This window comes from Pinus tabuliformis, chromosome 2_1 (assembly GCF_031772625.1).
Source record: "Pinus tabuliformis cultivar Carrire ecotype Pingquan chromosome 2_1, CPIR1, whole genome shotgun sequence".
Taxonomy (NCBI): domain Eukaryota; kingdom Viridiplantae; phylum Streptophyta; class Pinopsida; order Pinales; family Pinaceae; genus Pinus; species Pinus tabuliformis.
Genome location: NC_142299.1, coordinates 517862510 through 518006688, shown reverse-complemented (window position 1 = coordinate 518006688; position 144179 = coordinate 517862510).

Sequence of the window (144179 nt, the reverse complement as noted above, 5' to 3'; positions counted from 1 at the left end):
TAAGTCATCTGTTTTGTAGTAGGCTTGTTCAGGAATACCATTACTTTCCCTTTGCAAAACAGATCTTATGTGGTGCTCTAAACCTTCAACTTCTATTGTGAATGTCTGCTTTAGTCCCTCTGCTTTCTTTAGCAAGGTATCCAGTTTACCCTCTTTTTCTGCTTTCAACTTCTCCTCCCTAACTTTCAGATTAACCTCTACATCTACCGCCATGTTCTGCATCTGTTGCATAGTAGAGGGGCCCCTTTCTCTCAGATGGAATTCTATTTCTGGATCAAATGCTGCTGGATAATGTAATAGGGCCAAATCAGGGGGAGGTCTTATATTCAATGGTATAGAATGGTAAACTTAATTGAATCGATCAGAAAATTGCTGAACAGATTCAGATGGGATCCTTTTTAACTGTTGATATTCTTCTATGAGCATGAAAAAATTGACTGTGGTCATCCATCTATCAAGGAAGAGTTTGAATAGCTGCTGGAGATTTGAGATGCTTGCCTCAGGCAATGCTTTAAACCAAGTCCTAACTTCACTTTGCAAAGAAAGGGCAAACAGCCTAACACTAACATCCTCATCTTCTACCTCGAAAATGTTTAAATAATCTTCAAAAGCCTGGGCAGTAACTCCATTCTCTCCATCCAATTTTGGGAGATACATGGGATGATTTTTGGGCAAAGGATTAAGCACGGGAGGCAAAATGAGTGGCTTATATCTATCAGGAACCTTACGAGGCACGAGATTGTGTACAGGGGCTAAATGATTGGGTTTGGTATGAACAGGGATAAGATGATTGGATTTGACAGAAGTGTCCCCCTTGACCATGAGGTGAGCATCAACAGCATTGAGAAGTTGTTGTTCTAATGTGAAAGGAGGGCTTTCTTCAACATTTTCTAAAGGAAAAGCATAAAAGTTAAATTTAAACAATATGTACAGCAAAATTTTATGGAAGAGAAAGAAAATGACCTCTTGGATCAACCCTTTTTACAAAGTAGGCTTTCCCACTTGGATTATATATGGACATCAACAAGAAAAATAGTTTCTACCAAATGCAACACCGATAGAAAAAAACAAGGAAACGATGCAACCTTTCAAAGCATAAATGGAGATGCAGGCAATAGTGACTTGAATGTGGGTTTTGTTTTATTTTATTGGTAGATCAGCCTCAGTGTGAAAATCTCTGAAATCTCAGCGTCCTAACCAGAAATCTCAGCTGTCATGGAGTAAAAGCATTGTACACAATGATATCTCCAGTGGGCTGTTGTTTGGTATGGCTTGATACGTGGTTGAGTGGCTAAGTTATTACTTTAGTGATTTGACATTGGACATCATATAACAGAGACCATTCAACCAGCAAAAAGAAACTTTTGGAAGTGATACAATCAACGTTCTCTTTTATATATCTCTAGAATTTACAAACCTTGAATTTTTGTTTTTCGAGGAACGCTTAGGATCACCCGTACAATCTTGTGGCTGGTGAAGCATCTTGTCGTTTATTAGCTGAAGCATATTTTTTGGTCATGAATCTGAAGAATTTCCTCCATAAAAGCTCAAGTGTCAACAAATTTAATGGTGAACCAGATCCATAACTAAAACTCACTTGCCACGTGGATTGAATATGTTAAAAGCTTCAATGGGGCAAATTTTGCCACAGGTGTTGCGCTGCTCTGACACGCTTGAAAAATGAGGCAGCAAAAAAAAAACTCCCACAACCAGGGTCGCCACGCTTCTACTATTAACATTTGAAGCTGTAATTTTCTCTTTTTATTTTTCCACTGACATAATCAGAAAATCAATCAGAAGATAAAGAGACTTTTTGGGCGAACTCCATGTGAATAGACTGGGCAATGACTTTACCACTCGAATCAAAACACCAACACAGTCAGCGACCATCTCATCACTTGGGTATTTGTGAGCAGTGGCTGATTTCGTTCCTTATGCATGATCCTTGTGGAAAACATGACTCTATTGCTTGATTGTGGACTCCTTTTGTTTGGAGCTTGTGTCCTCACCACTACTAAAAATATTTCCATTGAAATTAAATTAAGGTTTTAATAAAGTTAAAAATGAGAATACTTTTTATATATAAAGACGTGAAATTAGTATAATATATATAATGTTATAAAACCAGTATAGATTCATCCCAACTATCTAAACGATAAGAGCAAGCAAAGTGACTACCCATAATAGAGGAGAGAGAGTGCATGATTTTTTTAAAGTATTTTATTATTGTATTTTAGTTGACATGGTTGATCCAAAATATAGGTTCAATATTTTACAACCAATTAAGTTTTTGTTTTTTGTTTTTTGTTTTTCTTTTTAATTTAGATACTTTCCTAAACACAATACAATGGGATCAAAATTAAGAGAGAGGGAGGAGTGAGAGAGAAAGGGAGGAAAAAACAAATAAATAGAGAGATAATGTGGAGGGAGAGAGGGAGTGACAAGGGAGAGATGGAGAGAGAGTGAGGGGGAGAGGAGAGGAGAGTGGGGAAGACAAAAAAGAGGAGAGGAGAGAGATAGAGAGAGAAGGGGAAGAGAGAGCTAGGCTTGCTGCTTTCGTAGACACAGATGGTGATTCGGTGCCTGCATCATAAACGGGAATCGAAACCACTCTCTGCTTTCTACTTGTAGTTGCTTCTGCGTTGTTCTTCTTTGCTGGATGAGCGTTTGTAGTTGGTTCTGCGTTCTTCTTCTTTGCTGGATGAACGTTTGTAGTTGGTTCTGCGTTGTTCTTCTTTGCTGGATGAGCGTTTGTAGTTGGTTCTGCGTTCTTCTTCTTTGCTGGATGAACGTTTGTAGTTGGTTCTGCGTTGTTCTTCTTTGCTGGATGAGCGTTGGTTCTACTTGTAGAGTCCCGCCGATTATTTGCGTATGGTTTGGGATCATTGGGTGATCCGTGGTCGCGAACTTCGAACGGCCAGCCCCACGAGCTCATGTTCGGAGGAAATGAGCGTTGGTTCTCATGCGTTCTTTGACTTTCTGGAAATGGAGATGGAAATGGATGCGTATCACCTCCAAACATATCAAAAGGGTTGCCCCACGAGCTCATGTTCTCATGCATTGGTGGTGGAGTTTGGCAGTTCGGAGGAAATGAGCGTTGGTTCTGCTGCGTTCTTCGACTCTGTGGAAATGGATGCGTATCACCTCCAAACATATCAAAGGGGTTGAATTCCATCCTCTACTCACCGCACCGCACCGCAATAATGCCACCCAACAAACACCAAAGGCGGAAACAAAAGACCAAATTGGACTTTTGAACGTTGCGATGTGGATGGATGTTCGGAAATTGGGCTCTTGAACTGCGCCGCGGAAAAAAATTGTCGTGATAGTACCCTAGCTCGCACAATGCGATGCAGAATTGAAAAAATAACTCCGCTTAATCCAACCGTGGGGCACTCTAGGTCTAGTTATTCATACCACAATGAACGTCGCCTTCTCAGGCCGACACGATACGATGGCAATTATACGGATGCATTCCAAGAAACCCTTCCAAATTCATGTTATGGTTATGGTCACCCAAATTTTCCCAGTAACATCATCCTATTGATTGCTTTTCTCCGTGACCATATGTTTTTATGTCCACTAAATTTTTCATTCCTAAATTTCTCCTCGACAAAGTGGATTACTTGGTTTAACTCTTTAACATATTTTCGAGCCAATAATGTCTATCTTAATTGTATTATGAATTCTACTTAATTTTATTATTTTTTTCAATGTCCAAAAACCATTACTTATTTTACAACCAAAATATTTTATAATAATACAAAATTTTTAATTATGGATATTCATCCCCACTTTACGATAGATATTATTAACTTGTAAAAGATAGGCCTTGTTACAATACCATGGCTTATCAATACCACATGCCCAAAACAAAAAACTTATTTCACAATCAAAATATTTTATATCAGCATGAAAATACTCCTAACCATAGATATTCACTTCCACTTTACCATGGATATTATTAACTTGCAAATATGCTTTGTTACAATACCATGGCTTATCAACACCACATGCCCAAAAAACACTTATTTCACAATTAAAATATTTTATAACAGTATGAATATATCATTAACTATGGATATTCGCTCCCACTTTACCGGAGATATTATTAACTCAATCAAAAAAAATTATAACAATATGAAAATATTCTTAACCATAGATATTGACCCCCACTTTTGCCATTGATACTTGTGAATAGGCTTTGTTACAATACCATGGGCCAATACCATGGGTTATCAATACCACATGCCCAAAACTGATAACTTATTTGACAATCAAAATATTTTATAACAGTATGAAAAGATTCTTTACCATGGATATTATTAACTTGTAAATAGGTTTTGTTATATTACCATTGGCCAATACCCGGACTTATCAATACCACATGCCCAAAAACCATAACTTATTTCACAATAAAAATATTTTATTTTGTTTTAATTTTATAACATTTTTTAATTGAATCCAAAAGAAAAAAGTTATAATTACTTTGGAGATATATCTAAACCTTGTGTCCTCACCACTACTAAAAATATTCCCATTGAAATTAAATTAAGGTTTTAATAAAGTTAAAAATGAGAATACTTTTTATATATAAAGACGTGAAATTCGTATAATATAAATAATGTTATAAAACCAGTATAGATCCATCCCAACTATCTAAACGATAAGAGCAAGCAAAGTGACTACCCATAATAGAGGAGAGAGAGTGCATGATTTTTTTAAAGTATTTTATTATTGTATTTTAGTTGACATGGTTGATCCAAAATATAGGTTCAATATTTTACAACCAATTAAGTTTTTGTTTTTTGTTTTTTGTTTTTCTTTTTAATTTAGATACTTTCCTAAACACAATACAATGGGATCAAAATTAAGAGAGAGGGAGGAGTGAGAGAGAAAGGGAGGAAAAAACAAATAAATAGAGAGATAATGTGGAGGGAGAGAGGGAGTGACAAGGGAGAGATGGAGAGAGAGTGAGGGGGAGAGGAGAGTGGGGAAGACAAAGAAGAGGAGAGGAGAGAGATAGAGAGAGAAGGGGAAGAGAGAGCTAGGCTTGGGTTCCTTCCTCCAGTGGAGCCTTTATTATGAGGATGATGTGGAGTCGCCAGGTGGATATATTAACTTTGAGTGCCTGATCTCTGTCCACCATCAACGATCAGAACTAGATTTGAAGACTGGCTGTGAAGGTTTGGTTCCTCATAGCGGAGCTTTCCAACTTTCTTCGTGAAACTTTGTGAAATTATCTAAGTCCCCAGTGGAGCCGCCATTATGTTATCACTCAGGTTGTCCTTAAAGCTCCAAAAAAGGATACGGCCGAGGTAACCACACACCAACTTTGGATTGCAGGTTCTAGCCTGCCTGCAGTCAGAGAGGGCTCTCTCTTTTAGATTTAGCTTTGTTTAATGGATGATTTTAGGCTAGGTATGATGCACCGGGGTTTTATATTGTTTTTGGTGGGAAGGAAGACATTTCAAGTAGAGAGGCAAGACATAGTCTGGTAAGTTTTCAAACCATTGGGCGTGGAGTCGAGGAGTGGGAATGCTGGTGCGTTTCTTGGTCACATGAGAAATAAGGAGCAAGGTAGCTGCTCATGAAACAACACTAAAAGCTTATAAGGATGGGATGAGGGATAAGGAATGAGAGGCAACAAAGAATCTCTCATTAAGCTTAAAAGGGGGAAAGTGAATGAACTCTATCTAGGAGCAATTAAGAATTCCTAGACAACTGTCAAAGATGAATGGATTAGGGGAAATATGAGCCGAAGGGAATTCATATTCATGACTGATCCAGAGGAAAACATAAAGAAACAGCAGAAAATGAGCATAGAGGGCAGTTAACCAATTCTAGACTATTCTTTCTTTCTGTTATTTAGACGGTATATCAATGAAAAAAAATAGAGATAGGAAAACTTATTGAGTCATGTTGCAGCACAAGAATTCCAGATTCACTTCTTGAAACCATTAGACACAGAGCAGACAGTCTTTCCTCCAAGCTTTTCAGCAGTCTTTGATTACAGAAAACATGTCAGGTATACAGTGCGAGTCTCTACTGAAAAACTATCAACCAACCAACCCTTAAAACAATACAGAGGGTGGTATATATAGGGAAGATATATCTGAAATTATCTATTACAGCCGACCTAACAGGTCCGACAGAAAATTGATTACTTTAACCTAATCTTATCCAAAATTAAATGCCAGAAAATATCTTTGAGCTGTGCTGGGGGCAGCTGTATCAAAATGAGTTAATATCTGTCCAGGTGGCTCTGTGCTTTTCATCTGTCATAACTGTGCATTGGTCTTTGCACCATTGCTGTTCGGCGGTATTGAATGCTTTTGACTGTGATTTGAGAGCTATGATGGGCCTACTCCTCTTGATTTGACTTTCTGGGGGGCTCATCAATGTTCAAGTGCTTCGAGTCCCTAAAAAATCTTCGGCGGATACTCTTTGGCTCTCCTTCGTCCTCTGATACTCTTTGGCAATAAATTGATGTTGTTCTGCCGTGTTGTGGGTCTTATTCATAATTTAATGCCCGCTGCTCGGCCTCTTTTTCTTTCAAAACCGTTTTCTGGTCCCTCCGGCAAGCTTCATGAAGAAAAATGGGTCATTCGGCGCCTTTCGGGCTTGCTGGGGGCCTCAGAATCGGATTCCGGGGCTCCGAAGTGTGATTTTCGCCTCTGCGCGCAAAAAAGTTGATGATGATGTCAGCATGACGTGACACTGTATGGTGGGTGACGTCAGCAGGACGACGTGGCGAGATGACGTCATCATGTGCGGACGATGACGTGGCAGTGACACGTGGCAGTGACGTGGCAGGAGGCCATGGAGGTAGGTGACTCGACATGGTGACTGGGCAAAGGGGGTGACGCAAGCGGTGACTGGACAGAGGGTGACGTGGGATGTGACGTCACGGGCGGTAAGCAGTTTTGTGGCGCACCGCTTATGGGCAAAGGCAGTCTCGGGGGAGGGGGCTCCGCCACACCCCAGAGCTTGACGCGTGGCGGGAGTATGGTGGCAAAACCGCCGAACTCCCGGACGCTAAAGCCCGGGCGTGTTGCATATAGAAAAGCCCGCCCACCGTAGATCTGTGGCGGGCCAGATCTAACGGTTGGCGGTAGATGGGTAGCGACGGCGGGTTAGTGGGCGGGGATATTCGCGGGAATATTCCCTTTTGAATATATCGCGGAGGTGGGTTAAAACATAGGGAATGGTGGGATTTGCATGTTGTATGAATATTATGAGCATGGGTTGGCATATTTACACTCGGGTTTTAGGGATAGGGGCAAAATATGGGTTTTTGCCAGGCGGGGTTAGTGTTTTATGCATAGAACGTAGGAAAAAGGTGCAAAAAGTGGGTTTTTGAAGGTTTTTTAGGGGTTTTTGGGGGGAGGTTATTAATCTGGCTAGGTGTAAGATTAATCCCTACTATGACTCGGATGGGTTAAAGACAACCCCAGATGGACTGTGATTCCCCAGACTTATAGGAAATATGGCTATATTGCCAGGGAGGGGTATTTACATAGGGGAGTTTTATATACATGATTTTAATAAGGAAAGGGAAAAATTGATAGGGAGTTACATAATAAAGTTAATAGTTAATATGGAGATGAAAAGAGGGTGCTAAGGTATGAGACCTTAGGCTTTGTTGGGAAAAGAATGCTCACAGATGATGAGTGAGCAGTCCTTGAGTAAAGCAAATCCTTACCAAGGCGAATGTCATGGAGATGATGAACCTGAGAGGCTCAAGCAGATCTTGACCTCTTGGGGGATGTTAGTAAGTGACTTGGGGGAAATGAGAAGAAGGGGAGGTTAGTGAATTCCAGCTGGAGTACCTCCTTTGAATGCAAAACTACCTGATAACTGTGATAAAAAATGGAATACGGCAGTGGCATTTGGACCAGGATACTTTCATGGCATCTTCATTGGCCTGTTATGGAAATATGGAACACTGCAGCCTGCAAAGTATGACATATTTGGCATGTGAAAATGTCAATCATGAAAAATGAATACCTGCTGCAGCAGGAGGCTAACAGTACCCACCTACTATTCCTATGAAGGCCTCTAATTAGGCCACATCCCTATTGTCATGTGTCCCTCTAGCTGCTCAGTTGATCCCTGTCGCTTTCTCCTTAACTGCCTGAGTAGCTCGTTCTCCGAGTTGAGAATGGGTCAACAGTGAATTCCTGTCACGGAGTAGGAATGGAGCATGTCTTGGTAGTCCCTTTGTTGTGTGACAGAGTGGAGCACCATGTCTCTGTTAAGTCTTCTTAAGTCCTCCCATATTGATTTGCTAATGAACCGACTTCATCCATTGCTTCAGTTGCCGACCCATCTGCCTTCAGAGCCCTGTACCATACTATCGAGGCTTATATGGCAACGAGACTTTAACTCTTAAAAGCACTGCAGAATGACGAGTTCTAGTGTTCCTTGGCCCCCCTTTGGTTTGGCCCTTGTCCACATTTCTTCTCATATGACCAGGGGCTATTACCATGTGCTTAGTTCTCGGGCGCTAGGGCTGTTGGACTCTTGTATGGGGGGATTCTTCCTTTTTTATATAAAATCCTGCATACCGGTGGCTTATAATACTCATCTATGATATATCCCCTTGAACATTGAGATCGCCAATCTATGGGATTGGGCCCACCCAGGGTACCGCAATCACAACATACTAGAGGGCCCTCTTATGATATTTCCTAGAGCCAGCCGATTGTCAGGACACAATAGTCTATAGAATTCATCGCATAAAGTATTGCATTCGAGGGAGGGGTTTTAAATGAGCATGTGACCTTTGAAAGGGACAGACCCAAAATCCCTTTAACTCCATTGTATAAAATATCGCATCCAGGGAGTTACTGCATATCGCAATTGCAAGTCGAGAAGGAATTCTGCAGAGGAGGAAACTTTATGATCGTTGATTGCGGGATTGATGTCGTCGTCAATTCCTTGTGGCACCTCTTTAGTGGTGACACGTGTTACCCATAAATGCCCCCATAAGACCCCTGAAAATGCTAAATATATGTGCCACGTGTCCTTCATACTTCCATGTCCTACTGACGTTAGCTACCATGTGGATTCATCTGGACCAATGGTGCTCTGCCACATGGCCCCCTGGAGGAGAGAGAAACGTCCTATCTGACCTTGGTTATTCAACTCATTTCTTTTGTTAATTGTTTTTCGACCCTCCCAGGGTTTTAACACATAAGGCCAAATTTTCAGCGATTTTGAGCTATTAACGTATTCCCCCCCGTAATTCCTTAAGAATGTTCCATTGGGCTTGCTGATCATGAATTTGCCAATTTCACGGGACTGTAATATCATGGGACTATGATGATGTGATAATGTGGGATTGCGATATTGCGGGGCTACGGGATTACAATGTCGTGGGACTGCAAGATTACGATATGTGGGACCTTCCCACCATCGATTTGCCAATATTCTAGGGTCTGATGTGCGGAATCGCGGGACTGCGATATCACAGGATTGCGGGATGTGGGATTGCGGCATGCCCGATCAGTATTATTGCTGGAAATAATACTGAGGGGGGGGGGCGGGTGAATCAGTATTATCAAGTCAAATATTTCCTTTTCCAATTCCAAATGATATACACTACTTCTCTTAATAGAAACCGCGTATATACACAACTATAGATAAAGAAACCCGCGTATACAAAGCAGACTTATAATTTGATTTATCTTTTAGATGTCAGTTATTAATCTGTGATTCAGAAGCAATAACCAGTAACCAGAAACAGTAAAGCAGAGCAGAAAGACAATCGCACACAAGAAACACAAGATATAAGGTGGTGTTGAAGCCCCAAAAATCGGGTCGACAACAAGGGGGATACCCACCCGGTCCGGACCTTGGTTGGCAGCTCCTTATCCGTTTGGTATAGCGGGTCCGACTGGGGATAATGGGACCCGTTTCCCAATCTAAGGGGTGTGTGTGTGTGTAGAGTTGGATGATGCCGATCTAAGAGTATTTAGAGCTAATATAATTCTAACCTCTAAACTAACTCTATGCTACTGTAATCTAATAAGAAACAACACATCTAATCTACGCTAACCCGGGGTGTATTTCTGCTATTATGTGATCTAAAGAGATTTCGAACAATAACTGGTAATAAAGATCATTCAGCTATCATAAGAATAGAAATCAATTAAGATAAACCACTCTACATAAAAAGTTAAGCAAAACAGTTGTGAACAGCATATCGCATAATAAGTTATTCATATGTCAAGCACAAATAAATGACTCCACCGTACAGAAGTGCCAAATGGTAACCCACACATTCATGCATTAACATATAAACAACTGAAAACTGTAGATCACTTTAAGAATATAAGCAGAAATTGGTCAAGAGATAAAAGTACCATTTATGACTAATCCTACCCATAAAATTCAAGCAAAAACGATTTATCTCTACTTGTTCTAACATCTACTAAGAGTACAAAAGTGCAACATCAGTAGCAGACATTAAAATGCAAACATTAATAAATCTTGATCCATCCATTCATCAAAACCTCCTCTGAGGGTGCAGAAGTGCATGTTCCGAGGACAAGTTTTTGACAAATTTCTGGACCCTTCTCCAAATGCAATGAGAAGGGTTAAAATACTACTTCCTAATTCTAATAATAGCATTATTACAAAATTTAGGATGCGGTTTTCAAACGACTGTCCTTTTTCTAATCTAGTTAAAATAAAAAAACAACATTCTAAATAAGGTTACTTCTGAACTTGGTCCTTAAAGTTGCAAGTGTTCAGCATGGGCTTGAGGAGAGTCGGCTGACTGATTTCTGCGCTGATCTGGGCTGCGAAAAAAGCATCTACGAGAGCTCGCACTACTTTTTCGGCCGCGTTTGTGATGCATTTCACCATCATCCATTGGCTGTGCGGCTTGACCAAGTACATCCAGTAACATTCCCAATTCAACCTGGCTAATGCTTGGATTGCTCTCCCCTTTGCCTGCGCTTTCTGCTTCCATTCTGCTTCCAGTTGTAACTTATTTGGTAGGTACCCTGGGGTGGTCTCTGCAATTAAATTGGCCCTGTGTAAATTCTCATTTACACAGTCAATAAGAATGCTTGCCTGTGTAGCCGCTGTCTCTACTGCTCGCTCCGCCTGCCTGATTTGATCGTCCCATTTATTAAAGAGCAATTCTTTATGATTTTCATTTATCCTGGGTGCACTTGCTCTTTTCCCTTGATCATCATCCTGCCAAGTTAAGTATTCTGTCACCCTTTTGTCACTCTGATCATAGTCACTCCGCAAGTCTACCACTTGATTGGTGATTTTATCGCTCAGCTCGCAATAGTGACTCCACTGTGATATTTTACGTCCCAACTCCTCCTGTTGCTGCAGTAGTTGCTCATTTAAGCCAATAGATTCTGAAATAAATTCTGCCAGCTTAGGCTCATCTTTATGCATTTCCTGTAATGTCTGCAATTGTTTGCCTTTCTCGTCTAGACTTCTTTGATAGCCTATCTGCATCTGTTGAAAGTCTTCCTGCAGCTTCTCGAGCTGTTTGGAAGCTTCAATATTAGCATTGGCTTGTTGCAACTGTTTTTGTAGCAGCTGTATCTGATATTCTTGTTCTTTCAATAGTTGCTGAACTTCTGATTCCTTGTCAATAGTTGCAGAAGCATATGCTCCTGCGATTTGAGACAGCTTAGTGAGATTTTCAGTCGGGTTATTATTGGGGCCTTTCCATAAGACGTCCAAATGTTCAGCATCTCGCGATAGTGTATTTTCTAATTTTCTTTTCTTCCTCTGTCTCCTTACAACTGCTTTATGTTGGGGACTATAAAATACATCCAGTGGGGGAATTTCTTCTACATTAAGTAGAAGTTCAGAAGGTGGAGCGATAGGAACGTGTTCCATTTCTGTGACACTGCTAACTATGGTCGAAACCACTTCTTGCACTACCTGTGTATTGTTCACAGGTGTTTTTGGGGCTTTCCCTCCAAGATTGATCAATTCATTGAAGGTTTCCCATTCTTTGTCCAGTTCTATTGTTACGAGTGGTGCTTCAATGATAGGAGGGGCGACATCTCTTGGAGGGGAGGCGATAACTTGCTGTTGAGACATTGCACTTGACTGAGCTGTATCTTTAGTTGTTTCTTCATTTTTTCCTTGGTCGTATCCAAACTCTTTAGGATGATTAGGTACTCCTTGCGCAACGTTGGACTTAGATCTGGAAGTGCTAGAGTTTTCGCTGAGGCTAATGCTTGGAGTTGGTTCTCTAGCAGGCAGTCACAACTTCTCTAGAGGAATACTGGCCAGCCTTCTTTCTCTGTATAACATGAATCTTTGGAGGTCATCTGGAGACAACCTCGACCGAGCTTCTCGCAAAATTTCTTGGAGTGAGCTTCTACTCTGGAACAAATCATCAAACAAATCTTTCTTCCCAGAGAACACTTTTATTTTGACGTTCGTTGTGAACTCTTGGGCAACATCATTTGGGTCGAATGGCCTTGCTGGGAATTTAAATAATTGAAGACACGTCACATTCTCCACTTCGGTGAAAGTGTGTCCCACATCGAACAAAGAGAAGGCCCCACAAGCTACAGGAAATTGAGGCCATATGGCCTTCTTCTTGTCCTTTAGGTCTTTGGTCAGGCCGCCTTCTGAACAGGTTTGGTAGGAAATTTCCCGAGCCAACAGTTTATCAGGGATATATAGAGGTAGGACATGTGGAGGTACAGTGCTTCCAAAAACTCTAATGTAAGTAAACCATTCTTCCCTGAACCATCTCGCGATGGGGATGATGTCAATTTGTGCCTCGGGAGAGCACCTCGGGGGGTCTTTATCATACATTATTCTATACAGGGGCAAAATAAGCCCGTGGCAAATCTGGTAGAAGTGAGGGATGAACTGAGAATCCCATAACACCTTATGATAAACATGGATAGGCGATGGGTCCTGGGTAGTCCATTTCCAACCCATAATGGGGAACTTAGACACAAGACAAATAGAATCCATAATATATGCAGACAGATAAAAAGGAGGATAGACCCTTTGAGACGAGGATCTTTTAGACCGGTAATTGATAACAACCGTGTATAGATTATCAGAAAGGATTTTGGCCCAATCTATAATATCGGCGCTTGTGGCAGCATCAATTAATGGTAGCCATTCAGATGAGAACTTATTGATATCTGGCATACCAAATAACCTACAAAGCATGGCCGCAGAAAAACAATATGGAGAGGTGAGGGAACCAGTGTTGTACATACCGTTTTTGTCCTTTTTGAGCGGCTCCTCTTTTCTAGACCAATATCTTGTGGTCTCTGATAGGTCTGGGTTCTCCGCCACGAATTTCTTGATGAATTGTGCGTTATAAGTCGCCTGCGGTTCAGGAAGATGATACATAAGCTTCAAACCTTGCGCAGCAAACGATCCGATGAGCCCATGTCCTTGAACTTTGAATTGTTTGTTGTTCATGTCTGCATCATCAAGTATCCACTTGATCATATCCGTATATGGTAGAATTTTGGGTCTTGCCGCTATCCTGTGAAGAAATGAACATGCTAGCTCCTCTAAGGACGCCTCAGAAGAGCGTTGTGCACCCGCGACAGCAGCAACCTTCATTATTCTAGGATTTTCCTCTTCTAGCAGCCTGTACATGCTTTCCCATGTTGATATCCCTGCATCTCTGTTACAGGCTGTGTCTGTATACAAAGGCGCCATCTCCTTCGTCTTTTCCTTCGCTTCGGAGCTTTGAGCTTTATTTTTCTTTCCCATTTCTTCCTGCATTTGTGTTTGAATCGTCTTAGCTCTTCGTTCCTGCAGATTACGAGTGAAATGGAAATGACTGATCCAGAAAGGTGATGGGAGAGTTTTAAATGCAGCAGATGTATCAAATATGCCACCTTACGTGAAGTAAATCTCTACCAAGGCACGCGTCTTTAATCCATTTAATAACTGACAACTAATTCATTTACTATCATTAAAAGTGCATGATTTCGAGTCAGATTATGGTAAGTGGCTTTTCTTTGAATGGCGTTCCCGAAGGATTCGTAATGAAGTGATTTATGATTTGCTTACGTAACCTCGCATATCGCGCGATCGCAAATCGCACCATCGCAAATCATACCATCGCAAATCGCAAGGATGTAGCATCGCAGTGATCGCAACATCGCAGATCGCAGAAGTTTGATGTTTGCCAAATCTTGCCGGCTCATTTCTGCGATATGCGATCTTGCGATTGGCGTTATCGTAGATCAATGAATCTTTAAGTTTTTCTTTATGGGTATTACTTTGTTGCGATGCGATGTTATTGTTAACACGAGGATCTTGCGCATACCGATTTTAAAGAGAAATGGAGGTATTTCCTATCTTTTTGCAACGCGACTTTAAAGATTTTCTCCTTATCATAGACTTAGGTTTAAAATATTCAAAAGACTTTACCTAAGCTTATGATGGTAACCTTATTTTGAAGAAAAGAAATTCTTGTTTTTCCTAAAAATTAACTAAGGGTCCCCATTCATTTAGTATTTTGGTCAACACTTAAATGAACAAAAGGGGGGGTTGTTGCTGGCCACAACAATTGGCGATTCACTTGGGAGAACCAGTTATCTCTGATCTTCTATTGACGTTTTCAAACTCCTGAATCAAAAATTTTCTCAGAAATTTAAACTTTATTATAAAAAGATAAAGCATATCATACTTCAAACCGTCAATGATGTTTTGTTTCAACCTCTTTCTATTTTAATTACTTGCATCCTCAGTTTGTCCTTGCATTTGCATCAGCCATTACTTGGTCTTGTAAAACATAAAATAAAGTCTTCCCTATGTAGCAACCTTTTAAATATGCTCCTTTGTCGCAGGTAGAGCCTCTGCTGCCAGCAGGCGTCCATAGCCTCGACAGGGTTACCTATTACCCAGTAATGATCCTTTATCCTGCTTAAGGCTATTTACAACTTTTCAGAGAAAAATCCATTTTTGACACTTTTTCCTTTTTATTCTCTAAAGAACAATGTCTTGGTTTGGTGGCCAAATTATGACACAGTCATTCACTTGATTTACACTTTTGCTGAACAAGCTGGCTCGTGATGAGACCCCTTGTCTTTTGATTGCAACAATCTTGAGTCGTTGCCCTGTTTTGGTGGACAGTATTGGCAAAGTCAGCAAGTTATAATATCTGTGATCATGATAAGCCGGCTCATAATGAGACCTATTATTCTTTGAGATATAGTGTCTTTTTTGGATTTTTTCTCTGAATGCTGCGATTTCCTTTAGCAGGGAGGAAGTCAAATTTTCTTTCCTTAAGAAAGTTCTGGACGACAATGATAGAGTTGTTTGGTTATGGCTGTTTCTACAGAGAATATTTATTTCATTATTGATACCTTTCATTGTACTGACCTAAAACAATTTCTTCACCAAGATAGCTTTCTTCAAATTTCTTGGAGTTGAAACTAGCATCATATCTGGTTTAAAGTTCTATTGATAATAAAGATCAAGTTTCCAAAAGATTTTCTATTCATAGAAGCAGAAGTTCAAAATCTTTGATAGAGAAAAGGTGTCTTTAGTAAATGCCAAATGCTGTTAACCATAGCAAATTTTATTATGGAGAAAAATATTTAACGTAATGAGAGGTAGACATTCTCTAGGGTTATGTACAGAATAGGGATAATCTCTTCTCTTATTTTGCCTATCAATTATTAAAAGTAAACCTAATAACCTAGCTAAATTACTCCTACTCCTATTCTAACTATATACAGAAAATTAGCTAGGTGAAATGATATTTCCAGTGGAACCATCTCTTCATTTTTATTCCTAGCCGTATGTAACTTCCAAACATTATCATTAAGAACAAAACTTTTCCTGAACTGTTAATGTTGGATGTGGAATAAGAATATGTAACCTCAGTTGGAATTCTGTCTGATCTTTCTTTCTCATGAAAACTTCTTTCCAACTGGATACCTATTGGATCATAAAAATTAGGATGAACTTCTGTTACGGATTGATGATCTCGTAATAGAAAAGATAACAAGCCAAGTTGTGAATATGATTTTTTAGTTTCAATTGCTTGTAACCTACTATTCGTTAAAGCTGAGCTTTTAGCGATTTCGTTTAAAAGGAAAGTTTCCATATATAAATCGCTAAATAAATCAATGCAAAATAGATGGAAATTCCTAGAAAGAATCTTATCAATTGGCGCGAATTGCCAACAAGTTTCGAAAGGTACTTTCCTTGGTTGATGGTGTTTTGGACGCCAAAGAAGTTTCTTAAGGAAATCTGATATTGATTGGTCTTGGAATTGAGAAAGTTCTATACTTGCTTGACATAGCTTAGCTTTCCAAAATGGTGGCACATCTTTCGAATGTTTTTTGATAAGATGCTCAACATGCCACAGTTATCTATCAAAAGTCTGAAAATTTAAAACAAAATCCGATTTTGTACAAAATGAGTGCAAGTGAGAAAGAAATGAATGATTATTTGTACAAATAGTGTTACAGCACAACTCAGATTTACTCGTAACATCTTGCTTATCACAAGAATTGGCCAGAATTATAGGATCCGAGCAATTTTGAATTCCGTCTTGTGAATCAGAAGACAAGTTATGATTGTGAATAGGCATGTAGGTTTCCTCATAATATGAATCATAGATCGGGGTATTGTCTTGGATAGTAAAATCATGCAAATGATTTCTTACTCTGAAATGAGGATTGACTGATATGATTTCTGAATTAGGATAACTCTCATTATCTGAGCTTAGTTGAGTTACTTGGGATAACTCAACAACATCATCGTTGTCAAAGTAACTATCATAAATGATTTTACAGGTTTCCCTAGATTTCTCTTTTTCATCATATATTTTCAGACAAGGAAGGTCAAGTGGTTCTTGTTTGAAAATGGTCAAAGGATGTTCTATAGCTGTCTCTTTATCTTGAAAACCTAATGATGAGTCGTTTGAATAACCCTCTGTGTTTTTTGAGATATCTTTAATATTGAGAGGGGAGAAATTATCATCACTAAAAACATCAGGATAAGGAGAAAAATGCGAATATGGAACAATGCATTTGAAAACATCATGGAAAAAACTTTGTTCATCAGATTCATCATAGACATCGGGCTTTAGATCATACCTCTGTGTACTGATACTTTTTGAAAGAGAAATAGTTTGCTGTTCTAACCTTGGCATCTGCATTTGTTGATTTGCATTGATATTATCTGACCTTGTATCAAAGTCATCTCATGGTTCCAAGGTAGGCTTTCCTCCAGGATTCTCGCCTTTGTCTTCTTGCATTAGAGCATGCGTGACTCCTAGGCTTTGGGGACTTTCTTCATCATGGCTGATTTTTATATTCAACATAGAATCCTCATTCATATTAGAAGAAAATGAAACAAAGGTTGAACTGATTTCTGCTTGATCAGACATAGGAGGCAGGGAATACTCAGTATAATCTGAAGATTCTTCATCCGTGAGTTCACTTTCAAAATCATACTTTAGGCAATTAAGATGAAATCACATATTAAAATCCCTAACAGATTCATCTTGTTTCCGTAGATAATAAATTTCATCATATACCTGGTCATAGTCATAACAATCAAATTCAAAAATGAAAGTCTTGACGAATTGGTCCCAGCTGTGAATTGATGCAGCTGGGAGGGTTCTGCACCATTTTCTAGCTTCCGCCGTGAATGTAAGAGTAAAAATCTTGCACAAAACGCCTTCATCAATTCTCTGAAAATCAGAACTTGAAACTTTTTTAATAAACTGAAGAGCATGATTAAAAGCAGAAGAATTATTCTTACCATTGAATTTTACCTGAGACAAGAGTCTTACCACTTCTGGTGGAGTGTTGGAAGAGGTAGGAACATGGATGCAACTCCAAATAGGAATTTTATGAGCAGCCATCCTGATTCAAATTTTGCAATTGAAAATCATTCCAACAGACACTATGTTCAGGCCCTCCTTCTAGCGCCAAATATGTTGAAGCCCTGAAAATCGGGTCGACAACAAGGAGGATACCCACCCGGTTCGGACCTTGGTTGGCAGCTCCTTATCCGTTTGGTATAGCGGGTCCGACTGGGGATAATGGGACCAGTTTCCCAATCTAAGGGGTGTGTGTGTGTGTAGAGTTGGATGATGCCGATCTAAGAGTATTTAGAGCTAATCTAATTCTAACTTCTAAACTAACTCTATGCTACTGTAATCTAATAAGAAACAACACATCTAATCTACGCTAACCTGGGGTGTATTTCTGCTATTATGCGATCTAAAGATATTTCGAACAATAACGGGTAATAAAGATCATTCAGCTATCATAAGAATAGAAATCAATTAAGATAAACCACTCTGCATAAAAACTTAAGAAAAATAGTTGTGAACAGCATATCGCATAATAAGTTATTCATATGTCAAGCACAAATAAATGACTCCACCGTACAGAAGTGCCAAATGGTAACCCACACATTCATGCATTAACATATAAACAACTGAAAACTATAGATCACTTTAAGAATATAAGCAGAAATTGGTCTTGATGGAATTGTGCGTTATAAGTCGCCTGCAGTTCAGGAAGATGATACATAAGCTTCAAATCTTGCGCAGCAAACGATACGATGAGCCCGTGTCCTTGAACTTTGAATTGTCTGTTGTTCATGTCTACATCATCAAGTATCCACTTGATCATATCCGTATATGGTAGAATTTTGGGTCTTGCCGCTATCCTGTGAAGAAATGAACATGCTAGCTCCTCTAAGGACGCCTCAGAAGAGCGTTGTGCACCCGCGGCAGCAGCAACCTTCATTATTCTAGGATTTTCCTCTTCTAGCAGTCTGTACATGCTTTCCCATGTTGATATCCCTGCATCTCTGTTACAGGTTGTGTCTGTATACAAAGGCGCCATCTCCTTCGTCTTTTCCTTCGCTTCGGAGTTTTTAGATTTATTTTTCTTTCCCATTTCTTCCTACGTTTGTGTTTGAATCATCTTAGCTCTTCGTTCCTGCAGATTACGAGTGAAATGGAAATGAATGATCCAGAAAGGTGATGGGAGAGTTTTAAATGCAACAGATGTATCAAATATGCCACCTTACGTGAAGTAAATATCTACCAAGGCACGCGTCTTTAATCCATTTAATAACTGACAACTAATTCATTTACTATCATTAAAAGCGCATGATTTCGAGTCAGATTATGGTAAGTGGATTTTCTTTGAATGGCGTGCCCGAAGGATTCGTAATGAAGTGATTTATGATTTGCTTACGTAACCTCGCATATCGCGCGATCGCAAATCGCACCATCGCAAATCATACCATCGTAAATCGCAAGGATGTAGCATCGCAGCGATCACAACATCGCAGATCGCAGAAGTTTGATGTTTTCCAAATCTTGCCGGCTCATTTCTGCAATATGCGATCTTGCGATTGGCGTTATCGCAGATCGGTGAATCTTTAAGTTTTTCTTTATGGGTATTACTTTGTTGCGATGCGATGTTATTGTTAACACGAGGATCTTGCGCATACCGATTTTAATGAGAAATGGAGGTATTTCCTATCTTTTTGCAACGCGACTTTAAAGATTTTCTCCTTATCATAGACTTAGGTTTAAAATATTCAAAAGACTTTACCTAAGCTTATGATGGTAACCTTATTTTGAAGAAAAGAAATTCTTGCTTTTCCTAAAAATTAACTAAGGGTCCCCATTCATTTTATATTTTGGTCAACACTTAAATGAACAAGGGGGGGGGGTTGTTGCTGGCCACAACAGGTGGAAACCCAATGTGGGTGAAAACCACCTGCTGCAATTCGTCTCTATCTTTTCTTTAATTAGAAACTTCTTTTACAAATGTACTGGTGCAGTCCTCTTACCAGTACGCAGGCTGCAACCTGCAGAGAGCTACAACTCTCTCTCGTTTTCCAGCTTCTCTTGGAAGGGAGCTACAACCCCCTTAGCTCTTGCACTAGCCAAGATACTAGTACGTAGGTGCTGGCCTACAGAAGGCTACAACATTCTCTTTCTTTCAAGGACCACGTTTCATAAATTTTCAGACTGGATCCACAAATAACATCAATCAACCATCAAGAATTTATGCATCAACCAATCACCTTTTCACCAAAACTAAATCAACATAAACACCTCTCTGACGACTGTACCCAGATCACAGTAACAGTACCACACACCAAAACTGAACCTAGATCACAGTAACAGTACCACACACCAAAACTGAACCCAGAACACTGCAGCAATAAACAGAAGCAGCAAAAACACAACTCAAAATGTATACGCTACTTTAATGGTCTGAAACGTGCGTGCATACGCTTCCGCGTATGGAACAACCTGCGTATACGTTGTTTTCCTTCACTGAACCTGCGTATATACGCGCCTTAGATGAACTGAACCTACGTACAGATCTACAAACATAATTCACTCTTTCAAGTATTCAGGCACTGATTAACCCATATTATCATATTTATAGATCACGCATGTGCCAGATATAACAGATGCAAAGATATTATTATTCAAGCCAAGAGATTATGACCCATCAATAGAACTTATCCTTCTTTTCGCTAAGGTTCCTCCTTCATTCAGATCCAGATCTTCTCCACAATGCTAATCACCAATATTTCAAATCTCGTACATTATCAGATATTCAATAATAATTCAGATGATACCTTGTCACATGATCTCCTTCCTCTTTTATAGTTTTAGGCCTTCCACAATACCACGGTCCAAAACCATAATAAACCAATACCAAGGGCCCAAAACCTGGGGTCAACACTTCTGACGAGATACCTTGGTCCAAAACCATAGGTTCAAATTCCAAGGACTAACAACCATGGACCAAAAATAAGTTTCCCACCATGTACGCGCCTTTCTGTGCATAAAAGTGTGTGTATACGCATACGCAACTTCTGAACGTATAACCCGCGTGTATACGCGTCTTCGGCAAGGTGAACCTGCGTATACAAGATTTCCTTCATTCTGAGCGCTTGAACTAAGGTCTGACACCAAAGTGAGTTTCCATCAAGGACAACACCTGTACCATAGGGCCACACCTGTGCCAAAATGCCAACAATCTCCCCCTTTGGACTTGATGGCAACCCCACAATCCTCAAAGTCATTCTCCCCCTTTTTCATCAAGGGCAAAGGGCTGTGCTTCCCCTGAGTACATGCTGATATCTCTGTTCTGCTGTGTTGAACATGCTCCCCCTAACAAGATCTGTAAAAATATGTTCTTCAAGAAGAACCATATACATCATAAAAGACCTTCCTATCACCAAAAGACTCAATACATACAACCATCACCCAACCAAGTGGGGATCATCCACCCAACCAAGTGGGGATACATCAGAATTTTACATATGACAACCAATCACATCAATCATCCCAGGCATAGTGGGGAAACTAAAATAGGCCGTTACATGACCTTGATAAAATAATATACATGACATAGAGAAGAAATATCAAGACTTATGCAAACGGCCAATAACTACTATCAGCAGCTTCTGACAATCATTGTATATATTGGCAACCATGTTCTCCTTATGATCTCATTTCTGCAGCTGATCCACCTGAACGAAAAAAAAACAGCTTGAGTACTAGAACCAAGAGCTTCTAAGGTAATGCCAACAATGCATTATTAGAAGATTATCTGCTCCCCTTGAACCCGTGCCTGAAGGTCTCTAACAGACCCATATCAGACTCTCTTCAACCAGAGCCTGTCCTTGCTGATTTTCTCTAGATACGCGACTGCACCTGCATAAATCGGCATATGTACGCGGATTCCCCTCATCCAACTCGCGTACACCAACTTTTCTTTGATACAGACAAGCTTCAACAGCAGGATGAAGCATCAACTACTCCCAACTTCTGTCTGAGATATTCAAAAGTTTCCCTGGGCAGTGGTTTGGTGAGGATATCGAAAATTTGTTCCTTAGAAGGAACATATTCCAACTTGACTTTTTGCTCAAGCACTTGTTCCCGAAGAAAGTGATATTTGATAGGTATGTGCTTGGTCTTTGAATGCATGACATGATTCTTTGAAATGCTTATTGCACTTGTATTATGACATAAGATAGAGACAGGTGGAGTACATGTGATTTGAAAACCCTGCAAGGTTTTCATCATCCAAAGAAGTTGAGTGCAACAAGATGCAACAACCACATATTCCGCTTCGGCTGTAGATAAAGCAATCGAACTCTGTTTCTTGCTGAACCAAGATACTAATCTGGAACCCATAAAGAATGCACCACCATTTGTGCTCTTCCTATCATCCACGCTTCTGGCCCAATATGCATCTGTGTAAGCATGAAGTGTGAGATCTGTATCTCTGTAGGAATTTACAGGGTAAGTTCCTCAGAAAGAACACCAAAAGGACACCGCTCACAACCAGATCTCAAATCAATACACCAGTATTTTTGACGTGGTTAAAACCCTCAAAGTGCAAGGAGGGAAACAGTCCACGGCCTGTCCCAACGTGGGTACTACAGGCAATTTATTAATCAAAGAATGAAAATTTACATAAGCTTCTCTCATGCACGGATTACCTGAACAATGACCCTCCATGCGCTTTAAATAGAACTCATGGACCAATCGGGTGTCAAGCCACGGATCAAGTGTTAGTAATACCGAGGTGAGAGTGAACCGTCGGATCACTACATATCGTGACCGTCGGATTGTAAGTTACAAAATGTACAACGGTAAAGAAACACACTTTACCTAACTCTAACCTAACTCTATACTAGACCAAGTTGAACTTAACTATATCCTATGTGTTGGAATATCCTAACATCCCCCCTTAAGAACAACTTGGGATAGGATTGAAGGATTTACAAATATGACACAATAGGAGAAGGAAGGAGGCACCAGAGCCTATCCCCCCTTAGTGACAACTTCCTGAACTCCAAGCATATATCGAAGTTTAGTGAACTTCGCCTCTGTGAGAGCCTTTGTGAAGATGTCTGCAACCTGATCATCTGTTGGACAATATTGCACTTCAAGAACATGGTCATGAATGAGCTTTTGATGAAGTGCATGTGTAGTTCAATGTGTTTGCTGCGCTGATGCTGGACTGGATCTTTGCATAGCTGAATGGCACTTTGATTATCACACCAAAGTGTGGTTGGATGCTGCTACTCAAAGCCAAACTCTGATAGGATCTAACGAAGTCACAAGGCTTCCTTACTAGCTTCCACGGCACCACGATACTCTGCTTCTGCTGACGAAAGAGAAATGGCAGCCTGTTTCTTACAAGCCCATGTAATAGGTCCTGAACCAAGAGTGAAGACATAACCGGCAGTAGACTTCCGATCATCAGGGTCACCAGCCCAATCAGAATCAGTGAAACCAACTAACAGAAGAGCTGCTTTGGCACTGTAATGAATGCCAAACTGTACTGTACCTCGAACATAACGAAGTATTCTTTTAGTTGCTTTCCAATGACTTTCACGGGGGTTTTGCATAAAACGAGCAACAAGGCCAACAGCAAAGGAAAGATCGGGACGAGTATGGGTTAAATACAAGAGTTTTCCGACAAGTTGACGGTATAAGGTAGCATCAACTTCAGGAGAAGTACAAGAGACTGAAAGTTTGACTCCAGACTGAAAGGGAGAAGGGGCTGGCTTACAGTCTTCCATGTGAAAATGACGAAGAATATCACAAGCATACTTGGACTGGGAAAGGAAAATACCCTCTTGGGATTGCAAGACTTGAAGACCGAGAAAATAGTGTAAGTGTCCTAAGTCTGTCATTTCAAATTTCTTTTTAAGGTTGGACTTCACATGGTTTATAAGGTTGAGATCACTACCAGTAAGAATAAGATCATCAACATAAAGAACAAGGATGATAAGAGAGTTTCCCACTTTCTTGGTGTAGACAGTATTGTCAGAATGACACCTAGAAAAGCCAGATTCTAAAAGAAAGCTATCCATTTTGGCATACCAAGCCCGAGGAGCTTGCTTGAGGCCATAAAGGGATTTATTAAGTCGACAAACAAGGCTGGAGTTTGTTTGTATGAAGCCAATGGGTTGTTCCATATAGATTTCTTCCTGCAAGTCCCCATGCAAGAAGGCAGATTTAACATCCATCTGATGGACTTCCCATTTTAAAGAGGCAGCAAGGGAAAGAACAAGGCGGATAGAGTTCATTTTGGCAACAGGGGAGAAGGTTTCAGTGTAGTCAATGCCTTCAACCTGTGAAAAGCCCTTAGCAACGAGACGAGCTTTATGTTTATCAACTTTCCCATCTGGTCCATACTTGGTTCTGTAAACCCATTTACATCTAACAAGTTTGCGTCCCTTTGGTAGAGGAACAAGATCCCATGTATCATTTGTCATCAATGAATGATATTCTTCATTCATAGATGCTTCCCAATGTGGATGGCCTGAAGCTTCTGCAAAAGTGTCAGGATCATGATTTACTGGAGCTTGAGCCAGTAAAGAAGAGGCTCTTTCAAACTGAGAACGTGTACGTCGCTGATATGTAGGATCACCGGCAAGATCACCTGCTGCATCCCGAGTAGCACAGACCCATCATGGAAGTTGAGGATCCTGAGAAGGTGGGGGAGGATTATCATCCTCGCTTTCATCTTCTGAAGAAGAAATGTTTTCAAAAGTAGAAGAGATAGGAAGAGGTGGCACATTCGCCTGACTAGACTCGCAGGCCGATTTATTTTCATCAAACTTTACATCTCTTCTAATGATAACATTTTTGGACTTAAATGGAATAAGTCTATAACCTTTTACATCTTCAGAATATCCAACAAAAGTACATTTCTCACTCTTAGGTTCTAAAGCTTTATGCTTTTCATCTGGAATATGGGCCCATGCTTCACTTCCAAACACACGAAAGTGACTTACATCTGGTTTAATGGAACTCCAAGCTTCTTCTGGAGTGATATTCTCTAGAACCTTAGTAGGAGTGCGATTGATTATATAATTTGCACAATTAATTGCTTCGGCCCAAAAACTAAGACTGAGTCCTTTAGATTGCAGCATACAATTAGCCATTTCCTTTAAGGTGCGATTTTTCCTTTCAGCTACACCATTTTGTTGTGGAGTGTATGGAACAGTATGTTGCATTTGAATTCCATTTTCAGTGCAAAAGTTGATGAATGTGTTTTTAACATATTCTCCACCATTATCAGTTCTTAGCTTAAGAATTTGATGTCCAGATTGTTTTTCAACAAAGGCTTTGAAGGCCAAAAAGGTGTTAAATACTTCGCTCTTGAGTTTTAAGAAGTATACCCAAGTGCGTCTGGAGAAATCATCAATGAAATTTAAGAAGTACTTGCAGCCAGAGAATGAAGCAACAGGAAGAGGACCACATAAATCACTGTGCACAAGCTGTAAAGGGGCTGAGGCGTGCCAAGAGGCACGTTTGTCAAAACTGTCCCGATGATGTTTTCCGAGTACACATCCGGAACAAACACCATCTCTGCAAGATACCATAGGAAGACCTGTCACCATATTTTCTTTACATAGATGCTGAAGGGAGCGATAGTTTAAGTGACCAAATCGCTCATGCCAAAGTTTGCTCACTTCATCATTATGAGCAATAAATACTGAGGGAAGATTTGATGACCCAAAGTTGTGAAACTTATACAACCTTTTGGAATCATCAGCAAGACCAGTAGCTAGAATCTGTTTAGGATCTTTTAGATCCTTGATTACAACATCATGAGGTGAAAATTCAACAATTTTACCTTCACCTGAATGAGTTATCTGATAGACAGATAGAAGGTTGCAGGATAAGGTTGGAACACATAATACATCATTAAACTAACCATTGTCTAGATAAACAGTTCCAGTCCCTACAACATTAAGAGATCTATCATCACCAACATATATATTTTTGGTGTTACAATCATTTAAAGAAGAAAACATGGCTTGGTTTTTGGCCATGTGACAAGAGGCTCCAGAATCAATGAACCACTCATGAGAATGAGAAGAAGAAGAAGATACATTTAATGCATAACCAGACTGAGATGATTGACAATGACATGTAGAAAGTGCCATTCCGGAAGTTGAAGTTGAAGTAGGCTCCACATGGATGTTATGTTTCTTCATTGTGACTTCCAAGGCTTCCATCTTCTTAAAGCATTTAGATTCTAAGTGGCCATCTCGATTACAAAAGTTACAATGTCTATCAGTCTTCTTCCATTTGTTTTTATTGGTCTTATCATTTTGCTGAAATGATCTTTCATTTTGAGGCTGAGAAGGTTTAGGACCATTCTTTTGAGGATATGACTTCTTAGGATTCTTTGAATTTGGTTGCTGCTGGGCGGCTAACGCTTTCAAGGAAGAGTTTCCAAGATTAAGAAGACCAAGGTGTAAGAGTTTTTCTTGTTCTCTTATTAAGGAATCACAAAAGGAGTCAAAGGAAGTGGCCTTGTAGTCTTGTCCTTGACAAATGAAAGCTTCCCTTGTAGAATGGAAAGTGGAAACAAATACGGAGTAGGCTGGTCCCAACTTAGTAAGGATGGAATAAATAAGGTTACCATCTTCTTTCTTAACTTTAACACCTTCCAAGAGATATCTAAGGGTCTTGAATTTGGACAAGAAATCTTCAATGCAAGAAAAATTATTAGGATCCAAAGTAAGTAGCTCATTTTCAAGTTGATGGGCTCTAATTTCATTTTTAATCCCAAAAACTTTAGCGAGTTTTTCTAATGCTTCATGAGGAGTCTCAAGTTCTGCAATGTGGAATCTAAGATCAGGAGAAATAGACATCCCTATCAAACCACGTGCTTGATCTTGTCTATTTTCCCATGTTGCAGCCTTGTCTTCATCTTTTGGTTTCTTCTCTTGGTCTGTGGCTATTCTGAAGAGACCTTTACTTCTAAGTAAATCTTCCATGTAGGCTACCCATTGGAAGTAGTTAGTGTTGTCAAGAATGACTTGGCATGGACTTTCCATTTTTAAAAAAAACTAAAGCTGAAGATGCTGAAAGTAAGTGTTCCAATGGATAGATCTCGAAAAAATAGGCGGTTTTTAAAGAAACGGCTCTGAAAAAGGCTTCCGGATGAAGAAGTTATGGCTTTTTGAAAAAAAATTGTTGAAGTTGCCGGCAAAGTGCGCGAATGTGCGGGAATGAAAAAAACCGCCCCCACAAAATGGAGACTTGAACCCAAAACCTCTACTCTCTTAAAATAGCTTTGAACCAATTGATCTATACAAAAAATTTGAGAGAGAGAGAGAGAGAGAGAGAGAGAGAGAGGGGGGGGCCTTGGTTTGCGTGCTTGCCTTGAGAAAGCTCTTTTTCCCTACAAAACACAAAACACAAAACCCAACACGAATATGCAAAGAAAAACCTTGCGGCTCGAAGTTAGCTTTAGCCAAAAAACTAGAAATTAAAAAAAAAAAAAATCTCAAAGTTAGCTTTAGCCGAAAAACTAAATATTTTTCTCAATGTTTCTGATTTTCCGAGATCACACTAAGGTGCAGGGAAAAGAGCATACGCATGAGAAAAATCCTTCCTTTATGTTTCTGATTTGCCCAGATCGCACAGAGTCGCAGGGCAAAGAGCATACGCAAAAATGAAAGGTATAGATCCGGTTAAAAAAAAAGGCTAAATAAACTGAGACCGAAATAAGCAGAGAGAAAATAATAGTGAATTGCAAAAAAAAACACTGTATACCTCCCGATCTGAAAAATGACGCAGCTAGGGCTACCAGAAACCTTTTCGCGTGAATCGAAAGGGGTTCCTCACTAGAACAGATGCTCCGAATGCAACAGAGCAGTCCTCTCGGCCCGAAAGCAGTCAGAAACAGCAGATCTAGGAAACGACATCCGCATGCAGTTCTACCGGCTTCAGATTTGGATCACCAACGGACGCGGCCCTCAAATAGCTCTGATACCATGTAGGAATTTACAGGGTAAGTTCCTCAGAAAGAACACCAAAAGGACACTGCTCACAACCAGATCTCAAATCAATACACTAGTATTTTTGATGTGATTAAAACCCTCAAAGTGCAAGGAGGGAAACAGTCCACGGCCTGTCCCAACGTGGGTACTACAGGAAATTTATTAATCAAAGAATTAAAATTTACATAAGCTTCTCTCATGCACGGATTACCCGAACAATGACCCTCCATGCGCTTTAAATAGAACTCATGGACCAATCGGGTGTCAAGCCACGGATCAAGTGTCGGTAATACCGAGGTGAGAGTGAACCGTCGGATCACTACATATCGTGACCGTCGGATTGTAAGTTACAAAATGTACAACGGTAAAGAAACACACTTTACCTAACTCTAACCTAACTCTATACTAGACCAAGTTTAACTTAACTATATCCTATGTGTCAGAATATCCTAACAATCTCTAGGGTACCATAAGCCATAGTTTTGAGTTCCTTGAAGGTACTTGAAGATTCTCTTGACTGCCTGAAGATGAGTTTCCTTTGGATTTGCCTGAAATCTTCCAACTATTCCCACTGCATGCATGATGTCTGGTCGGGTACCTGTCAAATAAAGAAGACTTCCAATCATATATCTATAGGTTGGTTGATGCACTACTGCTGATTCATCATTTGCACTGAGGGTGCATCCTGTAACCATGGGGGTACATACTGGTTTTGAATCTTCCATGCCATACTTCTTCAGAATCTGCTTGAGGTACTTGGTTTGAGACAAGAAGATACCGCCTTCATTTTGTTGGATTTGCAATCCAAGAAAGTATGTCAATTCTCCAAGCAAGGACATTTCGAATTCTTTCTGCATCACCGAGGCAAAGCTTTGACTCATAGCTTCTTCATTTCTTCCAAAGATAATATCATCTACATACACAACAAGTATTAGCAATTTGTTATTTTCAATTTTTATATAGAGATTGCTATCTACCGATCCTTTTGAAAAACCTTTTTGATGAAGATATTTATCCAAACGATAGTAACAAGCCCTTGGAGCTTGTTTAAGCCCATAGAGAGCCTTTTTAAGTCTGCATACAAGATTTGGATCATTCCCAAGAATAAAGCCATCTGGTTGCTCTATGTACACTTCTTCTTCTAAGTCTCCATTCAGAAAGGCTGATTTTACGTCCATTTGAAATACTTTGAACTTCTGGAAGCTAGAGAGAGCAAGGAACATTCTGCTGGCCTCAAGTCTAGCAACGGGAGCAAAAGTTTCTTCAAAGTCTATTCCTTCATGTTGAGCATACCCTTTGCAAACAAGTCTGGCCTTGTTTCTAATCACTTCCCCATTTTCATTCAACTTATTTTTGAAGATCCATTTTGTTCCTATGACATTTTTGTCTTTTGGTCTAGGAACCAACTCCCAAGTGTTATTATTTTCGATCTGCTCAAGCTCTTCATCCATTGCCTTAACCCAACACTCATCTTTTCATGCTTCTTCTACATTTTGCAGTTCAGTGGAAGAGAGCAATGCCAAATAGCTTGAAGCTTCTGTTATTGTTCTTCTTGTTTGTATACCTTCTTCTTTCTGCCCCAAAATTTGAGATTCTGGATGATTCTTCTGAACGTACCTGGATGGAGTCTTTTCTTCTATCCTTATCTGTTCCTCTGGTGCCTCTTGGGGTTCTTTTTCATCATCTGTCTGATTTAGAGAGTAGTCTTCATCCTCATTGATATTTTCATGATTCACTTCCCTAGGGATGTATCATTTTTCATCAACCACTACATCAATGTTGTCAACAATTCTTCCAAGCCTTTTATTGTAACACTTATATGCTTTGTTGTAGGGAGAATAACCAAGGAGAATGCCTTCATCTGCTCTAGGTTCAAGTTTGCCAAGCTGCTCATCATTATTCTTAATGTAGCATTTTCTCCCAAAATTTTTGAAATGCTTTACCGAAGGAGTTTCACCATACCAGAGCTCATGAGGAGTTTGAGTGCTGTTCACTCGAACATTTGTTTTGTTGAGAATAACAACCGTTGTGTATGCAACTTCACCCCAGAAGGTTAAGGGAGTTCCAGACTCATCAAGCATAGCACGAGCCATTTGTTGGACTGTTCTGTTCATCCTTTCCGCCACTCGATTTTGCTAAGGAGTCCTAGCTGTAGAGAATTCCCTTATTATTCCATGTTCTTCACAGAAATCAAAAAAATCATTTGAGGTAAATTCCCCACCTCTATCAGACCTGAGGCACTTAATTTTGTAATCTGATTCATTTTCAGCCAAGGCCTTGAAGGATTTGAATTTTTTGAATGCTTCGTCTTTGTGCTTCATAAGTCCTAACCAAACAAACCTGGAGAAGTCGTCAATGAATAGTATAAGGTATTCTTCTCCTCGAGGTGACCTTGTCCTAAATGGACCACATACATCTATATGGACTAGCTCAAGAGGCCTGCTAGCTGACCCTTCCTTCTTAGGAAAGTTAGTTCTGGTTTGCTTACCAAACTGACATGATTTGCATATGGTGTTGTCTGGAATTTTGATATCTGGAAGACCACGAACTGCCTGGTATTTGCATGCTTTCCTTATTTGTGAAAATATTAGATGCCCAAACCTCCGGTGCCATAACCAGTGTTCATCATCCTTGCTTAAATAGCATTGTTGTTGTCCTTCTTCAAATATGTATAGATTATTTGGAGTTCTTCTGCCTTTGATCACTGTTTCTCCTATATCAAGATCACGAACACTACATCCATTTGATCGAAATATTACCTCGGTTCCTTGATCGCACATCTGACTAACACTTAGTAGATTATGCTTCAAGCCATCAACATACAAAACATTTCCAGCTTTGACCTGTTCTTTCAACTGAGCAGTGCCTTTTCCTTTTATGGCTGCAGGGGTATCATTTCCAAAAGACACCTTCTTCCCCTTTTCTACTGCAGTATATGATTCAAGTTTTTCTTTATCCCCTGTCATATGCTTTGAACATCCGCTGTCGATATACCATATATTTTCCTGTCCTTCTGCATAGAAGGCTATCCCACATCTTTCTGGTTGTGGTTCCTTCATTCTCCATGTTCTGGCACTTGAGGTATGTTCCTTCTGAGTTGTCTTCCAAAACCTGCTCCTGCATTCAGAATCTTCATGACCAAAATTATTACAAATAGAACATTCAACTTCATTTTCAAGGGCCAAAAAGTTATTATAAGTCCTTTTCGTGATTCCATTCATATTCCTTTGTTTTTGAGCTTCTCTAGTCATGATTGTCTTATAGGCAACACATTGAGCTGCTTTGTGACAAAAATTATGGCAAGAGAAACATTGGCCATTGAAGAAACTCCTGCGATTATCAAATCTATCATCCAATCGATTGTAGTTTCTACTGACATCCATTCTTGAGGCAAATTGGGAAGATTTTACCTGTGGTTGATTGTAGCTTTTGTTTGTCCTTAAGGTAGCTTGTCCCTGATTTTCTTGATGGTCTTTATTCATTCTTGAGGTAAACTGTCCCTGATTTACCTGATGATTTCTATTAGGCCTTTGCTCGCTCTTCTTTGCTACATCAAGATAACTTTTGGAGGTAGAAGCTTGAGATGTTTCTCCATTATATCCCAGACCTGTCTTGATTAGTGGAGAACGCTGCACATTGATAATCTCATCCAGCGTTTCAGATCCTTTAACAAATTTAAGATTAATAGCTTTTGTTTTCTCAATCTCCTTTCTAAGACAAAAAATTTCACATTCCAATTTTTCAAGATGTTTTTCCCTTTCAGCCAGTTGTTATTGTAGAGACTCAATAATTGCACTTTTCTCTTCTAATTAGATTTTGAGATTAGTCATCTCTTCAGAAAAACCTTCTACATCTATAGCATCCATGTAGTCATCATCTTCAAAGCCATTAAAAGTTTATATTTATTACCTCGTTCATCTTCGTCACTATTTGAAAGTCCATCACTATCTTCATGAGTGTAATAGATTTTCTTATTTGCATTCTGTTTCTTGTTCCATCTAACAGGTTCCTTCCCTTTGTCAATCTTATCCTTGTGAGGACATTTGGCAGCATAGTGACCGACTCTTCCACAAGCAAATCATTTGAAAGGTAACTTACCTCGGAACCGTCCAGTACCCCGTTGAAGATTTCTGACAAAATTTGATTCTTCTTCTTCTTCTGACATGTGTCCTGATTCATAGTACTCACCTTTGCCTGAAGCCTTGAAGGCAGCTTCTCTCCTGTCTAATGGTCCTCCTTTCCTCATTTCATAAGTAGTTAGAATACAGTGCAGCTGTGACATTTTAAGCCTTTGTAGATTCTCCTTTTCTTCTATTGCAGAAACTTTAGATTCAAACCTAGGGGACAAAGATCTTAGAACTTTTTCAACCACAACGGCCTCTTTTATTTCTTCACCCAAATTTTTCATACAATTAACAATCTCATCTACACGAAGAAAATAGTTAGCCACACTTTCATCATTATACATCTTGAGATTTTCATACTGAATCTTGAGGTTTTGAAGTTTTGCTCGTTTTACCCAATCATCTCCTTCATAGCTTAGGACAATGTTGTCCCATATTTCTTTTGTTGATTTTAACTGCATAACTTTCAGGAATTCTGATTGAGATAGACATCCCAATAGAGTATTGACCGCCTTTGCATTTGTTTCATATTTCTTCTTCTCAGCTGGATCTGTAGGAGTTGCTGCTGGAAAAGTATATCCTGTATCTATGATATCCCAGACTTCTGTACCCAACGATTGAAGATAGGCGGTAACTATTACCTTCCAATATATGAAGTTTGTCCCATCAAAATCCAGTGGCCTGATTGATGCTTCCCTCTCGTAGTTGCTCATGATGAAGGATCTTCCTTCAAGCGATCAAGCTTCTTCAGAAGGACCTGCTCTGATACCAATTGATGGAAATAATACTGAGAGGAGGGGGGGGGGAGTGAATCAGTATTATCAAGTCAAATATTTCCTTTTCCAATTCTAGATGATATACGCTACTTCTCTTAATAGAAATCACGTATATACGCAACTATAGATAAAGAAACCCGCGTATACAAAGCAGACTTATAATTTGATTTATCTTTCAGATGTCAGTTATTAATCTGTGATTCAGAAGCAAATAACCAGTAACCAGAAACAGTAAAGCAGAGCAGAAAGACAATCGCACACAAGAACACAAGATATAAGGTGGAAACCCAATGTGGGTGAAAACCACCTGCTACAATTTGTCTCTATCTTTTCTTTAATTAGAAACTTCTTTTTACAAATGTATCGGTGCAGTCCTTTTACCAGTACGCAGGCTGCAACCTGCAGAGAGATACAACTCTCTCTCGTTTTCCAGTTTCTCCTGGAAGGGAGCTACAACCCCCTTAGCTCTTGCACTAGCCAAGATACTAGTACATAGGTGCTGGCCTACAGAAGGCTACAACATTCTCTTTCTTTCAAGGACCATGTTTCATAAATTTTCAGACTGGATCCACAAATAACATCAATCAACCATCAAGAATTTCTGCATCAACCAATCACCTTTTCACCAAAACTAAATCAAAATAAACACCTCTCTGACGACTGTACCCAGATCACAGTAACAGTACCACAAACCAAAACTAAACCCAGAACACTGCAGCAATAAACAGAAGCAGTAAAAACACAACTCAAAATGTATACGCTACTTTAATGGCCTGAAACCTGTGTGCATACGCTTCTACGTATGGAACAACCTGTGTATACGTTGTTTTCCTTCACTGAACCTGCGTATATACGCGCCTTAGCTAAACTGAACCTGCGTACAGATCTACAAACATAATTCACTCTTTCAAGTATTCAGGCACTGATTAACCCAGATTATCAGATTTATAGATCACGCATGTTCCAGATATAACAGATGCAAAGATATTATTATTCAAGCCAAGAGATTATGACCCATCAATAGAACTTATCCTTCTTTTCGTTAAGGTTCCTCCTTCATTCAGATCTAGATCTTCTCCACAATGCTAATCACCAATATTTCAGATCTCGTACATTATCAGATATTCAATAATAATTCAGATGATACCTTGTCACATGATCTCCTTCCTCTTTTATAGTTTTAGGCTTTCCATAATACCACGGTCCAAAACCATAATAAACCAATACCAAGGGCCCAAAACCTAGGGTCAACACTTCTGACGAGATACCTTGGTCCAAAACCATAGGTTCAAATTCCAAGGACTAACAACCATGGACCAAAAATAAGTTTCCCACCATGTACGCACTTTTCTGTGCATAAAAGTGCGTGTATACGTATACGCGACTTCTGAACGTATAACCCGTGTGTATACGCGTCTTCGGCAAGGTGAACCTGAGTATACAAGATTTCCTTCATTCTGAGCGCCTGAACTGAGGTCTGACACCAAAGTGAGTTGCCATCAAGGACAACACCTGTACCATAGGGTCACACCTATGCCAAAACGCTAACAATGTCACCCATAAATGCCCCCATAAGACCCCTGAAAATGCTAAATCTATGTGCCACATGTCCTTCGTACTTCCATGTCTTACTAACGTTAGCTACCATGTGGATTCATCTGGACCAATGGTGCTCTGCCACATGGCCCCCTAGAGGAGAGAGAAACGTCCTATCTGACCTTGGTTTTTCAACTCATTTCTTTTGTTAATTGTTTTTCGACCCTCCCAGGGTTTTAACACATAAGGCCAAATTTTCAGCAATTTTGAGCTATCAACGTATTCCCCCCCGCAATTCCTTAAGAATGTTCCATTGGGCTTGCTGATCACCAATTTGCCAATTTCACGGGACTGTAATATCATGGGACTATGATGATGTGATAATGTGGGATTGCGATATTGTGGGGCTACAGGATTACGATGTCATGGGACTGCAAGATTACGATATGTGGGACCTTCCCACCGTCGATTTGCCAATATTGTAGGGTCTGATGTGCGGGATCGCGAGACTGCGATATCACAGGATTGCGGGATGCGGGACTGCGGGATGCCCGATATCGCGAGATGTGGGACTACAAGATGCCCAATATGCGGGACCTTCCCACCACCGATAACCAATTTACTATGCCCGAGGCCCTCCGATCGCCAATATGCAATTAACCTCCCTTGGTCTTTTCTCTTTTTTTTTTGGCTTTCAAAGGGCAGCTTCAATCTGCTCTAATTTCTGATCAAGGAGTCCACTTTTGGACTTCCACCTATCGTTGGAAAGCTTGTTCTGAGCACTATCCAACAGAGAGGGTATGATTAAGCTTTGAGAGCATCTATAGCTTGGGAAATGGCTTCAAACATCACTTCTTTCTTTGCATTTTTTTCACAGCTGAAAACACATTTAGCGGTGAGTGACAACATGTCCTTTCTATTTTCCCATATGTTTGTGGGTGATACACAATGCTAATTTTCAATTGTTTTCCCATTAAACAATGCCTTCGAAAAATTGGAAGTGAATTTCACATCCATATCTGATATGAAAATTTTCTGTATCCCATGTAGTCTAAAAATTTCCTTCATGAAAACTTCTAACACCTGTACAACTCTATAGGTGGATTGAACATGTATAAAATAAGAAGCCTTCTAAAATTTGTCTATAACAACCATAATTGATTATGTTGTTTTCTAGTTTTAGGAAAACCAATAATAAAATATAATGAGATTACCTCCCACTTCCATTCTAGTATAGGCAGGTGGTTCAATAGTCTTATTGGATGTTGATGATCTACCTTTGACATTCTTGGAAATTTTCCAAGTACTTAGCTACTTCCTTCTTCATACTGGGCTAGAAACACTATTTTCTAAGAGTTGTAATGATTTTCTAATAACTAGGGCGGGTTGTGAAGGGCCTTTTATGGTGCTCATCTAGTATCATCTATTTAAGTCTGACCATGTCAAGAATATATATTTTTCTTCTAAACATTAGTAAACCATTTTCTTTGATTCAATATTCTAATTGTTCTCCATGATCATTCTATTTTTCAATCTTTCACAAATCTGACTATAATATTTATTTTCTAAATTTATTGTATTATTTTTTTCTACAAAATTTGTTTCAACATTACTTATTGTTACCTCATAAATCTGCTTCATACTTCAACTTAGCGTGTTCACAACTTCCTTTAATTTTATATGATTAATGTCAAACTTATATTCACTCAAGAAATCCATCCACTTGACTTGCCTAGAATTCAAGTTAGGTTGGATGAAAAAATATTTTAAACTCTAATGATCAGTAAAATAAATTCTTACCAATTAAGATTTTCCTCCACATCTTAAGTGCAACTAATTCTAGGTCATAAACTACATAATTTCTTTCATGGTTGCTTAATTTACAAGATTCATAAGCTATGAAATACTTTTCTTACATGAGTACTCCTCCCAAACCTTCCAAACAAGCATCAATACAAACTATAAAGTATCCATCAAGATATGTTATTTTCAACACATGTCTAATAGTGAATAGATGCTTCAACTACTCAAAACTCTCTTGAAATTTTTGATTCCACTAAAAATTAACCCCGTTATTTTGCAGAGAGGTTATGGGGTAAGCCAATTTGGAAAAATCCTTTACAAATTTGCAATAGTATGTTATGATACCCATAAACGATATAAAATTTGCCACATCCTTACGAATTGGCAAGTTAAGAATGGATTTAACCTTTTCAGTATCTACTGCTATTCCATCCTTATATATTACATGTCCTAAAATATTGTATTGTATCTTGATAAAATTTACACTTGTTGAATGTAGCGTGTAGTTGATATTCTCGTAGAGTCTGCAACATTATTTCTAAGTGTTTTTTATTCTCCTCTGGTATCTTCAAATAGATCAATATATCATCAATAAATATTAGCACATATTTATGTAGAAACTTGCTAAAAACACTATTCATCAAACACATAAAACCAGTTGGTGCATTTGTAAGTCCAAAGGGAAGTCCTATAAATTCGTAGTGCCCATATTGAGTTCAGAAATTTGTTTTACAAATATCTTCTTCTTTAATCCTTATTTAGTGGCATCCTAACCTTAGATCTATTTTAGAAAAAATAGTGTCTCCCCTCACTTGTTGAAATAATACCAATGCACCACGCGACGAACCACTCAATCTAACATAGCCTTTATTTAATAACACCTAAAGCTTTATTTTTAACTCCATTATGTAACCAACCCTCCCATATTTACCCAATTTCAAAAGCTCTCTAGGGTAAACATGAGATGAGTGTCACTATGACATGACCCGACCTCCAAGTTCCAGTTATGGAAGTGGTTCCTACAAACAAAACACATAATGACTTCCTATAGGGACTACATATCACTTAGGAGATGAACAACCACCCCAGGTGATCAATTCTTGTGCTGAAACTCTATTTCTCTAACCTATCTCCCCAACCACATGCATAACAAGGCAAGGGTGTAGTTATAGGCCTCCAACTATAGGTACAAGCCTTCTTCCATGTGCTTATGGCCTAAATCATTTAGTTTTGAGCATGTGGTCTAGGGATTTGTGGAACCTCTTCAAGCTAGTCTCCATACCACTGCACATAAATGCCTAAAAATTTCTAGAATGAAATCAAAGGTAATGAAAAATATGTTGGCATTATGGCACAGTTTTGGAGCTATGGCACAGGTGTTGTCCTTGATGGCAACTCTCTTTGGTAACAGATCTCTTTTCAGGCTTTCAAAATGAAGGAAAGGACATAAACGCAGTTTCATTTAGACGAAGACGCGTATACACGCGGGTTAGACGTTACAAAGGCACGTATGCATATACATGCACTTTCATGCAAGGAAAAGCGCGTATATATTGGAGATCTTACTTTTGGTCAGTGGTAGTTAGTCCTTGGTATTTGAACCTATGGTTTTGGACCATGGTATCTCGTCAGAAGTGTTGACTCCAGGCATTGGGTCCTTGGTATTGTTTATTATGGTTTTGGACCGTGGTATTGTGGAAGGCCTAAAACTATAAAAGAGGAAGGAGATCATGTGGCAAAGGATCATCTGAATTATTATTGAATATCTAATAAAGTGCTAGATCTGGAATACTGGTAATTGGGTTATGATGCAGATCTAGATCTGAATGAAGGAGGAACCTTAGCGCAAAGAGAAGGATAAGTTCGATTAATGGATCACAATCTTTAAGCTTGAATGATAGTACCTTTGTATGATTTTGATCTGTTATATGTGGCGCTTGCTTGATCTATAAAACTGATAATCTGGGTTAATTAGTGTTTGAATATCTGAAAGAGTGAATTATCCTTTATAGATCTGTACGCAGGTTCAGTGAAGCGAAGGTGCGTATACACGTTGGTTCATTGAATGCAAACAGCATATACACAGGTTGTTCCATACGCAGAAGCGTATGCACGCAAGTTTCAGGTTATTGGAGTAGCGTATATCTTTTGATTTGTGATCTAGCTACTTCTGTTTATTGCTGCAGTGTTCTGGGTTTAGAATTTGGTGTGTGGTTACTGTCACTGTGTTTTGGGTACAGCTGTCAGAGAAGTATCTACTTGATTCAGTTCTAATTGGTGAAAAGGAGATTGTTTGATGCAGAAATTGTTTATGATTGATTGATGTTCATGGATCCAGTCTGAAAATTTATGAAACGTGGTCCCTAGAAGAAAGAGAAGGTTGTAGCCTTCTGTAGGTTAGCACCTATGTACTAGTATCTTGGCTAGTGCAAGAGCTAAGGGGGTTGTAGCTCCCTTCCAGGAGAAGATGGAGAACGAGAGAGGGTTGTAGCTCTCTATAGGTTGCAGCCTACGTACTGGTAAAGGACTGCACCAGTACATTGTAAAAAGAAGTTTCTAATTAAAAGAAGATAGAGACGAATTGCAGCAGGTGGTTTTCACCCACATTGGGTTTCCACCTTATATCTTGTGTTGTTGTGTGTGATTGTCTTCTGCTCTGTTTTATTGTTCCTAGTTACTGGTTATTTGATTCTGATACACATATTAATAATCAACATCTAACAGATAAAGTAAATTATAAGTTTGCATTGTATACGCGGTTTTCCTTCTACATAGTTGCGTATATACATAGGTTTAATTAACTGAAGTAGCGTATATTATCTGAATTTGAAAAAGGGAATATTTGACTTGATAATACTGATTCACCCCCCCTCTCAGTATTATTTCCAACAATTGGTATCAGAGCAGGTCCTTCAGAAGAAGCTTGATCGCTTGAAGGAAGTTCTTTCATCATGAGCAACTATGAGAGGGAAGCATCAATCAGGCCACCGGTTTTTGATGGGACAAACTTCGTATATTGGAAGGTAAGAGTTACTGCCTATCTTCAATCTCTTGGTACAGAAGTCTGGGATATCATAGATACAAGGTATACTTTTCCATCAGTAACTCCTACAGATCCGGCTAAGAAGAAGAAATATGAAACAAATGCAAAGGCGGTCAATACTCTATTAGGATGTCTATCTCAATCAGAAGTTGTCAAGGTTATGCATTATAAATCCACAAAAGAAATATGGGACAAGATTGTTCTAAGCTATGAAGGAGATGATCAGGTAAAATGAGCAAAACTTCAAACCCTTAGAATTCAGTATGAAAATCTCAGAATGTTCAATGATGAAAGTGTGGCTAACTATTTTCTTCGTGTATATGAGATTGTTAATTGTATGAAAAACTTGGGTGAAGAAATAAAAGAGGCTGTTGTGGTTGAAAAGTTCTAAGATCTTTGTCCCCTAGGTTTGAATCTAAAGTTTCTGTAATAGAAGAAAAAGAGAATCTACAATACCTTAAAATGTCACAGCTGCACGGAATTCTAACTGCTTATGAAATGAGGAAAGGAGGACCATCAGACAGGAGAGAAGTTGCCTTCAAGTCTTCAGGCAAAGGAGAGCACTATGAGTCAGGACATGTGTCAGAAGAAGAAGAAGAATCAAATTTTGTCAGAAATCTTCAACGGGGTGTTGGACGATTCCGAGGTAAGTACCTTTCAAATGCTTTGCTTGTGGAAGAGTTGGTCACTATGCTGCCAAATGTCCTCATAAGGATAAGATTGACAAGGGAAAGGAACCTGTTAGATGGAACAAGAAACAGAATGCAAATAAGAAAAGCTATTACACTCATGAAGATAGTGATGGACTTTCAAATAGTGACGAAGATGAATGAGGTAATAATTATAAACTTTTAATGGCTTTTGAAGATGATGATTACATGGATGCTATAGATGAAGAAGGTCTTTATGAAGAGATTTCTAATCTCAAAGTTTGCTTAGAATAGAAAAATGTGATTATTGATTCTCTGCAATGTCAACTGGCTGAAAAGGAAAAACATCTTGAAAAATTGGAATGTGAAATTGTTGGTCTTAGAAAAGAGATTGAGAAAACAAAATCTCTTAATCTTAAATTTGTTAAAGGGTCTGAAACTCTGGATGAGATTATCAATGTACAGTGTTCTCCACTAATCAAGACAGGTCTGGGATATAATGGAGAAGCATCTCAAGCATCCACCTCCAAAAGTTATCTTGATGCAGCAAGGAGGAGCGAGCAGAGGCCTAATAGAAATCATCAGGTAAATCAGGGACAGTTTACCTCAAGAACGAACAAAGACTATCAAGAAAATCGGGGGCAATCTACCTTAATTACAAACAGAAGCTACAACCAGCCACAGGTAAAATCTTCCCAATTTGCCTCAAGAAAGGATTTCAGTAGAAACTACAATCGGTTGGGTGATAGATTTGACAATAGCAGGAGTTTCTTCAGTGGCCAATGTTTCTCTTGCCATAACTTTGGTCACAAAGCAGCTCAATGTGTTGCCTATAAGACAATCATGACTAGAGAAGCTCAAAAACAAAGAAGTATGACTGGAATCACAAAAAGGACCTATAACAACTTTTCAGCCCTTGAAAATGAAATTGAATGTTCTATTTGTAATAACTTCGGTCATGAAGATTCTGAATGCAGGAGCAGGTTTTGGAAGACAACTCAGAAGGAACAAACCTCAAGTGCCAGAACATGGAGAATGAAGGAACTGCAACGAGAAAGATGTGGGATAGCTTTATATGCAGAAGGACAAGAAAATCAATGGTACATCGACAGTGGATGTTCGAAGCATATGACAGGTGATAAAGAAAAACTTGAATCATATAGTGTTTTAGAAAAGGGAAAGAAAGTTTCTTTTGGAAATGATACCCCTGCAGTCATAAAAGGAAAAGGCACTGCTCAGTTGAAAGAAAAGGTCAAAGCTGGAAATGTTTTGTATGTTGATGGCTTGAAGCATAATCTTCTGAGTGTCAGTCAGATGTGCAATCAAGGAACCGAGGTAATATTTCGATCAAATGGATGTAGTGTTCGTGATCTTGATACAGGAAAAACAATGATCAAAGGCAAAAGAGCTCCAAATAACTTATACATATTTGAAGAAGGACAACAACAATGCTATTTGAGCAAGGATGATGAACACTGGTTATGGCACCGGAGGTTGGGGCATCTAAGCTTTTCACAAATAAGGAAAGCATGCAAATACCAGGCAGTTCGTGGTCTTCCATATATCAAAATTCCAGAAAACACCATATGCAAATCATGTCAGTTTGGTAAGAAAACCAGAACCAACTTCCCTGAGAAGGAAGGATCAACCAGCAAGCCTCTTGAACTAGTCCATACAGATGTATGTGGTCCATTTAGGACAAGGTCACCTCGAGGAGAAGAATACTTTATATTATTCATTGACGAATTCTCCAGGATGGTTTGGTTAGGACTTATGAAACACAAGGACGAAGCATTCGAAAAATTCAAATCTTTCAAAGCCTTGGCTGAAAACGAATTAGATCACAAAATTAAGTGCCTCAGATCTGACAGAGGTGGGGAGTTTAACTCAAATGAATTTTTTAATTTCTGTGAAGAACATGGAATAAGAAGGGAATTCTCTACAGCTAGGACTCCTCAGCAAAATGGAGTGGTGGAAAGGATGAACATAACGGTTCAACAAATGGCTCGTGCTATGCTTGGTGAGTCTGGAACTCCTGCAATCTTCTGGGGTGAAGCTGCATTTGCTGCGGTTGTTATTCTCAACAAAAAAAATGTCCGAGTGAACAACACTCAAACTCCTCATGAGCTCTGGTATGGTGAAACTCCTTCGGTAATGCATTTCAAAATTTTTGGAAGCAAATGCTATATTAAGAATAATGATGAACAACTTGGAAAACTTGAACCTAGAGTAGATGAAGGCATTCTCCTTGGTTATTCTCCCCACAGCAAAGCATATAAGTGTTATAATAAAAGACTTGGAAGAATTGTTAACAACATTTATGTGGTGATTGATGAAAAAGGAAACATTCCTAGGCAAGTAAATTATGAAAATATCGAATTGGATGAAGACTACCCTCCAAATCAGACTGATGATGAAGAAGAAGAACCTCAAGAGGCACCAGAGGAACAGATAAGGATAGAAGAGAAGACTCCATCTAGGTATGTTCAGAAGAATCATCCAGAATCTCAAATTTTGGGGTAGAAAGAGGCAGGTATACAAACAAGAAGAACAATTGCAGAAGCCTCAAGCTATTTAGCATTGCTCTCCTCCACTGAACCACAAAATGTAAAAGAGGCATGCAAAGATGAATGTTGGGTCAAGGCAATGGATGAAGAACTTGAGCAGATCAAAAAGAACAACACTTGGGAGTTGGTCCCTAGACCAAAAGATAAGAATGTTATAGGAACAAAATGGATCTTCAAGAACAAGTTAAATGAAAATGGGGAAGTTATTAGAAACAAGGCCAGACTTGTTTGTAAAGGGTATGCTCAACAAGAAGGAATAGACTTTGAAGAAACTTTTGCTCCCATTGCTAGACTTGAGGCCATCTGAATGTTCCTTGCTCTCTCAAGCTTTCAGAAGTTCAAAGTATTTCAAATGGACGTGAAATCAGCCTTTCTGAATGGAGACTTAGAAGAAGAAGTGTACATCGAGCAACCAGATGGTTTCATTCTTGGGAATGATCCAAATCTTGTATGCAGACTAAAAAAGGCTCTCTATGGTCTTAAACAAGCTCCAAGGGCTTGGTACTATCGTTTGGACAAATATCTTCATCAACAAGGCTTTTCAAAAGGATCAACAGATAACAATCTTTATATAAAAATTGAAAATGACAAATTGCTAATATTTTTTGTGTATGTAGATGATATTATCTTTGGCAGCAATGAAGAAGCTATGAGTCAAAGCTTTGCCTTGGTGATGCAGAAGGAATTCGAAATGTCCTTGCTTGGAGAACTGACATATTTTCTTAGATTGCAAATCCAACAAAATGAAGGCGGTATCTTTTTGTCTCAAACCAAGTATCTCAAGCAGATCTTGAAGAAATATGGCATGGAAGATGCAAAACCAGTATGTACCCCCATGGTTACAGGATGCAGCCTCAGTGCAAATGATGAATCAGCAGCAGTGCATCAACCAACCTATAGATCTATGATTGGAAGTCTACTTTATTTGACAGGTACATGACCAGACATCATGCATGCAGTGGGAATAGTTGGAAGATTTCAAGCAAATCCTAAGGAAACTCATCTTCAGGCAGTTAAGAGAATCTTCAAGTACCTTCAAGGAACTAAAAACTATGGCCTATGGTATCCTAGAGATACATATCTCACACTTCATGCTTATACAGATGCAGATTGGGCCAGAAGTGTGGATGACAGGAAGATCACAAGTGGTGGTGCATTCTTTATGGGTTCCATATTAGTATCTTGGTTCAACAAGAAACAGAGTTTGATTGCTTTATCTACAGCTGAAGTGGAATATGTGGCTGCTGCATCTTACTACACTCAACTCCTTTGGATGATGCAGACCTTGCAGGATTTTCGAATCACTTGTACAACACCTATCTCCATCTTATGTGATAATACAAGTGCAATCAGCTTTTCAAAGAACCCAGTCATGCATTCAAAGACCAAGCACATACCGATGAAGTATCACTTTCTTCGGGAACAAGTGTTAGAATAAAAGGTCAAATTGGAGTATGTTCCTTCTAAGGAACAAGTTGCTGATATTCTCACCAAACCACTGCCCAGGGAGACATTTGAATACCTCAAACAGAAGCTAGGAGTAGTTGATGCATCATCTTGCTGTTAAAACTTGTCTGTTTCAGAGAAAAATGGGTGTACGCGAGTTGCCTGAGGAGGATCCGCGTACATACGCCAGTTTTTGCAGAGACAGTCGCGTATATGGAGGTTTGATGGATATCAGTAGGGGTAGGCTCTGGTTGAAGATATTCTGATATGGGTCTGACAGAGACCATCTGGCACAGGTTCAGGGGGAGCAGATAATCTTCTAATAATGCATTGTTGGCATTATCTTAGAAGCTTTTGGTTCTAGTTCACAGCTGTTGTTGGTTTCAGGTGGAACAGAGGCAGAGGGGGAACAGAAGGAAATCATGGTTGCTGATCTGAATGGTGATTGACAGATGCTATTGCTATCAGTTATTGGTGACTTTCAAAAGTCTTGTTCTAGATATTTTGTCTCTATGTCATGTATCTCTTTTGTGGTATCTCTTTTATGGTGTCAAGGTCATGTAACGACCTATTTTGGTTTCCCCATTATGCCTGGGATGAACATGTAATGAACTTGGTTGTCATATGTAAATTTCTGATGTATCCCCACTTTGTTGGGTGGATGATCCCCACTTGGTTGGGTGATGGATGTATGTATTGAGTCTGTTGGTGATAGGAAGGTCTTTTATGATGTATAAGTCATGGTTCTTCTTGAAGAACATCTTTTTGTAGATCTTGCCTACAGTCAGGGGGAGCATGGTCAACACAGCAGGGCAGAGATTTCAGCATGTACTCAGGGGGAGCACAACCCTTTGCCCTTGATGACAAAGGGGGAGAATGACTTTGAGGATTGTGGGGTTGCCATCAAGTCCAAAGGGGGAGATTGTTGGCATTATGGCACAGTTTTGGAGCTATGGCACAGGTGTTGTCCTTGATGGCAACTCTCTTTGGTAACATATCTATGTTCAGGCTTTCAGAATGAAGGAAAAGACATATATGCAGTTTCATTTAGACGAAGACGCGTATACACGCGGGTTAGATGTTACAAAGGCGCGTATGCGTATACACGCACTTTCATGCAAGGAAAAGCACGTATATATTGGAGAACTTACTTTTGGTCAGTGGTAGTTAGTCCTTGGTATTTGAACCTATGGTTTTGGACCATGGTATCTCGTCAGAAGTGTTGACTCCAGGTATTGGGTCCTTGGTATTGTTTATTATGGTTTTGGACCGTGGTATTATGGAAGGCCTACAACTATAAAAGAGGAAGGAGATCATGTGGCAAAGGATCATCTGAATTATTATTGAATATCTGATAAAGTGCTAGATCTGGAATACTGGTAATTGGGTTATGATGCAGATCTGGATCTGAATGAAGGAGGAACCTTAGCGCAAAGAGAAGGACAAGTTCTATTAATGGATCACAATCTTTAAGCTTGAATGATAGTATCTTTGTATGATTTTGATCTGTTATATGTGGCGCTTGCTTGATCTATAAAACTCATAATCTGGGTTAATTAGTGTTTGAATATCTGAAAGAGCGAATTATCCTTTATAGATTTGTACGCAGGTTCAGTGAAGCGAAGGCGCGTATACACGCTGGTTCAGTGAATGCAAATAGCGTATACGCAGGTTGTTCCATACGCAAAAGCGTATGCACGCAGGTTTCAGGTTATTGGAGTAGCGTATATCTTTTGATTCGTGTTCTAGCTGCTTCTATTTATTGTTGTAGTGTTCTGGGTTCAGAATTTGGTGTGTGGTTACTATCACTGTGTTTTGGGTACAACTATCAGAGAAGTATCTACTTGATTCAGTTCTAATTGGTGAAAAGGAGATTGTTTGATGCATAAATTGTTTATGATTGATTGATGTTCATGGATCCAGTCTGAAAATTTATGAAATGTGGTCCCTGGAAGAAAGAGAAGGTTGTATCCTTCTGTAGGCCAACACCTACGTACTAGTATCTTGGCTAGTGCAAGAGCTAAGGGGGTTGTAGCTCCCTTCCAGGAGAAGCTGGAGAACGAGAGAGGGTTGTAGCTCTCTGTAGGTTGCATCCTGCATACTGGTAAAGGACTGCACCAGTACATTGTAAAAATAAGTTTCTAATTAAAAGAAGATAGAGACAAATTGCAGCAGGTGGTTTTCACCCACATTGGGTTTCCACCTTATATCTTGTGTTCTTGTGTGTGATTGTCTTCTGCTCTGTTTTATTGTTCCTAGTTACTGGTTATTTGATTCTGATACACAGATTAATAATCAACATCTGACAGATAAAGTAAATTATAAGTTTGCATTGTATACGCGGTTTTCCTTCTACATAGTTGCATATATACGTGGGTTTAATTAAATGATGTAGCGTATATTATCTAAATTTGAAAAAGGGAATATTTGACTTGATAATAATGATTCACCCCCCCTCTCAGTATTATTTCCAACAAAATATACTCAATCAAAACTCAAGCAATAACTTGACCCAAAGATTCCTAATCCTTAACAGACATTTCATCAAACATATGGAAAACATGTAAGCTATAGGTCATGAATGCATATATTATCATAAACTGATAGTCTTCATCTGACAATCACCAAGACGACTCTAAACCTTCTCTATCTAACTGCAATAGAAATTGTTAGTCCATATATTCATCAACCATTTGATAACTTAACAAATCATGACTAGATCCATAAATAGCATACATCATATAACCAACAAATAACTGTCATAGAAACCATGAACAAACAACCATAATGTCAACATGATAACCAGTACAAGTGCTCATACATCACAATAGGAAAACAGCTCATATTAACATATGAAAATTCCAACCAAGTCAGGGACTTCCACGTACCACCCGACCATATATTAGGCTGAACCAAATCTCTATTTTAGCCAATCACCCCCACGTTGTATTCCAAGAATCAATATGGGATCTCATGGAATAAACTAAGACAAAACCAACCAGGGCTTACAAATTCCAAATCACCTAAACCCTCATCCACAGTGATTCTACCTCTACAGTCTGTAAATCACTAATATCAACTAGATTGGTCTCTACCCAAGTTGTCCAGGGCTCTGAGAACAAGTAACTCAACCCACAACCTTCCAGGGCTCTAGAGAATTTGTTCCAACTATGGCTCCAGGGACTAGTAACTCAACCCACCAAAGGCTCTAGAGTGTTTGTCCCAACCAACGACTCCAGGAACTAGTAACTCAACCCAAACTGTTTTAGGGCTTCCATAACATTTTTTCAAACCCACAACTATAGGGGACATGAGCACCAATCAGAGAGAAAAAAACAAGTGGAAAAACCATCAACACCATGGTTATCCAGGAAATGTCAAGGCAAGGCTAAAACCACTATCAATGCAGGAAATTCTACATGCCAATGACAACTCATAACCAAATAATCACATGCACATACCATGCATCCATCAATCACCAAGGAAATTTCCACTGGAAAGACATCTTGAAGCTGCTACAAAACATGATACCTCTTCTTGACTTCATCATCCTCGACATCCTTCCCTTTGTCATTGGAACATTAGAGAAATTTTTTAGGTCTAAAATGATGATGTTAGCCATGGGGGATGATTCACCATTTTTGGAGTAAAAAAATAAAAACTACTTTTTCAACTCATATTTTCAACTTATCTCCCTATGGTTTTACTCAAATTTTGAGTGGGAGCACTCATTGGATGTGATATTTAATTCCTCATCCAAGGAGTACCCATGTTTCATACTTTTGATGGACCTCGCTACATGAAAAATGAGAAATACATGAAAAAATGTGACTGTAACCACATTCTTTCATGTATTTCTCATTTTTTTGTGTATTGGGGTCCATCAAAAGTATGAAACATGGGTACTCCTTGGATGAGGAATTAAATTTTTCATCCAACGAGTGCTCCCGCTTGAAATTTGAGTAAAATTGTAGGGAGATAAGTTGAAAATACGAGTTGAAAAAGTAGTTTTTTTATTTTTTCCCTCCAAAATTTGATGATGTAATCTAATCTTATTTTATTATTTCCACTATTATTTTATAATATTCCTTAGGAGTCCCATTTTATACCTCAAAATTTCTCTAATGATATGAATTACAAACAACATACACCCTTTCCTACAATTGCGTTTTGCTTGCATAGTTATAACCATTATCACTGATGTAGGCTTTTTTTTTAATTATAAGATTATCTCTCCATCATCATCCAAGTAATCAATAGCATTTTCAGACAAATCTACCTTAGTCCAATGAATTTATAACCAATCCATTCCCAAAAGCATGTTGTATGAACCTAAAGGAAGCACATTTAGATTTGTTGATGTAGACATACCCTTCGGCTCAAATGCACAAGATCTCACCAAATGATGAACTCTTTTCTTGGTCTTTGTAACCAACTACACCAACAAAGATCATGCATGCACTTTTTTATTCAAGAAACACTTATCCACTAGGTTAGGGCTGATATAACTATAGTTAGATCTAGGGTCAATCAAAATAGAAACAACTTGATCACAAAGCTTACCTTCCATCTCAATAATAGATGTCTCATTATTAGCCTACCTACTATCCACCACTGCATAAATCTGAGGAATACTCTGCCCAAAATCTCCAACTTTTTTTGCCTCCTGAGCACTATAAATCTGAGGTATCCCACCCTAATTCTATGGACAATCTCTCCTGTGATGCTCTCCACCACAATTCCAACACTACAAAGGCTTCTTGCCACCACCCTTGCTTTTCTCCTCAGTCTGAGACCCATGTCCTCTGTCAACTACATTGAACTTCTATATTGTGATGCATTCTCCTTGTTACCTACATCCATAGTACTTCCTCACTTCTTATCCCACTTTTCTTTAATCTTACCATTGCCCTTCCAATCACGCTTAGGATCAGACTTATGCTTTGACTACTCAAAACAATGCTTCAACTTCCCAATAACTTCCTCTAATGACCGAGGCTCATCATACTCAATCTAACCCTTGAATGCTACATGAAATCAACTAATGAGCCTTTGAACCTTTGTCTTCTCATCCTGAAGGTATGGTGCATACCTTAATAGCTCCAAAAACTTGGTCGTATACTCTTCATTTGTGATAGAATGCATCTTCAACTCATAGAATTCCTTAGCCTTTCCATCGTAATATCTCTCTGACAAGTACTTATTTCTGAAGAGTCTATTAAACTCATGCCAACTCAACTCCTTTGTCTTGATTCCTCTGACACGCTTCATATCTCCCCCCAGATATTCACTTTTCCCTTGAGATTGAAAATAACTATCATGGATTTCATATTCTCTATAGAATCATGCAACTCGAATAAATTCTTCATCCCAAGTATCCATTGTTCTACGTCTTTCAGTTTCTTCAACTCTCCATCAAAGGTAGGAGGATTGGCTTTCTTGAACTCATCTGGAAAGTACTACTTCTCACTCAACCTATAAGGATGATAGTGGCGATCACCATGATGTCTCTCTGATCCAAAACTAGAATAGAACTCGTCACTGTTATCTCTCCTATTAGTTGTATCCATCCATATACCACCTATGACTGTATCACCCCTATCCAACCTATATCCTATCATTATTTACTTTGCAACTTCTAATCTCTAGCTTTAGACTTCTCAATGTGTCTGTTAAATCAGGAGAGTACTCATATCCTTGTTGCTTAGTTGATCTGTAGAGAGATCCTCGTGAACTATAGTCCACCATTCTGCTCGTCATTTCTAATATTATACTTCCTACAAACATGTCATGTTAGATAAACCAAATATAAACACAATCAAACATACCTTAGTGAAGTTTAGGGGAGGCTATCTCATTTGCACAAATTAGTCTAGGTTATATATATATGCATAATGACATCAACATATCAATCATCTCATCATCAATATCACCAACTTCATCACAAACCAACATCATAATGACAACACAATATTGCAATAATGACCATCAAATGCATGCACAACAAACACATCGACAACTAGCATGCATGCATAACAATCATACCTAGCCCATTGATTCCAAGTGTTTGAAACTGGAAGCTCTGATACCAATTTGTAACCACCCCTCCAACATTTACCCAATTTCACAAGCTCACCAGGGTAAACATGAGATAAGTGTCACTATGACATGACTCGACCTCCAAGTTCCAGTTATGGATGTGGGGCATACAAATAGAACACATAATAACATCCTATAGGGACTACAGATCACTCAGGAGATGAAAAACCACTCCAGGTGATCAATCCCTAAGTTGGAACCCTATTTATCTGACCTAGCTCACCAACTGCACACATAACAAGGGAAGGGTGTGGTTATAGGCCTTAAACCACACACAAAAGCCTTATTAAATGTGGTTATCGCCTAAATCCTTTAAATATGAGCATGTGTCTCAGGATCTATGCCACCTTTTCAGGCCAGCCTCAAGACCACTGCCTAGAAATTCTTGGAACTTTCTAGAATGTAATCAAAGGTAATGAAAAAACTACTCAAACAAAACTCAAGCAAAAACTTGACCCAAAGATTCCTAATCCATAATAGAAATTTCATCCGACATATGGAAAACATGTAAGCTACATGTCGTGAATGCCTATTTGATGATAGTCTTCATCTTAGAATCACTGAGAAGACTCTAAACGTTCTTTAGATAGTTGCAACAACACATGTTAGTCCATATATTTGATCGACCATTTGATAACTTAACAAATCATGAAAAGAGCCATAGATAGCATACATCATATAGACAACATATGACCAACAAATAATCAACATAGAAACAGTGAACAATTGATCTGAATTAGATCCTTGAAAATTATCAGAGTTTCTATGACTATTTCAAATTATGTCAGACTCCAAAATCTTGTAAACAATGAGCTATCAGGAAGGACCTCTGGACAGTGGTAGTTGTGGCCAGCACGGAAAAATGAGGACCCTCGGTCAAAGCGCGCTGATCGTTGGCCCATGGAGACCATGCAATGGCGCAAACTAGCAGATAGGGAATCCAAATCAGAAAACAGAGGTCGTTTCTGATGCTAATCATGCATCGTAGGATAAAAACCTCAGAGAAGGAAAAACCATGGCACCCGGTCATGTGAAAAACAGGTAAAACTGTGGGAAAAGCACTAAAACTGAAGGTAGGTCCTGCGCTTCAAAACCGGTAAAATATCGGAGGCATTTCAGGCGATAAGCGGGTTTTGCAGAGGACTGAGTGATGCCATACATTGAATGATGCATGTCTGGTGGATGAGAGAGAAAACTGCTCTCATCGCGAGCTAACGGTCGAGCAAGTCACCCGTGCGATAAAAGCGATGACCATAGGATCTGGAGGCCTTAGATCTAACGGCGGAGATTACACCCGATGGGAGATCGGATTTGATGGAAGAATAGGCTGAGGCATATGAAATTTGGGGTCTGACATGACCGATGAGCTGGCGGATGAATCATTTCACGGCATAACCGAAATAACGACCGTTCGAGGAAGAGCTAGTGCTCAATTCGTAAGGAGACAAGTGGCCACCTCCCTGTGAAACATTACACAGTGGTCATGACATAGAAGCAGGGAATTCCAAGCGGACAGAGGTAGGCGATTCGAAGAGCTGGAAGAGGAAGCGAATAGTCAAGGGACAGATTGGATTTAAACCATGAATAGATGAAGAATAGAGGGGGGACAGTGAGACAGAATAGAGAGTGAAGCAAAAAGTAGAGAACATAAAGTCGAGCTGACCTGCAGAGCTAAGGCAGCATCGAGCAGACAGAACCAAGAAGGCTTGAGAGGTTCAAGCAATCCCTATGAGGATATCTGTTGGGAACTGAGTACCAAATTGGACTCATCCCATTAAGACCAATTGAGGTCGAGACTTGGTAAGGGGGAGTATGTGTACTCTAGTGGCTTGGGGAATCCAAGTACGACCCTGCTATGCATCATCTATTACAAGAGACTCAAATTGAGCTCCTCATTGTAAAAATATTGCTTAAAGGCACAATAGAAAAGGCCACCACAGAAAGCTGGACTAGAGATGTAGCCTAGGAGGATTGGGTGAACTCCTTATTAAATTGTTGTGTTTTTGCATTTTGCTTGCTATGTTTCTCTTACTATTTTCCAATGCCTGTGTATTTCACAATCTTATCGATCCGTTGCTTAAAATAACATGGGCACACACCAGCACATGAGTCTGTAATACCTTCATTAATTTCCTGAGGTCACCTAGGGGTGATTTCAGATCAACAATTAGCCATAATGTCAACATGATAACTAGTTCAAGTGCTCATGGATCACAATAGGAAAATATCTCATATTAACATATGAAAATTCCAAGCAAGTCAGGGACATCCACGTACCACCTGACCATAGATTGGGTTGAACCAAATCCCTTTTTCACCCAATCACCCTCGCATCGTATTCCAAGCACAAATGTGGGATCCCATGGAATAAACCAAGACAAAACTAGCCAGGGCTTCCAGAGGCCAAACCACCTCAACCCTTATCCACAATGATTCTACCTCTACGATCCAAAAATCACTAACATTAACCATATCGGTCTCTATCCAAGATGTCTAGGGCTCTAGGAACTAGTAACTCAACCCACAACCTTCCAGGGCTCCAGGGTGTTTGTTCCAAATGTGGCTTGAGTGACTAGTAACTAAAACCACCAAGGGCTCCAGAGTGTTTGTCCCAACCAACAACTCTAAGAAATAGTAACTCAACCCAAATTGTTCCAGGGCTTCCAGAGTGTTTGATTGAATCCACAACCATAAGGTACATGAGTACCAATCAAAAGAACAACAAGTGGAAAAATCTACAACACCATGGCTATCTAGGAAATGGAAAGGCAAGGCTAAAACCACTATCAATCCAAGTGAATCTCCATGCCAATGTCAATACATAACCATAGAATCACATGAATATACCATGTATCCAAAAATCAGCAAGGAAATCACATATGCAACCCATTACCTGCAAAGAAATCCAACTATAGTTTTTGACCCAACTATTTAATTATGCTTCCCTACTTTCCTTTGCCTTCTTTCTCCAATCTAAGTGATTGCCTAAGTGCTCCAAGAATGCTCCAAGATTTCTCTAAGTGTGCAAGAGTATGAGAGGGTAAGAGAATGAGAGTGTGCTCAACTCAAAACTATAAAAAAGCTAACAACTATTTCTCTGAAGCCTTTTTATCATTGAGGCCTCTATTTTCTTCATTTTCCTTTGTTTTTCCTCTATTTTTCCTTGCATGAAAATATGTGTCCCTTCACCTTCCTTTTCTCCTATTTTCCTTTATTTTCATAAATAAATACCAATTATTACCTCTTTTCCTTTGTCAATGCCTTTGCCAATTTCCATAGCCATTATTAATCACAAGTGATGTCCATCACTATGTTTTTCCCAACATTTAGCTTGGAATATGTCCATGACCTTGGTCTTATTTTATTTACATGGAAAATAAACCAGGGGTTGTTACACAATAATTATGGAACACTCATTTGGTAAGGTGCCTTAGATACTGGTGAAGATCCTAGTATTAGTTATATAGAAAATCTATGTTTCTCTTAGGTGGAGAATCAAGCATATTATCTAGGAATACATCTTGGTAATCCTAAATTACTTCCATATCATCCAATAGTCTAGATTTTTCTTCCTTTGAATGGTCCTCTACTTGGATGGAAAACAATTGGCACCCTTTTCTTGTAAACCTTTTTAGCTCTAAGGTAAATATTTTTCTAACATAAATGGGTCTAGATATAGCTTTTACAACATGAATCTCTTCATTATCCAAGGTACAAGTAATGATTGTATCCAAACAATTAACGATTTCTTTATAACCATCTAGCCAATCAGTCCCCACCAATATATCATGTGAAACTCATGACAGAATGTTCAGATTCATAGTGGTTTTACTTCCATTTAAATCAACATGACATGTCTTCACCCAATTAGTGACTTTCCTCTTTGTGCCAATAGCCAATTAGACCAATCATGATTTTTTGTACTTTTTTTAGCTTAATTTACATTTTTTAACAATTTGAGGGATAATGTAACTCAAAATAGAACCAAGATCTATAAAAACAGAATTAGGTTGGTTTAAAATTTTACCTTCTATATCCACCATGGAGTATTGATGTTCCTCCTACCATTCTTCCAATGTTGCATTAAGCTAAGGAATGTTCCTGGCCACATCTATGACTGTGTGTCACACGGAATCAGTCAAGGGTGCGGACACAGTTGACCTTCCTAGAAGTCTAAGACATTCTAATGACAAACAAAACAAACTGGAGCTATCCTTCTCTAAACATACATTATGATATGAGAAATCAAGTGTTTCATTCTTACCTCTGTCCAAACGCTATTGTCGAAGTCCAAGCTTTGTTGATCCGGATGAGCTCCTCCCTTTCTCCAAAACCTGCAATCACCAACAGTCAAACAATTAAATAGCACCTGATTATAACATAAAACAAAGCATATTCAACACATAGACCAAGGAGTACATGAAATAACCCATTAACAACAAGCTATTGAGAAGAATGGACCAATTTGCATTAAAGGTAATCAAAAGGAACCATTACAACCTGAGCCTTGGTGTTGTGCAAGCTCCTTCCAGGGTCCACAAGAGTCTTCCTCTACTTTGACAAAGCTCACCCACCTCCAAATAGAACAAGTAAAGATGACAATCTCTCCTCACAAGCTTCTAAATGGGAGTCCTAATTCCTGCAGCATTTACCCTTAGAAATCTATAGCTTTCAACCTTCTTCCTTCTGGCTCAATGCCTCTTTTTATAGTGCTCAAGAGGAAGTTAATCAGGTCCACCATCAATGGGATAGTCCCCTCTTTGGATGGGATCACTCCCTTATTGATGGGATAAGTTCCTCTTTGATAGGAGTGCATGAACCATCTGGAGGCGCTCAATACTCATCCAAGAACCTTCTAGAAAGCTCTAGAAGTGACCACAAGTAAGTTTTTGAAGATAAAACTCGCGCATTTTAACCTTTTCAGAGGGATGCACCTGCCCCTTTAGATACAGAGCGTCCTTGGACGCAGACCTTATGAACAAAAGGTGTGTACCCGCAGGCAAGGCTTGAGAGAACCTGCGTACCCAGAGATAAACATATTTTATAAGGACTTTCTCTCTTTCTTGGATTTTGACATGAATAGTAGAGGCATAAGACTTGCTCAAAAGGGTAGTATGACTGTTGATAGAGCCATACTGACTGTAAATAGCCATGGTGACATTTTTTAGTGTAACAGATTGCCCCCTAAAGTGCGAAGCCTGGAATAGATTAGGGTTTTGTATTATCTAGGAAGGGTGAAGCGCTTTGTCATTTCGAGGATTATCTCGTGGAGAACCTGGTCTGAACCTGCAAATTTCAACACAAAATACATGGACAAGAGTATATCATCACTGAGGTAGGCATTCCCATACTCAGATAAAAACTTTAACTAACAGACTAACTACTCTGATACAGGAATGATCTTGTAGTACATCATAATCATAGACTTTTGTAGACACAGTATGGACGCAGCCATCTGTTTATGATTAGTCTATTTAGATAATGAATACAAAACTCCTCGCAGCCTGGATGGTAAAGATTTGATCCAGGGTCTTCATTCCTACTTCTCGAATTGGTACGATTCTAGCCATGCAAATAAATGAGTCGTTGTTGAACATTGGAGAAACCACTTGATTACCAGTCGATGATGTGAACTGTTAACAAGCGTGAGAGAGACCACCAGTAATGTCAATGGTTCTCAAAGTACCCAGTACAATCCATGAGATGTGAATGAATGAGTTGATGTCGAACATTTCACGGAATCCTTTGATTGAAAGTCAATGATGTAAACTGACGTCAAAGGCGAGAAACCTGCCATTGATGCATGCAGACTTCAAGGCACTGACGATTTCTAAGTCATCTCTCTAGATAATGTGCTGAAGTTGATAGAAAGTGACCCGTTGCAGGCAAGCCCACAACACGAAATCATTGTTCAAGTTGAAGAAATGTTGCTGTAAGGACTGACTCAAGGATGGTCAAATGGATGACAAGTATTTTGCAGATGAAAGTTTTGTTTGCAGACCTCTTGGACACATAACGACACGACAGATGGTTTGGTGCCAAATAACCCAAATTTAATCCCCGGAACCCGGTTGAAGAGTTTCAAAAGTGGTTTGATTGACTGTGAGGTAAAAGATTTCCCAACCCAGGTGAATGGAAAGTGTCATGTCCAAGAGAGGTAATAAAGTTTCTTCTGAGACAAAAGGTAACAAATAGGCTCATTCTTCTCTCTTTTCCCCCACCATTTCTGGCAAGTACCTCTTTATTTTTTAACAAGCTTGAGGAGGATAACATATGCTTGATTATAAGCTCATCCTTCGGATGAGTCCAACCCAGTTTTGATTCGAACCCTAGGAAGGAGTGGTTCGTTCCTGTTTGTAATTGAACAGGTCCTTTACTATGAAATGTTTAACGAGCCCAGTATAGGAGAAACTCGACGTTTTTCAATTTTAGAGAATCTGAAAAACTTAAGGAAACTCCAAGTTGAACTTTTTCGTAAATTTGTGTCCCTCAAGCCCGAAAAAGTATAAAATAATACCTGGGGGAACCGCTTGATCTTGCGACCAAGGAGTACTTTCATAATTAGTGTCACTGACCTGAAAAGTAAAAAGTGATCAAGGACACGTCGTTTTATTTCCGTATCGAGTTTGAAACGACAAAAACTCGACAATCTTTTCCTGATTTTACGGTCAGAAACGAGCTATAAGGGGACCGTCTTTTAATTCCGTTTTAACGAGTGTAAAAGAAACGCTCGGCAATCTTTTCATATTTTAGGAGTCAGAAAAGGGCTTAAAAGATGACTCTGAGGTTTCAATTTTTCGTAAGTTTTAACGAGTTCGAAAAAATGATAAAAATGTACTCATAGTTTTCACTTTTTCGTAAGTTTTAATGAGTTCGAAAAAATGATAAAAATATACTCATATGGCCGACTTTCAATTTAATTTACGAGTAGGAAAAAACGGAAAGAACTCGGCATTTTCATTTGTTTTACGAGAATGAAAGATAGCAAAATAATCTCGGTATTTTCATGAGTTTAACGAGTCTTGAAAATAACTGAAGTTGACTCGAGATAGGTTTCATTTTTACAAAAGCTTGAAACAGATAAAAACTATGCTTCAAAGTAGTTTCATTTTTTCACAAGCTTGAAACAGAGAGAAAACTGTGCTTGATGCCCCCTAAGCGTAACTGCTAGAGCGCATGCCCCCCAGCTTCATTTGGATGAAATGAAGGTTGAGTTACGAGATCATTTGAAAGACTCGACCTAAAATTGTAAGAAAATTATAAAAAAAAATGAAATAACTAACCTAACATCTATGAGGTCTAGTCAAACTCTCGACTCAAGTAGAGGAGGATTTGTTTCATTTTTTAAACGAGCTTGACACAGGAAAAGAACTATGCTCGGATTCGGTTTCATGTTTACGCAAGCTTGAAACGAAAAACTATGCTTGTTATACATTCACATGCCCCCGGCATAATGACGCAAAACGAGGTACATGCCCCCCAAGCTTCATTGCATTCAATGAGGTGGATGGAATGAAGCTTTACTTTCAAGATCTTGGAAAGACTTGTGGGAGATGTTTCATTTTTTAGTGAGGTTGACACAGGAAAAGAACTATCCTCGACACCCTTGTTTCATTTTTTAAACGAGCTTGACACAAGATAAGGAACTATGCTCATAACTACTCTACAATCTACCTAACAAAAACTCTACTCTAAAAAACCTTGATTCATTTTTTAACGAGCTTGACACAAGACAAGGAACTATGCTCTAAAAACCTTGATTCATTTTTTAACGAGCTTGACACAAGACAAGGAACTATGCTCTAAAAACCTTGATTCATTTTTTAACGAGCTTGACACAAGATAAGGAACTATGCTCTAAAAACCTTGATTCATTTTTTAACGAGCTTGACACAAGACAAGGAACTATGCTCTAAAATCCTTGATTCATTTTTTAAGGAGCTTGACACAAGACAAGGAACTATGCTCATGACTACTCTCTATAATCTACCTACTTAACCTACCCTTGTTTCATTTTTTAACGAGCTTGACACAAGACAAGGAACTATGCTCTGAAAACCTTGATTCATTTTTTAATGAGCTTGACACAAGACAAGGAACTATGCTCAAAAAGTTCGCATGCCCCCAGCATGATGATGCAAAGCGAGGTACATGCCCCCCAGGCTTCATTGCATTCAACCGGCTGGATGAAATGAAGGTTTACTTTCAATACTTAACTTGAAAAGGGAGTTGTTTCATTTTTAAGGAGTTTGACACAAGAAAAGAACTATCCTCATACCTGATTCATTTTTTAACGAGGTTGACTCAGTAACAGGAACTGTCCTCAAACTTGATTCATTTTTTAACGAGGTTGACTCAGTAACAGGAACTATCCTCAAAATCCTACTTTCTATAATCTATCTACATATCCTAAAATCTACCTGATTCATTTTTTAATGAGGTTGACTCAGTAAAAGAACTATCCTCATGCACACTGATTCATTTTTTAACGAGGTTGACACAGTAAAAGGAACTTTCCTCGTACCATCCAATTTCATTTTTTAACGAGGTTGAGAGAGGAACAAACTATCCTCGTACCATTGATCATGGCTTCCAACTGGAAGAAAGACATGTCAATGGACACACCTTGATCATGGCTTCCAAGAGATCTTCATCAGAAGGAAGAATAGTTCTCTGGAAGGAACACATGTCAAGGGACTCAAAAGGGATAAGAACATCGTGTTCAAGTAATCCCAGAGAGTTTTCCATGTCAATTACCGGATCTAAATCAAAGGAAGATGAGCAAACAGTGAGAGGCTCACTTACATCGGTAACTGAAAACATGGGACCAGTTGCCACATAATTAACCCGTGGCAGGGTAGATACCACTTTAGAATCAAGAACATTTAGGGGTGTCATAGTATTGGTAGTTGAGACAAGACTAGGGAACGAAAGCTGGTCTACAGTCACAATACTGCCATTGTGAGGGAAAGACATCACGCGAAAGAGTGTCGATACGACGGCTTTCATTGCATAAACATAGTCTTGCCCAAGGAGTAAATTGAAATCCAAGGGACCTCGAACTACCATAAGATCAATACAGACAGTTTTACCTTCCAAGGTAATAGAAAACTTAGGAAGGATCCCTAAAGGTTCACTAATGGTTCGGCTAAAAGCTTTCAGATTCTGCGTAATAGGCGCAAGCTGAGGGGAACCCAAAGCTTTCCAAACAGTTGAGGATAAAATACTAACAGAAGCACCTTCATCTACCTGAGTACGATGTATGTCCCTACCCCCAGCCTTGACGATGATTTGGAAAGGGATGGAGAAAGGAAGACGAGGTTCTGTCAGTCTATTCCAATCAAAGGAAAAGACCTCAGTGCTTGGAGGGGGTTCTATAGAAATAGGTGAAATGCCCCCTGGCATAGAAGAATCTGATGTAACAAGAAGAACCTGAGCGGTATGAAATTCACTCTCTAAAGGGAAAGTGGGATTGACCGAATGTGAAATTGAATCGACCACTTGATCAACTAATTGATCATCAACCTGAGTGACATGAGTTTCACTCTCCAATGGAAGAGTGTGATCGACTGTACTTGAATTTAAATCAATCACTCCGTCAGTTGACGGTAGGTTGGGAGAAAGTTTACGGTAACCAGTTGGAAATTCTTGCCGTGGAACAGTAAGTTTTTCCAACAATGTTGAGGCTTCATCCATGTGAGGGCAAATGTGAGTTTGATGACTCCCTTTGCATAACTTACAAGGAAACCTAACTTTACCCTTTTTCCCAGGATCCTGACTATCACTGGTTGATGGATCAATGGAAAGTTGATGAGATTTTTTTGACCATACTTCCAAGACCTTTGGAATTCCAGGACAATTGACAAGGAAGTGGTCACCCTTACAAAGCCTGCAAGGGTATTTGGGTTTACGGTGCATGTCGGAATTTTCCTCAACACAACTAACACTTACAGCCATGGTTGGTTGGTTGAATTCTTTCTTATCTTGCTTCTTCTTCTTCTTCTTCTTCTTCCCTTTCTTCTTCTTCTTAGCCTCCTGGTTACTAGCATCAAGGCTTTTACCAGGCGAAGAGGAAGAAATGGAGGAAGAAAAATTAGGCGAAGAAGGTAAAGGGTCAACAGAAGGTTGGTGATGTTGAGATGGTGAACTCTGTTGAGGTGAAGCATCAGGTTGAGATGGAACAATTGGAGTATTTTGGGCCAACGAAGTTGAAAATAACCATATCGGTAAACCTATTGTAAATCCAGGTAATGACAAAGTAGCCATATAAGGAGGACCAACATTTCCAAAGTAAGGAAAAGTACTAGGATTCTCATTGGGAGGGGTTCCTAGGTTGGTAAATTCTGGAACACTTGCCATTATATTCAACTTCAGTGAGTTTTATTAACAATTTATAACTAAAATTAACAATTCACACTTCACACCTATGGTCTCTAAAAGTAAAAACAAACAAATTAACACGCGCTATCAAATCTAGGAGTCAAACCACACACAAACAGTAAGCTCTCCGGACCGAAAACACTAGTTGGTGATTAAGCCCAACCTCGCAGAATCCAGTACAGAAATAGTGGGTGGAACAGTTACCCCGACAACCTGCTTAATGAATAGACTGGACCAAGTTCCTCCACTTTAACCGTCTCGAGTGAAGTGAACCCCCCAGAAAATCCAAGTGAGTATAGCCGACATCTGCTCCAGGTACAGTGGGATCTTCCCTCCACCGTCACCTTGGGTAGAATCCTAAAGATTATGGTCACTAAGGTTACCAACGGCATCAAGTACACCTGGGGGAACAGTCTAAACTCCGACAGCACACAAGGGCAGAGTAGCAAGCTCAATCCCCTTACCGGCTCCTTGACAGTAATCCAAGGTTTACCGATAAGTGACCCCTGGCTCCTCGACAATGGTTAATCCGAGGTTTACCGTTTGTAATACGTATTGTCTGGCGTCGTTCCCAACGAGGGAGGATGGATCCCCTCACTGGTTCGGACACGAGCTCGTGCTTCTCCTTTAAGAGGAGCTTTCCCAGAGTGTAAATGTAACAATTGGATTTGATTCTATCACAAGATCAGCTACTTGTTTGGTTTTATTGTCTTGGAGAGTTAAGTACTCACCTACTCCAAGACACTAGCCTAAGCTATGTTGGTGTTTCAGAGCCCTAGAAATGTAAAAATTACTAGATGAATTTTAATTAAGCGCTGTGTTATTGAGGCTGTTATTACTCAAATGGGTAAATGGATACGAAACCAATGGTGTGATGACCCGACTCAACCGAATGCAATCGAATATGATAATGTAATCTTTTCAATTCGATGAATCCTAACTAAAGTAAGGAGAGAGTTTCCATTCACTTCCAACAATGAAAAAATTGATCACTAAGAGAAAATTCAACAAATTCTCTAATGCACTAATTTTATCAAGAAAAAATAATGCAAATCAATTCCAAACCATTTTTTTTATTTTTATTTTTGTGTAAATTCAAATCAAAGAAAACTGATCTAAATCTACAATTAATTTTTCAGAATGTAAACTATGCAATTGTAATCTATGCACAATTCACTTGAAAAGTATGCAAATGTAATCTATGCACATTTTTCATTCATATTCTGAAAATGAGAATTCTAATTATGCAAATGTGATCTATGCAAGAGAATTCTCAAACACAAGACGATTCTAATGTGATCTAAGAACCAATCAAGTGCAAGTCGAGAAAATTGGGTGAGAGTTCCAAAGATCAAAAATAAAAACACTCAAAGGCGATTAACACTCATACACAATTTAGCCCCCCCGGTGAATGAGGGGGAAATTTTTTTGCAAAAACAAAAGCAAAAAGATGCAAAATTGTGAAAAGACTGAGACAAACCTCCAAGTAATGACCAAAGGAAATCAAATCAAGAATTTCTCAAAAAAGATTCTCAAAACTCCCAATTGATGAAAGCTTAAAGCAAGAATGCCAATGAAACAAGCTTAGGTGAAGATTCTTGGCAAGGGACTAATGAATCTGGGCAGAAAAAACTAAGAAAAAACAAAATCTAAGAGCAAAAAGTGTAAAAAATGGAATTTTCACAAATTTTGGCAGGGGACACAGGCAACCCGTTAGCACAGGTGCAGGCCCGCTCTGTGCACACAGCCAAAGTGCGTCCAGGGACGCACTGTGCAGCACTCAGAGGGTGCGTCCTACTGAAAAACTCAAGAAAACTTAAAATAAAACTAATCCTAAGCTAACCCACCCAGAGACAAGATCACAGAGCCAAAACCAGAAAAATAAATCAATTTTCTCAAAGCAAAGTTCAAACAAAAGAAAAGACTCTTCTCATCAATGGAAACTATCCCCAGCGGAGTCGCCAATTTGTCACACGGAATCAGTCAAGGGTGCGGACACAGCTGACCTTCCTAGAAGTCTAAGACATTCTAATGACAAACAAAACAAACTGGAGCTATCCTTCTCTAAACATACATTATGATATGAGAAATCAAGTGTTTCGTTCTTACCTCTGTCCAAACGCTGTTGTCGAAGTCCAAGCTTTGTTGATCCGGATGAGCTCCTCCCTTTCTCCAAAACCTGCAATCACCAACAGTCAAACAATTAAATAGCACCTGATTATAACATAAAACAAAGCATATTCAACACATAGACCAAGGAGTACATGAAATAACCCATTAACAACAAGCTATTGAGAAGAATAGACCAATTTGCATTAAAGGTAATCAAAAGGAACCATTACAGCTCGAGCCTTTGTGTTGTGCAAGCTCCTTCCAGGGTCCACAAGAGTCTTCCTCTACTTTGACAAAGCTCACCCACTTCCAAATAGAACAAGTAAAGATGACAATCTCTCCTCACAAGCTTCTAAATGGGAGTCCTAATTCCTGCAGCATTTACCCTTAGAAATCTATAGCTTTCAACCTTCTTCCTTCTGGCTCAATGCCTCTTTTTATAGTGCTCAAGAGGAAGTTAATCAGGTCCACCATCAATGGGATAGTCCCCTCTTTGGATGGGATCACTCCCTTATTGATGGGATAAGTTCCTCTTTGATAGGAGTGCATGAACCATCTGGAGGCGCTCAATACTCATCCAAGAACCTTCTAGAAAGCTCTAGAAGTGACCACAAGTAAGTTTTTTAAGATAAAACTCGCGCATTTTAACCTTTTCAGAGGGACGCACCTGCCCCTTTAGATACAGAGCGTCCTTGGACGCAGACCTTATGAACAAAAGGTGCGTACCCGCAGGCAAGGCTTGAGAGAACCTGCGTACCCAGAGATAAACATATTTTATAAGGACTTTCTCTCTTTCTTGGATTTTGACATGAATAGCAGAGGCATAAGACTTGCTCAAAAGAGTAGTATGACTGTTGATAGAGCCATACTGACTGTAAATAGCCATGGTGACATTTTTTAGTGTAACACTGTGGAGGCCTCTTGAATATTTTGTAAATTAGGCACGAACTTTGTATTATAGGGACAATTCCACAGATGATGGGGCTAATCACAACCCCAACATTTTAATGGTTCCCTTTCATTCCCACTAAATCCTTTATTGCTTAAGTTTGTTTGTTTAGATCCATTCTGAGTTTGATTTTTTTGTGCCTAATTATTTGTTTTTCCTTAAATTATAAATTTGCTTTCCCTTGCCAACATTCTTGAAAGCACCAGTTTTCCTCCCTTTCCTCCTTGTGCAAATCTATCTTTCTTTTTATTAGGCCACAATTTCACATTTCCATTCCTTTGTTTAGCTTGCTAATAGTAGATTCTTGTTTTTTGAATGGCCTCATCCATCATTTTGGGGTTATCATATTCAATTCTCTCTTGAAAATAAAGAGCAAAGAAACTAATGAAATGTTGTACCTAAGATTCTTCTTCTTGTATATACAAAACATATCTCAAAAGATGAGTAAATTTCGTCACCATCTCATCCATTATCATTTTCCCAAGTTTCAAATTGTGAAATTATTTGGCATTATCATCATAAAATTGTTCAATTATATATTTTACCTTGAAAAGTATTTGAAATTCCTCCCAGTTAACATTCTTATTCTCCAAATTGTGCATTGTTCTGACTTCCTCCCACCACAAGGAAGATTTTCCCTATAACTGGTACATAGCTAATTTAGCTTTTAATTCACTAGAGTAATCATAGACTTGAAAATATCAATTGATATTAAGCAGACATGCCTTTGTTTCTTATTCAAACTCTCCATCATAGGTTGGGGGTCTAATTTTCTTGAATTCCCCTTGCAATTCTATTTTTGGTCTCTTCCCTTGATTCAGATGCAATTTTGTTAAATTGTTCTCTTCTTCATCCTTATATTTAGCTTCCTTAATCTCAACCACATCATTAGTATTCTTCTGCTTAGAAGTCTCGCATTTTTCCTCCTCCATTATTAGTTCTATTGTATTAGGATGTGATATATTTGTTAAATTTTTAATGAGTTTCTCCTGTTTCATGCTAACTTTCATTAATTTTTCATATCCTGTACTGAGGCTTACTAGCTCTATTCTCAAATCTCTAACTATGGTCATTAATTCCATTATAGGTTGTGGAACTTGTTCCACCATATGTACCCATATCTTGTCTTTGATTATTTGCATTTCTTCCTAAGGCTCTACCATTACTTCTTATTTTCTTTACTCCCTCTTCTTTTGTGCAAAGCAGGGAATTCATTTAGTTAAACATAATCGTGATCAAGCTCGTAAGTCATAGTGTTGCAACCTATTGCTATCATACCATATGTAACATGTCTCTAAATTCACCCAAGTAACATTCATTATTTACCCAATAATTTTCCATTCAAATGTTATTAATGGAATAGTCTAGCTGCTAGTATCAAGGATGATGTATGTATGTATATAGAAACAAGTAATATGTTGAGAAGGAAAAATAAAGCAATGCTTCATGATGTAAAGTAAAAACTGAAAAATGGTAATTGGAATGATTTTCCATTCAAATGTTATTAATGGAATAACCCAGCTCCTAGTAGCAAGGACGATGTATATATATATATATATATATATATATATATACATCGTCCTTGCTACTAGGAGCTGGGTTATTCCATTAATAACATTTGAATGGAAAATCATTCCAATTACCATTTTTCAGTTTTTACTTTACATCTGAAGCATTGTTTTATTTTTATACATACATACATATATATATATATATATATAACATTTGAATGGAAAATCATTCCAATTACCATTTTTCAATTTTTACTTTACATCTGAAGCATCGTTTTATTTTTCATTCTCGACAGATTACTTGTTTCTTATGTTGGGATTGGTTATGGTGCTTGGATCCTCTAGAATATTTGTCGATTCTCACTTATAATTCAAGACATTCTTTTTGGTTAATTTAATGTTTGTGAACATGCTAAGTCGACGACCTGAACAAGTCTATTCATAACACATGTGATGGTTATTAGTATACACCTTACTACACCATGATAACTTTTATAAGTCCCTTCCACTCTATGTAGAACATCAAAGACATATAAATTATTATGATTCTACCTTAGAGCATCATATATGTTCAATTTATTAAGGTTATATGTAAAGGAGGTTTTATGTGGCACCTGATGGAAATAATACTGAGAGGGGGGTGAATCAGTATTATCAGATCTATAATTTTATTTCCCAAATAGATTTATATACGCTACTTCAGTGAAGTGAACTAGCATGTACACGCGACTGTACTTAAAGCAACCAATGTATATGCAAAGAACTTTTGATTTAGACAATTTATCATGTATTGAGCTTAAACCAGTATATCAGAGATTTATTAGACAGTGTAGTAAAATAAGAATAAAGCATCACACATAAGAAACACACATGAACACCAAGATATAAGGTGGAAACCCAATGTGGGTAAAAACCACCTGTTGTTGTCATCTCTGTCTTCTTTTTAATAATAATAAAATCTGTTTACAATCTTGTACTGGTGTAGACTCATACCAGTATGCAGGCACCCACCTGTAGAAGGCTACAACCTTCTCTCATTCTCCGGCTACTACTGGATGGGAGCTATAACCCCCTAGCCCTTGTACTAGCCAATTTTTTACTAGTATGTAGGTGCTAGCCTACAAAAAACTCCACTCTTCCATTGGGGACCACGGTTCATGAATTTTTAGACTAGGTACTCTTGGAACACAACACCACAATCTGAAGGCCACATTTCATCCAATTTTCATATTGGACCCATCAACAACATTGAAACTCATAAAATCATAACTGCAATACAAGCATCAAATACATATGCATCAACGAATCACTGAAACTCAATCATCACTTCTGAATCAACCACAACTGAATCAATCAATCACTTGCAACCCATCATCACTAAAGTAAATTACAATCAATCAATCTAATCTTTTAGAACACTGTCACCAGAATACAGTCACCAGAACCCAAAGCAGAACCCAGAACACTGCAACAATAAACAGAAGCAACTGAAACTTTAAACATCATACTTCATAAGGTATATGCTACTTCCATGTGTCAAACCAGCGTGTATATGCACTTTTACCAAAGGGAACCAAAGTACAAATCTACAAATTCAAATTTATGATGTATACGTTACTTTGATATGCTAAACCGATGTGTATACGCTCTTTTACTAAAGAAAACCTGCGTACAGATCTGTAAATGCTAACTTAAAACATCACAACTATTCCAAACTTCAGTCATACCTAGATCATCACATTTTCAGAATAAAACATGTGTCGGTATTTAGATCTAGATTGTTCAAGATTAGACCACATAACAATAATACTCTTAAGCCTTTATGATCCCGGTCCATCAACCTTCATCAGCCACATAGGTGCATCCTTACATCAGACCAAGCAAACCATCAAAAGCTCATTAACCTCCATATATTATCCAACAATTCATAAGATATTCAAATCCTTGCACACCCTTGGCCTACTGATCTTCTCCTCATATAGTTTTAGGCCTTTCTCAATACCATGGATCAAAACTACTTAAGACCATTACCTTGGACCAAATACCTAGGACCAATCAAATACCTTGGACTAAGAAATACCTTGGACCAAAAACTTTTGGTTTTCCAATATATACGCGCTTTTCCTTCTGTGAAAGTGCGTGTGTACATATACACTCCTTTTTTTTAGTAAACTTGCGTGTATACGCAGCTTGGACAAGGTGAACCTGCGTATACCTCTCTTTCTTCATTCTTTGGAGTCTAATCTGTAATTCTTTGTTGTTGACCTGCTGCACTATGATCTTTCATCTGAGTGAGTTGCCATCAAGGACAACACCTGTATCATAATGCCAACAATCTCCCCCTTTGGACTTGATGGCAAAAACAACACCAAGTCACTCTCCCCCTTTGACATCAAGGGCAAAGGGTGGACCAAGATATTTTCTCCCTTTGACATACATTATGCTGTTCATGCTCCCCCTGAGTACATGTTGAATTCTCTGATTGAGCTCCCCTTTTGTACATGTTGAGATGCACTGAAACTGTCCATGCTCCCCTTGAGCACAAGCAGAGTCTACAAAAAATATTTTCTAAAATAATAACATGACTCTATAACTCAACTATGTGAGGATGACCTTCCTATCACCAATGAATCATACATACATCCATCTCCCAACCAAGTGGGGATATACCAAATTTGACTCATCCACCCAACCAAGTGGGGATATACCAATTGTTTATACATGACAGAAACAATAAATATTACATCATCCATCCCATGTAAAGTGGGGATACAAATTACATCATTTGTCCAAGAGGACTCATTCAAATGTATGAGAAGACATATCACACCCTAGACTTTTACATGACTTAAGCAACAAATGGTATAAATATCTGAAGCCATAGCTGGACTCAGCAACCATAATGCCAACAATGTTGAATGTACGTGAAGGCTAATTCTCCCCCTGAACCTATGCTACCTGTGCATTGTTAACAGGTCAATGATCAAGGCATCTTTGTCAGTCAAATAAAAATTAATCATCAATATCAGTCAGAGCACCCATATCAGAGCCTGCCCCATTGTTTTTCTTGTCTGAAAAACATATACGCTCCTTGACCCACAGAAAACCGTGTGTGTACGCGACTATACTTCATGAAACACGTGTATAATAACCTTTCTATGAAAAAAAGGTTTTAATAACAGGATGATGAAACAACTACTCCCAGATTTTGTCTGAGATATTCAAATATCTCTCTGGGCAGTAGTTTAGTGAATATATCAACAACTTGTTCTTTGGAGGGAATATACTTCAATTTGACCTTTTGTTCAAGCACTTGTTCACGTAGAAAATGGTATTTGATGGGTATGTGCTTAGTCTTGGACTAAATCTCTGGATTCTTCGAAATACGGATGGCACTTGTATTATCACATAGAATGGAGATGGGTGGAGTACATGTGATTTGAATGTCTTGCAAGGTTTGCATCATCCAAAGTAGTTGTGTGTAGAAAGTTACAACAGCCACATATTCTACTTCAGTTGTAGATAAAGCAATTGAACTTTGTTTCTTGTTGAACCAAGAAACTACTCTGGAACCCATATAGAATGCACCACCACTAGTGCTTTTTCTGTCATCAACACTTCCTACCCAATCTGCATCTGTATATGCATGAAGAGTAAGATTTGTATCTCTAGGATACCATAAACCAAAGTTCTGAGTTCCTTGACGATATTTGAAAATTCTTTTGATCGCCTAAAGGTGTGATTCCTTTGGATTTGCTTGGAATCTTCCAACTATTCCTACTGCATGCATGATGTTAGGTCGGGTAGCTGTTAGATAAAGTAGACTGCCAATCATGGATCTATAAGTTGGTTGATGTACTGCTACTGATTCATCATTTGAGCTGAGACTGCATCCTGTTACCATTGGGGTACATACAAGTTTAGAATCTTCCATGTCGTACCTTTTCAAGATCTGTTTGAGATATTTGGTTTGTGAAAGAAAAATACCATCTTTATTTTGATGAACTTGTAGATCAAGAAAATAGGTAAGTTCACCAAGCAAGGACATTTCAAATTTTTGCTGCATTACTGAAGCAAAATTCCGACTCATGGATTCTTCATTGCTACCGAAAATGATATCATCAACATAAACAACAATAATTAGCAATTTATTAGTTTCAAACTTTGTATATAGATTTCTATCTGTTGAACCTTTTGTAAAACCTTGTTGGTTTATATATTTGTCAAGGCAGTAATAATAGGCCCTTGGAGCCTGTTTTAGACCATAGAGAGCCTTTTTGAGTCTGCATACAAGTTTTGCATCATTTCCAAGAATGAATCCTTCTGGTTGTTCAATATAAACTTCTTCTTCTAAATCTCCATTAAGGAAAGTAGATTTTACATCCATTTGGTATACTTTGAATTTCTGAAAGATACAAAGAGCAAGAAACATCCTTATGTCTTCAAGTCTTCCAATAGGTGCAAAAGTTTCTTCAAAATCTATACCTTCTTTTTGAGCATACCCTTTACAAACAAGTCTGGCCTTGTTTCTAATGACTTCTCCATTTTCATTCAGCTTGTTTTTGAATATCCATTTAGTTCCTATAATATTTTTATCATGAGGTCTAGGAACTAATTCCCAAGTATTATTCTTTTCAATTTGCTCAAGTTCTTCATTCATGGCCTTGACCCAACATTCATCTTTTCATTCTTCATTTACATTTTGAGGTTCGGTGGAGGATAGTAATGCTAGATATTTGAGGTTCGGTGGAGGATAGTAATGCTAGATATTTGAGGTTCGGTGGAGGATAGTAATGCTAGATAGCTTGAGGTTTCTGTAATAGTTCTTCTTGTCTGTACACCTGCCTCTTTTTCCCCTAAAATTTGAGTTTCTGGATGATTTTTCTGAACATACCTAGACAGAGTCTTTTCTTCTACCGTTATCTCTTCTTCTGGTGCTTCATTGGTTTCTTCTTCAATATCATTGTGATTTGATGTGGGAAAATAATCCCCATCTTCTTCATTGTTATAATCTTTTGTTTTTATCTGTTTTGGATTTTTGCATGCTTCATCAACTACAACATCAATACTTTCAACAATTTTCCCAAGTCTTTTATTATAACATTTATATCCTTTACTTTGGGAAGAGTAACCAAGAAGAATACCTTCATCTACTCTGGGCTCAAACTTACCAAGTTTTTCATTAGTCCTTTTGATATAACATTTGCTTCCAAAAACTTTAAAGTATTTTACAGTAGGAGTCTTACCATACCAAAGTTCATGTGGAGTTTGAGTGCTATTTACCTGAACATTTGCTTGGTTGAGAATAGTTATGGCGACGAATGCAGCTTCACCCCAGAAGGTTGCAGGAGTTCCAGATTCATCTAGCATAGCTCGAGCCATTTGTTGAACAGTTCTGTTCATTCTTTCTACCACTCCATTTTGTTGAGGAGTCCTTGCGGTGGAGAATTGCCTTTTTATTCCATGTTGTTCAAAAAAGTGAAAGAATTCACCTAAGGTAAATTCCCCTCCTCGATCAGATCTGAGGCATTTGATCTAATTCATTTTCAACCAAGGCTTTGAAGGCTTGGAACTTTTCAAATGCTTCATCTTTATGCTTTAGAAGACCTATCCAGCACATTCTAGAAAAATCATCAATGAAAAAAATAAAGTATTCTTCTCCACGAGGTGACTTTTTCCTTGATGGTCCACATAAATCAGTATGGACAAGTTCAAGAGGCTTACTCGTTGACCCTTCTTTTTCAATGAAGTGAGCTCTGGTTTGCTTACTGATTTAACATGGTTTGGATATTGTATTTTTAGGGGTGATGATATCTGGAAGATCACGAACAACCTTGAATCTACATGCTTTTCTTATTTGAGAAAATCTTAGATGTCCCAATCTTCTATGCCACAGCCAGTTTTCATCATTTTTGCTTAGATAACACTATTTTTGTCCTCCCTTGAGTATGTATAAATTGTTTGGAGTTCTTGTATCTTTGATCACGGTCTCTCCCATATCAAGCTCATGAACAACACATCTATTTGATCGAAACACCACTTCATTTACTTGATCACACATTTGACTGACACTCAATAGGTTATGCTTTAAACCGTTTACATACATAACATTTCCAGCTTTAACCTTTTCTTTCAAGAAAACAAAACCTTTACCTTTTATGACAATAGGAGAGTCATTTCCAAATGAGACATTCTTTTCTTTTTCTAAGGCATTATATGAGTGAAGTTTTTCTTTGTCACCTGTCATGTGTTTGGAGCATCCACTGTCGATGTACCACTGATTTTCTTGTCCTTCTACATACAAGGCTATACCACATCTTTCTGTTTGAGATTATTTCCTTCTCCATATCTTGGGATTTAATGGTGTTTTCTTCTTTTGAGATGTTTGCCGTATTTTGCTCCTGCATTTAGATTCTTCATGACCAAATTTGTTACAGATTAAGCATTCTATTACATTTTCTAGAGGAGAAAAGTTATTATAGGAACTTCCCTTGATCCCTATTACATTCCTGTGATTTCGTACTTCTATAGTCATGATGGTTTTGTAAGCAACGCATTGAGCAACTTTGTGCACAAAATTATTACATGAAAAACATTGCCCATTAAAGAAGTTCCTGTGACTATCAAATCTATTGACATGGTGATTGTAGTTTCTATTGATATTCATCTTTGGAGCAAATTGAGTATGATTTTCCTGCAGTTGGTTTTGTCTTCTATTCATCTTTGGAGTAAAGTGAGTATGATTTACCTGATGATCAACTTTATGTCTTTGTTGACAATTTTCATACTGTTCATGGTCTTTTCTGCATCAAGATAGCTTTTAGTGGAGGTTGACGACTTCTGTGATTGAGATGCTTCTTCAATATATCCAAGACCTATATTTATCAGAGGAGAACATTGCACTTTGATAATTTCATTTAAAGTTTCTGATCCTTTAGCAAATCTAAGATTGAGAGGTTTCATTTTCTCAAGATCCTTTCTTAGACCCATAATTTCACATTCTAGTTTTTCATTGTGTTTTTCTTTTTCAGCAAGGTGGTATGTCAAGGTATCTATAATCATATTCTTTTCTTCTAAACATATTTTGAGTTTAGAGATTTCTTCATGAAGGTCATCCTCTTCTAAAGCATCCCAAAATTTATCATTGTCATAAGCCATTAGAAGTCTATAATCATTCCTATTTTCATCTTCATCACTATTTGATAAACCATTGCTATCTTCATGAGTATAGTAACTCCTTTTATTTACAACTTGTTTTCTATTCCATTTTTCATATTCTTTCCCATTTTCATATTTATCTTTATGAGGACATTTGGTAGCATAATGACTGACTCTGCCACAGACAAAGAATTTCAAGGGTAGCTTACCTCTAAATATTCCGGAACCCCGTTGAAGCTTCTTGACAAAGTTTACCTCATCTTCTTCTTCTAAAATATGTCTTGATTCATTGTGTTCTTCCTTTCCTTTTGTTGAAGCTTTAAATGCGGCTTCTCTCATATCTGATGGTCCTCCTTTTCTCATCTCAAAGGTAGTTAAGATTCCGTGAAGTTGTGTCATAGTGATAGTCTGTAGATCCTGTTTTTCTTCTATGGCAGACACTTTTGATTCAAATTTAGCAGACAAGGATCTCAAAACTTTCTCAACTAAGGTAACTTCCTTTATTTCTTCACCCAAATTCTTCATACAATTAACAACCTCATCTATACGTAAGAAGTAACTAGCTATACTTTCATCATTGTGCATCTTAAGAGTTTCATACTGAATTCTGAGAGTTTGAAGCTTAGCACATTTTACCTGAGAGTCTCCTTCATAGCTCAGAATGATTTTGTCCCATATTTCTTTGGCTGATTTGAGCTGCATGACTTTGACAAACTCTGATTGTGACAGACTTCCCAATAAAGTATTGACAACTCTGGCATTGGTTTCATATTGCTTTTTACTTGCCGTATCTGTAGGAATTGCTGTTGGAAATGTATATCCTCCTTCCACAATTTCTCGGGCATCCATTCCAAGTGATTGTAGATAGACTGTGGTTCTTATTTTCCAATAAAAAAAATTGCTTCCATCAAAGATTGGCAGTCTGATGGATCCCACGCTTTCTTGATTACTCATGATGATGGATCTCCCTTCAAGCGATCAAGATTTTTCTGAAGGACCTGCTCTGATACCAATTGTTGGATATAATACTAAGAGGGGGGGTGAATCAGTATTATCAGATCGATAATTTTATTTCCCAAATAGATTTATATACGCTACTTCAGTGAAGTGAACTAGCGTGTACATGCGACTATACTTAAAGCAACCATCATATATGCAAAGAACTTTTGATTTAGACAATTTGTGATGTATTGAGCTTAAACAAGTATACAAGAGATTTATTAGACAATGCAAAAAAAGTAGAATAAAGAATCACACATAAGCAACACACATGAACACCAAGATATAAGGTGGAAACCCAATGTGGGTGAAAACTACCTGCTGCTGTCATCTCTGTCTTCTTTTTAATAATACGAAAATCTGTTTACAATCTTGTACTGGTGCAAACTCATACCAGTACGCAGGCACCCACCTGCAGAAGGCTACAACCTTCTCTTGTTCTTCGGCTACTACTGGAAGGGAGCTACAACCCCCTAGCTCTTGTACTATCCAATATGTTTACTAGTACATAGGTTCCAGCCTACAGAAAACTTCACTCTTCCACCAGGGACCACGTTTCATGAATTTTCAGACTGGATACTCCTGGAACACAACACCACAATCTGAAGGCCACTTTTCATCCAATTTTCATATTGGACCCATCAACGACATTGAAACTCAAAAAATCATAACTACAATACAACCATCAAATACATCTGCATCAACCAATCATTGAAACTCAATAATCACTTTCTGAATCAACCACAACTGAATCAATCAATCACTTGACAACCCATCATCAATGAAGAAAATCACAATCAATCAATATGATCATTTAGAACACTGTCACCAGAATACAGTCACCAGAACACAAAGCGGAACCCAGAACTTTGCAACAGAAATTAGAAACAACTGAAACTTTAAACATCATACTTCATAAGGTATACACTACTTCCATGTGTTGAACCAGCATGTATATGCACTTTTACCAAAGGGAACCAAAGTACAAATCTGCAAATTCAAATTTATGATGTATACGCTACTTTGATATGCTAAACCAATGTGTATACACTCTTTTACTAAAGAAAACCTGCGTATAGATTTGTAAATGCTAACTTAAAACATCACAACTATTCCAAACTTCAGTCATACCTAGATCATCACATTTTCAGAATAAAATGTGTGTCAGTATTTAGATCTAGATTGTTCAAGATCAGACCACATAACAATAATACTCTTAAGCCTTTATGATCCTGGTCCATCAACCTTCATCAGCCACATAGGTGCATCCTTAGATTAGATCAAGCAAACCATCAGAAGCTCATTAACCTTCATATATGATCCAACACTTCATAAGATACTCAAATCCTTGCACACCCTTGGCCTAATGATCTTCTCCTCCTTATATATTTTTAGGGCTTTCTCAATACCATGGATCAAAACTACTTAGGACCAATACCTTGGACCAAATACCTCGGACCAAAAACTTTTGGTTTTCCAAGATATACGTGCTTTTCCTTCTGTGAAAGTGTGTGTGTATGTATACGCTCCTTTTGTTCAGTAAACTTGTGTGTATACACAGCTTGGACAAGGTGAACCTGCGTATACCTCTCTTTCTTCATTCTTTGGAGTCTGATCTGTAATTCTTTTCTGTTGACCTGCTACACTGTGATCTTTCCTCTGAATGAGTTTCCATCAAGGACAAAACCTGTATCATAATGCCAACAGCACCTTGCACTAAACGTGAAGGGTTACAACTATATCACCATTCATGTGATCTGGTCATGTAGTGGGAGGCCTCAAGCTAGACCACACCCTAGTCATGTGAACCTACACTTTGAACAGTGGTGATCTAATCCAAATCATCAACATTGGATATTGATTTTTACCTCATTAGGGTAAGTGGCTACCCCTTTCTCCTTTGTTGGTTGCGCCATTTGCATGTTTCCTGTTTTGAGAGAGGAGCTTTAAAACCATGGAGGAAATTGGAACAGTAAGGTGTTTCATATTAAAGTTCTTTCAAGGGTTATTATGCTTATAAATTCCAACAAAGGCAGGGTTCCTTACCGGGTTGGATACTAGCCCTATATTTTCTTCATTTCACTCATTGTTATTTCCTTAAGTTATAATTATTTTCCTGCATGAGTTTGACATTGCGTTAACTTATTACTTCAATTTGTCTTTATCTTTGAAAATAAATGTGGAATCCCTTCCCATGGTCTCAACAACGACTAATGGGTTTTTCCATGGTGATGTGGTCACGTAGTTGGAGGCTTCAAGCTAGACCACACCCTAGTCATGTGAACCTGCACTTTGAACGGTGGTGATCTAATCCAAATCATCAACATTGGAGATTGATTTTGACCTCATTAGGGTAAGTGGCTACCCCTTACTCCTTTGTTGGTTGTGCCATTTGCATGTTTCTAGTATTGAGAGAGGAGCTCTAAAACCATGGAGGAAATTGGAACAATAAGGTATACCTTCTATTTGTAGAGCTACCTCAGTGAATTTGGTTTCATATTAAATTTCTTTCAATGGTTATTATGCTTATAAATTCCAACAAAGGTAGGGTTCCTTGCCGGGTTGGATACTAGCCCTATATTTTCTTCATTTCACTCATTGTTATTTCCTTGAGTTATAATTATTTTCCTGCACGAGTTTGACATTGCGTTAACTTATTATTTCAATTTGTCTTTATCTTTGAAAATAAATGTGGAATTCCTGCCCATGGTCTCAACAACAACGAATGGGTTATTCCATGGTGTCCAGATTCACCCTCCCCTCACATGGCTTCCTGAGGTAAACCACACTTTGGCCAACAATTTTCTTTTAAAACCTTCATTTTGGTATTTACCGAGAGGTTTCATTATTTCTTTAACACCTTTCTAGGCAAAAAAAAAATCCCATTTGGTTTGTGAAAGGTCGAATATTTTTTCCTGCCCTTTGAAGGTGAGTGCGAGGGTCTTTTATAAAAAATTATTTGGAGTTATTCTTTACTAACTTTTTCACAGTTCTGGTGTCTAAATAAGGGTATTTATTTTGCAAGTTAGTCCCTAATCCATTCTTGGAATATTAATGGGAGAGTCGCATTAAAGGATTTAATTATTACCTTGATGATGACCTCAAGGTACTCATTCCCTCTAGCTTCATGCCTTTCATAGGTCTTAGAGTTGTTTGACCAAGTATGCTCGTGATTTATCAAGCTGAGCCTAATTCCTTTTTATATGTTCTTAAGGAAGGAATATATGAATCGTTAAGGGTTTTTATTTGTTATGTACATTATTTTGAAGAATTTTGTTTAAAGATAGGGCACAAGACTAAACTCGTGTAGCCAAATAGTTATGGGAATCAATGCATACAAGTTCTCTCTTTGCGTTGGATGGAAACTATTGTTTTTGGAATTGACCATCGAATAACAAAGTTGTATGCTTGATATTATTGTATTATTGAATGCTTATGGTGTACACAATTTCCTTTGTCTCATATTTTTACTATGAGGAGTTTATTTTTCATTATGAATAATAGGAATTATATTTTCTTGATATGTTTATATGCATTGTATTTATTTTAAATTACTCTTTTCATGCAAAAGGATTCAATTATGCTACTTCCTCATAAATTATTTTTCAATGTTTGACTATAGTAATACACTTGTACAAATAATACATCTAGGCCTTATATTATCAATAAGACTATATGGCAGGGAACCTTGCAAAATCTTGTCATGGGTTTGTACACAAGGTTTTCATAGAGTCACTACTAACATATATTTATCAAAGGATTCTCTCAAATTCATCATCCAATTACTTCATCATAGAGAGAGGGGGTGTATTTTGTTTGGTCCAAGGAATGTGAAAAAATTTCAGCAGTTGAAATACTTACTTACCAATGCACCTGTGTTAAGAATTCTAGACCTAAGCAAAGAATTCTTAGTATGCACTGATGCTTGCAAGGAAGGAATCAATGGAGTTCTCATGCAAGATGGATATGTGATATGTTATGAGTCCCATAAATTGAATGAGAATGAGAGGAACTAAATTACTCATGATTTAGATCTGGAAGCCATTGTTTGAAATGTGACGACATTATCTACTTGGGAGTATATTTATTTTGATGTGAGATCACAATGGAATAAAGTATTTATTTGACCAACCTCGCTTAAAATTTGGGAAATCTAGGTGGCTAGCACTGATTAATGATTTTGAATTTGAAATTAGGCACATCAAAATCAAGGAAAAGAATTTGGAAGATGCTTCGAGTTGAAGTTTGCAAGAGAATCGAATTGCAATAGTTAGTTCCATTGGAACTAGCTTGAAATCTACAATAAAATATACCTTACAACATAAACACAATTATCAAATTTAGGAATGTTTGCAATAAGGAAAAGAAGGCTCGGGCTATGTGGGATATCAACTAACAATGGATGGACCGTTGTTATATAACAACAAATTTTATGTGCCGAATTCCAAGGAATTAAAGAAGTTGATCATGGATGATTTGCATAAAAAACCATATTTAAGACACCAAAGATAGCTAAGTATATTGCTAGATGCGTAGAATGTTAGAAAGTTAAGGATGAACATAAGCATCCAACAAGTTTGTTGTGACAATGTCTAATTTCGAGGTGGAAATGGGAAACTATAACCATATATTTTATCACCTAAATACCAAATACAAGTAAAAAACATGGCTCTATCATGGTTGTGGTGGAAAAGTTAAGAAAAGAAACTCATTTTATTCCAGTGAAGTCCACTCACAAAGCAATTGATATTGCTGAGATATTTATGAAACAAATCTTCAGGTTGCATGGCATGCCAAAGGTAATTGTGTTTGATAGAGATGCTAAATTTACTTCAATATTTTGGAAATATTTTTTGAAGGAATTGGGAAAAAAAGAGCATTACATTTAGCTTACCATCCTTAGATAGATGGAGAAATATAAGGGAAAAAACATATTTTAGAAGACATGCTCTTTATGTATGTAATGAGCAGACCAACTAAATTGGACTACTATTTGTCATCATTATAGTTTTCTTGTAATAATGACTATCAATATTCATTGAAGATGAGTCCCTTTGAAGAAATGTATGACTGGAAATATCATAGACCCATTAGTTTGGATCGTTGAGTGGATAGAGTTACTCTTGGACCTGATATGTTATAAGATATGGGGCAATAACCTTTATTGATGAAGCACAAGTTGAAGAAAACCCAAAATCATTAGAAGAGCTATGTACACAAGAAAAAACTTCACAAAGAGTTCAAATTTTGATATCATTTGTATCTCCAGTTTAAGACAAAAGTAATTTCCTTGAGAATGGGAACTTATGTCAAATTAGCACCTCACTATTGTGGACCATTTGAGATTTTGGAAAGAGTTGGGCCAATGGCTTACAAGCTTTCCTTACCTCCAAACATTAAATATCATGATGTATTTCATGTATCTTTGCTTAAAAATTATGTTTATGATTCTAATCATGTTATTTATGGGTTGTGATCTAGGTGGAACCTGAAGGAGAGTTCAAACCAGAACAAAATGCAAACTAGGTAGGAAAGATACATTGATTTGTAACTGAACCTTTGTGTAGGTTAAAGTACAGTGGAAGCACTATGGAGCAAAAGAAGCCACTTGGGAATTGGAGGATTCCATGAGAGTGGCATATCCTTACTTGTTTTCTGCATAATAATAGAACACTGAGGACGATGTTCCTTAAAGGGGGAGGGGATTTTGATACCCCTTTTATTTTCCCAATTTTGTGATGTAATTGAGAAATTATAATGCTAGGGTACCAAAACTGATGTTATTAGTTAAACTCTATGACGTGATGTAATTATTTTTTTAATTATTAAAACAAAAATCTAGAGTTTAAGGAAGAGCAATAGCCGGTAGATTATGATTCCTTCAAAGGAAAAATTGTCTTGACTTAATTTTCGGTTTTGATGAGATGGTTGATCTTCCCAAGAAGCTTCTAGCAAGAGGTTGGGAAGACAAAGGGTCAAGGTGTAATTTTAAAAACAAGAGGGAGGATCATTCAAGAGGTTCTTCTTCGTTTAGATTTTCAGCTTATTCTGTTTTGTCTCTCATTCTTTTCCTTTTCACTCAAAAATTTGAATTGGTGAGAGAGTTGGTGGCATAACCCAGATAAGTTCAGACCTTGTGACTAGTTAAGAGTTGTGAGTGACAACTTATGTGACAAGAAGTGAATGTTTTGCAACACGTTTTCTTTGGACTAGATGGGTCTGAGGACTGGGAATGGTCCTATTTGTGTGTGGCACATAGAGCATTAAAGAGGGGATGGCTGAGGGGATGCATAGATCAGAGAAGAAATCCCTTGTCTTGTACAAACCTACATGATATTTTCGTGAATGTTTATGAGTATAGTATAATATATAAAGGCTAAAGACTGAGTTTTTCTTATCTTTGAAGGAGAGTGGACTTCTTATCTAGTCTAAAAATTGTGTGTTAAATACCTCACTTTAGTTTTCTATTAAGGCATCAAGAATTTGGCTCACGAGTGGCTTGATTCGAGAAATACTAAAATATAGTCTTGCATATGGTTAGGTTGAGAGTGACTCACCATTATTCAGTTCAAGATTTACTTTTTCAAAATTATATAATTACTTCTATGCTTGATAAACGAAATTAATTATTGCAACAATATATGCATGAAATTGTAATAGTTGAAATTGTTTATTCTTGGAAAGTTATATTTTTTCTTTAATTAGATTTGTTAATGAAAAATAAACATGTGAAGGATATGAATTTTATTGTTGGTAAACCTGTTAATTGTTTTCTTAACCTCTGACTAAATTAATTGAATTGATTTGGGCAATATTTTCTTCCTGGTAGAGATCATATAAATAAATTTTCAAATTCATGGGTTGATTGTGTGCATGCATACCTTCATTGTTAAGTGCATGTTGCTTTTTCTTTAATTTTCTCTATAGGCTATAAGTCCCAAATTTTCCCTTTGATTTAAAGACATTTGAGGTGTGAAAAATAATCTAAGGAAGGATTCTGGGGTCATTCTTGGAGTTTAAAGGTGGAAGCTAATATGTGATTTATGGGGTAAATAAGTCATCTTGGAATTTTCACTATGCTTTTTTTCTTGAGAGGTTTCATAGGCTGAAATTTGGAAGATAAGGAGGGGAAATCTTGTTGAATGTATGGTTCAATTTTTAGATTTTAGTTTGCTATATTTTCAGATATATGATCTGAGGAAGTTAGCCTTCCTCAATGCTTCTTCAAACATGTCATCATGACATTTCCACTATAACTTTTCTTCTGAGAGGTTTCAAAAGTTCAAGCTTAAACGAAAAGTAAGAGAAATAATGTTGAACATTTGGTTAAATATTTATATATTGGTTCACTATAATTTTGGAGATATGCTCTGAGTAAGACATGTATATTGAATGATCCTAAAATTAGGCTTCAAACATGTCAACATGTCATTTTCGCTATAACTTTATTTCTTTGAGGTTTCAGAGCCTGAAACTTGGAGGAGATAGAGAATGTATCTCAAGGTACCTAAGCTAGAAGTTTCAAATCTTTATTCAATACAATTTTGGAGATATTCCCTAAAGAAATTGGGTCTCTCGAATGCTCATAAAATCAAAACTAATTGTTTTGTTATCAAAGAACAAAAGAAACAAGGAAAAACTATGATAACCCATATGACTAATTAAGATTTAAAGGAATGGGTTTGAGAAAATGTGATGCCCCACGACCTTAGTGAAGGATTAAGAGGTTGGTTGTGTGGCAACCAAAATCACTACTCTTCACATATTACTTCTTCACATGTTACTACATGTTCAGATGCTAATCGTCATGCGTATGTACATTTCCACTACTCACCTCTAATTATTGTGTTTCCTCTCACCTACACCTTCATCTCTTGGGCCTCCCATTCTTGAACCTTTGCCTTTTGCCTAAGTGATTGAACATAATATTTTTTCCTGTATGCTCATTATTGGTGCTTCATTTTTATTATTGTAAATCAACTTCTTTCTTACATAGGTTACTACCATATTTGTCATTTGAGTTTATGGATTTGGATTTTGTAAGTTGATTTCATTAACGGTAGCTTTAATTTGATGACTTGGATAATAATCAAATCAACGTCAACTTTAATATTAATAAGTCAATTCATTACATAAACCAATTTTGATTCATGTGAGTGATATGTAGTTTGAGTGTCATAAGATAGAGTGCCTGTGAATTAAATTCATTAAATAAAACATCTTTAATTTTTCATATGTACCTAACAAACACATATTGAATCACAACCTTCTTTCTCAAATGTTATTGAAATCAAAAAATTCCTAAAAAAAATATCTTTAATTTTTTCTATGTACCTAACCAAAAAATATTAAATCACAACCTTCCTTCTCACATGTTATCGAAATTAAAAAATTCGAATGTGACTTTTTTTATGAATATTATGTCCATATAACATTTACATTTGCATGTTAAAATTATTTATTTTTTTCTTTCATATTAATATAATAAAAAAATACCCTGATCGGGGTGTGTGCCCAAGTACGTTTGTCTATAATGTTTTTCAGGCTAATTAAGGGACGGTTGCTATCCACCGCATCCCACATGCTCATGGCGATGGGTGCAGTGGCCTCCCACATGACAATGGACAGAGGGAAATGGAGAAGTGGCAGTCAGTGCCAGGGTAGTGACGGAGGTGGGAAGGACATGACAGGAGGGGTGATGGGACAGAGAACAGAGGGAGTGGATTATGAAGGAAGGCAGGGTGGTGGGAAGAGCATAGTTGTTACAAGAAGATGGAGAAAAGACGCAACATACTAGGGAAGAGACCAGCAAAGACCTCTACGCATCGGCTCCGGGTATGTTAACTGGCCTTACACATCTAATGCAATGCTTTCTGTGCTATTCCATGGCAGGGGGATGAGAGAACAGACCAGGGAGGGGAATTTGGGAAAAGGTGGGGGAGACCTCTGCATGATGGGAGGGAAGGGAATTGGGTCCGAACCAAAAACCAACAATGAGAGAGATAATCGAGGTTGGGACCTTGAGAAACCACCTACAATTAAGCAGGATAGCAAGATTACTAGGGAGGGAGGGGAGAATGTAAATAAGTATGAGAGAGGGAAGGGAATTGGGAGTGGCAGTGAGGAACGCAAGCTACATAGGATAGAGGGGCGAGGGAAGGTTATGAGAATAGGAGTGGTGGTAACCTGGCTCGATGGGCTGGCGGTGAGTGTCGTAAGCATAATTCGAGTTGGGCACCAGGTCATCACCCTGGGGATCAGAGGAGAGATACACCAACACTAGAAAGGTGGAGAGGCTAATGCTTGGCAGGTGAGTGGCACTGATAATTCAGGCAGAGGAGAGGCGCCGCATATTTAGGCAGAGGGGCACTAGGGCAGAGGCAAGTGCGGCTTGAAATGTGAGGGGAGGGGAAGCAGAAACAACCTAGAATGGCTAGAACATATACTCTGTGAACTAATGTGAATCGTGTGTGAACAGGCTCGCACAACAGAAGAGATGGCTAGACCAGCTCATGGAAGAGGACGAGGCAGAAGGGGGAGGGAGCTGCCTAGAGCAGTAGACCCGAGCACCTCAGAGCCCAAGCATGGGAGGAAGCTGGTAGAATGTCTCATTAGCGAAGCGGCAACAACGTATAGGGTAGGAACGGATGCAGGCATCGGCAATATTTTAGAAGATTGGGAAGAATAGATAAAGGAGGAGGCGAACTCCGAAGAGGAAATGGGGACCTAGCGAGAGGTAATCCCAAATTCAAGGAATACTAGGGGTAGACTCATGCAGTTTAAGCAGACTCTATACTTGTATTGGCTCATGAAGAGCCTTTTGGGGAAGGCCATGGAGAAACTATCAATGGGGATGGCCATGACCCTCTAGGACATGCCAAGCTATAAGAAAGACCTGTAGACCATTCAATTCCAGTTGTGCAAGCAGGACATCTGCCTAGATCATATTCAAAGGCATATCCCTTGTATTATCGAGTTGGCGGATGCACTAGGAGACTCAGCCGAAGACCTGGCTCCAGTGGACTCAACCTCAGAAGATCAGAAGAAATAGATAGGTTCTAGAATGTTTTTTGGTTTCTTGCAAACATCATTTAATTTTTACTGATGTATGCTTATGATAGATAGAAACTCAGACTCTTATCATGATATAGATACATATATAGCTTGGGTTGATCACCTGAAACTATATTATTTTTGGATGGCTTATAATGAGGATAGGTGGCTAGCAGACTTGGTTTCCTATTGGGCAAGTTGAGGCCACCTATATCATTCATGTGGTGTAAACTTGTCTTTTATAAATAGAAAACAGAAAGTCTTGCCAAGCTTTACCAAAAAAAATATAATAGAAAAATAATCCACAAAACCCTCTTTTCTTTAAAAATAAATACACAAAAAATTATAAATTTAATACACAAAAGCCTCTTTTCTTCAAAAAAAAAAAAAAAAAAAAAAATTATAAATTTGGTAGGTTTGAGGTAATATGTAAGTCCCAATAAACCATAACTTTTAAAATATAAATGTGGTATATTTAAGATAATATATAAATATCAATAAGTTAAATTATAATCTCTATAATAGTAATAGAGTTTATAAAGCTCATGAAATATAGAGTAGATAATAATAATGTGTTTTATTAAAGAATTTTATGGTGTAAATGTTACCGGTTCGAAATTATGTGGGCAAAAATCCAGTCATACTCAGGATTGGTGTAGCCAACGCCAAGTATAATCTTAGAATGATTGTGATGGTTTAGATACTTCTAACTTACAACTACTCAAACCACATATTATACATGCCAATTATCTCAGAACTCACATTACCTAACAAACAAACAAAAAATAAAATTTACAAAAAAACTAATAAAAATTACCACTCAACATTTCATATTTAATACTCAAACAAATTAAAAAAAATATACCATTAAATAAACAAAATCAAATCATTAATATGTGGTTTTATGAATTATATACCCATCCAAACCCAAGGCAAAATCTATCTCTAAAATAGTGTTGAATGAGTGTCCTCCTCTACTCTAATGTGTAGGTTTGATTTTTGTTTTATTTTTAAATTACTTTAACCTGTAATAATAAACAAAATAACGCATACTACTTCACTTATATAACAAGTAATCTATATTTTTATAAACATTGTGGGAAATCACACATCTTTAAGATTTGAACAAATGAAAAACTAAGACTAATACTCCTTTTCCAAGCTACTTATCATAAAACCTGATATGGAAATATACTAAATTTAGGCCTAAGTTTATCATTGCTTCAATTACATTTTAAATCAGACCTGATATGGAAATATACTAAATTTAGGCCTACGTTTATCATTGCTTCAATTACATTTTAGATCAGATATATAGGTGTGGTTGTACCGTAGATAATTGTATTAATGTTTTGTTTTTTCGGTTATATATATATATATATATATTTCCTTTTATTTTTTATTTTTATAAGTTTATATTATTACTAAAAAAAATTAATAATTAAAACATATGATTATTATTGTCGATAAATATTATATAGAAATATTATTCAAAAAATCTTTAGTATAATATGATAGTCTACACACGAATTATATAGTAATATTATTAAAAAAATCTTTAGTATAATATGATATTCCGTAAATCATATCAATTAAAATCAAGGTGGCCAACATTATTGTGAAATATAAATATTTATATTTTATGAAAATTAAGATTAAATTGTTTTTTAATGTGTGAAAGATGGTTAAATTGTGCAACCTCAATCATGTCCTTTACTAAAAGATTAAATAAATTATAGTAGAAATATCATCCCACTAGTCTATGACAATGAGTGTATTAAGAATACCATCCAAGATTGTAGGGAAGCATCGTTTTGGTGTTTCTTTACAAGAATTTCCTTGGAAAAAAATATCACATAAGAATGTGGTGTGACAGGAAAGGAAGATGGCATTTCCCTTTTCCATCTTGGTTTAAATCTCAATAAGATTTGTAGCAAATAGGGGGAGTCATTAAGTCTATTTAAGAACACATGTGAGTTCCATGTTTAATGGCTTTGGCAAGTTATCACCAATCTCACTCTCTACTAAGTACCTAAGGGTGAGATAATAATATTTCGAACATTATAGCTCATCAACTCAACCAGTTTAGTTCCATGCAGTTCAAATCCTCTTAAGTGAAATACACTAATCTACTCTCACAACTCTTATCGAAATTTATCGAAATTTAATTAATAATGTAAAGAAACATTCAATAAATTATTTATAAAATTTCTTTAAATATTTTATATTATTATTATTTTTATAAATATATTAAAAAATACAATTTAGATAAAACTCAATATATATAATTTTGATAATATAAAAATAAGCTACCATACTAATGGAGTACAAACTAAGCACGAACTATGTGGTGTGATCCATCTTCTAAATAAAATAGAATGCAAGTAACATGCTATACAAGTCAACTTTGTAATAGGGTAAGCATATTATATAAGGCACATGGTTTTTTCTAATATGGTAAGCACATGGTTGTTTATTCATTCCCTCACAAATAGTCTACAACCTCCTTCTCCCAATTTTATAGATGTTATAAAAATGTTTATAGTTTTATTAAATGTTCCAAAAAGTCTAGAAGCTCCTGCTCCCAATTTTATAGATATTAGATATTATTTTATGGTTGAAGATATTATAAAAATGATTATAGTTTTATTAAAGAACAATTTATGAAGATTATTTAAAAGTTCAATACTATTACAATTTTCATAATATATTGTATGGTATTTTTGCTTTGGGATTACCCATTACTAAGGTTTAGGACTCATGTTTGATCTATTTAACTTATTGTGGATCTGGGAAGACATCGTGGACATGCATTTATTTTATATCAATTCCTATTTTAATATATAAAGATGAGGATGAAGTTGTAGATAAAGAGAGGGGTAAGGGAAAATAGGGTAGATATTCCCCATTTTTATGGTTTAATATTTGATAAAAAAATTTATAACTTATTATGGATTTGCGGAGATATGGTGGAAACGTATTTATCTTATTTCCATTCCTATTTCAATATATGAAGATTAGGGCGAAGTTGTTGATAAATATAGGGGTACAAGAAGATATAGTAGATATTTTTAATTTTTATGATTGATATTTAATATTTTTTAAATAAAAATTTAATTTATTTTGATATATTATTTTTTAAAATATAATATATTAATTTAAATTATTAATTCAGAATTTAATATTTAAATTATTTTGTAAAAATAAGAGTTTAATTATTATTAATGTATTTAGTAGATTAAAAATACAAGATTGAAGTTGACAAGTAATAATTTGAATCGGATATAGGTTTTGTGTTTTTTTTTTTAATTTAAATTCAAATCTTTAATTACATGTGGTTAGCTGTGGTAAGGTTAGCAAAATAGACCATTCTTATTAGCGAAATCTTTCTTAGTAATATATATTTTAGATATTTAAATTTTTATTAAAGTAAATATTAAATTAAAATATATAATATTAATATAATATAATTTAAATTTGTTTTTCTTTTAAATAATTTTAATCAATTACTAATTTTTCTTTATTATATAAAAGTAAATTTAAAATTTTATTTTAAAATAATAGTTTATTATCTTCTATGGGGTGTTATAGGACATGGTATGTGGTTTCGTGCACATCACCCTCAAGCACTTATTCCCTTATTTAATGTCGTTGGTACATGGCAGGTGCTTGGTTTGGCTAGGGTCTTTTGTTATGGCATAGCGAGTTGGAAAGTCCATTTGTGAGGAGAGAGCGAGAGCTAAGGGAGAGACCTCAACCTCCTAGAGTTTCTTGTCTAAGATGGTTAGGTGGGCAACAACCCTGATGTGGAAAGATTTGGTGTTTTTACGTAAGGTAGAGAGCAATTTCAAGCTTTCTTTCCCTCTGTTGTGTAGAGGTAGCCATGGCATATGTAGTTGGGTCACATTGGGTGGCAGAGCTTGAACCATCTCAATTTGGGCTCGAGAGCTCGACATGCAAGTTAATTTCGTCTACTCTAGTCCTTTGTCTGGTCTTGGTAGATTTCATGTTGTGTCTTTATGGTAAATTGGGTCTTAAAGCATGTGCATCTCAGTCGTGGCATATCAATTGTCTTTTGAATTCTTGTATTTTTCTCGAGTATTCTAGGGTTTTTCAGTGTCTGCGCCTATGTCAACTTGTCAATGCTGGTGGTGGTTTCAGTTGGCCTTTGTGGCAAGGATTGGATTATGTAGTTTTATTTGTGTATCAAGTTTTATGTTGTGTGTGGGTTTTGAAGTCAAGTCTCTATGTGCAAGTTCGTTGTAGGTCCACAGTTTTGGGGTGGTGTTTGTGTTTGTCCAAAGGTTGAGGGAGTTAAGTCTGCAGATGAAGTAGAGGCACCTTCTACCTTCTCTAGTGGATTTTTCTAAACCCTCAACCCTCTGATTGCTGTTATTGTGATGAAATTGTGTGATGGTGTTTGGACCTTGTTGAGAGGGATTTGGGTCAATTTATGTGTCCTTTTGCAACTAGGGGAAATCCCCACAGGGAACTGAAGTTGTCTCTTCGTGACTCGAAGATTTTTTCAAGATATAGACAGAGGAGTAGAAGGGGTGGCAACGGAAAAACCAAGCCTAGACAGAGGGGGGCGAGGCTCTTTGCCAACAACTCTATGGGACATATTGCAACACAATTCTGTCATAAACACACTATGAGATAAGGGGTTTAGAGATAAAAACTAGGGAGGAGAGGCAATCCATGTCTAACTCTAAACTTCTTGAGGACCTAGCAAGGTGGGTGCGAAACCCTAAGCACATCACGAGTAGAAAGAAGTAGTACTTGAACTTAGTTACACTTCATTGACAAATGAAGACATTGTAGGGTTTGGTACCAAGGGACAAACAAGTAGAGACGTACAACATCTTTGCCTCCTTGGAGGATGTCAAAAGGATGTTGAGAAACCTGAGGTTTTTTGTGGATAGAATTAATGCTCGCATGATGCATGTGGAGAGCCACATTCCTTATGAGTCTAATGGCAGAGGCACCGAAGGCACTCCTGGTTCAAGTGCTCAACTTTCAGCAACCGTGTCATCTTCAAACAATGAACAATGATTTAGTGTGGTGGGTGATAAGTTTTGGCTCTCTCTTGAAGCACTTGTTTTCTGGTTCTACCAGGTCCTTGGATGGACTTTCGTTCCTTGGATTGCGATGAGATATCAGAGTCATGACCATGCGTTTTTTGGGTTGGATGTGTACTTTTTTCCAAATTTCAGTGTATCCCATCTTGTTTGGGGCTTATAATACTAGTGTTCACATGCTATAGGTGTTTGGAAATGATGGTTTGCTGGTTCGTGGGTTGACGGTGGTGTCTTCTTTTTAGCAGATTGGTGACTTCAGTGATGCCCTCGAGGGTTCTTTCCCACAACATCGCGGTTGGCTCTTACGAATTATTATGGTGCAACTATGGTGTCATCTGCCTTAGATTCTTGGGTGAGAACTCTATCCAATTTTAATATTTTCTTGTATAGAGGGGTTTTAAGTCTTGAGTGACTCAGATTTAAAAAAAAACAAAAATTAAATACATGTAATCAATAGTAATTTGCATAAAAGACATAGATTAAGATCTAACTTTCAAAACTCCCTCTATACACATATGATTATCTATATATTTTAATTTTCTAGATTAATACAAAATTTACCAATTCAAAAAAATAATAATAATTTATTAATTTATTTTACCAAGTAAACTATTGCTCCAAGGAACTTAATGACAAACATTTATCATCATTAACGATGAGCATGCATTAAAAAAATCCATTGGGAGTGTTTTGATCGAGAAACAACAGTATTATTACCACTTTTAATGTTAGAAAACTTTCAGTTGCATCGAGAGATATCGATTCCAACCTAGAAGAAATAGCTCATCAATATTACTAAATATATTTCTTATTTACGTTTCAAATTTCTTGGTAAATGGACGTTCTTTACATTGGAACTTCTTTGGTAAATGGGATTCAGGTGATAAAGAGAGCGCTCAAAACATCGTTTAACCATTTTTTTGGTAGAGGTGTTTTAAGAAGTTATATATATATAACTTAACTATTTTTTTAAATGGTAGAACAATGTTAATAGAAGTTTTGCTAGACTCCTTAAATGAATGGCCTAGAGTTTTAGATCGATTGACATTTTAATTTCCCAACAATAAATACAAATCTGATAATAAATCGTTATATTTAATAATTTCTAAGATATATTTAATTTCAAGAGGTTTCAAGATATTAAGCTTTTCTTTTACATTCTTATTTATCCTTCCATTAAGAAAGACATTATCTTTGAAATCAATATAATATTTGAAATTCAATCAGAATGATGAATCAAAAAAACCACTCATTATAAAGAAAGATCATAGTGGAGAGGGGACTTGCATGGGCATAAACCTAAACCTAATGGACTTTGGTTTTTTAATTAAGTAGTGTCTTAAATTCATGTTCACTTCATGTTCATGCTTGTCAAAACGAAACTATGAGTGTAAAATTTTTACGAAACTATGAGTTTAAAATATGTAAGTTTCATTTAATTTATGATTATAGAGTATGAATATCTAAACTATTTTTTAGGGCTTAATTTTATAAAATATTTATAATGATAATGATAAGGTTGGTAGATAAGTTACAACCTAAAATGTATTTTAGAGGACAATTATATTGGAAAGTTAAGAAGTTTCAAAAAAGAAATAAAAGAATTATATTAAATTCTGTTTTTTTTTAATAGATTACAAAAGCTTGGAATGAAATGACTAGGTTTGGGATATATTATTTTTTATTTTTATTTTTTTTATTATTATATATAGATTACAAAAGCTTTGAATGAAATGACTAGGTTTTGGATAAATTGATATAGCTTTTGAAGTTTCATTTAGGTAATGCAAATTACTTTGCATATTCATGGTGTCACATGATTTACAATGGATTGAAAACGATGCAAAAAGTGGGTGTTCATGAGGAAAATGATGAAAAAAGAACTAAAGTCATTAGGGTTTCTGAATAAGGTGACAATGTAAGTATTATCAAGAGGTACTCAGAACAATGACAGACTCAAAGGTTTTGCAACCAAAGGGAAATAATGTTTTTCCATCATTTAGAGATATGTAGTCAAATCCAATGAATCAAATTGGTTTGGGGCAAAGGAAAACAAGGAGAAAATGGAAATCAAGGTATAATACAAAAACTAGATAGTATAGACAAAAACAAGGATTTGAATAGGTAAGAAAATCAATGAGTGGGAGGATGCCTAGCTAAATTGACAAAGAATCCAAGGTATGAATTTTTACCTCTACTAGGATGAGAAGCTACATACAATTTATGGAATATCATCCCTTAAAGAAAGCTTGAATCTAGTGGATCAAATCATGTTGGAATCTGAAAATCCATATATAACTAAAACTTGGGTCCAAAGGATTTTTACAGAAATTATTCACTATTATTGAGGACATGGAGCACATATTTGAATATATGCCACTATAGGACTACATCGATGTTTCTAGATGGAGAAGTATAATTTGGAAAAGGAGGACTTGATAGTAGCTCTAGTTTGAATCCATCTATACTCTATTATGTAGGATTTTGGAATGAAGAAAACTTAATAGGGTCAAGGAATATGTTAGGTAACTATGTCAAAACATATGAAATCAAAAGGACTATTAAGTATATTTCATATGATATGATTGTGTTTATATGAAATTATTTTGGGTCTTTTCCTAGTTTTATTTATATAAGCTTCCAAAAATAAAAAAGGAGCCAGACAATAGACTATAAACATATTCCCTTTAGGTGTAGGAAAATTCATAAACATGGATACACATAAAGAACATCCACAAACTACTACCACCAATAGTAAGAAATAATAAGAAAATGTTGATAGAGAGTGTTTCTCAAAGTTCCCTACAAAAGAAGGTTGCGCAAGAAGCAAGAAATTCAAGCAACTCCCATTGTTCCCAAACAAAAAATATTTTACAATCATTAGCTTCAAATTAGGATAACCAAGAGCTAAGTGTAGGATAGATATCTAAAGAGATACAATCCCAATCTACGATGATGTAGGAGGACATTAAATCAAGGAAATGGGATTCATTAATCTAGGCAATAGAAGAAATATCTAAGCTCCAAGTAAATGAAATTACCCCTCTTAAAGTACTAGAAATGGATTTTAGAAGTGAAGGTTTTAAACTTGTACAGAAATTACATGTGAATGAATTCCTGAAAACACAAAAAATATACAATGGTGAGAACTAAAAATATACACAGATAATTTTCCCTAGAAAACAAAACTAGGAAAACTAGATTGGCTTTTCATTATATTCCTTTCAATGATACAATACATTATATAGATTTTGAAACATTCATAAATGCCCAATCCATTAACCTTGGATTAGAACATAACCATAGTTCCTTTGACTGGATCTACAAAATACTATGGGAAAAACCATCATGCCCAAAACCATGCCTAAAACCATAGGTAGGTCCAACCACCAGTCTTGGGCCCACTCCCCATCCATGGGTCCACATAAAAAAAATTGGGGCTACCACCCCCTTGCAAACCCCTCAATAGGGGAACGAGGGTTGTCGCCCCCCTATGACACCTACACTGTGCCCAACACAACATAAAAAAACTTGAGCCTAATCATGCAAAGACTATAACGCACCCAACAAGAAGGAGGTGATAAACCCTAATAGAAGACTTTGACTAGACTTAAGACATGGATATGAAAGAGATGGATTTAACGACCTGCATTGAAATATATGATGAAACACACCTTATGAATATGCTTTGAATTCTTGTAGTCACTTCAAAAGTAACTAATGAGAAGCAAGAACAAGGTAATCCCTTGCATACAAATTCGAGGGTGGCTATCAAGGTTAGGTATCAAAACTGTTTCATTAATACCTTTGAAAAAATAGAGTAGAATAAAATAAAAAAGGAAGGAAACCTTGAAAGAAAAATATATTGGAAGAGGGGTTTCAACTAATAAATCTAGGGTATATTTCCTCACTTAAGGACAAATACCACCTCACACCACTTAAATTTTAATCATGAATATCACATCATGGAACATAAAAGGGGTCAATGGTGAAGGAAAGTGGAGGCTTCTTAGGAACAAAATACTTAAATACAAACCCACTATGTTTATGCTTTCGGAAACAAATGTGCTATGGAAGCCATGAAATAAGTGGTTGCACATTTCTTGAAGGGATAAGAGTTAGTAGCAATAAGTATCAAAGGCTTATTTGGAGACTTAACCATTGGTAGTACCAGCCCTAGTAAATATAGATACCTCATTGAAATTGGAAGCAGTATCACAATGCACTTTAAGGAAATAGGATCAACAGGTGACAGTTATGTCTGTACCATATATGGACCCAATGTATTGGTAAAAAAACTAACATTCTTGAATAGTTTCCAAAATATGGATGTATATCCAAAAGGAATGCTATGGATAACTAAAAAATATTTCAATATGATCACTTCAGTTATGAAGAAAAGAGGGGGGCTATGACATCTAGAAGAGAAAAATAAAAAAATTAAGATACAAGTGCTAAGTTGAGAATGATAAATGAGGTTACCAAAAGTGACTGCTCACTTGGAATAATAGAAAAGGATAAGTAAATTAGATATATATAAGATTAAATTGCTTTCTTGTCTCATAATCTCTAATAATTGCGAGGGTATTTATGATCATAGAAATTGTCTCAAGAGAAAGATCTAATCATTGCATACTCTACTTCTCATGGGACAACATAAACCTCTTAGACCCAAATGCTTCAATGTTCAAAGTAATGGTTGGATTATTCTAATTTTCAAGAAAATATAGAACACTATTGGAGGGTGAGTGAGACAACAAAAGGAACTTCAATGTACAATTTTCAATAGAGGTTGAAGAGTTTGAAGATGAATCTAAGGTCACGGGATGAAAAATATTTTAGGAACATCTTTCAATCCCAAAATGACCTATAAAAAACAAATGTGGGAGGTTCAAATCTCCATCATCAGAGAAGGAAGGAAGGAATACTTGATTTAGAATGAGTAAAACCTCAAGGAATAGATCAAACATAGAGGGAAGCAAGAAGACATATTCTGGAAGTGACAATTGACAATAAGCTAGCTCAAAAAGAGTGATATAAACTTTAAGTTCTTTCATAACAACATGATCAATAAATGGAACATAAATAAAATATTCTCCCTGCAATCTACTTAAGGGAATAAAAAAAAGACTTGTGGGGAAATAGTAGATGCACTTAAATCATACTACCACAATCTCATATTAGAACCACTCATAGGAATATAGGAAGCAACATAGTGATTTTTGAAACATACACCCAAGTTAGTAAGTGGGGACTAAAGTGTTAGTTTGATGCAAGAAATTACTAGAGATGAAATGGAAAAAATAATTATAGAGATGGTTTTAGGAAAATGTCTAGGATGATATGGGTTCACAATAGACTTACTTTAGGATTTCAAGTTACTAATAAGCACATAGGTATGAAAGTTAGTGGAGAAATCCAAAGCAGTGGAAGGAATTATTTAAGCCCTTAGCTCAATCTTCCTCACCCTTGTTTCAAGGAAGAAAGGGCCCTCTCTCTAGAAAAATTTAGACCCATTTCACTATGTAAGGTGATCTATAAAATAATTTCTAAGATGATTTCTAACAAATTAAAACCCATCATTAACCAAATTGCCTTAAATAAAAAAGTTGGATACGTTGAGGAGTTTCAAATTTTGGATGGAACCATTGTGGACATGAGACCATGAATTCCTTGAAAATGAAAAAAACCTAGGTATGTTAATTAATCTTAATATTTTTAAATATTTTGATCATCTTAACTGATATTTTACTCATCAAATTCTTTCTACCTTTCGATTCTACCAATCCTAGATCCAACATGTCAAAAATTTAGTATTGTCATTTTATTTTGTTTTCTTAACCAATGGATCTCCGTTTTCCACTTTTAACCCTTTTCATGGTGTCAAACAAGGAAACCCTCTCACATATGCAATTTTTGGATGACTTTCCCATGATGGACCACCATCTACCTTGGAATCCTCCTTAAGTCCATCCTTGATACCTTTCTTCTTGCTTTGGGAATGGTTATAAAACATGGGAAGCCTCTCATATTTTTCTTTAGGACCCACATAACATTATTAGAATCCTTACCTTCTAAAAAGGCTCACTTCATTTGAAATACCTAGGAGTTGCCCTCATTCTAAGTTCTTAAGAATAATTCCCTAGGAAATCCTTCTATATGAACTTAACTTCAATCTTAGCTCCTCGACCTTTTGTTCCCAAAATCTATTGAATGCATTGTCATTGATGTCAAGTTTACGGGGAGAGTGTTGAGTATTGATGTCATTATTTATTTAAGTATCCATTCTCATTGCTTCTTGTCATGGATGAAGCCATTTGGGGTAGTTATATTTGCAAGCATTTTGCCTTATGTTTCTATGTTCAAAATATCCCGAAATATATCTAGTTTGATATCCCTTTTTGAGACCTTTCCAACATATATGGCACTTTATCTAACTCCCATAGACTTATGGGAAAATTGGGTCCAAATTGGACACACCACTATGAGTGATAAATGGAAAATCTCCATCGTCGAATTAAGATAAATGGGTAGATCAACGAAAAGAGGGGGGCCAAGTCTGTTTGAAAAGTAACAGGGAAGTAACCCTCACGGTCAAAACCATCATGGTTTACCAATTGATTAAGTGGCATCATGCAATTGGTTTCACCCCTTCCCTTGCTCCATATCAAAACCAAGAAGCACCCTTGTCATACCTATGGTTTCTTAGACGAATGTGACACGAGGGCCCCTCATTGGATCCATGCCAAAAGCCCAAATCATAAGCTCAAGAGGGAGAATTGACAACTAATAGGTGGTGATTGGCAAATTTTTGGTCATAGTGCCTAGTCATAAGGAGATTGGTGGTAAGTGCATACGAATCTATTAGACCACTATCAGTAGATTGAGAGTCATTATGCAAAGACAAGCTTAGGAGGGAGAGCCAAAAAGCGGTAGGTCGGTAATATAGAGCCATTGGTCACCACCCCTATCCAAAAATGTCCATAGGATAATACCTACAGGCTGAAATCCCATCGAGCCAACAGCCATCAACACATCAACTGAGATCAACAAAGAGTTAAACCAAAACACCCCAAGAATGCATGATCCTAACACATGTAGCAAGATGACTACATGGTTTACAAGGATGATAGGTTGCAGTGACATGGAACAAATGTGGAAGCCATAATTACATGGATGAAGAAGATGACATGGTAGCTTGTGAGAGTGACATGAATGCGGATTTGGAATTTTTGGGTGGCCAAATTGACATTTGGCAAGTGACACATGGTATGCACACGTTTGTAGGAGGACACATGGTAAGATATCATTGGTTGAAGAAGATGTAGTTTGTGGATGATATGGCATATGAGGTGGATTTTGGGTCCCCCATCTAACCACCTAGTATGAAAAATGTTATGAATGATATTGTGAAAAATTGGTTGACAATCAATAGGTGACGTGTTCCAAGTTGGAAGACGAACTAATTATTGTAAGTGTAGCATTATTAAGTGAAGGTCCTATCTATTGGACTGCCTAGATAGATATTTGTACACACCATAGTGAGAAATGGTTGATGGATAATAAGTGATGTGTGGTGAGCGACGACTGGTAGACAAAGAATTTCCCATCAGTGACAAGAAACATGAAAGTGGAATTTTCGTTCGTTGGAGCACCCATTTGGAGATATTTTTAACCATTCAGTATCCAATGGCGAGCAATGACCAATGGGTTGTTAGCATTTTTATGCCATGATCACCACTACGGTCAGATGGGGCTAGGTGTAAAGCACCTAGGGTAGTCACAACTAGCTTTCTCAGTGGAAAAGTTATTAAATATTTTAGTCAATATTGTTCGATTAGCAAGAACTATGCATATATAAATGGAAACAAACAACATGAAAACAATAGTTTCCCCATGAAAATTAGTGATGCAACTACTAAGGCCAACTCATGATACCATGGATAAAAACCATGGATTTATACCCATTGTAATATGTTGGAAATAATATTAAGAGGGGAAGTGAATCAATATTTACAACTGATTAATTTTTCATTTCCCAATTAGATTTATATACGCTACTTTAGTGAAGTGAACTTGTGTATGCATGATACTGTGATAAGAGAAACCAACATATACCTAGAGAACTTATGATTTAGTCTATTTATCATGTGTTGATCTTTAATCAGTGCATTGGTAACTTATTATATAGTAACTATGTGCAGTAATAACATAATAAACTATCACTCATAAGCAACACACATGATCACAAAGATTTAAGGTGGAAACCTAATGTGGGAGAAAAGCCACCTGTTGTTGTCATCTTTGTCTTCTTCTAATATAAAGAAAATATTTTTACAATCTTGTACTGGTGCAAACTCATACTAGTACGCAGACACCCACCTGCAGAAGGCTACAACCTTCTCTCGCTTTCCAGCTTCTACTGGAAGGGAGATACAACCCCTTAGCTCTTGTACTAGTTGATATGTTTACTAGTATGCAGGCGTCGACCTACAGAAGGCTATGACCTTCTTTCTTCCTCCAGGGACCATGTTTCATTAATTTTCAGATTAGATGCTCCTGGTACACAACAATACAAAATGAAGGCCTCGTTTAATCAAATTTTCACACTAGACCTATCAAAACTTTGAAACTCAAATTGCATCAACCAACAATCAATTAATCTAAACAATCAGATCACTATCACCAGAACATTGTGCTGAACCCAGAAACCTTCATCATCATTAAGAACCAACTGCAACCTCAAATATCATACATCAAAAATGCATACGCTACTTTACTGAACCCAACCTGAATTTATACGCTACTTCCTTTAACAAAACCTGTGTATACATTCAAAACTACTAAATCATAAAAAAATTTGAATCAGATATGTACCAACCAGTAATATTCTGAACATCTACTGTCAATTTATAGAGACCTAGACAGTCAGTAACAACGATAACCCTTCTCATTTAATCAATCAATCAATCAAACACAAACTCTTTATGCACTCAGTTTTACTTTCATATTTAAGAATACGCCATGGAAAAACAACAGTAAAACAACAACACTGGTTAGATAGATCAATTATTTTTAAAAAGCAAGATTTTTTTTTTGCATACGCTACTTGGAAGAGTCGAACCTGCGTGTATACGCACCTTTACCAAGGTGAACCAGCGTATATATCTGCAAATATTAACTTACATCTTCGCTATTATTCCAGACTTCAGACATACCCAGATTATGATATTTAAAGAATAAAACATGTGTAAGCAATCAGATCTAGCCCAACCAAGATCAGATCATACAATGATAAGTCATTTTAGGTCTCATGATCCTGATCCAACATTGTATCCAAGGTGCACAAAATATTTCAGATCATATCATAATCATAGCCCCTACAACATAAAATATACTTCAGATATAAGTATTCCCGAGAAACCCTTTTCACTTGCACACTCTTAGCCCTTCGATCTTCTCCCCCTTATATAGTTTTTGGCCTTTCTCAATACTTCAGACCAAAACAACACTTAGGACCTATGGTATTCTTGGATGGGATCAAATAAACATTACTCTGCTCAATATTATGGGCTAATACCATGATATTGACCCTTGGTATTCTTTGCTCTTGAATTTCCTTGATTTTTCAACCAATACGCGCTTTTCCTTTTGTGAAAGTGTGTGCATATGTATATGCTCTTTTTGTTCTATGAACTTGTGTGTATATGCTCCTTTGACAAAGTGGACCTACGTATACAACTTAAAATTCCTTACAACATCCTTTTCCTTCAACTTCTTCATTTTGATCAGTAGACCTTTGTCCGAACTTCCTGTTCTTATGTACCAATGCCCTGTTACCTTTAAATTGACCTATTACACTATGATTTTCCTTTTATAAAATATGAGCTAACTTGTGAGTGAGTTTCTATCAAGGACAACACTTGTATCATAATGCCAACAATATCCCCCTTTGGACTTGATGGCAACCATATTGGTGTTGATTACTGCAAGCTGTAGAAATTGTTAGAGATATCAAGCAACACCAAAATACTCTCCCCCTTTGACACCAAGGGAAAAGGATGGACCAAGATATTCTACCCCTTTTAGATACACTAAGTTGTCCATGCTCCCCTTGAGTACATGTAGAGTTTGCAGAGATATGTTTAAAAAAAAATAACATGACTCTATAACTCTTCATTGAGTATGACCTCCCTAAGACCAATGACTCATACATACATCAATCACCCAACCAAGTGAGAATACAACAAATTTGACTCATCCACCCAACCAAGTGGGGATATACCAATAATTTATACATGTCTGAAATATAGCAATTAGCACATCATCCATCCCATGCATAGTGGGGATACAAATTTCATCATATGTCCAATAGGACTCATTCAAAAATAGACTATGACAGAAGGAGACATATAACACCCTAGATCTTTACATGACCTATGCAATAATTGATATAAATATCTGTAACCATAGCTGAAGTCATCAACCATAATGCCAACAATGCAGAATGTTTGTGAAGGCTAATGCTCCCCTTGAACCTGTGCTACCTGTGCATTATCAACAAATCATTCATCAAGGTATCTTCATCAGTCAAATAAACATCAATGAACAAAGCATGTTAGCAGACTGTAATCATCAATATCAGACTGAGCACCCATATCAGAGTCTGACCCACTGTTTTTATATTAGAAAAACACATACGCTTCTGCAACCACATAAACTTGCGTATATACACGACTATCCTTCATGAAACCCACGTATAGGAACCTTCCTCTCAAAAACTAGATTTTACGGGAGGATGATTGTAGAAATTACTCCCAGCTTTTGTCTGAGATATTCAAATTTTTTTCTTGGAAGCGGTTTGGTGAATATATCAGCAACCTATTCTTTGGAGGGAACATAATCCAATTTAACCTTTTGTTCAAGCACTTGTTCTCATAGAAAATGGTACTTAATGGGTATGTGCTTGGTCTTGGAGTGCATCACTAGATTTTTTGAAATATTGATAGCACTTGTATTATCACATAAAATTGATATAGGTGGAGTACACGTGATTTGAATATCTTGCAGTGTTTGCATCATCCAAAGTAGTTGTGTGCAACAAGATGCAACAGCCACATATTCTACTTCACTTGTAGATAAGGCAATCGAGATTTATTTCTTGTTGAACCAAGACACTAACCGTTATCCCATATAGAATGCACCCCCACTAGTGCTTTTTCGATCATCAACATTTCTTACCCAATTTGCATCTGTATATGCATGAAGAGTAAGATCTGTATCTTTAGGATACCATAGACCAAAGCCTTGTGTTCCTTGAAGATATTTGAATATTATTTTTACTGCCCAAAGATGTGATTCCTTTTGATTTGCTTGGAACCTTCCAACAATTCCTACTACATGCATGATATCAAGTCTAGTACCTGTTAGATAAAGTAGACTTCCAATCACAGATCTGTATCATGGTTGGTTCACTGCAAGAGATTCATCGTCAGAATTGAGGCTACATCATGTTACATTGGAGTACATATTGGTTTAGAATATTCCATTTCGCACTTCTTTAGAATCTGCTTGAGATATTTAGCTTGTGAAAGAAAAATACCGTCTTTTGTTTGTTGTACTTATAGACGAAGAAAATAAGTAAGTTCACCAAGTAAGGACATTTCAAACTCTTGTTGCATAACCGAAGAAAAGTTTTGACTCATAGATTCTTCATTGCTACCAAAGATGATATCATCAACATAAACAACAATAATTAACAGTTTATGATTTTCAATATTTGCATATAAGTTGTCTTCTGCAGAACCTTTTGTGAAACCTTCTTGTTGTAGATATTTGTCAAGACGATAATGCCAGGGCCTTGGAGCTTGTTTCAAACCATATGGATCCTTTTTGAGCTTGCATACAAGTTTTGCATCATTTCCTAGAATGAATCCTTCTGGTTTCTTAATATAAACTTCTTCTTCTAAATCTCCATTAAGAAAAGTTGATTTTACATCCATTTGATATACTTTGAATTTTCGAAAACTTGAAAGAGAAAGAAACATTCTTATGGCTTCAAGTGTGGTAGCAGGTGCAAAAGTTTCTTCAAATTCTATACCTTCTTGTTGAGCATACCCTTTACAAGCAAGTCTTTCTTTGTTTCTAATAGCCTCTCCATTTTCATTCAGCTTATTCTTAAATATCCATTTTGTTTCTATAACATTTTTATCATGAGGTCTAGGAACTAATTCCTAAGTATCATTCTTTTCAATTTGGTCAAGTTCTTCATCCATGGCCTTAACCCAACGTTCATCTTTGCTAGCTTCATATACATTCTTTGGTTCTATGGAAGATAGTAATTCTAGAAAACTGGAGGTTCTTGTAAGAGTTCTTCTTGTCTTTACTCTGGACCCCTTTTCCCCTAGAATTTGAGATTCTGGATGATTATTTTGAACATACCTGGATGGAGTTTTTTCCCTGTCTGTTGTATCTTCTTCTGATGCTTCATTGTTTTCTTCCTCTATATAATTTTGATTTGGTATGGGAAAGCATTCATCATCTTCCTCATTGTTATATTCCTTTGTTGATTTCATTTGTTCAGGATTTATGCATGCTTCATCAATTACTACATCATTACATTCAACAATTTTCCAAAGTCTTTTATTATAACATTTGTATCCTTTACTTTTGGATGAATAACCAAGAAGAATTCCTTTGTCTTCTTTGGGTTCAAAGTTACCAAGTTTTTCATCAGTCCTTTTGATGAAACATTTACTTCCAAAAACTCTAAAGTGTTTTACTGTAGGAGACTTACCATACCAAAGTTCATATGGAGTTTGATCACTATTTACTCGAAAATTAGCTTTGTTGAGAATAGTCACGACATCAAATGCAGCTTCACCCCAGAAGGTTGCAGGAGTTCCATATTCGTCAAGCATAGCTTGAGCCATTTGTTGAACTCTTCTGTTCATTCTTTCCACTATGCCATTTTGTTGAGGAGTTCTAGCAATAGAGAGCTACCTTTTTATTCCATGTTCACAAAAATCAAAGAATTCATGTAATATGAATTCTCCCCCTCAATTAGATCAGAGACATTTGATTTTTCGATCTAATTCATTTTCAACTAAAGCTTTGAAGGCTTTAAACTTTTCAAATGCTTCATCTTTATGCTTTAGTAGACCTATCCAACACATTCTAGAAAAATCATCAATGGATAAAATAAAGTGTTCTTCTCCATGAGGTGACTTTTTCCTTCTTGGTCCACATAAATCAATATGGATGAGTTCAAGAGGCTTGCTTGTTGATCCTTATTTTTCACTGAAATGAACTATGGTTTGCTTACCAACTTGACATGGTTTGCATATGGTATTTTTTGGGATGCTGATATATGGAAGATCACAGACCGCCTTGAGCCTGCATGCTTTTCTTATTTGAGAAAAGCTTAGATGCCCCAATCTTTTGTGCCATAACCAGTTTTCATCTGTTTTGCTTAGATAGCATTGTTTTTTTCCTCCTTTGAGTATGTATAAATTGTTTGGAGTTCTTGTACCTTTGATTACGGTCTTTCCTGTATCAATCTCACGAACCACACATCCATTTGATCGAAACAAAACTTCATTTCCTTGATCACACATTTGACTGACACTCAACAAGTTATGCTTTAAACCATCTACATACATGACATTTCCAGCTTTAACCTTTTCTTTCAAATAAACAGAACCTTTATCTTTAATGCTGGTGTGTCATTTCCAAAGGAGACATTCTTTTCCTTTTCCAAAGCATTATATGAATGAAGTTTCTCGTTATCATATGTCATGTGTTTGGAGCATCCGTTGTCGATGTACCACTGATTTTCTTGTCCTTCTGCAAACAGAGCTATGCCACATCTTTCTGATTGAACTTCCTTCTTTCTCCATACCTTGGAATTTGATGATGATTTCTCCTTTTGAAGTGTTGGCCGAAATTTGCTCCTACATTCAGATTCTTCATGACCAAAGTTATTACAAAACGAACATTCAATTTCATCTTCAAGAGGAGAGAAGTTATTATAGGAAATTTTCTTGATTCTTGTTACACTCCTTTGATTTCGTGCTTCTCTATTCATGATAGTTTTGTAAGCAACACATTGAGCAGCCTTATGCCCAAAGTTATGGCATGAAAAGAATTGTCCATTAAAGAAGTTTTTGTGATCATAGAATCTTTTAGCATTGTTTACCTTTTGGTTGATGATTCTATTGATGTTAATCCTTAGAGTAAATTGAGCATGATTTACCTGATGAGTACTTTTAGGATTTTTCTGATGATCAACATACTGTTCACTAGTCTTTGCTGCATCAAGATAGCTTCTGGTGGAGGCTGAAAAATTTTGTGATTGGGATGATTCTTCAGTATATCCAAGACCTATATTTATAAGAGGATAACATTGAACATTGATAATTTCATTTAATTTTTTTGATCCTTTAGAAAATCTAAGATTAAGAGATTTTGTCTTCTCAAGTTCTTTTCTTAGATCCACAACTTCACATTCTAGTTTTTCATTGTGTTTTTCTCTTTTAGTGAGTTGATGTGTCAATGTCTCTATGATCATATTATTTTGTTCCAAATAGATTTTGAGTTTTGTGATTTCTTCAAGAAAGTCTTCCTCTTCTAAGGAATCCAAAAAATCATCATTGTCATAAGCCATGAGTAATTTATAATCTTGTTCAGTTTCATCTTCATCAATATTAGATAATCCATCACTGTCATCATGAGTATAGTAACTTCTTCTATTAACAACATGTTTTATATTTCCTTTTGCATATTCCTTTCCTTTTTCATGATTATCTTTATGAGGAAATTTTGCAACATAATGGCCAACTCTACCACAAGCAAAGCATTTGAATGGTAGCTTACCTCTGAATCTTTTGGAACCCTGTTGAAGCTTCTTGACAAAGTTTACCTCATATTCTTCTTCTTAAATATATCCTGATTCAGTGCGCTCTTCCTTTTATTTTCCCTTTGTTGAAGCTTTGAAAGCAACTTCTCTCATATCTAATGGAACTCCTTTCCTCATTTCAAAGGCTGTTAGAATTCCATGAAGTTGAACAACAGTAATAGACTGAAGATCCTATTTTTCTTCTGTGGCAGATACTTTTGACTCAAATTTAGAAGACAAATATCTCAAAATTTTCTCTACTAAAGTAGCCTCATTTATCTCTTCACCCAGATTCTTCATACAATTAACAATCTCATCTACACGTAAAAAGTAACTAGAAATATTTTCATCACTATGCTTGTTAAGAGTTTCATACTGAATTCTGAGTGTTTGCAGCTTAACACATTTTACTTGGGAGTATCCTTCATAGATCTGAATGATTTTGTCCCATATCTCTTTGGTTGTCTTGAGTTGCGTGGCTTTGACGAATTCTGATTCTGACAGACTTCCCAATAAAGTATCGAATGCTTTGGAATTGGTTTTGTATAACTTCTTACCTACTATATCTGTAGGTATTGTTGCTGGAAATTGATATCCTCCTTCCACTATTTCCAAAACATTGGCTCCAAGCGACTGAAGATAGGCTTTGGTTCTTATTTTCCAATATACCAAGTTGTTCCCATTGAAGGTTGGTGGCCTAATAGATCCCATGCCTTTATGATTGTTCATCTTGAAATATCTCCCTTCAAACAATCAAGCTTCTTCTGAAGGACCTGCTCTGATACAAATTGCTGGAAATAATACTTGGGGGGGGGGGGGTGAATCAATATTTACAATTCAATAATTTTTCGTTTTCTAATCAAATTTATATACACTACTTCAGTGAAGTGAACTTGCATGTGCATGCTACTATGATTAGAGAAACTAATGTATACCCATAGAAATTATGATTTAGTTAATTTATCAGTGTTTATCTTTAATCAGTGCATCAATATCTTATTATACAGTAACTATGTGCAGTAATAACATAATAAACCATCACACATAAGCAACACACATGAACACCAAGACTTAAGGTGGAAACCCAATGCGGGAGAAAAACCATTTGTTGTTTTTGTCTCTGTCTTCGTTTAATATAAAGAAAATATTTTACAATATTGTATTGGTGCAAACTCATACTAGTACGTAGAAACACACCTACAGAAGGCTACAACCTTCTCTCATTTTCCAGCTTCTACTAGAAGGGAGCTACAACCCCCTAGCTCTTGCACTAGTCGATATGTTTACTAGTACGTAGGCACTGGCCTACAGAAGGCTATGACCTTCTCTCTTCCTCCATGGACAACGTTTCATTAATTTTTAGACTGGATGCTCCTGGTACACAACAACATAAAATCAAGGCCCCGTTTCATCAAATTTTCACACTGGACCTATCAAAACTTTTAAACTCAAACTACATCAACCAACAATAAGTTAATCTAAACAGTTAGATCACTATCACCAGAACACCGTGATGAACCTAGAAACCTGCATCATCATTCAAAACCAGCTGCAACCTCAAATACCATACATCATAAATGCATACGCTACTTTACTAAACCCAACCTGCGTGTATATGCTACTTCCTTTAACAAAACATGTGTATACCTTCAAAACTTTTGAATCATAAAAACTCTTGAATTAGATCTATACCAACTAGTAATATTCTGAACATCTGTTGTCAATTTACAGGGATCTTGAAATCCAGCAGCAACGATAACCCTTCTCACTTAATTAATCAATCAATCAGACACAAACTCCTTATGCATCCATTTTTACTTTTAGATCTAAGAAGATTTCATTGGCAGACAACAGTAAAACAACAACATTGATTAGATAGATCAGTTATTTTTGAACAACATGATTATCTTTTACATACACTACTTGGAAGAGTCCAACCTGCGTGTATACGTGCCTTTACCAAGGTGAACCAATGTATAGATCTGCAAATATTAACTTACAACTTCACTTCTATTCTAGACTTTAGACATACCAAGATCATGACATTTAAAGAATAAAACATGTGTAAGCAATCAAATATAGCTGAACCAATATTAGATCATACAATGATAAGTCATTTCAGGTCTCATGATCCTGATCCAACATTGTATCCAAAGTGCACAAAATATTTCAGATCATATCATAATCATAGCCCCTCCAACATAAAACCATACTTTACATAAAAGTATTCTTGAGAAACCCTTTTCACTTGCACACTCTTGGCCCTTTGATCTTCTGCCCCTTATATAGTTTTTGGCATTTCTCAATACCTCGGACCAAAACAACAATTAGGACCTCTGGTATTCTTGGATGGGATCAAACAGACATTACTCTACTCAATATTATGGTCCAATACCATGGTATTGATCCTTGGCATTCTTTTCTCTTGAATTTCCTTGATTTTTCAACCCATACGCGCTTTTCCTCTTGTGAATTGTGTGCATACATATATGCTCTTTTTGTTTTGTGAAACTATGTGTATACGCTCCTTTGACAAAGTGGACCTGCGTATACAATTTAAACTACCTTACAACATCCTCTTCCTTCAAATTCTTCAATCTAATTAGTAGACCTTTGTTCCAACTTCCTGTTCTTTTGTACCAATGCCTTGTTATCTTTGAATTGACCTATTACACTGTGAGTTTCCTTTTATCAAATCTGGGATGACCTATGAGTGAGCTGCCATCAAGGACAACACTTGTATCATAATACCAACATAATAAACATAGTAATTATTAAAACTATAAATGCAAATCGATGAGTAGGGGCTCAATGCACATGTATAGGAACGTTTTTTCTAATCAAGAAAAGCAAAGTGCAATGCAATGAAGGAGTGATGGAGATGTTGTGTGTCGCTTGGTATAGGTCTAAGTGAAAAGATTGAAATTAGAGCTTTATAAAGGTTGAGAAGATCATATTGGCTGAAAACTAAAGTTGGTATGTGAACAAATAATGCAGGTTGAATTTTCATCTCAAAATAAAGACAACAGTAATAATGATGGCCATTTGTGGAGCCATATATTTAAGTTTGAGAATGAATGAAAGAGGGATCTAAGTGGCTGAAGTAGATTGGTGCTTGCAAACAGTGGGAGTTGGTGCTTCTAGCAAGTGGGTTCCTAAAAAGAAAAGGGGGTTGATGCCTCTTGCATGTTGGTGCCTACAAACAATAGGAATTGCTGCTTCCAAAAAGTGTCTGCTTACAAAAAAAGGGGTTTGGTGCCTCCTTTAGGTTGGGTCCTACAAAAATTGATGTAAAATGAAGTTGGTGCTTGCATTTACATTATAATCAAAAGAATATTTGTGGTTTTCTCTTGTATGGGTTTGCACATAAATATCTAGTGTTCAAGCTTTATGTAATTGGAGCTCTATTGTATTTTTGAATGAGTTTAATTAGCTAAATAACTATTAATATATATAAAATATGGATTCACCCCTTGTCCTTCACACCCCCCCCTCCTCCCCCCACTTAATATTTTATTGGTTTCCAACAATTGGTATCATAGTAGGTTCCTTGAACAATAGTCTAACAACTGAAAGGTAGATATAGATCTGAAACATCGCAAACCAAGACGATAATCTCACTAATAAAGCTCCTCTATTCACTATAATGAATTATGCATTTTGGAAGTTAAGAATGAGGGCTTACCTAATGTCCCTTGGTGCGGATGTTTGGGATGAAGTGTTGAATGGCTATAAAAAGCCAAATATATTGGTTAACAGAGATGACATGCTTAAGTTTTCTTAAAATGCTAAAGCAATGAACAATCCTAAGTGGATTGTCTAAATCTGGATTTTTTAAATTCATGCACTGAAACATAGTTAAAGAGAAATGGCATAAGGTGCAAAATTTCTATGATGGTGATAGATAGGAAAATAAGGCCAAATTCCAAGTTTATAGAATGCAATTTGAATCGCTGAAGATGAATGAGGACAAGGACATAATTAAATTCTTTCTTCACTTAGGTGAAATAGTTAACATGATAAGATGTCTTGATGAAACTATGAATGATTCCATAGTAGTTCAAACAATGTTAATATCTTAACCTACTAGATTCAATGCCAAAGTATCAACTACTGAGGAGATACAAGATCTCAGCACATTAACAACGGATCAACTACATGGGACATTAATTTTCTATGAAATGAGAAATGTAAAAGGAATATCTACATCAAGGGCATAGGTTTTAACCCTGTACATAAATTAATTGCAAATATATTCTTAAAATAGGAAAATATACAGTGGCGAGAACATAAAACAAAAATGCATAGATATTTCCCTTGTATCCCAAAACCGAGAATACCAGATTTATTTTTCATTATATTCCTTTCAATGTTACAATAAATATATATACATTCCGAAGCATTCATAAACCCCAATCCACTAACCCTGGATAAGAACATAATTGTAGCTCTCTTGATCGAAATTACAAATACCTTGGGAAAAAACCCCTGTGCCCAAAAACCATGCATGAAAACCATGCACAAAACCATGGATAGGTCCAACCACCATCTTTGGGTTTTCATAAAAAAAAATTGGGATGTTTCCATGGACCCCATGATGCATGGAAAGAATATAACACACACCCAACATTATCCCACTTGTTGTTTTCTTTCCACACTGGGGTCATAGCAGAGCTTATTCATTGGTCTAGGGATACAATTCCCATTTTTCTCTACACCACGAAAACTTCTCAGTGCTCACATACTTTTTCATTTCATTTGCAACATTCTTCAAAGTGTACACCTTTACCAAAAAACCTTTTATCTTCAACCATATCCCTCACAAAGTGTATTGAACATCAATGTGCTTTGTCTTTCAATGACAAGCAAGGTTCTTTGCCAAGAAAATTGCACTTTGGTTGTCACAGTCTATCCTTATAGCTTGTTGTACCAACCCCATACTTGAACACAATCTCTGCAACCAAACTGCTTCCTTACTTGCATGAGTGGCTACCATGTATTCATCCTTTGTAGTTGAAAGTGCAACTACAAGTTTTCTCTTGCTCATCCAAATTATTGCTCCTCCAAATAGGTTAAACACATACCCACTTTTAAATCTTCTTCGATCCGTATCTCCAGCCCAGTCTACATTAAAAAAGACATGGATGTCCAAAAATAAGTCCAATCCTAGTCTTCCTTGGTAGCACAGACCATAATCACTAGTGCCACATGAATACCTAAAAACTCGCTTCATTATTATCCAATGCTCCTTTCCTAGTTTTGATATAAACCTACTCGATACTCCCATTGCGTGTGCAAGGTTTGGTTTGGTATAGACCATTGCTTACATTAGGCTACCAACTGCACTCACATATGGAACATGAGACATGTCCTCTTCCTCTTCCTATGTCATGTGACACTGTTCAACATATAACGTAACACCTATAGGAATAGGTTCCTTCACTGATTTTCTATCCTATTGTTGGGGAAAATTAATTGCTTAGTAAAAAAACAACTATTCACCTAGACATTAATTATCAACCCAAGGAGCATATTTTTATTTCAAGGCAATCAGAAAAATATATGCAAGCAACTACTAACAGCTAACACTGGTTCTACATGATTTCTTTCTACGCTACCAAGCTCATTCAACAATAAATAAAATGTAAGGCTTGGATAACAATACTAATTTAAAAAACATAAAGTAAATGAAAGGAAAAGAATTATGCTAATCACACTGTTTAACTAAATTAAACCACACCTTGGTGAATTGGAAGTTTAACCTATTACATGCAACATAATTCAAATGCTAATCTACAGTAGCAAATTAAATGAAATCTAGAAATTGCAGGAAACAAAGAATCTGGAAAATGAAACAACCAACAAATTACTTTTAAAAAAAGGAAATTTAATTTATAGAACAACAATTTAAATTCAAAGAAATAAACACACAACTAAACTACTTTAGATGTTCAAGGCAACACCTCATCCAAGGTAGTGGGCCCAACTGCCCAAGAGTCAGTTCTGCCTTGAAAAATAATTCAAATCAGATTACAAGTAAGAGATGTAGAACTCAATGGATAGCTTCTTTCATTAAAATATCTCAGAGAAATAATTACACCAGAATGAAGTTCTTAGCTTTGCCTCCAATTCAACAATTGTTCATCCCCCTCTCTTTGATCTTTGTTTTCATTTAAATACACAAAGAGAAAAGGGAAATTACAACTAAATTGATTACAAACTGATTTCCATTACAATTTTAGATTGTCCAAAACAAATTGATCAGCAAGATCAGATCTGAAATATCTCTCCATCATGATTCAACTGGAACAAGTCGAATTTGGTATTGCAATTGGAAGAATTTGGAAAACGGCCACAACAACAAATCTGAGAAAATCACCTTCAAAAAGCCATGTATTTCTCTCAATCTGGACCGAAATTTGGAAAAAATCTCTTTAGAAAACTAATTTGGTCTGTTCTGCAAAAAACCTGTGTCTCGAATTTTCAAGGTTCATCTTCATTTTCCTAAAACATCCAACGAAAAACTGTCACTTTTTATCCCAACAAATTTCTGAGTTGGAATATTTGATTATGAGTTGGAGATCAAATTGGCAATCTAGAAGAGATCTTGGAGGTTAAAATGGTGAGTGATATTATAACACATTAATAAACCATCATTGGAAAAATCATGCATAATAATCATCAATTTATTAAAAATAAAGGCTAGCAAGTATTACTTATCCACAAGAGCATAATGAAATGGAATTATATTATAAATTATGATAAATAATGTGATAAAAGAACCGTAAAATGGACGAATTGGTTGTTAAGAAGTGATAATAATAATGAAAAATTTGTGACCCAACACCTACATATTAAACCTCTACAATAGTATCTCAACATACTTCCTCTAGTTTAATCATAGCTTCCTCTTTGCCTAATCTCGTTTAATTTCCATGCCCAAAATATCGTTTTCAACACCAAGTTCCTTCATGTCAAATTTAGAGGACAACTAGGTCTTTACATCCTAGATAATTTCTTTGTCATTTCCAATCAACAACATATCATCCACATACAAGGCCAAATAAATAACATGGTCACCAATTAATTTAAAATACACACAGTGGTATGCTTTTCTCTTTATGAAGCCAAGTCCCAATATATATGTATCAAATTTTTGATACCACGTCCTTGGTGACTACTTTAACCCATACAAAGGTTGTTTTAACCTGCATTAGTTCTTTCTTACCCTTCATTATAAAGCCTTCAGGTTGCTTCACATCCATATCTTCTACCTCAAAATCAAAAGTATTAGCAACAGGTAAAAGTAATATAATAGAAGCTAACTTAGAAACAAGAGAAAAAATAACACCAAAATCAATTCCTGACACCTAGGAATAACCTTTTTCTAACAACTGAGATTTTTATTTCTCCACCTTTCCTTTTGCATTCATCTTCTTCTTAAACACCCATTTTTTTCCAACGGGTTTCCTTCTGTCTGACAACTCCACCATATCCCAAGCCTCATTTTTGTCCAAAGATTCCATTTCAGCAACCATGGCCTCCTTCCAAATATTTCCATCTTCTAAATCCACTCTCTCCCTAATAGTTTTGGGATCATTATTAGTAATAAATACAAAAAAAATTGAACAAAATGTAGATGGACTATACCTCTCTAGCTACCTTCTTTCTCAAATTTATCTTCTCAAAACTGGAGTGTGTGGTTCTTCTTTTTCTGATTCATGTTCCACTATAGAGTCTTATTCTTCCTCCTTTTGTTCAAAATCTATCTTCTCAGGTTCCATTGGTAAGACTTCATGTTTAATAACATCTTTCACCTCTCTCAACACCACATCTAGGTTCCCAAGCTCATAACCTTTTAAACCATCCTTATACCCAATAAAGATGCACCTTTCAGATTTACTATCCAACTTCGCTCTTGTTTCCTTTGGAACATGTACATATGCATCACAACTAAATACCCTCAAATGTGAAATAGAGGGTTTCTTACCAGTCCATACCTTGTGTGGAGTCTTATCCTCCAACACTGATGAACGTGATTTGTTAAACATGTAACATGCAATATCCACTACCTCTGCCTAGAATTCTTGCCCTAATCTAGTGCCACTGAGCATGATTCTTGCCTCTTCCATCAACATCTTGTTCATTCTTTATGCAACTCCATTTTGTTGAGGTGTGTATGGAGTAGTAAAGTATCATGTTATGCCACACTTATTACAAAGCTCTTCAAATTTGTCTTGTAGAGCTCTCTACCATTATCTATCCTCAACACCTTTATCTTCTTCTTTGTATAATTTTCCACCAAAGCCTTAAATTATTTAAACCTATCAAAGACTTCATATTTCTTCCTGAGGAAATATATCCATGTATTCATGCAAATTCATATATAAATGAGACGTAGTACATAGACTTACCTAGTGATGGAAACAACACAAGTCCAAACACATCATTGTGCACAAGCTCTAATATCCCTTTCGCCCTCTTAGCACCAGAGGGGAAACTCACCCGATTTTGATTCTCATATACACAATGTTCACAAAAATCGAAATACAGAGAGAAATTATATATACCTTCTACCATACCATTACCATGCAGTATTCGAAGACCGTTCTCTCCAATTTGTCCCGGTGTTTGATGCCATAACATAGTCTTTTCTCCAGAGACCACTAGATTTTATACTCAACCTTCAGGAACCTCAGAACTATTGCACCCATCAATAAATGTGATACCCATAAGACTGTATAGAGTTCTAATCTGAACTTGTTGCATCAATACCAGTGCTCCCCAAACCATCTTGCATGTATCTTTCTCAAACACTATTTTCACACCTTCATCATCAATCTTTCTTACATAAATAAAATTTATGACCTATGCAAGAATGTGTGGAACACTAGGAAGTGTTCTAATCCTTCTACCTTGCAACTTCATCTTGACCTTTCCACGTCTTATGATTTTTTCCTTCTTGTCATCCCCTAGGAAGACATCACCACCATCATATTTCTCATACTCGTTGTACCACTCCCTATGGGGAGTGAAGTGAAAGGATGCACTTGAGTCGATCAACCATGCCTCATGATCTACATGTGTACTTGAAGAAGAAGCCAAGTACACATCCTCACCTTCATCTGAGGTGGTTTTTGCCTCTACAGAAGGAGCATCATCAGATCCCTTTCCTTTCTCAAGATTTTTATATCTAAATTTCTTTTGGTAGTGACCTTGTTTTCCACATTTCCAACATACCTTTACAGATTTTCCTAGATATTTAGATCTCCCACTTGAGGACTTATTTTTGTTTTTTTCTAGGACCATCCTCTCACAGACAAGACATCTCCATTCTGGCTCTCCATATTTTTTTTCCTCTCATCTCCTCCGACAACAAGGATGAGACTATTTCATCAAACTTCAAGATAGTTATATTGCTACCCATTGCAACAACCAAACTATCCCATGAGTCTAGTAGAGAACAAAATAGACTGATGCACTTATCTTCATCAATAGATAACAACCAATTGACCATAGTATTGAAGGAATTTAGATGCTCTATCACTGAGTCTCCATCCTTCATGCTTAGGTTATACAACTTTTTTCATAGGAAAAAATTGTTCACTAGAGACACAGATTGATATAAATTCCCTAACTTGTCCCACAAAGCCTTTGTACTAGATTCCCCTGATACATTCAACAATACTTAATCTAAGAGACACAATCATATTGTGCTCTTTTCCTTATGATCTAAATTCACCTAGTCTTATGTCGATATTCTTGTTGGTGTTGTACATGGATCTACAATGGTCCATTAATCTCTATCGACCAACAGATCCTCTATATTGAGCGTCCACAAATCAAAACTTTGTCAATTGAATTTATCAATCTCTATCTTTCCATTGTTCGCCATCTTATTTCACTGTAAGAATTGATCCCGCAGATCTCCCACTGTAATAGGGTCTACCACAGGTCTGAGAAAAACCCCTCAAAAGCAAAGGCATCCCCTTGAAGCTAAAACAACTCTAATACCAAATGTAGGTTTAACCCTATACAAAAATTACTTACAAACAAATTCTTAAAACAGAAAAATATACAATGGAGATAATATAAAACAAATATACATAGAGATTTTCCCCTGGATCCCAAAACCAGGAATACTAGATTTATTTTTTATTATATTTCTTTCAATGTTACAATACATACATACATACATACATATATATATATATATATATATATATATATATATATATATATATATATATATATATATATATATATAGATATATATATATATATATATATATATATATCTATGTCAAAGCATTCAGAAACCCCAATCCAATAACCCTAGTTTAGAACATAACTGTAGTTCTCTTGTTCGGATCTACAAATACCATGGGAAAAAAACATCGTTCCCAAAAACCATGCATTAAAACAATGCACAAAACCATGTGTAGGTCTGCCCACCATCTTTGTTCTGCCTCCCATCCTTCACTCAGCCTAACTATTATTGGGTCCACATAAAAGATAAAAAAAATATGGGGCACTACTTCAAACCCCATGACGTGTGGAAAGAATATAACACACGCCCAACAAAGGGAAGCAACATTCAAAGCTGATAAGAAGATGAAAGAAGGTTAATTAGACTCATGTTATGGATCTGATAAAGAAGAAGCCAAATTTTTTAGAAGATTGATGAGAGGGTCTGATAAATATAAAGGTACCTTTCCTTTCAAATGTTTCAATTGTGGAAAAGTTGGTCACTATGCATCTAAATTCCACATAAGAAAGGAAATAATGAATATGAAAATAAAGAAAAGGATAAGTATAGGAGATTCAAGAAGGAAAGAAACTTAAAGAATGGGATATTTTATATGCAAGAGAACAAAAACGCCTCAAAGGATGATGATGAGCATCCTTATGATGAAGAGAGAACAAATGATTTCATGCTCATGGCTATAGAAAACCAAGATGAAGGGAAATATGATTGTGGATTAGATGAAGAAGAAGTTATAGTATATTTGGAAGGAGAATTAGTTAGTTCTTTAGAAGAAATACATAGTCTCAGGAAAAAGAACAAGAAGCATAATGAGTTATTGATGAAATATGAAAAAGAAAGGGATGAAACTAGAGACTCATCTTTTCTTCTTCTAAAAGTGGAGCTAGAGGAACCCAAGAAGATTAAAGACACTCTTTTAGAACAACTGAAAGAGAAAGGGAAGGAATGTGAGAAGGTAGAGGAATAATTTGTTTCTATTAGAAAAGAATAAGAAAAGACCCAAGCTCAGTTCAACTATGATCTAATATTTGTTAAAGGACCCATGAAATTTGATCAAATCTTGAGTGTTCAGAGATCTCCCATCATTAAAACTAGTCTTAGTTATGGAGGAGAGGCAAGCATCAAGAAATGTAAAGGAAAATAACATAAAAAATATATTTAAGTGCTCAAATAACATAACAACCATGAAAAGGAAAACAATCAACCACAATAGTAGTAGAGAAGAGAAAATGGCAACAAGGAAATTGAGGACAACATTGATAAAAATCAGAAACAACAAAGGATGGAAACCTACATCAATTTGAACAGCCATGAAAGTGACTTCAAAAATCATTAGAGGCATTGTCCAAATATTCAACAAAGAACCAAAAGATATTTCCCTTAAAGTCCATCTAATTCCAAGTATCAAAATCTATTTTATGGGTATTTTTATTCATGCACAAATTTTGGTCATAAGGTTGTCCATTGTAGAGCTTATCTCAAATATAATTATTTTAGAAATGAATCTTATCAGTCCTCAAAGAATAGGGACAACAGATTTGCAAATCCTCATAGAAATATTTCAAGAAGCAACAATCCTTTTTCTCCTTGATTAGATCAGTTTGAATGTTATAAGTGTCACAATTTTGGGAATAAGGAAACTAAATATAGAGCGAGAAAATTCAAATCAACCCCTCAGATCAAGCAAGTACAAGAACCTAGAACATGGAAAAAGAAAAATCCTAAAAAGAAAGAAGAATGTGGCAATGTCTTGTATGCTTAGAATCAAGGAAACCATCGGTATGTGGATAGTGGATGCTCTAAGCATATGACTCGTGATAAGAATAAAATTCTATCACTAGGAGAAGATAATATAGTTAGTGCTACTTTAGAAATTATTCTCCAAGGAAAATCATGGGAAAAGGAACAATTAGCAAGCAGACAATGGAAGAGGCAAGGCTAAGAATGGTATTTTTATGGATAGACACAAACACAATTTGTTGAGTGTGATTTAGATGTGTGACTAGGGGTATCATGTTACTTTTCACTCCAAAAGGTTGTGCTATAAAGATAAAAAAACAATGGGAAGGTAGTAGCAAAGGTTGTTAGAACTCCAATTAATGGGTACATACTCAATGAGGAAAATTAGGAGTGTTGTTTTGGGAAGCTTGATGAGAGTTGGTTGTTGCATGGAAGGTTGGGAAACTTAAACTTTTACCATATATTGAAACTCATTAAGAAGCAAGATGTAAGGTACTTTACAAATATTTCAAGGCCAAGCAATACAATTTGTAAATTATGTCAAATTGGTAAACGCATTCTAGTAACCTTCAAGACTAAGGAAAAATCATCAACCAATCCTCTATAACTAGTTCATATAGACTTATGTGGACCTTGAAGAAGTAAAACCCAGAGTGGAGAACAATATGTTATGTTGATTATTAATGATTATACTAAACTGACTTGGATTGCATTTTTGAAAGAGAAATATAAAGTGTTGATAAGTTCAAAGTATTCAAAGCCCTTGCTGAAAACCAAATTGACTGTAAATTGAAATTCCTAAGTTTTGACAGAGGTGGGTAGTTTACCTTAAGTGGTTTTGATAATTTTTGTGAAGAACATGGAATAAGGAGACAATTCTCCATTGCAAACACCCCACAACAAAATGGTGTGGTGGAGAGGCAAAATAGATCGTTGTAGCAAATGGATAGAGAAATGTTGGATGAGAGAAATCTTCCAACACCTTTTGGGCTGAAGTTGTTCATATAACAATTCATATTTTAAATAAAGCACACTTTAGGATGAATAGTGACAAGGCTCCCTACAACTTGTGGTATGGAAAACTAGCCTCAATAAAGCACTTGAATTTTTTTGGCAGCAAGTGCTACATCAAGATTAATGATGTCATTTTGGGAAAGTTTAATGCTAGAGATAATGAAGGCACGTTTCTAGGATATTCAACTAAGAGAAAAGGCTATAGATGTTATAAAAAAATATTTTGCAAGATTGTTGATATCATTGATGTGAAGGTGGATGAAAATTTACCTCTCAAAGAGAAGTAGCCAAAACATATCAATCTAGCTAATCAAATTAGTAGAGAGTATGAGGATTAAAACACAAGGAACCAAAAAAGGAGGAAGAATAAGAGGCGACATGCTCTCCTTCAAAAACTAGTTCAAGGTATGTACAAAGGAATCACCTTGAAAATCAAATTTTTGGTGATAAGGAAGTATGAGTTCAAGCTCGAAGAAAGATGATATGTACATCTAGTCAAGCACATATTTCCATGTTATATATGATTGAACCCAAATTTTTTTCTCAGGAAATGCAGAAATGCAATCCAAGTCAGTTTAGTATAATCATTAATAATCCTCAATTAAAGGGGCATTACTTTATTATAAACTTTTATTAAAAATGGTGCTAACACTTCCTTGAGGAATGAAACATTACAAATATGATGGTGATTGCCAAAGTCGCACTTGGAAACATTGCAAGGGACCAAATAAAGGATTTCCTTTGACCACCAAGGTTGGCTTTTCAAGAAGGGACTACCAGGTCAAAAAGCCAAGGGATGAAGGTCCTTATGGGTGACATGCATAAAGGCTCTTGATCATATGTATATTACCGCATGGCTTGAGATAAAATGCAATTATACAATCATTCATAAAGGGATGTCAGTGGAATACATTTGCTCCTTTCCACATAATTACAAACAAATTGTGCTCTTGGAATATTACAGTTATTTGGCAATGCATGGGCCATCCCTATGAAACGGATATGAGATTTCATTGCGAACATTCTTGATATCAAGGTCGTGTTCATGCTTTGGTTGCTAGGTGGAATAGTGCTTGTAAAGAGGCTGATGGATATGAGGACAAAAACAAAACAATAGCTCCTATTACGTGTTGCAATAGTAAGAGAGGAGGTCAATCGCGTGATTAATTTTGATTACGTGGTAGTGAATGCCAAAAGCAACTTGAAAGAAAAGGGAGAGCGCGATGCAATAGAGAAAAGTGTCAAATGTATTTTTTTATGAAGTGTGTTTTTCAAAAGACAACTCAATATGTAATTCATGGTGCATTACTAGAATATGGAGTGATTACACTAAATGGAACAAAATGGTACGTGACGATTGATGTGTGAGAATGTGGGAATTATGTTCATACACTAATTTTTTTTATATATGACAAAGAAATACAGAGTAACAACTATGGAAATCCATCCAAGAAAAGTTGTATTTTGAACATATGCCTTACTCATAACGTTGGGAAAAAATTGTAGAGAATAACCGAAGGGTCAAATAAGAATCTTATTGAGAAACCAAATTGGTTTAGTTCCAAGTTGTAGGTGTTTAAAATTACTTGCCATAGCCTTGGATTTGTAGATATTTCAAGAAATAATGGAGAAAATCTAGATAGGACAACAAATTCCTCATTGATGGTCACTGTTGTTCCCTTGGTCGTGTTAGACAAGTCACACTCCTAGGGTGTGTGTTGAATTCCAAACTTGCGACTTGATCATACTGTCATCATCATAGGTCGCTAAATCATAGTTAAGAGCCCCATCAATATGGTCAAGAAAATGTGACCTAGTCCCTGTTGTGACTATGTGACCATGCATCTTCAAGCTCTCTTTAGGTCACATAACTACATTTAAGAACCTAGAGGTATGGTCAAAAGATGAAATCTTTAGTGAAGTGTGATTTCGTGATGACTGAAAATTTGCACCTCCCTGGGTCATAAAGTCACTTTGAAAACCCTCAAGAAAGTCATCATGGGGTGCGAGATGCACTAAAACATGTTTGTGTCACCCCTTCTAGCCGATGACATCTTCCTATAGTTGCATTCCTGCACTCAATTGCTCCATAAAACACAAATATTCCTAAGACCTAGCCTAGGGAAAATCACACTAAGAAATACAAATTGGGCATGAGTGATATAAAGTGGCAGTTTCACATTTCCAACATGAAGCAACTCTCTCGCATGTGAGAAGTGAAAATCACCCTAGCATATGAAAATGTGACCTAGGATGTATGCTATCAAAAAATGTCTTCAGTAATTACAAATACATGTAATCATATTGCGCCAAAGGGAGCATGAGCTCTTGCCACATGGTGCCACATGTAATAATGCTATTAATGGATACATAATAAAGGTAAAATAGATCATGGGTGAAGAATAAAGATTGCATATGTTACAAAGAAATGGATTTTTGAAGGACAAAACATGTTTAAAGATGTGTCCGAGAACAAATATCATGCAACTACTTGAGTGGCCACCATAAATGGTTGAAAAGGGAAGAATGTAGGGATATACATTGAATATTTTGAAACTCATAATTACATGATAAAAGGCACATACTTTTCTAACTTCGTGGTGCCAGAAAAAAATAATAAGACCAAACAAAGGTCCAAAAGTGATATGTTCAACGAACAAGAACTACACTGTTGTCATAATCATATTACATAGAAAAGAAATACCTATTCCCTTCAAGGTTGATTCCAACTTAGGATAATGCCAAGGAATCCATATTAACTAAAATTTTCTATATGTTTAGACAACATAATGCAAGGAAAAGGGGGCTTTCCAATGTTTGAAGTTGGTGGCCTATGTGTGGCCAATTCCCATTATTTTGGGTTGTTCCTGGAAGAAGGTTCAGAGCAATAGTAAAAATAGAAAGAGGGAACTTATGACTGCAGCAAAGGATGAGCCTCAAAGTTGGCAGATAATGAATGGAAGCCTAGAAAATACCTTGCAAAAGGCCACTCATTATTGCAACACTGTTACACAAAAGGGGGATTGTACAAGGGTCCAATTAATGCTTTTTCCTCAGTCAATTAATTGTGTTTTAATATCATTCTTTCTTTATACATTTTTATGACAATGTCTCTTTTTTGTAAGTAGGAGGAAAGGAGCGATAAAATTGACCATGTGAAGGGAGCTGGGGTTTCTCACAGGAGCTACATGATGGAAATATGGTTCCATGGAGGCTCTAGGAACTATTTATCCATACCAAAGGCACAACATCAAAAGGTTGACAAATTTATGTGAGTCGCAATAGAAGGTAGATAGTATTGTCTCATGACCAGGAAACATATTGGAAATGAGTATCCTAGGGTTTCCAAGAACCCTCTGTACTCTCCTCATGTCTTCTCTTTTGTCACCATTCGAACATTTCTCATCATGATGCTAATGTCTATGGAAAGGCTGAACTGAGCATGTATAAACAATCACTAGATGAGAGAGAGAAGTGAGGAAGCTTAAGGGTCATGAGGGTAGGTCAAAGGTTATGTTAGATGAACAGACATCTCACCTATATAAATATATCCTCATGCTTCATCTGAAGGGACTTTTAGCACTTGAGCTAGGACAAGTAGTAGAGAGTTTATTTGTGCTTGAGAGCTAGAGACATTCTACTCTTGGAATCTTGTAGTGTGAGTTATATGGAGGCTATATTTTTGTATTGGATAATGGCATGAATAGCCTGTGTTCCATTGTTGGGATTTAATGGATTTCATGACTTGTACTTCTGATTGAAACAACGCTAATAAGAACTTGTTTATTTTCTATATGGATTCTCGTGCATCTTTGTGATGGTTGTACTGACTTTCTTGTATTTCAATCATGTTTGTATGTGTGCTTTCATGTGGGCATATGTTAATGGACTCATTATTAACTTATAGTTTTCATGTATGTTTTTACTCCATGCTTACTCATTCCACGCCTTACTGTTAACCTATTCTGAACTAATTTATAATTAACCTTTGACATGTTCCTATTCAAGTATGCCTAAGACAATTTCAACTCACTAATCCTTATTCTAGTATGCTATTCCCTGTTATTGTTGTTGCATCCTAGTATCATGTTATGTTGGTTATTAATCTTGTGTTGACCTCACTCCCATAGTTCGAGCATTTCTTTCCTGCTCTTGCTCTAATAACTCCACATTTAACATCTAGGAGAAAAACATTCATGGTGGTAGTGAGGCTGACATACTCGATGAGTCTCCTATCCCAGAGAATGTGAGATCTATTTGGGACTTCACACTGGGGACATCCCCTAGATATTTGTAGTACATTCCAACCCATCAAAAAAATTTGGTGCTAGAAGGAGTGCTAGATAACAAGCTGAGCCCTTGGAGCCTACATTTTAGTTTCATATCTATAAATAGCTCCATATCAAATCTCTATTCAAGGTTGTTTTTCAAAAAGAATTAATCTTTCGATGCCTATGGAAACAATTTATCACTTGTCACAACTTAAGTTTTATGGCAAGGGCCAAACAATAGTGTTTGGACACATGCATCAAGTTTTGGATTTCTGTCGCTCTAGTAGAATACATAATAAATATGTTATTGACACGTTTTTTACCCTCACACTTGAAGGTTGCGCCAAGAAATGGTGTCACACGTTGTTAGCTGCTTTAATTCATTCATTCGAGAAACTCATCAGTGAACTCCATCAAGCCTTTAACATGTACGATTTTAAAGATGTGTTTAAAAGGATAAATTGGCTTATATTGAAATCTAAAGAATCATTAGAGGATTTCGCTAGTAGGTCTATTCATATTTATATTGAATTTTATGAAAGGGACATAGATTGGATGTATTTAAGTGAGAATTTTTTTTCATTTGGTTTATGTTTCTCTGCAACACCTTCAATCTGAAACAAATCTCAATCCTAATGGTCATAATGATAATATAAAAGTTACAAATTCTCCAGATCTTATCCTTAATCTTGTCTTGCATATCTCTCTGAGTTGGGAAAAGCCTCAATCCTTCAAGGAGGAAATTACTGCCTGTGAAATTTCTCATCCTCCTTCTGATTCGTTACCTAATGAAATTTTGGTCATAAACAATTTAGATGATGAAGAATGTTTGTAGGTAAATGAATCAAATTGTCTTTCTTCTGAAGCTATTGTACATTCCGTTGAATTTGAACATGAAGATCAAGTTGATGTAACATATCTTCATGTTGATGGAACACAACTCAAGCTTGTTAAACATATGACTGAGTCTATCCTTGAACTTCATTCACCTATTGGAAAATACTTAGGTATTGTCTGATACAAAGTTGAATGTCCTATCAAATCCACAGAGCATGATGTGCATATAGATTCATTACTTCCTCAGGTTGACACTAGTGTGCGGGATGTAAGTCATAGATCTAATTTAACTGCAACTGATTCTCCTTCAATTGAATCTTTTCATCTGTTGCACCCTGATTTACTTGATAAGTCTATTGAACTAGAAATTTCCTTAAATTCATTAGATATTCCTCCTACTAGTTTTGATTATGATAAGATACATGATAGTGTTGCCTCACAATCAAAGGATGAAAATAGTGAATCTCCTATATGTGATCTTTTCACTCTGCAATCTTTACCAACTAAAGAAAATCTACATTGCAAGAATTTCAAGATGGTACCTCAATCAATCTATTTTCTCTCTTGATCCAAGAAGAGTTTTATGTGTTGGATTCCCAATCCAATCAAATTAGTGGGTTCAATGATTGTCATTCTATTGAAAACATATTCATTGACACTTCTAGTGATTGTCATTCTTATCCACCTATTGATCTTAGAAGCCACCGAAATTTAATGATTCACCTTTCATAGGGTTGGGGACTCATTAGGAAGTTGAGACACTTTAGCTTCCGCTGATGGTTATGTCAAGTCCTCATGATCTTGATGAGATGCCTGAACCAAGTCAAATTAGGGTTTCTAAAATTATTGTTTCTGTGCTCCACTCTCCCCTTAGCATCATCTTTCTAGATGGAAGTTCATCTTGGAAAGCCTCTTATTCGTGTGATGTGTCTCCAAGCACATATTTACACCCTTTGTGAGCAGATACAAAATACTCCTTGTACCTTGACTTGTCTGCTGAAGAGAGTAAACTAGCCATTATTTCAAGTCCTTCTGATTCATGTCTAGCTGGTGCACATTGTGATTAAGTACTATTTGTTGCAGGATCAAAGTCCATTATATGCGAGGAAGGTCACATAACTCATATATTTCTCGATGCTTTCAATTTTCTCACCTTCACCTCTAAAATCAGATGAATCTGATCTTTTAAGCAACTAGTCGGTCCATACTGTGACACTTGATCAAACCAACAATATATTCACTGATCATCTTCCTGAAACAGTGGATGATACTGCATGCATTCATCTATTAACCTCATAGAACTACCATTATTTGATGATATACCATTTGAGGGTTCAAAGGATATTCAGGATAGTGTGACACTTCAACTCTTACCGATGGTTATGTCAGGTCCTCATGTCCTTGAAAAAATAATTGAGCAAACTCAAATTAGGGTTTATGAAATTAGGGTTTCTATGCTAGAATCCTCTTGTACCTCGGTTATACCTGATGGAGATATATCTTTAGAAAGTTGTTAAGGTCCTCAAGTTGAACATCTCAAGTTTCATCATAGGATGGATGATTGGTTGGAAGACTCTTACCTGGTAGATTCCTCTGAAAGTTGGAAACATATTGCCTCACTTGCATTGAATTTATGGTTAAGAACTAATGAATGCAGGTCATGGGTAGATGACCACGAGTTTCAAGTACATAATTATGTTTACTATGATAATATTGTAACTTGGCTTGAGCAGTATTTTGTGGCATGTTTTCCTGCAAGGAACATGACCTTCTCATTCTTGTGTAAGTTTCACAGGTAATCATTGTTGTTTTTGCACAAATTTTTATACTAGTTCTAATCACTAACATCTTTGTCTTTGTAGGTAAAGAACTACTATAGTGGCTACATTAGAAGTTTGATTTCAAATGGCCTGACCTCCTCTCTGGTTGAATTACATTTTTAGGTTTAGGCTAGTTAGGGTTTGCTAATTAAGGTTTACTTGTCCAAGTTTTCTAATTAGGGTTTGCTTCTTAGGACTTGATTTATGGTTTAGATATGATTTGTTGTGTTTTATTTATTGTAGGTAGTTTAGTTTTCTCTATCATATTATGATTCTAAATTGCATTCATATTCTTGCACTGCCCATCGTTTCATTACATTCATGAAATCTCTACATATGCATTGAATGGGTCTTTTAATTGTGATTAGTTAATTTATTCCTTGCATTTACATAAAATTGCATGGATATTGGTAATTGAAATTAGTTGATTGTTTCCTTTAATTTACATAGCATTTCATTGCATTGTATCCCTTCATGCTACATTACATTGTGCATTCATCTTCTTGCATAACACACACTCGTTGTTGACCTAACCTTGCATTTTATCTTTGTTGTATGCCACTGCATGAGCTTTCACAAGCCTGGAGCCCTTCGAAATTTCCGTTTTGTGACTAGCCTTCTTACACCTATTTGCACATGCTCAAACCCTAAACAAAGATTTCTTTGACCTCTTCACACATGCTGAAACCCTAGAAGAGGTTCCTTGGTCACCTTTCCCTAATATTAAAACCATAACCCTAATGTTTGTGTGTGGTTGTGGTGGTTTCTCCAAAAGGAAACCTCTCTTAGAACCAATCATCAAAGCTACATCCTGAACAACTTTTGTATGAGTTTGATTCATTAGCAAGGAAAATATGAACAAGTGCCTGTCAGGAACCCTAATCAGTTTGAATGAATTTATTTGTAACTTGAAGCTTGTATCTCACATGGTCCTAAAAAAAAATTAATGTGTTTTTTACTGTTCACTTGTCAATTGGAGATATTATGTGGAAGCAGAGCATAAGGGAAAACTTAAATCAGAAAATATTTTAGTTTCTTTCAAGCAAGGAACAACCTATCTTGCATGTAAAATAAGTAAATATCCCTCATTCACCCCGAAGAAATAAATTCCTAACAAAGGATACCAATGTGCACATACAAAAAATAAAAATAAATAAAGGGTAAAGGGTTGAAAAATGATTCTTGTGCAGAGAGGTGATGCAATGACTTTGCTGGGGTACTGACCAGGCTCGCTGGTAGTGGAACAAATTTTGTGATTTCTTGGAGTGACTCCGTCTAGGTAATGAATAGGCTCGCTAGCGGAGCAACACCAGAAACTCACTTTAAAATTTGTGTACAATAAGCCTTTTTCCTTGTTTTTTGCGTTATCATTAACTATTGGTATGTGTGAACTTTTGATGTGGTGTATAATGACTAATGGGACCTAACTGAGACATAGGGAAAGGGCATATCACTAAAAGGTTAAGCAACCCTAGGAGTATGCATAGTACCTAATTCAATACTTCCTTGTGCCATTCACAAGACTCGATCTATTGTAGGGACGTAACCAGATATGATGGATTCTACTAGTGGTTCACCAATTGTCATAGCTGCTACAACAACACCCAAAATTTTGGGTCCCCCTATGTTTGCCTCAAGACATTAGGGTTCTTATTAAAGAGTTTAGACTTCTATGATCCATACTTGATTGTTAGAGATTTCAGCAAAATCACATAGAGAGTCATTTGCTGATGCGTTTCGAACCAACTAGTGTGGTTCATCGTCAGGACAAGTTGAGGAACAAATCTGAGCGATCCGTTAAATAGAGTATGCAGGTCCTTCAACGGCTATATGAACGGCTATAAGAACAAGCAACAGTTAAAAAGTCCTTTAACGATTATAAATATATAAATATAAATATATATTTATTATTTTTATTATTTAATTAATTAATTAATTATTTATTTACAGTAATATTATTGTATTATATTAACTTCAAGCTAATATTACTATATTAATTTTAAATTAAAATTTTTGAATATTATTATCAATAATAGATTAGGGTAATTTATATTTTATTTTTATATTCTCTTATTATTATTATTATTATTATTATTATTATTATTATTAAATTTTATTTATTTATTTATTAATTATTATTTTTATTTTTATATCAAATTATTAAAATATTGTCATTAATAGTAATATTATTGTAATAACCTTTAGTAATATTATAAGATTAACTCCAAGCTAATATTATAATGTTAATTTCCAATTAATATTAATAATATTAGTCTCAGGTAAATTTATTATTATTTTAATTTAATTATTTTAATTTTTTTTTTAATATATGAGTGAAATGAATAAAATTGCAATAGTTAATTATTAATAATCCAGGTCTAGGGTGAATAATTAAAAGAGTGATATTACTATTACTAAACCAATGATATAAAGAGAAAACAATGACCAGCTAAACAAACAGAGAGGGGTCAGGCGAAGAAGAGGCTAAGGTAAAAGGGCTGGATCCAACACCTACTAACCTTCCAGCCATCATCCCTATTGAGATTCAAAGGTCTTTTCTCGATCTCAAGGGCTTCCCTCAATTTACGATGGTGAAATTGCGCCACTCTTGCGATAACTTGAGCCTCTTCGATACAGACTTGATGTTTAGTTTTCTCGGCATGCTCAGCAAGGGCTGAGGACTTGGCCCTACCATGCCTCAAGTCTGCTGCATGCTCATTGATCCTTTGATTAATTGAGCGACTAGTTTCACCAATGTATGGGGCCCCATAGGAACAGGGAATGACATAGACCCCTTTCATGTCTTTAGGGTCGACAGGATCTTTAACAGATCTCAGCGAGCTACGAATGGTGTTAAGAGGTCTAAAGGTCGAGGGAATATTATGCCTCTTAAGAATCCTGGCGATCCTATCAGTGGTTCCTTGGATGTAGGGGAGGTGTACACCCAGGATCCGGTCTTTAGGATCTTTTTGGACAGAGAGCTCCTTCCAGGCCTTCAGGAAGGCTTTTTGACCTAGGTGTCTACTGTAACCATTTTTAACGAAGACATCCAAGAGATGAACCTTCTCCTTTGCTAAGTTTTTCTCATCAGAGATTCTTAATGCACGAGTAGCTAGCGTGTTGAGAATGCCTAACTTCTGAGTAGGGAAATGATGTGAGCTGGCATGGAGATATTGGTTGATATGAGTCTTTTTTCGAAAGACCTGGTGGGAGAAGGAACCATTGATATTCTTTGAGATGAGAACATCAAGGAAGGGAAGGAAACCGTTGACTTCCTTTTCCATAGTGAACTTAATGGTGGAGGATTATTCATTGAGATGATAGAAGAAGAGATCCAACTCATCATGACCATGAGACCACACGACACCAGTGTCATCTACAAACCTCTTCCAAAGCTTTGGCAAGAGATGGGCTGAGGACAAAGCTCTGGACTCGAAATCTTCCATAAAAATATTTGTGACGACTGGGGATAGGGGGGAGCCCATGGCCACCCCACAAGTTTGATCATAGAACTCTCCTTCGAAGCTAAAAAAGGTGGAAGTAAGACACAACTCAACTAACTGAGTGGTATCAGGGTCAGTGAGCTTATTGATAACTTCCATGGCCTCATTGATGGGAATACAAGTATAAAGGGAGACTACGTCGAAACTAACAAGAATATCATCGGGGTCAAGCTTCACCTTCTTAAGATCATCAACAAACGACGCAAAGTCTTTTACGAAGGACTCTGTGCAACCAACCAATGGTCTAAGCTTTAAGGCAAGGAATTTTGCAAGAAGGTAAGTAGGACCACCGATGGTATTGAGAATAGGTCTTAAGGGAACCCGTTCTTTGTGGATCTTTGGAAGGCCATAGATCTTAGGGGTTCTGCTGAACCTGCTAATTACCCCAATTGTATAAAGGTTGGTTCTGCTGAACCTGCTTTTACTTGGTGGTCACTAGCATATCTAATTATCAAGCAACATTTTCTTTCTATTAGAAATTTTTGATCTTCCTGCCAGCAAGCTGGTTTTCAGGCTGATCCTTCTATAATCATGTCAGTGAACTGATTTTCATAATTACAAGAAAATGTTTTTTTTGTTTACTTATTCTTTTTTTGTATTAAATTTTTTTATTTATTTATTTTAAGAAGAAGAAGAATTCATGTTTTCAAAAGGTTGGTATTACCATTCACCACTACTGTCCCAAATCGCTGTTGGACTTGCTGTGTAAAATCTTTCCTGGCAAGTGGCTGAAAATACTTCTTTAATTTGTGTCCATTTACCAAGAATACTAAATTTTTTCCATCAATAGTTTTAACTTCTACTGCTCCATTCTTGAATACTCGGATCACTTCATTAGGTCCCATCCAACGTGTATGGAATTTCCCTTTAAAATTTTTAAATCTAGAATCATAAATGAGCACCCAATCACCTGGTTGGAATTGATTTTTCTAAATAGACTTGTCATGCCACCTTTTGTGTTGCTATTGAATTAGTATGTTCTATTGAACAACATCCCTACGAAATTCATCTAACTCATTTAATTGGAGAAGACGTTGTTGTTGTGCCTCAGAGAGATCTAACCCTAACTGAACTGCATTTCTTAAAGTTTTGATCTAGAATTCAATTGGTAACAAAACCTGTTTGCCATATACCAGCTCATATGGTGTATGTCTCGTGCTATTTCTCTAAGTGGTTCTGTATGCCACAAAGCTTCTAGCAATCTTTCAGCACAGTATTTCCAATGCATATTTACTCTCTTTGTAAGAATGGACTCGATCACTTTGTCTGTGGATTCCACCTGGCCATTTTCTTGCGGGTGATACGGCGTGGATTTCCTGTGTCGGATCTTGTATTGCTCCATCACACCCTGTACCAGATTAGAAATAAACTGCGGACCATTCTTAGAAACAATTTCTCAAGGCACACCAAATCTAGTAAAGATTTCAATAAAAAGAAAATCAACAACATTTTTTTCTGTAGCAAAGGAAACAACTTTAGCTTCTAACCATTTTGTAACAAAATCTGTACAAACCAAAATATGCTTTTTACTTAATGATGTTGGATTTGTTGGCCCTATAAAATCAACAACCCATTTTTGAAACGGCTCAATCATAACTTGGGGGCATAAAGGCATTTCATTGGTTTGATTAGGCTGGCCCATTCGTTGATAGTTATCACATCTCTTGACATACTGTTTGGCATCATTAAACAAGGAAGGCCAAAACTAACCAGCACGCAATCTTTTATATGTAGTTTGCTTATCAGCGAAGTGCCCTCCACAAGGTTCATCATGAGCAGATTTCAATATGTCAAACACTTCCTCCTCTCTTACACACCTACGGATAATTAGATTTGGACTAGTGTAAATGAGATCTCCTTGAATCCAAGAGTATGTAGCACTTTTCTGAATAATATTCCACTTTTCACGAGTGGACAAATGGGGTGGTGTTTTCCCAGTAACCAAGTAATTAGAATATATCAGAAAACTACGAAGAATCTATTGACATAGCAAAAAGATGTTCATCCGGAAAATCATCATTAACAGGAGTTGCTTCACCAGGATTATCTAATCTACAAAGAAAATCTGCTACAACATTAGATTTTCTTGGTCTATCAACAATAGTAATATTAAATTGCTGCAACAATAGTAACCACCTAGTCACTCTACCGCTAGTCAATGTTTTTTTCATCACATATTTAATCACAGAATGATCAGTATGTGCAAATACTTCATATCCTGTAATATAGTGCTGGAACTTATTAATTGCAAAAATTACAGCTAAAAACTCTTTCTTTGTAACTGTATAATTTAATTCAATGGAAGACAAATTCTTACTAATATAATAAATAGCATAGGATTGCTTATTTTCCTCTTGTCCTAAAGCTATGCCAATAGCCAAATTTGAAGCATCAGAGGAAATGTGAAAAGGCAGGGACCAGTTAGGACCTCTCAAAACTGGTGCATGTACTAAATTTTCCTTCAATGTTTCAAAAGACTATTGACAAGCTGTGGTCCAAGGAAATTCACTATCCTTAGCTAGAAGTTGGAAAAGAGGGGCAGTTATCTTAGAAAATTTTTCAATGAATCTTCTATAGTAACCAACATGTCCTAAAAAACCTCTTACTTCCCTTTAAGTTTTGGGTGTAGGAAGATGCAGAATGATTTCAATCTTTGCTGGATCAACCTGGATACCTTTACCAGAAATAAAATGGCCAAGTGCCACTCCCGCTTTGCACATTAATCTACATTTCTTGTCACTCAAGGCAAGATGGGCTTCCTAACAACGAATAAGTACTTTCTCTCCATATTTTTGAGAGATTTTTGAAAAGAATCACCAAATACAGAAAAGTCATCCATATAAATTTATACAAGATCTAGATCAATAGAAATGGCCAGGACTGGCCTTTGAAAGGTAGTCAGGGCATTACATAAACCAAAGGGAAGCACTTTATAAGAAAATGTACCCCATGGACATGTAAAAGTAGTTTTATCCTGATCTTTGGGTGCAATCTGTATCTTGTTATAGCCACTAAAGCCATCCAAAAAGGAAAAGTATTTCTTTCCTGCAAGGGTATCAAGCACCTGGTCAATGAAAGGGAGAGGGAAATAATCTTTAAGAGTGGCTTTGTTGAATTCTCAATAATCAATACAAATGCGCCATCTTCCATCTTTCTTAGGTACTAACACTAATGGAGAGACCCACTGACTGTCGGAAATAGGATAGATAAAACTGGCATCCAAGAGTTTCTGTACTTCTTCCTTCACAATATCTCTTAGAGTTGGATTCATTCACCTTTGGGGTTTTCGGACAGGTCGGGTTCCTTCCTGAATATAGATATGATGTGTACAAGTTTTAGGAGGAATACCCTTCATATCTTCATAGCCCCAAGCAAAGGCACTAAGATGGTTTTGCAACAAATTCACAAGCTGCTCCTGCTGAGATGAGTCCAAATCTGAACTAATATGCAAGGATTTACCAAGGCTAATCTCAACAAGAGTAGTATCAGGCTCAGGAGTACTCAAGGGAGTGGTCAAATGCAGTGGTACAGAAGAATGAGAATCATGATTATCTTGAAAATCTAGGCTGAAAATATGGCTCAATGGCTCAAAATTAGGCATAGTGTCTAGATTATTCAGGAAATCTTGAATCTCATCTTCTTGTGAAGACCCAGTATAATGATGGATAAGGGAAATGGGTTGAGTCTCCTCATCACTGCTTTGATCCAACCATAAAGTATCTCAAAGGTCCTGAATGGATCTGGCAGGGGGGTATAAGGTAACTTTCTTCCTAGAATCTCCATGTGAAATATACATATCACCGAAACAACATCCAATATATGCATCGGCCATAGCAAGCCATGGTTGACCCAAGATCAAGGGATGTCCTCCTATTGGGTTCTTTGGCTGAAGCACAATGAAATCAGTAGGATATTCCCAAGAATCTAATGAGATGATCACATCCTCCAATACTCCTTTTGTCTTAATTTTAGATCTATCTTCTAATTCAAGCACAGTGGGAGTAGGGCGAAGATGAGATAACCAAAGTTGATCCATAGTTTGCTTAGTCATGACATTAATGGTTGCCCCTAGGTCTATAAGAACATTATATACAAGGACATTATCAATCTGAACTGGGACAACAGGGTTTCTGGGATCAGTATATTTTTCCATAAACACACATCTCGTCATCAACTCTACTGCCCTACCAACAAATTGAATGGTTTGGGGTTCCAATCTCTTCCTCCCAGGTTTCTTGAGACAGAGTTCCTTAATAATATTGGTACAAATGGGAATCTCTTTGATGGCTTGAAGCAAAGGTATCTTAATGAAAATATTATGAAGCTCTGATGCCAAGCTAGTATTAGAAATAGGCTCACTTCTTTCCATTACTAGCCTCTCTAGGAACGGAGGCTAGTTGGAAGAAGATGGCAAGGATTCAGAGGGTAAGGGCTGCTTAGTGACAACTTTCGGAGAATGGTTAAGAGTTTCCTCTTCTCCTTTCTCTTCATCAATCACTATAGGTTGCTTCTAATTTTATGATGTTACAGTTCTCCCCGATCTTAATTGAATATCATGAACCCCAACTGGAATAGACTAGTACTCGAATGGAAAAGGTGGGCTTGTTACATAGATAATTTGCACTAATTTATTATTGTTAGGATTGGGCATAGGTTGAGTAGGCAACTAAGGAGGTCGAAAAGTTGGAGGTGAAGGCAACGATGGAGTAAACTAACTCAGAAGTTGAGGCATTGAATAAGGTGTATGCGTAGATGGATATGACTGCATAGGTGGCTGGTAGGAATATGGAGAATGAGTTGGCCCTCTCCAACCTTGTTGCCATGGTTGAGAAGGTTGCCCATGCTGATATTGATTCCCATACTGCCACTGCTGATTAGTGTTAGGATAAGAATATGCATGTGAATTATAACCAAAATAGTGTGGAGAAAATTCAGGAGCCATACTTGCACCTACCTGAGGCCAATTCCTTCTTGCTCCCATAGCATATAAGTATTCAGCTTCAAGTTGTCCCCCTGTAAATACAGCTTTAAGTCCTGGTATAGAGGGACATTTTTCTGTGACATGGTCTTCTGCACAAATAGCACACTTATTAGTTTCTTTCAAATTAAGAGGACACTCTTTAGGAGGATGCTTGTCTCTACATTTAGGACAGAAAATACATAATGACTCTTGTTCCTTCATGAGTTTTTGCTGAAATTTTAAAGAGTCCAACTGTTTGGTAACAGTATTCATTATATCAATTTTCATGTTTTCCATTTTATTTTCTAGTCCAATAATCATAGCATCAGTAGATTCAATTTTTCTATTTCTATTTCGAGTTCCTCTACCGGATCTATACTGATTTCTTGAAAATTTCCTACATAATTCACAAATTTGTTCAAAAGTTTGCTGAGAAATATCACCTTGTCCTAACAGATTTAAATTATTTCTAGCATTATCAGTAAGTCCTCTTAAGAACAAGGTTCTAATAGTACTAGGATCAAGCTTAAGTTTCAACCTTTGTAAAATATACATAAATCTTTCTAGGTAATCTTCAAGAGTTTCATCATCATCTTGTATGATTGTAAAAATCTCATCCTGCATGTCCCGAGTTTTGCAATATTCTTGATATTTAGACAAAAACACTCTCTTCATCTAATCCCAAGAGGTTATAGTGTTTCCTCCTAATCCCAGAAACCAGCGTAGAGCTGAATCCTTGAGAGTAATAGGAAATAATCTTAACTTTTGAGCATCAATTGAATAATCATAACTTCTACACAGAATATCAAACTCGAATAGAAAAGAGTCAGGATCTTCATGAACTTTACCATGGAAATTAGGGAGAGCTGATGGTGGAATATTCTTCATTTGCACCACAATATCAGGGTCCACAATTGGAAACAAAAAAGTGGATTGTTCTCTACTTACATGGTTTTCACCAGTCCCTTCCACGTGATCTTCATGGTCCGCCATTGTTTCCCTTTTACTTGAACCACTCTCAACAGGCTGAACCACACCTGAGCTGTTGTCACCAGAATCTAGGTGGAAGGTTCCTGCGTGATGGTTTTGAATTGGATTGGGCTTCTTGCTTACAGAAGGAGACCCAATATGAGAATTTTTTTCAGAATTCTTTCGGCACTTAGTGGGCTTTGAACCCTTACCTTTTCTAGGCATTCATTTCAAAAAAGAAAGAAAAATAACAAACAACTTCTAATAAAAAATGTTGTCAAAAATCAATTAACACCAGTAAAATTCCTTCAAAGAATCTTTTCCAAACAATACTACAAAAAATAAAGGAAAAATTACCTCTATTGTATAATCAAAAAATTCTTACCAAATCAAATCCTCTCCCCGGCAATGGCACCAAAATGTTGGGTGCATGAATTACACTTAAGCAAACTCCTCAACACTTAATTTGTCAATCCGGGGGATCCGTAAATTTAGAGACGAAGCACACAAAATGCAAAATATGGTATGAATCTTCCTAATATAAATCCATACTTTCTTTAAAGGAAAGAGAAAAAGGCAACGAACCATAAAAATAATCTAAGACTGGAACAAGGAAGAATGCATTTGCAAGAGGGAATTAAAGATAAAGGGCAATCACTCTAGCTAATTATTGTTTAACTATTGAGTGTGTTTTTTTCTTTAGCAGAGACACTTATCAGTCTCATCAGATGGGCCCTTAAACATGCTCCTTTAAATATTTCCTTCTTGCACTAATCTATCTTGTACTATCGCAATCTGCTTGCACTAGTGTAGGAACAGAGATTTATGTAGAAGGTATAAATGGTGTCTTTACTAAAGGATTTTTACTTCCTGCAAGGGCTTGAACTTTTCTAGTTTCAAAGCACTCAGATCTCATGGCAAGAAATGAGTTCTTGCACCAGATCAAAGCTTCCTGCATTTAGCATTTAACCCTTAAAATGAGTGCTTAATTATTGCAAGTGTTATTATACTGTTAAATCAAATTGCACACATAAAAAGTGAATGTTTCTGATCTTAACAGAGTGTAGGAATAAAGAAACAATCAATATACATTTATCCTGTCATAAGCATTTAATGAAAGAAAAAATATTGTGGGAAGTAGACAAAGAAGGCTTGCTGCATCACACCAATGTGCACTGGTGCGGGTTCATTTCTCCTACTTTGACCAGGCGGGGAAAACCAATCAAACAAAATTGCAGAAAAAGGGATATCACACCAACGTGCACTGGTGCAGGGTTGTTTCTCTTGCTTGGACCAAGTGGGGAAAACCAATCAAACAAAATTGCAGAAAAAGAGATATCACACCAACGTGCACTGGTGCAGGGTTATTTCTCCTGCTTGGACTAGGCGGAGGAAAATCAGTCTGAAATCAAGTGTGTTGTTGGGAAAAGTATCCAATTCGGAATGCCCCTATCCCACTCTAAGAGGTGATAGTGCCTTAGCAACAAACAAGGAAACTTATTTGAGTATTCTTCTTTATGAAATGTAAATGAGGAAGAAGGATCTAACTAACCTGTGTCTTCCGCTAGTTTGTCGATCCAAATCACTCCTCTCTTCAGTAGCTCCCAGCTTCTTGCTCCTTCACCGGCCCAGCTTCACCGAATTCCTGCAAGATCAAAAGAGAGAGAGACTACACAGAGATACAAATATACATTCATAAAAAGCTCAAGATCAGATTAAGCTAAACATGTAAGCATAACAAAACATCATTGGTACACATCATGTAGGAGAAACTCAAATAGTTTATTGATGAAATAAGAAAGTCCAAGAGGAGATACAACCAATTGAGTTCCGGTCCAGCATCTACCTCCCAGCAAAGGAATCCCTTCCTCTCCTCCAACAAAGCATAAATCACCCAATGTACTAATCTCAATCTCAAACCAACAACAATTCTCTGCAAAGTACAAAATTCTAGCCTCCTGAACCTCTGGGTGAGAGATCCATATATAGATGTAAGCAAAGAGGATGAGTCAGCTTATGTTTTGACTTGTGGCTTCTCTCTGTCAGTTCTTGCTTCCACTTGGAGGTTGAGAACCTCTTACTCATCACTAGTCGAAATCATTGAGGCAAGTGTCATTGGAGAAGATTCTGGAAGCTTCCAGGGTCTTTCCACCTCGTTGAATGAGCTTGCCATTTGTCATTTCCCGCTCAGCGCACCCTGGTAGTGCTTCCACCTGCGTTGCAGTGCACCTAGCCAGTGTAGACTCTGCATTTCAACGCAGGCAGCTAGTGGAGCCTCTGAATTGATCCTGAATTGACTGTTTCTGAGTGGTTTTTGGTGGAGAACTTCTGGGAGAAGTTGTCATTGGTTGACCTTGTTCCTCTAGGAGCTGTAACAACATCTTTAGGGACTTTGGATCCCTTGAATTATGGACATTTCATGCTTATAGCTGTAAGGCACAAAAATGTCTATAACAGTTGCCCCCTAAAGTATGAGGCCGTTTATTGGGTGAAATGCTTTATTAGGAGGATCCGAAGTTCATTCAATGCTGGGAGGAGACCTGTAATAAGATACAATACAATACATTATTTTTCATACTATTTTCATGATCTAGCTGAGGCGGGAATTCCCATGCTTAGCTTTATAAATTCATTTTTATGTACATAAGACAGACAATTGTCTGATGATAGACTGATGATCCTGCTGAAATCATCATCCTTTGGTAGGATGATTGTCCGTGCTGCAATGTTGTACATGCCAATGTCTTTATTTTTCCTGAATATATATCGCAGCCCGGATGGATGAAACTAGATCCGGGGTCTTCAAACTCGTTCGATCTTCACTCTAAGTACAAGTCGATCCATGTGAGAAATGTTCTGAAGTCGAACATGGAAAGACATCGCTTGAATACCAGTCAATGAGGTAAACCGTTAACAAGCGCGAGAGGAATCACCGATAATGATAATGACCCTCAAGGTACTGCAATACAATTCACGTGGTGTGAATAAAGGACTTGGCATCGAACACCACGCAAAATCTTTCGGTCGAAGGTCATTGATGTATACCTGTCGCCGGAAGTGAGAAACTTGCCATTGAGGCATGCAAGCTTCAAAGTACTGAAGGGGTTGTTCCTAGATCAACTTCTTGGATGATGAGCTGATGTCGAAAAGAAGCGATCCGTCAAAGGAGGGCCTTAATGTATCCCACATCAGTGACACAGAACGGAGAAAATGATTTTGATGGAGTTGAAAACGATCTGATGATATATGGTTCAGGGTGGCGGTCATGAAAGAATGAAGGATAATGTATGGTAGTGGATGGGACACGGTTGACTTCTCTGGATGACTTCTCTTGAACATATTGGCGACACTTGTGTGATGGATTGGTAGCATTTACCCCAAAGGTGGATGGTATGGCGAGACCATGGCGATGTGACCGGTGAATGAAACAACCCAACCCGACTCAGGCACGGAGTGGAAGTGTCATGTTCAAGAGCGACTTGCTACCAATAAAGTTCTTTGAGTTTCTTCCCAATTTTTCCCCAGTCATTGCTGACCAGTACCTCTTTATTTTTGTCAAGCTTGAGGAGGATAACATATTATTGTTCTATAATTTGCCCTTCGGGCAAACCCATCGCTATGTTTTAACGAGCCTAGCGATAGTGAAACTCGTTCTCGTCTAAAGACAAGTTTGTTGCTATTTAATGTTTTTAACGAGTCTAACGACAAAGATAACTCGGTCCTTTTCATTTTTAGAGAGTCTGAAAAGGTACGTAAAGTCAACTCCGAAAGTCATTTTTCGTCATCTAATCCCTTAAGTCCGAAAAAGTATAAAACAATACAGAAGGGATGAATTTTCGATAGTTTTTACGAGCCGAACAAAACAAGCGCTCAATCTTTTTGTGCAATAATCCCTCAGGTCCAAAAAGATTAAAATCTAAAGGAGGGATAACACTTCCGGTCACTTTAACAAGCTGGAAGGCCAAAACTCGGCAATCTTTTCATATTTTACGAGTCAAATGAAAATAGCTTAAAGAAGACTCGTCTTTTGAGGAACGAGTGATAAAAAGGGTAGCAACTGATTCCAGGTAAGGGTTGAAATTTTCCAAGCACGGCAGCGTCACAAGGATGGCTAGTGAATTCACTCTTCGCAGCTGTTCCTCAAAATGGGTAAACAATCATATGGAGGTGAATGATCGGCCAATGGAAAAGTGGAGGTGACGGTGCAAACACGACCAAGGCTTTAATGGCTGATAATGTTACATTCACGGTGGTTATTTACCGGAGGGTAGTTCATTTTTTAACGAGCTTAAACTCAGAAAAACACTGCTCGGTCTTATGTTTATTTTTTAACGAGCATGAACTATGTGCTAAAACTACTCGATCTTATGTTTATTTTTTAACGAGCATGAACTATGTGCTAAAACTGCTCGATAACATGGTATAGTTTTGTTTTTTTACCATAAATAGTTTTGCCTTTTCAAAGATAGTACTGTACCCTCAATTGCTGCATCAAACTAGTTAGAAATGAATAAAATTTGCTTGAAAATGAGATTAAAACACTAATATTTCACTTTGAACTATGTAAAAAGCTATTAAAAAGTGTTTTTACCTTTCATTTTACCATTTCATTTGAACTTGGTTTTTTGGAGCTTTGGAGGTGCCTCTTCCCCCTTGATTTTCATCAGCTGATTTCGAGAGATTCTGTGGACGATTCTCGACGCCGTCTGGACCAGGTAGGAGCTAAACCTGAGCTCTTTCATTTCATGGTTTCCTTTTTGCATTATGTGCTTGATTTCCTGTTTTTCTGAGCCCCTGGGGTTTGATGGGGTCGTTATGCCATCAGCGCACCTTGTGCACTCGAAACCTGCGTTGAATGTCAAGCAGTATGAAGGCAGTTTGACCTTCAACGCAGGTGGAACACTGTGCAGGGTGTGTTGGGCGCAGAAAAGGATTTTATTGCACAGTTTTTGATGAAAATTTTTGCCTGTTTCTCATCAAAACTAGGATCTAACTCATCTCATGTTTGTTTTTCAGAGATATTGGAGCAAAATGACCCTTACATGGCGAGAACGGGAACACGAAGAAGAGGACATGATAGCCCTACATGATCCGGTTACGGTGAACGCGTTGCGGAACTGTGGTCTGCTGAAGTTCTTCCGCATCTCTAGCATGAGACAGCAGATCACCCTACTACAGTATTTGCTCAATGTTTGGGATCCTATCAACCAAGTATTCCAGATTAGGGGCAAATCTATCCCCTTGACCGCAGTAGACATTTACTTCTTGACTGGCTTGTCGAGGCGGGGTGCCCCTATCTCTTTGTCAGGTTCGGCCCGAGGGAGTGACTCTGTGAGAGATTATGTCCGCCAGTATTGCAGGGAAGGATCTCAGCCGAGTAAAGACGGAAAGATCGTTATCCATGAGGTTGCTGACAGGTCCCTCAGGTCTATCCTGTACACTATTGGTAGGATGGCCAGTAGTGCGTCTCTTCACGTGGCCAACAGATCTTATATGCAGCATGCCTTGGAGTGCCTCCAACCGAAAATATTCAACTGGTATGATGCACTACTTCTTCAGATGAAAAGTCAGTTGACCAAGGTAAAGGACAGGAGGCTGAAGAACTTTGGGTTCGGTTCTATTTTGACCACCTTTTCTTTGGAGAAGATACCACTGATGCAGCCACAACACATTGCACTCGACTTGCCTTCTCCCACTGAACCACGCATGCAGAGATGGGTTGACCACATGTCTAGACATGCTGGTCAATCTCAGATTTCTTTTTTTGGTACCTTCTTCAGGTGGTTTGAGCGTCAGGAGATGGTCTATTCGGAGTATCCATATGTTGGCATGGACTTCCGGGGTGATCCGAATTTAGTACTGCCGGACGGCGAGCAGTGGGGCGCTATTGGTAAAATCTTCGACCATATCACTGTTTACTGTTTTTATTCATAATGTCCTTGTGCTTTATTCTATCAAGACTTTAATCAAACTCATGTGTGCGTGCAGATGTTGGTCCTGTTCGTCCAACAGTTCTCCCGAGAGCGCTAGCCGCTGCCCCAGCAAGAGAGGCTGCCGGGAGGGTTATTCTTCGTGACCTTGATGTGGCTGAGACCCTCACAGCTGTGCAGGAGCAGGTTGAGAGCCTTACTCTCGGCATTCCAAACGTGAGGATCGACGAGTTACCTTTACAGCTGCAGCGGCATACTACTGGTGTGCCTAGACGATGGACTCGTCTCTTACGCATGATCGCACAGGCCGTGATGTGCTATCATGAGCATCACTAGACTAGGGTGCCCCCTAGCATTTTGAGTCTTTGGATCATGTGACCGATTTTGTCTTGGTTACAGAACATTATATGTAAACCATAAACAACTTATATATATATATATATATATCTATATATATATATATATATATATATATATATATATATATATATATATATATATATATATTTTGATTTTCGGGGTTTTATTCTGGTTGAGTTATGTGATCCACATGTACAACATTGATGATGTGTTTCTTTTATAAATGTCGCAAATGTCTATCTAACACATAGTTTGCTAATGAGTCGGTTAATGTGTTTAATTTTCTGGAAATATGCTGGTATTGAATTAAATCAAACTGTCTTTCCAAAATCTTAACCCTTAGAAACATGCGATAAATGGATGGATTTCGGACGGAATATATACCATTGAGTTGTAGTATTACGAGTTGTGAGTCTAGCCTAACGATTAGTCGGCTTATACCATGGGTGATGGCATCAGAGAGCAGTTCTATCAACGCACTATACTCAGCGATGTTATTCATTGATTGCCCAATACATACACCTCTGAAACTTACTAACTCGCCGCTTGGATAAAAAATGGCCCAGGCTGCGGAGGACAGGTTCCGCGAACTACGACTCGCTCCATCGAAATATCCAACACATGTCTCCAAAAGGTTTGACATCTGCAATAAATGTAAAAAGGTGGATTACTCGACCAAAACAAACACTTTAGCGAAAACAAAATACAACAAAAGCATACTGGTTACTATTTAAGCATAGTAACGCTTGAGGTACAACCCATTACGGGGTTGCACCAGTGGAATTCTGTCATAATCCATTAACTCGTAGGCTCCTTTTTCTAACACTCGTTTAAAAATATAGGGGCCCATCCATAAAGAATTACATTTACCTGCTCCCAATTTATCGGATTCTTGGTCGTAAAGCAAGACCAAATCACCTTCTGAGAAGACACGAGGTTTGACATTTTTGTCGAACTGCGCCTTGACTCGTTTCTTATGGGCTTCGTTAGCCAAAGCGGCATCACAACAAGTTTCATCCAATTGGATTAATTCCAAGAAACGGGCCTCTTCTTCCGAAGTTCCGGGGAGGAGATCAATTACGAGTTTAAGAGACGAGATTTCACACTGGACTGGTAAGACTGCTTCCAGGCCATATACCAGTTGGAAAGGCATGAAACCGGTCGCATTCCTTACCGATGTTCGGTAGGCCCACAGGGCTGAGTACAGGATTAGGTGCCACCTTCTTTTGTGAACTTCGATCATCCTTTGCAACATACGCTTCAGGACCTTGTTGATCGCTTCAACTTGTCCATTGGCTTGCGGATAATACGGGGTAGAGCTGTTGTGAGATAGCCCTAGCTTGGTAGCTAATTCAACCATCATGTGATTGCGAAAATACGATCCATGATCCGTAACTATAGCCTGTGGTACGCCGAATCTTGCGACTACATGATTGAAAAAGAAAAGGGCAGTTGTTTCACCAGTGTTATCTAATGTAGGCATCGCCTCGGCCCATTTGGTAAAATATTCAACGACGACTATAATATACCCATGCACCCCGGTCGAGGTGGGGTTACATGTCATGAAATCGATGCCCCATTTGGAAAAAGGCCCAATAGCAACTATTGGATGTAAAGGTGATGGTGGTCTTCTGGTTTTGCTATCAAAAATTTGACAAGCATGGCAAGTTCTGACTGCGGTTATGCAATCTTTGAACATGGTTGGCCAGAAGTATCTTGCTCGTAAGATTTTTTGTGTTGTAGCATATCCAGATTGATGCCCCCCACACGTGCCTGAATGACACTCATTCAGGGATTTTTCGGCCTCCTCATGGGTGAGGCACCTTCTCAGAACCGTATCGATACCACGACGGTAAAGCGTATCACCGACGATCATGTAGTCTTTTGCTTGGTATCATATACGTTTTTGTTATGAGTGAGAGGTGTTAGGCCTAAAATTTTGGGTTTGGAGATAAATTATTATGTCTCCATACCACTCATTGCTTGTAGATATCAGAAACAAATTCTCGTCCACGATTGATTCTTCGGATGTTTCATCGTTGGACGACGATGGGAGATCGCACAATAATTCTACGAAAACTAGAGCTTTCTTTGATTTGTATTTTACAAATTCCAGATCAAACTCTTGAAGATTTGCTATCCATTTTGAATATTTTCCCCCCAGCAACTGTCGCGACAGTATATAAGTCACGGGGTTGCAATCAGACAAAATGGTAGTTTTCCAAAAGAGGACATAGTGTCAAAACCTTTGTATCGCTTGAACAGCTGAAAACGCTAGTTTTTCCACATATGAATATTTACTTTCTGTATCATTTAAGTTTCTACTTAAATAATATATAGGGTGTTCGATTCCATCGATTTCTTGAACTAAAACCATTGCGATGGTCGTATCTGCTGAAGCCAGATACAGGTTAAAGTCTCTTTGATAATCGGGTGCGTACATTAATGATGCTTTTATTAAGGAATCCTTTAAAGCATCAAAGGAAGCTTGCGCAACCTGATCCAAGACGAAGGGTACCTCCTTTTTCAAAAGACGTGTATAACCTTTAGCAAGTTCCGCGTAATTTGGAATGAACCTCCTCAGAAAGTTTGCTTTCCCTTGGAGTTTCTGAATCTGAAGCAAATTTGAAGGTGGAGGCAAATTGATGATTGCATGGACCTTGCACAGGTCGAGACGAATCCCATCCTTTGAGATTACAAAGCCAAGTAAACGACCAGAACTGACGCAAAATACACATTTGTGCAGATTGAGTCGTATCTTGTAGTGTCGGCAACATAGACATATCGCTCTTAAATGCTGCGGATGATCAGTCTGCTTTCGCGAATGAGCCGGAAGGTCGTCGAGGTATGGTTGAACGATGTTCTTGATGTCATGGAAGGCATAATTCATTGCCCTCTGAAACGTTTCCCCTGCGTTCTTTAAACCAAAGGGTAATTTTCGATATGTGAATGTGCCCCACGGACAAATGAATGCAGTCTTTGACTGGTCCTGTGGGCGGATATTTATTTGATTATACCCGGAAAATCCATCCATGAATGAAAAGATTTCACATCCGGTGCATTCATCAATTATCTGGTCGATGAAGGGTGTAGGGTAGTTATCTTTTCGACAAGCTTGGTTTACATCCCTATAATTGACACACACTCTAATTGTCCCTTGTTTCTTCATAACAGGGACAATATTCGATACCCAATCAGTTAGAGGAACCGGGTAGATGAAACCAACATGGAGAAGTTTTTCAACTTCTGCCTTAATGGCAGCGGCTTTCTTGGGGTGTACCTGCCTGAGTCGTTGTCGTACCGGTTTGACATCTGGATACATCTTAATTTCGTGTTCAACGATACTCGAGTCAATGCCTGGAATTTCATCATATGACCAAGCAAAGACATCTCTGAACTCGCGAAAAAGAGCGTTATATATTTCCAGTTCTGAAGGAGAACAACCTTTGCTGACATAAATATTCTCTAACACATTCGTTTTAGTCGAGATATTTATGGCTATAGTCTCTTCAATATTGGATAAGTTTCACTCGGAATCCACCGTATTTACAGTATTTGATAGGAATTCAAAAACTGAAGGGTGATAAAGGTCATCTTGAGTATCTTCTTCATAATCAAGAAGAAGGGAACGATGGTGGCAAGCATTCCATGGTGCCCCTTCAATCAACATTGATTGTAGAATTCCTTCGTCGGTTCCATGCACTCTTGACCAAGGATCTAAAGGGGTACCATATTCTCTAGACCTATCTACCCAAACACTTGATGAGCGTTGATTTGGGTTCGCCTCCCATGCCAGAAACATTGATTGCTACAATATTTCTATTGGGCTTGGGGGAAAAACCATTGCGTGATCCATGTTGATATTGTCTTCTGAGATCTTCGTGGAAGATATCATATTGCAGGTTCCTATCGACGCTACTTCCGCCAAGTCGATTGGAGGTGGAAGAGCGAAATTTCCCATTAGTATAGGATCTTTTAGTAGGCCCACTATAATATTCTGAAGTGAATGGGGGCTTCCATGGATCATGGGAATGCTTCCTGTAACTTGTGAACCATTAGGGAGGAAGTTTTGTTGGTCGACGATTGTAATCCCCCCTTGAAAGGGGAATGCAATCTTTCTAAAATAGGTCGACACAACAACTACCATGGCATAGATCCACGATCTCCCTAGTAGGATGTTTTAGTCAAGATTCCCATCGATGACTTCAACATCTATTTCTACTGTTTTTCCCCCTAGTTCAACCTTCAAGTTACTTAGGATACCATATGGGGTATATGTCCTTCCGTCGAATGCTTTTAACGTTGTCAAGGATCGCGACAAGGTTGGAGATCCTAAACTTTTCCAGAAACTCATCGACATAATACATGTAGATGCCCCCTCATCAATAATTGTTCGATGAACAGTTTTGTTGAGGGCTTCCACTTGGATAAGGAAAGCTAGTTGAGCTGGTAACTAAGGATCGTATCCTTTGTGGTCAAAGGATACAAGATTGGAATCCTTAGGATCAACCCCACCAATGGTTGATAACAAAGCCTGCCTTTGGGATGGGCAATTTTGTAGTACTTCAAGAGTCGACATAGCAGATGGCGATTGGGCCAAATCTTCCACTATGTTATAATGTTGCGCTGTTCTGGCGCGAGGATTAAATGTCGACTTGTGTACTACTCCCTTTGGCGGTTTTATTGTTAATTCAGGAATGATGGGTGGTACAACTTCTATCGAAGTTGTTGTCGAACTGCTTGGTTGATATTTACCTTTGTCGTTCGACAGCTGCGGATTCCCGTAATCTTTGTTTCTTGTTGAAATCAAAGCATCATTTTTCTACTTCGAAATCGACAACATTAGCACTTGCGACGGGGAATCATTTCCATTATCAACCAGATTTTTTCCTAGATTTGGAAACGGATCAGTTAACACAACTGAGGTTTGCGAACTCTTAAAGAACCTTTTAAGCTCAGCTTTGTATGGACAATCTCCTGTCCGATGATCCTCATCACATATTTGACATGGATATTTCAGTTTCCTATTTCCAGGAGGGTTTGAAGAAGTTTTTTCAGGAGATGACTCACCCTGTTTCTTCTTCTTCCCTTTGTTTTGCTTCTTCTTGCTTCCTGGTTGTTTGGTTTCTTTGCCCTTATCTGCTGATACGACATTTACTTCCGAAGCAAGAATTTCGTCTTTTGCATTTTGATCTGAAATCTTACGGGCCTTCTTGGAGTTGGCCTTTGTTGATTTCGCGTTTGTCGTGCCAATCACGCCATCACCGGCATGAGAGTCATTGTTTGATTTAGGAGGAGGAGGAATTGAGAATTCCGGTCTAGGGGCGTCAGGTATTTTGTCGTAGAGCGTGCCAGACTGAGTATAGACCAAGTCTAGATATTGCGCACGAGCAATAACTTGCTCTTCCGTTACGACTCCCCCCTTCGCCACATCTTCCGTTATGGCAGGAAGTAACGACTTGATAAACCATTCAGCTAATAGCTGATCGGGAACATACGTTTTTACCATCCTACGAAG